This window comes from Arachis hypogaea, chromosome 18 (genome assembly GCF_003086295.3).
Source record: "Arachis hypogaea cultivar Tifrunner chromosome 18, arahy.Tifrunner.gnm2.J5K5, whole genome shotgun sequence".
Classification (NCBI taxonomy): domain Eukaryota; kingdom Viridiplantae; phylum Streptophyta; class Magnoliopsida; order Fabales; family Fabaceae; genus Arachis; species Arachis hypogaea.
Window position 1 is genome coordinate 473,876 of NC_092053.1, and position 103,559 is coordinate 577,434.

At 32.5% G+C, this 103,559-nt stretch overlaps 15 protein-coding genes across 25 annotated transcripts; 11 read left to right on the forward strand and 4 right to left on the reverse strand.

The window, feature by feature from the left end:
- Window positions 1–14,897: 14,897 nt before the first annotated feature.
- Window positions 14,898–15,829, forward strand: LOC112769250 (ethylene-responsive transcription factor WIN1). The gene is made up of 2 exons (XM_025813704.2): window positions 14,898–15,077; window positions 15,170–15,829. The coding sequence occupies exons 1-2, from the start codon at window positions 14,929–14,931 to the stop codon at window positions 15,660–15,662; spliced, it is 642 nt and encodes a 213-aa protein (XP_025669489.1). The 5' UTR covers window positions 14,898–14,928; the 3' UTR covers window positions 15,663–15,829.
- A 2,906-nt stretch (window positions 15,830–18,735) lies between these two features.
- LOC112769253 (uncharacterized) lies at window positions 18,736–21,811 on the forward strand. The gene is made up of 5 exons (XM_025813707.3): window positions 18,736–18,961; window positions 19,279–19,392; window positions 19,933–20,012; window positions 20,678–20,802; window positions 21,262–21,811. Exons 1-5 carry the CDS (start codon window positions 18,909–18,911, stop codon window positions 21,331–21,333), a joined length of 444 nt encoding a protein of 147 aa, XP_025669492.1. The 5' UTR covers window positions 18,736–18,908; the 3' UTR covers window positions 21,334–21,811.
- Window positions 21,812–22,670: 859 nt separating this feature from the next.
- Window positions 22,671–23,653, forward strand: LOC112769252 (embryo-specific protein ATS3B). Its single transcript, XM_025813706.3, has 3 exons — window positions 22,671–22,907; window positions 22,980–23,084; window positions 23,168–23,653. Exons 1-3 carry the CDS (start codon window positions 22,770–22,772, stop codon window positions 23,438–23,440), a joined length of 516 nt encoding a protein of 171 aa, XP_025669491.1. The 5' UTR covers window positions 22,671–22,769; the 3' UTR covers window positions 23,441–23,653.
- Window positions 23,654–29,074: 5,421 nt separating this feature from the next.
- Window positions 29,075–32,570, forward strand: LOC112772340 (probable polygalacturonase At3g15720). The gene is made up of 9 exons (XM_025817266.2): window positions 29,075–29,199; window positions 29,302–29,421; window positions 29,486–29,623; window positions 30,239–30,409; window positions 30,614–30,637; window positions 30,968–31,257; window positions 31,734–31,842; window positions 31,919–32,035; window positions 32,111–32,570. Exons 1-9 carry the CDS (start codon window positions 29,176–29,178, stop codon window positions 32,339–32,341), a joined length of 1,224 nt encoding a protein of 407 aa, XP_025673051.1. The 5' UTR covers window positions 29,075–29,175; the 3' UTR covers window positions 32,342–32,570.
- A 57-nt stretch (window positions 32,571–32,627) lies between these two features.
- LOC112772341 (RHOMBOID-like protein 5) lies at window positions 32,628–34,805 on the forward strand. The gene is made up of 4 exons (XM_025817267.2): window positions 32,628–33,134; window positions 33,214–33,377; window positions 33,697–34,132; window positions 34,223–34,805. Exons 1-4 carry the CDS (start codon window positions 32,881–32,883, stop codon window positions 34,296–34,298), a joined length of 930 nt encoding a protein of 309 aa, XP_025673052.1. The 5' UTR covers window positions 32,628–32,880; the 3' UTR covers window positions 34,299–34,805.
- Window positions 34,806–34,865: 60 nt separating this feature from the next.
- LOC112772342 (DCC family protein At1g52590, chloroplastic) lies at window positions 34,866–36,536 on the reverse strand. Its single transcript, XM_025817268.3, has 6 exons — window positions 36,302–36,536; window positions 35,879–36,105; window positions 35,731–35,788; window positions 35,515–35,622; window positions 35,259–35,351; window positions 34,866–35,173 (listed from the first exon to the last, which is right to left on the reverse strand). The coding sequence occupies exons 1-6, from the start codon at window positions 36,334–36,336 to the stop codon at window positions 35,092–35,094; spliced, it is 603 nt and encodes a 200-aa protein (XP_025673053.1). The 5' UTR covers window positions 36,337–36,536; the 3' UTR covers window positions 34,866–35,091.
- A 574-nt stretch (window positions 36,537–37,110) lies between these two features.
- On the forward strand, window positions 37,111–39,068 carry LOC112771558 (uncharacterized). 2 transcript variants are annotated; one of them, XM_025816333.3, is made up of 8 exons: window positions 37,111–37,377; window positions 37,446–37,558; window positions 37,622–37,693; window positions 37,770–37,805; window positions 37,885–37,930; window positions 38,021–38,108; window positions 38,605–38,662; window positions 38,742–39,068. In XM_025816333.3, exons 1-8 carry the CDS (start codon window positions 37,335–37,337, stop codon window positions 38,781–38,783), a joined length of 498 nt encoding a protein of 165 aa, XP_025672118.1. In that variant the 5' UTR covers window positions 37,111–37,334; the 3' UTR covers window positions 38,784–39,068. The 2 variants fall into 2 exon arrangements, with proteins under 2 accessions (XP_025672118.1, XP_025672119.1); XM_025816334.3 differs by lacking the exon at window positions 37,622–37,693 and having other exon boundaries at window positions 37,199–37,377.
- A 929-nt stretch (window positions 39,069–39,997) lies between these two features.
- Window positions 39,998–43,736, forward strand: LOC112770790 (pentatricopeptide repeat-containing protein At1g80150, mitochondrial). Of its 2 annotated transcripts, none has more exons than XM_025815196.3 (2): window positions 39,998–41,988; window positions 42,886–43,736. In XM_025815196.3, exon 1 carries the CDS (start codon window positions 40,552–40,554, stop codon window positions 41,752–41,754), a length of 1,203 nt encoding a protein of 400 aa, XP_025670981.1. In that variant the 5' UTR covers window positions 39,998–40,551; the 3' UTR covers window positions 41,755–41,988; window positions 42,886–43,736. The 2 variants fall into 2 exon arrangements, with proteins under 2 accessions (XP_025670981.1, XP_025670983.1); XM_025815198.3 differs by having other exon boundaries at window positions 43,173–43,736.
- A 1,025-nt stretch (window positions 43,737–44,761) lies between these two features.
- LOC112770746 (uncharacterized) lies at window positions 44,762–47,689 on the forward strand. Its single transcript, XM_025815139.3, has one exon. The coding sequence runs from the start codon at window positions 44,927–44,929 to the stop codon at window positions 47,405–47,407; it is 2,481 nt and encodes an 826-aa protein (XP_025670924.1). The 5' UTR covers window positions 44,762–44,926; the 3' UTR covers window positions 47,408–47,689.
- Window positions 47,690–48,175: 486 nt separating this feature from the next.
- On the reverse strand, window positions 48,176–51,041 carry LOC112770748 (uncharacterized protein At2g34160). Its single transcript, XM_025815142.2, has 5 exons — window positions 49,613–51,041; window positions 49,485–49,533; window positions 48,937–48,999; window positions 48,754–48,818; window positions 48,176–48,511 (listed from the first exon to the last, which is right to left on the reverse strand). The coding sequence occupies exons 1-5, from the start codon at window positions 49,727–49,729 to the stop codon at window positions 48,410–48,412; spliced, it is 396 nt and encodes a 131-aa protein (XP_025670927.1). The 5' UTR covers window positions 49,730–51,041; the 3' UTR covers window positions 48,176–48,409.
- A 1,059-nt stretch (window positions 51,042–52,100) lies between these two features.
- On the forward strand, window positions 52,101–63,150 carry LOC112770747 (glyoxylase I 4). Of its 4 annotated transcripts, none has more exons than XM_072225295.1 (6): window positions 52,101–52,278; window positions 52,548–52,907; window positions 54,480–54,680; window positions 54,761–55,196; window positions 55,311–55,463; window positions 62,074–63,150. In XM_072225295.1, the coding sequence occupies exons 1-3, from the start codon at window positions 52,124–52,126 to the stop codon at window positions 54,529–54,531; spliced, it is 567 nt and encodes a 188-aa protein (XP_072081396.1). In that variant the 5' UTR covers window positions 52,101–52,123; the 3' UTR covers window positions 54,532–54,680; window positions 54,761–55,196; window positions 55,311–55,463; window positions 62,074–63,150. The 4 variants fall into 4 exon arrangements, with proteins under 4 accessions (XP_072081396.1, XP_072081395.1, XP_025670925.2 ...); XM_072225294.1 differs by having other exon boundaries at window positions 54,793–55,196; XM_025815140.3 differs by lacking the exons at window positions 54,761–55,196; window positions 55,311–55,463.
- A 6,651-nt stretch (window positions 63,151–69,801) lies between these two features.
- Window positions 69,802–75,124, forward strand: LOC112770750 (peptide deformylase 1A, chloroplastic). Of its 5 annotated transcripts, XR_011876219.1 has the most exons (8): window positions 70,867–71,430; window positions 71,523–71,612; window positions 72,197–72,264; window positions 72,340–72,641; window positions 73,073–73,158; window positions 73,299–73,951; window positions 74,431–74,601; window positions 74,742–75,124. XR_011876219.1 is itself a non-coding variant. In XM_025815145.3 (5 exons), the coding sequence occupies exons 2-5, from the start codon at window positions 71,101–71,103 to the stop codon at window positions 72,578–72,580; spliced, it is 729 nt and encodes a 242-aa protein (XP_025670930.1). In that variant the 5' UTR covers window positions 69,802–70,088; window positions 70,955–71,100; the 3' UTR covers window positions 72,581–72,895. The 5 variants fall into 5 exon arrangements, 1 of the variants encoding a protein (XP_025670930.1); XR_011876217.1 differs by having other exon boundaries at window positions 73,073–73,951; XR_011876218.1 differs by lacking the exon at window positions 73,073–73,158.
- Window positions 73,154–75,970, reverse strand: LOC112770749 (probable polygalacturonase At1g80170). Of its 2 annotated transcripts, XM_025815143.3 has the most exons (9): window positions 75,329–75,970; window positions 75,128–75,259; window positions 74,848–75,018; window positions 74,731–74,751; window positions 74,441–74,648; window positions 74,105–74,186; window positions 73,910–74,018; window positions 73,694–73,810; window positions 73,154–73,519 (listed from the first exon to the last, which is right to left on the reverse strand). In XM_025815143.3, the coding sequence occupies exons 1-9, from the start codon at window positions 75,563–75,565 to the stop codon at window positions 73,223–73,225; spliced, it is 1,374 nt and encodes a 457-aa protein (XP_025670928.1). In that variant the 5' UTR covers window positions 75,566–75,970; the 3' UTR covers window positions 73,154–73,222. The 2 variants fall into 2 exon arrangements, with proteins under 2 accessions (XP_025670928.1, XP_025670929.1); XM_025815144.3 differs by lacking the exon at window positions 75,128–75,259 and having other exon boundaries at window positions 75,329–75,727.
- Window positions 75,971–80,334: 4,364 nt separating this feature from the next.
- Window positions 80,335–84,374, forward strand: LOC112770752 (uncharacterized). Its single transcript, XM_025815146.3, has 2 exons — window positions 80,335–83,223; window positions 83,574–84,374. The coding sequence occupies exon 1, from the start codon at window positions 80,454–80,456 to the stop codon at window positions 82,932–82,934; it is 2,481 nt and encodes an 826-aa protein (XP_025670931.1). The 5' UTR covers window positions 80,335–80,453; the 3' UTR covers window positions 82,935–83,223; window positions 83,574–84,374.
- A 14,362-nt stretch (window positions 84,375–98,736) lies between these two features.
- LOC112771993 (MAPK kinase substrate protein At1g80180) lies at window positions 98,737–100,038 on the reverse strand. Its single transcript, XM_025816866.3, has one exon. It carries the CDS (start codon window positions 99,551–99,553, stop codon window positions 99,143–99,145), a length of 411 nt encoding a protein of 136 aa, XP_025672651.1. The 5' UTR covers window positions 99,554–100,038; the 3' UTR covers window positions 98,737–99,142.
- Between the last annotated feature and the right edge of the window lie 3,521 nt (window positions 100,039–103,559).

A 103,559-nucleotide genomic window follows, 5' to 3' on the forward strand; every position in this document is an offset into this window, starting at 1 on the left:
AACACACTAAAAAATATAAAAAGATTTTTTTCATTGAAAAAAATAATTTTTTATCAAAATAATGGCGCCCAAACAAGCACTATATTTGGGTATAATAATATAAAAGTATTTTTTTTGTTTATTTATTATATGAAAAATATCTTTTTTTTTTTCATTTTTTCAGTGCTTTTACTTTTATTACTAAAAATTTGTCAAACGCTAAAAAATAATTTTTTTTATCAAAATAATGGCGCCCAAACAAGCACTAAGCGATGTAGAAGTGCTTTTTTTTGAATAAATTAAAAGGGTTTAAGAGAAAAAATAATTAAACTTATTTAGTAGAACTGTTTTTTGCACTATAAACTAATTTTATTTTATTTTATTTTCGAACTTTATCTGATTCAAATTATAACTAAAAATTTAAATATGTTTGTTTCGTTCTTTTTAAATTAAATTTTAAGATTTTGGTATTAAAAATAGGATATTTTAAAAGTGAATTTCTACGTATTCTTGCAATCAATTTGAGTCAGGTTATAAATATACGGTCTTTTAATTTATCTGATAATGCTACTTATTTTTTAAGAGTCATTTTTTAATTTTTTATTCAGCTTTTTAATTTAATAATATTATTTAATTAAATCACTTTTTTTATTTTTTAGGAATCAACTCATCTAAAAAAACCGCGCCATTGCTAACGCGGCCGTCCACTTAGAGTAGCAGAATGTAAACACTTAGGTGTGAATGTGATTTAATAATCGTGTTTTTTTTATTGAGTCAAATATAACAAAATTGTCCATTATTATAAGTTTATAACTAACACATTAGTTTTGATTTTGATACACATTTAAAATTCGTTTTAACACATATAAAATAATAAAATAATATATTTAAAATTATTTTTTTTAATATAAATAATTTTAACATATCTAAAATAATAAGATAACACATAAAACAGAAAAGCTCTGTATTCATGTATTTTTTACATGGTTAACAAGTAATTTCCTTCGCACGCGCGTCTCTTATCCCTCACCGTTTGTCATACACGCGCTACATATAACATGCTGTAACCTAAAGCTTTGCTTAACATAAATATTCTGCTGCAACGTAAACCTTATTCTTCTTCTCTGTTCGCGTTCTTTCTTATTGATCTGCATTGCCTTCGTCGTTCTCCTCTGATTGCGTTCATCTTCTCGTTTTCTTATTTCGATCTGGTTACTTGCATTTATCTTCTTCCTATTCTTCTTCGTTTTCTTCTTCGATATGCATTTCTGAATCGAAACAATGAATGACTCAACTTCAAATCAGTTGAATAGAGAGCGATTTGGATTACTCTTCTGAAACCAATCAAACTGACAAAGTTTGTGATGAGTTTGGAAAACTCTAAATTTGTGATGACTAAACATTATTAATTTTATTAATTGCAAAATTATTAAATTTGTTAAATTAATAATTTTGTGATGCAGGTTTTTAATATGAGTCAAAAATAAAAGAAAAATTGCAAGCCTAAGTGTTTTATAAATACATTTAGCATTGATGTAAAAATATTTTATTTGTTGTGGCTGAATTATTATTCTTGTTTATTGGGCCAGAATTTGTGATACAAGCCCAATTAAAATTCATACTCCAAGACCATTAAAGTTGGTCCGAAACCAATCTTGAGAAGAAAGCAAAAGTTTTGCTTCGTGCTTCCAACGGATTCTTTTAATCAAGTGATGGAATTCAAAATTTATCAAGAAGAGTTAATACTTGTATTGGAAACATGAGAGAGATTATACAATTGATTTGATGGCTCATTAATGCTACACGCCACCAAAAAAGAAAGGGGAGTAGGAATTAATTCAACTTGTTTTACTTTATTACATGCTTTTATTTCTACTTTATCTTTTCTCTCATCTCTTCTCTCATTTTCGGTCACTTCCATCACAGCAACCATGGAAGTTTTTGCAAGCTATCAAGATGAAGCTAGGAGCAAACTAAAGACCATCACAATGATGGCAAGAAAAAGAAAACATAAAGTATGCTGTGGCTAAAATTCTCATTACTTGTGGTAAGATTTTGTGATGAGATATTGGCTTCTTCATACCAAAAATGGTAGAAGAAGATTTCGGCCAGTTAGGTGAAGATCCTTGAAGGAATGTCTTGTCTCTTATTCTGCTCAACCACCACAGAAGGTAGCTAGGCTTGCTACGTGATGGAAGAGACAGAGATTGGAGCAAATGAAGCCATCATCATCATCATGAAGCATCAAGGGCCAGAAATTCATCTTGGAGAGCAAGTCAATGATGGAGCGCTCGGATTGATGAAGTCTGATGACCAAGGAAGAATTAGAGGTATTTGCATGTTAGGTTTTGCATGGGTTATATATTCTCTCTATCTGGCCGAACCGGTTTTGTTCTTGGAGAAGAAGAAGTTGGCTTGGTTTTTGTCTTCAAAGGTGGAGGCTTCCCTCTTCTATAAAAAGAGAGAACAACACGGTTTGGAGCAAGGAAGAAGAGTGAGAGTGCAAGGCACAGAATTTTCAGAGCTACATAAGCTAACAGATTTTCTTCGCCTTCAATGTATTCTATTTTGTAATTTTTCTGTTTAATTTTGTCATGTCTTAAGTCTCATAGAAAAAGACAAACAGTGAGGTTTGTGTGAAAAAGTCATAGAGCGAAAAAAGTCAGAGAGTGCAAAATTAAAAGAAAAAGTCATAGATGTCCTTAGAGTTCCTTTGTTCATCTATGTTGTGTTTCATGATTCTGTGAAAATCCCCTTGTAAGTTGGGGTTAGCACTTTACAGTCTATAATCAAGAAGATTATAGTGAAATTCCATCGTTGTTGTGATGGAGACTGGATGTAGGCTGCACTACACTTAGTTCTGAACCAAGATATATCTGGGTGTAATTCTCTCTCTCTTCTACTCTATTTCTGTTTCTACTGCACAGGAACTAAAATTAAAAAAATATCTCCTGCCAAGTGACGAGACAAAAATAAAAGTCTCGTGGCTAGGGACGAGACAAAAATAAAAAAGTCTCCTCAAAGACCAGCAAGTGTAATCAAGCAAAAAGGGGGCTAAGATTTAACCCACCTTTCTCTTGGCCACTAAAAACATCAGTTTGGATTATTCAATTTTGAATCGAATTGAATGGAATGCAATTGCTAATTTGAATTGAATTAAATGGATGGAGGTGTACTGAATTGAATTGAATTGATAATATGTAAATTGTAGGCAGAATTATTTGAATTTGATTTTATATAATGGATTATGTTTCGTTCACTCAATATTATATAATTGTTTTCCCATGAGTACTGTGTTCGGTTCACCATGAGTACTGTGTTCGGTTCATTCTGCAGAAAGCTGTTTGAATTTGATTTTATATAATGGATTATGTTTCGTTCACTCATTACTATACAATTGTTTCACCATGAGTATTGTGTTCGGTTCACCATGAGTATTGTGTTCGGTTTACCATGAGTATTGTGTTCGGTTCATTCTGCAGAAAGCTGTTTGAATTTGATTTTATATAATAATGGATTATATTTCGTTCACTCAGTACTATACAATTGTTTCACCATGAGTACTGTATTCGGTTCACCGTGAGTACTGTGTTCGGTTCATTCTGCACTATTCAAAACTCTTCTTCCTCACCTTCTACTGCTTCTTCACCAAAGAGAGAAGAAGGAAAAGACAAAAAAATACAGCAACAACAACAAAAGAATGACGATAAGGAGAAAAGAATGAATGCGAAAAAAAAGGAGGAGAAGGAGGAGGAGGAATGCAAAGAAGAATGCGAAGAAGAAGACACTCCGTGCGTAAACGAGCGTGAGAAGAAGAAGAAGAAGAGGAGGAGAAGAAGAAGAAGCGTGATGGACAAGAGAAGAAGAAGAGAAGAAGCATTGGGCAAGAGTGATTTCGTGTGTGTTGAGTGCGTGTATTTCACGTTTTATTTAATGGTATTGGATTTTTTTGATGTTAGGCCAACTTGATTACATGATTACATGGATGTGTAGCATTCTTGCCCATAAAATAGTTTTAGTATACATTCAAATTTCGTTTAAATTTATGTTTATAATTTTTTGACATAAATAATTTTTAAAAAATCTAAAATTACGAGATTGCTCACTAAATAATTTCTCAACGCATTCAAAACTCATGCAAAAGTAATTTTTCATTATATACCAGATTTATCAAAAAATTAATTTTAATAGTATTATTTTAATTTTAAATTGGTTAGAGTTTTATTTTAGTTATTATTTTTATTTTATTAAGTTTAAATTTAAATTTAAATATTTTAATTTAATAATATTTATAAATAATTAAATTGTAAATAATATTTGTAAATCTTTATGTTGATTTTGTTATATATAATAACTAACATAATAATTTTTTTAATATTTTATTTAATTTAAATTTATAAATTTTATACATTCCAAAAAGTTAATAATCTATAAAATTTTTATATTTATTTTAAATTTTTATATTCTTAGTTTTTAATTATTTAACAATTTATAAATAAAAAATAAAATTATAAAAATTAATCTCTTTAAAATAATAGAAAAGCGACTGAGTTGAATCGTTAGTAATATAATATAATATCTATTCTATTATACAAAAATCGGATGTCTGTACTTAATGATGAAGCTGATGTGGCATGCTTCGGAGAGTGTTTCCCGATTTAATTGTTTTAACTCATTCAATACAATTTATTGCACTGACTTAATTATATCAATTAATTGATTTAATTAGATATTTAAATATTTCTTTTCTTAATATAATTTATTATAATTTATATTACTTAATTAATTATACTACATTAATTATAATTCGTTATATTAGTGAATTAGTCTTTTTATTTATAAAGTCTAAAATAAAATAAATAAATTGTTATTTATTCTAATTAAATTTGTTTATATACTATATATGAATTAACATCTATCTATCTATTCTTCTATTCTATTATATAAAAATCGGATTTCTACACTTAACGATGGAGCTGACGTGACATGTTTCTGAGAGTTTTTATCAATTTATTTCTTTTAACTCATTAAATATAATTTATTATGAGATTAATTATATCAACTAATTGATTTGATTAGATATTTAAATATTACATAATTATTATAATTTATATCAATTTATTTTAATAGTATTTCTTAATTTATTTTTTTAATATTCTGATAGTATTTTTTAATTTATTAAATCAAATTTAGTATAAATTATGTATATTAATTAATTGATTTAATTAAATTATTAATAATTAAAATAATAAATCTATAAATAAAATAAGCAATTGAGATATTTTTAACTAATAATTAAATCAAATTAAATTATATGTATTGAGTCTAATTCAAATCATGTGAATTAAATACTAAACTAAAATATGATCATTTCTTGCTTATTCAAATTAAATGCAATAAATACAAATTAATTTTATTAGATAATCATGATTTTCTGGTCTTCTATATATAGACGGCCAAACAAAATGATAAGAATCATCTTTTTTTAACACTCTTGCTATTTCAACTCTTCTTTTCTTCTTTTTTTTTCTTTATATAAAATTTCTTTTATGGATAAATGAGAAGGTATGGATGAATAATGTTTTGTTGATTGTTTGTTTATAACTCGAAAATGTCTCAATTTAAGCATTATCGTTGCTTGCTAATGGAATTGAATGACAATGTGCTCGGCATACTTGCGACTTAAGAAATCAGGTCATGTGCTCGAGGTGCACCGATGCAAATTTTTGGAGCTGCCGACTGCCGCTGAATTCATTGTATAGCTGGAGCAAATTATGATATAGTGAAAAAACGTTTATGCATACATGCTATTCTCCTTTATATATGTATCCCTCTATTTTTACAATTCACATCTTTATATATTAGATTCTTTTTGACATTATTTAAATTTAATATTTTTTTCTATTTTTACGCTTCTAATCATTTTTTTTGTCTTAATATTTTGTTCTCTTCCATTTCTATATTTTGTTTTAGGTTAATTTTGTAGTTCAAATATAATCATTTATGTCATCATTAAATGTTATAAAATTGAACCGATATTAACAATAAATAATTTGAAAAAGGTATTTTTTGGAACAATTCACCTAAATTTAAATTGTTACATTAAATAAATGATGATAAATATTTTTATATTAAATCTCTTATAAAAGAAACTTATAGAAATATTATGTTATATGATATAATTTGATTATATATCTTTTTTATCTCCGATCTAAATTATTTGAATTGGCATACTATTTATTTTTAAATTTAATTAAATATCCAAATATCTTACAATTTAATATAATTTAATTTATATAAATACATGACTTTTAATATTTATGTAATAAATTTTAGAGATATTTTTGTAAATTATAATTTTTTATCTGTATATTTAACTTTTAATAATATTTTTTATTTATTAATATATCATTTCTATTATTTGAGTATCAATAATGATAAAATTTGAATTATAAAAATTTAAAATTGAGCGTATACTATGATTAAGCTCAAAATTTAATTTATTTCTTATATTATATAAATATTAAATTCTTTGATTAAACACTTATTTGTTTATGATAGGATATTATATATAACTTTTATGTTGACAATTAAATTTCAATTGCTACACAAAAATAATATATTTTAGGTAATTGTATATTTTTTGTTATTTTAAAAATCATTATATATTTTTAAAATTATTTAATTATGTTTATTCTTTTAAAAGGATTGCTATTATTAGAGAACAACTAATATTTATAATAGTCTAAAATTGAAAAAAATAAAAATACAAAATATTAATATTCTGAATTTTTGAAGTATAAATCTTAAAATAAATATATATGATTATGATTAATGGTTATAATTGGAGTTTTTATTTTATTCTAATTTTTTTCAGAACATATTTACCTTATTTAAGTTTTATTTTTTTATTGATTGCTTTTTTTTTTGGTATACTTAACTATCATTAGTTTATATCAATTAAAATTTATACCTTGAATAAAATAGATATGTGTCTAAAAAAATGAACAAAAAAATATTTTTATTTTTAGTAAAATTTTATGTCGCTTTAACTTTTTTTCTACATCACATCTTATATTTTTACTATATTTATAAGAGAGTTTTTATTCAAATTAAGAAAATTTTTTAGTTATTTTTCTTTCTTTTAGTTTTAAATATTATTTACTAATATAATAAAAAAATAAAAATAACAATGATTACTCACATAATTAAAATAGATATCCTAATATATACATGATCCTATGTATACCAAGAATTATTATATATAATAAATAATTATTTATTTTTTATAATTACTATTTATAAAATTTATTACATAATTTTTTTTCTTAATATCAATATTTAATGAATATAAGATACAAAATATTTTTTATATTATTTAACATACAAAACAAATATCTTAAGTCATCATGTAGAACAAGAAGTATAATAGTGCAAATACTTACTTACTTATTTATTCTATTTATCTATTCTATTATATAAAAATTGGATTTATGCACTTAATGATAGAGCTGACGTAGCATGCTCCACAGAGTGTTTCCGGATCTAATTATTTTAACTCATTCAATACAATTTATTACAATGACTTAATTATATCAACTAATTGATTTAATTGGATATTTAAATATTAATATAATTTATTATAATTTATATTACTTAATTAATTGGACTACGTTAATTGTAATTTATTGTATCAGTGAATTGGTTTTCTCATTTATGAAGTCTAAAATAAAATAAATAATTTATTGTTTATTCTAATTAAATTCATTAAATTGGATGACGCATAGCAACGCACACGGCAGCAGAGCGGACACGACAACGGTAGTGACTGGGCAGGTGGAATAACGACGACGAGATAGAAGTTGCATGTTCTTCTCTACTGCATTCGAAAGCAATTCAAGCAATATTCTATTTTTTTGGGTTTTTGGGAGTTAGGTCACAAGAATTGAGGGCAAGAAAAGTTAGGTGGCTATTTGGTTTTTCAAGGCTTTTTTTTCTAGATTTCTAAATAACTAAAAGAATACCGTGTTAAAGATTGTATATCCTTCATTTCTTTCTTTTTGTTTTTTAATGTAGATGAATATAAAATAGATTAAGAATTGTCTACGAAAAAGTTAAATTAAATTAGAAAAATATATTATTATTATTATTATTATTATTATTATTATTATTATTATTATTATTGTAATTGAATAAATTTAAAAAATTAATTAAAAAATATCGTTATCCTTGAATTTAACTCTATCTATTATGCAAAATTTTTATTTATATGATTTATTTCTTATTATATCTAGATTACATCTCATTAACAATTATAGATAAAATTTATTTATTAATTGCATTTTAAGTTTTCAATTATATGTCAGAATTAATTTTTTTTTTATCTAAAGTTCAGTAAAAAATAAAAAAAATTCACATCAAGTTATCTAAACTCTAGAGTCATTAATAAGTTTTTTGACCAATAAGATGTCATTAATAATCTTCTCTAAAAGTTTAAGTTGCATAAATATAATTAGATAATTTTAATAAGAATAATATTATGCATTTAAATTTATCTATTCTATTATATAAAAATCGAATTTTTATATTTAATGATGAAGCTGACATAGCATGCTTCTGAGAATGTTTTTCGATTTATTTCTTTTAACTCATTAACTATAAGTTATTACGATAAATTAACTATATTAAATAATAATAAAAAATAAGATTACTATTTTCACATATTACAAAGTTGATAAAAAAAATTTTGGAAAATAAATCAATCCTCAATAGATTATACATTAATTCTGTCAAAAAAATAAATAATCAATACATTAGATATTATTATTTACGTATATATATATTATCAATTATTAAGTTTATAATTAATTTTTAATCAATTTTTGGTAATTAAAATTTAAATGATGAATATTTTGCATCTAACCAATTTATTTTTTATTGAAATTAAAAAAATGATGAGTTGTTAATCAATTCTAAATTTAAATTTAAATTTGAGTAAGAAAATAAAAAAATATTTTAAATTTTATCTCACTAACCAAAATTAATTTTAAGATAAGAAATTACTTTTTATATCATATATATTGTAAGATAGTATGGTTATTTGCTATTTTTTAATGGTAAATATAGTCAAATAAAATAGTGTAAGAAATTAAAAGAAAATGTATTTACAAGTTTAAAAAATATTAATTTATTTTTCAATAGAATAAATTATATATTGAATAACAAAAATTGTTATCGGTTTCTTTTCAAACTAACTAATACTCAACGATGGTGTTTCGATACACCATATTACCAAAAAATATTAATCGATCTAATTACTTTTGTAATGACATAAGTTTATGAATTTGAGAATTTAAAAATTATTTCATAAAATGTGAAGTTTTAACAAGTAACAATGTTGATTATATTGTTTTGATTTCAAGAATGAATACTATAGTAATAAATAAAATTCTCCCAAGTAAATTTTAACAAAGACAAAAATTCATAATTATTTCTATTAATGAAAAATTATTCTATTTTAAAGACAAATACAATTTTTTTTCTATGGATTTTCTAACTTGGCAAGTCGAGAATTAATCCACCATATATTGATGTTCTATTTATTAAGGGTCTATCGCTAACTAATGGATTGTGATACACACAAGGCGAGATTCGAACTCCAAATACTTGCTTAAGCGAACAAATGAGATGACAATTCAATAAATTTAAATTGATTAAAATAAATATTAATTATTTTTAATATTTTAAAATTATAAAACGTTTATAATAATAATTATTATAGATATTTTTATTTAAATTTTAATAAAAAATTTTATATAATTTTATGTATTATGCCGTGTAGGACACGGAACATACACTAGTATAATAATAAAACATGAGTTTAGTGTCCAAATTTACTTTTTAATATTGTCCTTAATAAAAAATAATTATAATTATTATTTTTAAAATATTGTGCTTGGCTTTCTCTCTCCATACACATCCTACTGTTACTCCAAATAAAAAATTTTCACCAATTTTATTTTGCAATTGCCATAACAATTCATCTTTCCCTACCTTATTTTTATCTATATCTAATAATAATATATAAAACGGATACGGAAAATTTGATATTCAATTTTAATTTTTTTCATTTTAATCCTATCAATAATGAGTAGTTGATATAATTACCATTAAAAAAAGTCAAAAAAATAATTATCAGTTATTTTTTTTATTTATATTGCAATTATCTTTTCATTTTACGCATAATTTTCATCCACGTTATCTTTTTCTTTCTCTTTTTTTAAGTCTTTATCTACTTTTATTATTTTTTATATCTCTGTATTTTTTTTATTTATTGAATCAATTATGTATTAAAATATTTTTATTTTTAATATCTAGTTATATATAGTATACACATAGATATTAATATATCGGTTGCATTGCGAGGATAAGACATCAACACCATGGAGTGAAGTTGGGCCTGAAACTGAAAGTGATACTCCAAATACTAATTAAGTATTGACTACATACTAATCAAATTATTGTTTCATAAAAAAAAAAGAATATTGTTGTTATATGTCAATATCTATTTAGAGTGTAAAGCAACGACAGACCCACACGAATTCCTCAAGGTTGCATTATGCTTCGTCAACCCAGTTTTGGTGAGAAGAATATACAAAATATAGATTCCTTTGCTTGGACCGGTTCATTAGAACTATTGCTAATTAATTAATGGATCTTGCTAGAAAGACAATGGTTTATTTGTACAATATGTACAATAGATTATATAAGTTACAAAATGAATATCTCTTATACTATCTAGAATAATCATCTGAATACTAGGAATAATAAACATCTTTTCAAAAACTTAAACTGATTTTTGAGTTCACCAAAAATCGAACTCCTGACCTTTTAGATTTAGAATTCTAATACCATATCATAATATCACTAATCCCAAAAGCTTTAACTGAAGAGAAAAAATAACACTAATGATTATATCTCTAATACTTCCTAAACCTCCATTGTACACATTATACAAATATTCCACTGGCTCATACTTTTCCTTAATTAAATGGTAGTTTAGAGATTCGATCAGAAATGGAGTGGACATTCGACCTAATACTACTCCAAGTTTGGGACTCTATTATATTGCAACGTAATAAATTGATAATTACCAAAGATTGAAGCTAGGACTAGTAGTAGTAGAGAGGGGAGTGGGTAATAATTAATAAAAGAGAAGTGGTTATTCTTATTCAGTATTCTGATGCGAGATTGATGATGATAAAGATAAAAAACAAAAAATAAAAAAAATGTGGGAGATAGCTGTTAGAATCACATATCAAAATTTAGACAAGGCACAGTGTTAGGCAAAGATTGTCCAACATAGGGAATGACCCTGAGGATTGAATATAAACCCTTAGTTGCATCTCTGAGTTGTTCATGATATTAATAAAAATGACAACGTGGTGGTTGATGAGGGGAACGTGCGTGAAGCACTCTCCCCTTATAAAGGCTAGTTAAGAGGTACCACAAGAAATAATAATAACAATAACAATAATAATAATAATACCATATGGTAAATGTCTTTGTACTATATAACATACACTCTCACATTACACCAGCTGAGCTGTTGGACCGTTAATTTTTCTATTACGATGAAAACATTCACGCAATGCCTTCCTTTGATTTAGGTAGCTACTACTTTTGGCCCACTCAACTTATAAACAAAAAACGTGTCTATTTAAGTAACGTGCACAATTCTCAGTAACTTCTGTTACGACAACACATCTGAAAATATTCAAGACCATGCACCCAAGTAAAAATTTATTTACTTTCCTTTTGTTTTTTTTTCGTTATCGATCAGACTTTGCTACATTGACGTATGTATACTGTTGTTGATAAGAGTGAAAACGCACAGGAGACACACAACGTAACCCTATTCTATTAACGTTGATACTTAGAGTGAGTAATGGAGGGCAATTAATTTGATGACAACTTTATATGATTGAACATACAATTAATTTTATCCAACATTATTGTGATCTTAAATTTAAATATTTTTAGGCATTCATAAGGGTTCAGTTCATGTACTCTGATCTATATATAGGCATGCCTCTCTTGGAGGTATATACATGCAAAATAAAGCACCCTACTATATATATCGGCTATCCTATGCTTATACTAGAATCGGCTATTAAAATTAGTCATTAATATAAAATACATATTAGAATATTAATACATATTAAAAATAAATTAAACTACACATATATTTATACATAAATATATTAATAATTAATTTTAATGACTGATTTTAGTGTACGAATAATATTTTTGTATATATATATATATTAAATAATTTTTTTGTGTGCAAAGTTAAGAATGAGATTCAAACCTATAATCTCTAGGTGAGTATAGAGAGATTATGTCATTTGAATTATAATTTTATCTTTAAAAAAATAATCTTACAAACTACAACTAAAATAGCATAGTCTCTTCATACTCACTTAACATGTCAAACCTTTTCTTTTTATTGTGCTCCTTCTTTTGAAGGTTAATTACAAGCTTTAGGGATAAAATTGACGCCCGATTAATTATTACTTTGATTATCATTACATAAAGTCTTTTAAAAGAAGCTATTATAGTCTTTAATGAATAATAATCTCAACAACTTCTTTAATTTAATTATTGGCTATTCTACTAATGAGCTATATAATAACCATGCAACTCCTTTTAAATTAAAGAGAACGTCTCCTAATACATAGGAATCGAAGATTATCCATCTTTATTTATTTCTTTGCTTGTTTGGCGAAATTATTTTGATAAAAAATATTTTTTTTAATAGAAAAAGAAATTTTTTTATTTTTTAGTGTGTTTAGTAAATTTTTAATAATAAAAATAAAAGTAATAAAAAATAAAAAATATATTTTGTTTGAAAAATTATAATTTACATCTTATTTTAAAAGATCTATTTCCCTTAAAAAATGATGTTTTTCATTTAATAAATAAACAAAAAGTACTTTTATATTATTATATCTAAACATAATTAATAAATAAAAAGATCTTTTTGCATGAGATATCCAAATATAAAATTATTTTTATTTTTCCATAAAATTAAAGAAAAATAATTCAAAAAAAATTATTTTTTTAGAAATTCACCCGAACAAACCCATAGAAGATTAGAGGAAGAATAAACCTCCATGGGTAGAGAATTTAATTTAATTATTTGTTATTAACGGATTGATTTTTTTTTTTTTTTTACCGGATCGGAATCACATCAACTCTCTTCTTTTTTAACACATATAGTGGTTCTGCGCAGTTAGTTTCAACATTCTGTAAAATTAGCACCTTCAATTTTACCCAAGAAAAAGAAACATATCTTCTTACTTTTCGAGACTTCATTATTTTTCCTCCATAATAATGAAGAAACATTTGTACTTAAAAGGTGGAATTTTATTAATTTAGCTTAGGTAGCTAGAACTTGGACTAGTATGGAGGTTGGAATATATATAGACAGTATAACAGAAAATAGTACAAAATTCTAAAGCAAGGCGAAGGTTGAGTTATTTATAATAATTAAGTGAAGCATGCTATATATGTTCATACTTAGAAAAATCTCCGATCTACTATTTTTCTACCTGTACAAACACAGCTAGCATTTCAAATTAGTACACTGACACCATGTTCTGACAAATCTCATTTAATTTAAACTCAATCTGTTAATAGCACCAAGAATTGGGATATACATATTTACATACTTAGTTTAATTTTATGTTTTGGCTACTACATATGAGTATTAACATTGTGTTTTTTCCTCATTAAGAAATCAGAATTAAATAAATAAACATTTAGTGGTTGGATTAAGGTTTAGGTGAAAAATCAGGCGAAGTCGTTTTTACGTGAAGTTGATAACTGAGAGCCGTTAGATGATTTAACTGATTTGACTAATTTTTTATCTAACGGCTCTCAACTATCAACTTCACGTGAAGCCAACTTTACCTAAATTTTTACCTAAGTTTATTTGGGAGTGGCTATATTGTAATTCAATGTTTTTACCTCAAAGGGGAAGGTCATAAATTTACGAGAAATGGTTGCTTTGATATATATACATGCATGTAGAGGATGGGAGTACTAGTTTTGTGGTTGTACTTTTTCATTGAATAGAAAGAGAGGGACCAAGTAATGGGATATTGGTATTCCACCTATGTCAAGATAACATGCATGTATGTTCTCAAATTTGTAATGTGACAGTATATAACTCTTGACCTTTCGGATCTAGCGCTCTAATACCATATTATGATACCACTCGTTCCAAAAGCTTCAGCTGATGAGAAAATATAACATTAATGATTATATCTCTTATACTTCATAAACTTCTATTGTGCACATTGTACAAGTATTTCATTGGCTCCTTATACTTTTCCTAACTTAATTGGTACTATATTATACATACAAAATGATGATGACATGGATAATTATTGATTGCCAAACTCATGTATGGAGCAAAGCGTCTTTCTAAGTTAGAAGGTAACGGCTTCCTTCTTGGCGTAATTGACACTTTCATTTCCATGTAACATTATTATAACCATGCATAAAGACAACCCTCATGTGATTTTATCATAACATATAATGAAGCATCACAATCCATCTTAATTTATAATATCTATTCAGCAAATTAAGATTAATTAATTATGAGGGATAAGAAATTAAATAGCTAAGTTGTAACCAAACATTCTAGTGTAACCCTATATATATATATATATATATATATATGCATGGTTAGTTACTTACTACCCTATCAGCTATCAGCATCAAAGGCTAATATGATATTTAGTTAGCACTTATTGCAGACGCACCCTTATCAAGTATATATATATATATATATATATATATATATATATATATATATATATATATATATATCTATATCAGAAGTTGAGAAATAGCCTTAATTTGCTTCTTCCCCTAACTCATATGCCACTTCCACATTTGAACCTCATCACTACTTCTTCACTACTATCTCTCTCTCTCTCTCTCTCTGATATGGTGCAGTCAAAGAAATTCAGAGGTGTCAGGCAACGCCATTGGGGCTCTTGGGTTTCTGAGATTCGCCACCCATTATTGTATGTCTTGTATTCATCTATCATCAAACAAAACTAAACTAAAATAGTAGTATGTATATCTATCTAACTGAGTTTGGTGTATGTTGTTTCAGGAAAAGGAGGGTGTGGCTTGGAACATTTGAAACTGCTGAAGAAGCAGCAAGAGCATACGATGAAGCAGCTATTTTGATGAGTGGAAGGAACGCCAAGACTAACTTCCCAGTTTCAGAGAACAATAACAATAACAACAACAGTTCCAGTGGCACTGCTTCTTCTTCATCTTCATCTTCCACAACAACATTCTCTGCAGTTCTTAGTGCAAAGCTGAGGAAGTGTTGCAAGTCGCCATCACCTTCTCTCACCTGCCTCAGGCTCGACACAGAGAATTGCCACATTGGTGTGTGGCAGAAGCGGGCCGGGCCTCGCTCCGAATCCAACTGGATCATGATGGTCGAGTTGGAAAGGAACAACACCACCACCCCCCTCACCACCCAACCTGCTTCTTCTTCCTTGAAGCCAGAGGAAGCCACCAATAATAACGGTGGCTTGGATGAGGAACAGAGGATTGCCCTGCAGATGATAGAAGAGCTTCTCAATAGGAATTAACTCAATAATTATTATTATTATTATTAATAATACAAAATTGAATAAGCAATATTATTGATAATAATAATTAAGTCCCATGTAGTGGTTCTTTAATTATTTGTTTGTTTGTCCCAAGTAGGAGTGTGTATGTGCTATATATATATATATTTAATATTTTGCATGTGAAACGCTCTTTCCCTCATATGTGCAACTACCTATACTCTTCTCTATATTCCATTCTCTGTCTTCTTCTAAAACTATCCTCTTTTTAACTACCACTGCCTAACGATCCCTAATCCCTACAGTAACACTTCCAGGCACTATTATATTCATTCTAATTTCTAAGAACAAATAATACTCAAATGGATTCTAAGTTGTAGAAATTGGGAAAACGACAACATGGTTTGTGACATCATCCTATATGTCAGCGGATTATACAGATACTCGTATATCACTAGTTTCTCTAACACTACCAGAAACACGGTAGTTTACCTGGGGAAAATACTCAAGAACAAGAAGCAGTGGCAAATTTTTATGATCGTGGTAACCACTTGCAATGTTTTGTTTTTTCGTGGCTAAATTATGCAGAAGTTTCTTTCAATTACCACAAACTCAATGTTCACCATAGCGAAATCAAACGATGTCTACTTTTAAATTACGCGCTTCTATTGAGAGTGTTTCCTTCCAAATTCAAACCTTAATAATAAATTTCAATTTTTAAGGGTGCAGACTTATCCAATTTGTCTATAGCTAATTCATGACTACGAATAACAAAATCTGTTATTGATAATTAAGACTTAAACTAGTTACTATAAACTGAGGTATCTATATTGGCTGCTATGGGCTATATTATTATAGGTGAACCAAAAATACAAAATTTGCAAATCTTAATATGACATAGATGTATGTATATGTTGATCTACTTTATAAGAAGAAAAGGAACATATATAAGTACATCTGCATGCAACTAATTAATAAACAGTGTAGCCAACCACATGATAGAGCAGAAAGAAACTAAAGAATATCGTACTAAAACAAAGGTGTGGGGAAAATGGTGTCCTTGTTGATTTAATTATAAGAAGCAAAACATGTGCTAATAATTTTGTTGACTATGACATGATTTCAATTTAATTTGTTGTGTGTGTGTACTGTGTATGTAGACCACACCAAATCATTTGACAGATTAAGATTGTTTATTGAATTTGATACTGACCGCGTGATGATTCAGGATAATAAACTCTGAAAGCTTGATTTGAAGATTCCTGCCGACAAATGTGGTTTTAGGAGAAGGATTATTAGGGTACGCACATGCAAGAGTTTTGAAATGGAAATGATCTTCAGCGATATGGAATAAAATCTCAAGCACTATGCTAAACTAACAAGTATAAGCAAAATGAACAATTTAATGCACGGAATGTGTAACGTCGTGTTGTTCTAGTTACGTTAATATATACAAGGCAATACGGTTCCCGCATTTTTCATCTTAATTGAACTGGAGTCACACAAACGAATGAATCTAATTTATGGGATGACGTTGAAGCTTTGGAGAAATAGAAAAACGGAAAAGCAATTCATGTATATTCTATAAAGGGTGCGAATGCGATAATACTGAAATATTCCTTTCGGGATTGGAAATTAATGGAACTATTGGAGTAACAGAGAAACCCCATGTGATGGAGATTTATAGGTATCTTTAGGCCAGGGCATTTCTGTCTCTAAAAATTAAGAACATGGAAGATTAAATTGCCTTCAAAGTGGGGACTACTCAAGGCAGATGATGAAGCTCCTAATTGTTTTTTGTCACATTCATTGTATATCTATGAGCTGTTCCCCATATGATGATAATGATGATGATGTTTATATACATGTATGCATTGGTAGATACTAGATAACAATTCACTTTAACCATGCTTTAATTATTGTAGTTTGTGATGATCTCCAATTATTAGTAGTAGTATATATGTATCGGTGTTAAATGATGATGATGCATGCGTACGAAAATGGTATAAGCCTTTGGGTGCTTTAGCCTTATAAAAATAGGCTCTGGCTTCCTTGTGAAAGCTTATTGGGTTTAGTTTTTATCATTGAATAATGATTTCTATAGTTTCACATTGAAGATAGGTTTGTAGTAGGTGAATTTGTATCAAGGGGAGTTAACTAGGCTTGTGCATGTTGCATCACATTCCCATGTGAAGTGCAAACACGTGTGTGCTTTTACTAGGGAATATTTTCGTATACATATCATGGTTAGTTGCCCAAATTTGGGTTGACAAGTCTTGTGATTATAATAAGAGTTTATTATTTGAAATCATTCTGATAAAGATGTTAAAAATATATTTTTTAATAATTAAAATTTAATACATATAACTAATTAAATTATGTTATTTTTATTAAAATTAAACTCGATAAATTAATTTAGTCAAAAAATTAATAAATTAAATTTTAAATCGGTCTAAATTAATATTTTTTATAAAAAATAATTAAAATATTTTTATTATATAATTTTAAAAATTCTAAATTCTAACTCTATGACGACAGAAAAAAAACTAGAATTTAGTATTCTCAAAATTAATATATATAATAAGAGTATTTTAGTCATTTTATATAATAGGAATATTGTAGTTATTTTTTATAAAAAAATATATTAATTTAGACAAATTCAAAATTTGATTTATCATTTTTCAATCAAATAAATTTGTCTGGTCTAATTTTAATAAAAATAACATGATTTAATCGATTATATATGTTAAATTTTAATTGTTAAAAAACATCTTTAAAAAAATATTTTAAATATCTTTATCTATTTTATTCCAACATTATATTCTTGACAAAATTATATGTATAAATTATAGAGAAAGAGATTTATGTTTGATTTAGTAAATTTTTTATTTTTTACTTTTAAATAAATTATAAAAGTTTGTTTTTAAAAATTAAATTTTTTTAAATATTTGGACCTAACATGATTGTTTTCTTGAAAAGACAATACAGTTTTTAAACCAAGTCCAGTACACAAAAAATTACTTATTAACCAAAGAAAAATTATAAATGCAGAACTCTTAAATAAAGCTCAAATTCTTAACGGATTAATCCTTGCCTTCGCACTAAAAATTATAAGTCTAAAGGAATAAAAGTAAAAATAAGGGGGCATTTAAGTAATTGTAAGCAGCGCCAAGCGTAGGAGAACAAGAGAAGATCTCTGCGATCCCGTTTCATCGATCGGAGCTCGTAGGTTCGCAGGCGAAAGAGGAAGAAAGAGAAGCTGAGAGTATGATACTGGCGGTGCTGTTTGCGAACGTTGAGGGAAATATCCTCATCGAACGGTGTGTTTAGATCTCTCTCTTTTCCTGCTGTTATCTATATCATTTATCCCAATTTTGATTCGTTTCCTTTCTATGCTTCGTAATGTAATTCTCATATTGCTGTTAGATCCCTATGTAGTTAATGAAAGATAGAAGTAGCTGATTTGTTGTTGTTGATCTCTGAAGCAATTTGAAATCCCGATTTTCCTCCTCCTCATAGAGAGGAGCTTTCAGTTCGTAATCATAATTGCTCAGAAAATCAAAGGAACAGCAAAATGGTCATGGTTTCAGCTTTATGATTATGTAAGGATCTAAGTTCAGTGGCTTTATGGTTTCAGTTTTCATGGTGTTCCTGCAGAGGAGCGGCTACACTGGCGTTCCTTCTTGGTTAAATTAGGAGCTGACAATCTCAAGGGTGCCAAAAATGAAGAGCTCCTCGTTGCTTGCCACAAGTTAGTCTCTTCTTCTCTAATGCTTCTCATTCCTTGAAGATTCAATGTCATGTCATTTATGTATGTATGGATGTTTGTCTGTGCGTGCGCCAACATGAATTGGTTCGTCTATTTTACAGATTTATTTGATTCTGAACCCGTTAGGGAGGAGGATTCCATTGTGGTTACTTGAAATGAAGTAGTAGTAGGCAAGACAAATGAGCTCTTCAAACTTGTTTCCTGAATTATTATTATTGAAAAACAGAGAGAGAGAGAGAGAGAGAGAGAGAGAGAGAGAGAGTGAGTGAGTGAGTGAGTGAGTGAGAGTGATGGACTATACTCAGTTTTCCATTTGTTTAGTTTTTTGTGTTTGTTTGGTGGAAGAGAATAAACAAACTGAACAATATTGCTTACTATTAATATTTTCCCATCTAGTCTCTTTTGCTTCACTGCATAGTGCATACTATTGTTCATTCAAGTTCCTGTATTTTAGAAAAATCATGACTCATTATTATGTGACATTGATATGGTATTTTGGCTTACGTATTTTATTCTTTTCAGGTCAGTTTATATTGTGTACACAGTTCTAGGGGATGTCAGCATATATGTTGTGGGCAAGGACGAGTATGATGAACTTGCTTGTATGTATCCAGTTAACTGTATTTTATGCTTGATGATGGTAAAATAAAGTACACAAAACTATCATGTCAGTTGTTGATTCTAATATCAATATGAATGTTTCCCAATGTTTCATATTTGGTAATGGTAATAATTAAACCTTAGAAAGAAGTCATCTCATTTGTTGATGCTTGGAACCAGATATGCTCACATGTTTTGAAATTGAAGCACTGGCTTGGAGGTCCTAGATTCATAACCTTTTGTTCTTTTGAGATGATTAAGGAGATTTTTGGAGAAAGTGGTGGGAGAGACTTGCCCCTTTTCTGTCTTGTAATAGATACCGGCAACCAATACACAAAAATATTTTGGAACTAGGTCTTTTCTTACTAATATTTCTTTTCCTAGCATGACTTTTTGAAGAATAAAACAAGGAAAATTCGAAATCAATCGAACTGATGAGATATAGAACTCACAATCTCAACTTATTGGAAACTGTTGTCTACCTACCGAGAAAGGGAAAATATCTTATTAATATTTAAGAAAAGCAGGTTATTTTGTTTATAAATATTTCATGGCATCATCAATTTGAACAATGTCAAGCATATTGTTGTTATTTTTCTAGGGTCTGCAAAAGGTACATTATTAGCATTTTGTTTTTTGTTTTTTGTTTTTTTTTTTTAATTTTCAGTGTCAGAGGTAATCTTTGTCATAACCTCAGCTGTGAAGGATGTATGTGGGAAGCCCCCAACTGAGCGCCTTTTCCTTGATAAGTATGGAAGGATATGCTTGTGCTTGGATGAAATTGTATGGAAGGTGAGGACACATGCTGTACTACTTAATATAAGAGCTTGATTGTTTTGAATTTCTCAGGTTACTCACTCTGCTTGACGTGAGACATTTCAATTGATGACATCAACTCATCAAGCGTTATGCATCCTGATATATATCTAGCTAGTGCAAATGAATATCATTATTGAGGTCATCCGTTTTGGATGAGGCCCATCTAATCTGACATTATTTTCATTTATTCTCGTGAAATATTGTTCCATGTTATATGCATATAAGATTTCATATGAACTGTCGAAGGAAGAAACTTTGCAATACCACTCAAAAGTGATTCAGCTCTCCCCATATATTGTGATGCCTTTTGTTATCTGGGGTCACTCATTACTGATCCAAACAGTACCTTTATACAACGTCTGTGTTTCGTTGTTATAAGTAGCAATTCTTCTTGATGCTTTGCTTGACACTTGGCCTGTGTATGTTTTGAAGGGATATTTGGAAAATACAGAGAAAGATAGAATCAAAAGATTGATAAGGTTGAAGCCTCCGACAGAGTTCTGAATGAGAAGTTAATGGCCAATTATAACGCAATCATCAATCTGAGTTGTGTTTAGCATCTTCTTAGTTGGAATGGGAAGGCGCTGAAGTTTCTGTAGGATATATGAGTTCTGCAACAGCTATGCTATCATTGAGGCAATCCTCTCGGTATGAGCTTTCTTACTTTGAGTCTCTAGTACTGCTGCTAATGTCATTGAGGATTCTGCTGAGCCAATATTTGTATCGACATCTATATATGCTTGATTTTATTGTACCTTGCGCAATTTGCTTTCCTCCCCCCCCCCCCCTCTTTTCTTTTTTTTTTCTTTCTTTTTCTCCCAAACACAAAAAAAAAAAACACCCCTTTGGTTGTCTCTCGTTTGCTCATGCAAGTTCTCTTTGTTAGATGTCACATGTGTACGATTATTTTTATTCTTTGGACGACGGTTTTTATCCCCAGACTATAGCTTACTGCAAAAAGCGTTGTTCCGCAATTTGATCTCATCTTATTCTTTTGTACGACTTGTATTTATGCTTGAGAACTATGGAGTTGAGAGGCACGATTCGCCGGAAGAACATTGGAAAGTACTGTAGGATCCAAGTGAGAAATCTGAAATGGTTTAACTTTTGGAAAGGATGCAGCTTCAAATTTTGCATTTAAATAGGTTAAACTTTTTGACATTGACTGGCTCAAATTTGTCGTTTGCGAGGATTGGACTAAAAATCATAACACGAGTTTTGCGAGACAAAATAAAATAATGCTTTATACAGATAAAAGTTCACTTTCCCATCAAGCAATTTTATACTGTTTTTAATTTGTAAAATTTACTTAATTTAGGTTTATAATTTCGTTTCGAAAAATTTATCGGCTTAATGATTAATTTGCAAAAAACATGCGTTGAAAAATGAAAACGGTGAAATTTTCTCATGATCAAATAGGTAGAAAGCATCCAAGGGTTCATATGCTAGAAGATAAAAACGAAGACAAAAGGAAGTTAACCAACAGGGACAGGAGAATTATTCTATCAAACATCATGATGCTCACTATAATGAAAGATACAAATATAACAAGAGAAGAATATATATTTTTTTTCTGCCATTCAAATTTAATTTTATTATTTATGTCAGTATAGGATATATTATATAATACTATGATGAAAAATAAATATCAAACAAAAATACGTAAATAACTATAAACCGTCACTCCGTCACAGTTAGTAATCGATCTCTCTTTCTCAAATGTTAATTTTAAAATCTGAATCATTTTAGAAGGATTAGCATAAGGGATCTTTTGATGCTAAGGGAAATAAATAAATGTATTTAAGGAGATGAGTACACCTACCCCCTTGTCCTTTGTTGCGAGACGTGGGCATCCGAAAACCAAGGCTGTGTGCCTCTAGAGTCTAGTCCACTGGTTTTAGATCGTTTCATTACCAGTTAGCAGAATACAACACAAAACCATGAAGACGAAGACTGTGACTTCAATAATCCTCATATTCTGCGTGGTTGCTTCCTTCTCCACTGATGATCAGACTCACACTCAGCTGCCTCAAGCTAACGAATCTTTCAAGCCCAACCAAACCCTCCAGCAGCAACTTGTAAGAAATAAGAATATTCTCTTCCTATATGAATGATGATAAATATGTAGGGTTGTAACTTGTAAGTTGCAGGGTAGTAGCTGTACTTATACAGTAACCATTAAAACAAGCTGCAGCTCTCCCTCCTATACGAGAGATCAAATCAGTCTCGCATTTGGCGACACCTATGGTTATCAGGTACACTATATTATACTATTCCTTTTGCTTCCATTCATCGCTAGGTTTATATATATTTCCTATTTGGAATCGATTGCTATCAGGTTTATGTTCCAAGACTTGGGGATCCTTATGATTCTAGAACATTCGAGCGCTGCTCTACGGATACGTTTCAGATTTACGGACCCTGTACCTACCAAATCTGCTATCTGTATCTGTACAGAACCGGATACGATGGGTGGATGCCCGAGTACGTCACCGTATCTGGCTACTACTCCAGCCCCGTTACCTTCTACTACAACGCTTTCATTCCTTACGGCGTTTGGTATGGCTTTGACTACTGTTATCGTTATTCCGCCTCCACTGCTTCCGCCTAGTGGGCCTTCCTTCTAGCCCAACAACATCTAATAAATTAGGAATCTAGTGGGCCTACTGTTAACCCTTTTCTATGGGTTTCTTCTGTAATGGGCCTAATGTTGGATTTTCTGTATGAGACTAGTTTATTTTTATTTTATACATATTCCCGAACCCCTGTCAGAATTATTAACGTGTCTTTCACATTAAAATAAAAATAAATAAATATTGGTTTCGATTCTTGCCTTATAGCAAATACTGAAAGGTTAGTTCAACTTTTAGAATAGCATAGAGAATATTTTGATGAAAACATTTGCATATGTTAATTCATATATGATTTGTTTACTTGAGCGGTCGGCCTTTGATGAAAGGAAACGGGCACAGAAAATATATAATAAATTGTTGAGGTTTCTTAGTCCTTTATATAGAAGTAACTAAGAAAGTAGTTGTGAGTAAATTAAATGGTATAGTCCTTGAGTAATCAATAAAAGTTAAGTAGTTAGAAAAAGTGATGAACAAAAAGATGAAAGCATCAGTAAGCTCAATAGTAATCACATTTTGCATCATTGGTGCCTTGTCGGAAGCAAAGCCAGCAGGTAGAGTAAATGCATCACTCTTGAAGCACCACAGAAACAGAACCCGAACGCAGCCGCAGCCGCAGCCGCAGCCGCAGCCGGTAATTTTAATATATAGATGAATTGAACTGCTTTGTTGATTACTTTGTAATGTATATATATGAATGGTGCAGAATAGGCGTGGTGGTGGTGGGTGCATTTACTCACTGACCATCAGCACAAGCTGCGATTCGCCGACGTATACGAGGGATTCAATCAGCATTAGATTACGCGACGCTGATGGGAATGGAGTATACGTTGCAAGACTGGAGGATCCATCGTCAGGGAGGTTCAGTAGGTGTAGAAAGGACAGAGTAGACTTGTACGGGGGGCCATGTATCAAGCAGGTGTGCTACGTAGAACTGTACAGAGATGGAGTTGATGGCTGGATTCCAGAAACACTCACCGTATCCGGATACAGAGCGCTTCCCATGACCTTTCACTTTCACAACTTCATTCCACGCGGTGTTTGGGCTCAAATTAACAAGTGTAGTCCTTATAATAATAATTACTAACAGAATAACCTTCTCACTTTTTGACTTTTTGTCATTTATATGACGATAAATCCATTTTGCTCATGCACTGCATTTTCACCTTTGTTCCATAAATAAAAGATGGTGAAAATTCAATGAAGTCGAATTCACGCGAAATTGATATTTGAGAGTCGTTAGATAAAAATTTAGTCAAATTAGTCAAATCTTCTAACGACTCTCAAGTGTCAACTTTACGTGAAATCGATTACACCTGAGTTTTTAAAAGACAGGATACCAATACAATGACTAATAGAGTTAACCAACTTAGTGGGTAATGGGAGTGGATCCTCTCCCGTAAGAAAAAGAAAAAGCTGGATGGTATCCAGTAAAAGATCTCATCCTTTATTGCATTTTCTTTCTCATTTATTTTTGGTCCCACTTGTAGAATTAAGAGTGAGAGATTACACTTTATTCTCTCCAGTAACAAAAAAAATGGAGAGAATCTATTTCCGTGAGTAACTCTTGCATATCAATCCATGTGTCTACATTATTCAAGGTCTATGTTAACATACACATAGATTTCTATGAAAATAAACAAATAAGAATACAAGAATTATTCATCGAAACATATAGGTTTGGTAGATAAACTAATACAAAAGCTAAAATAATGGAAATATGTTGAATTTTATTAGACTAAAACCAAAAACAAAATTGTAAGAACTAACAAAATTTATTTAAGCCACGAAATTTTATAAACTTTTGAATTAATTTGATATGCCATTATAGTACTTTATTTTTGCGTATATATATACAAAAATAATCCACCAAATAAATTATTACGTATTTGCGTATTAAAATATAATTTATTTTTAATATATAATTTATATTTTAAATATATTTTATATAAATAATTGATTCTTATAAGTATATTTAATATGGTTATTTCACAAATATAACTCAATATAACTATTAGATTATATTCCAAACGCATGAAAAGATAAATCGAAGTTATCTGATTTGTTGTAGTAGTGCACTATTAATTTGAATTATATTGATTCGATTTAGTATTATAATGATTAATTTAAATTTAATGAATTCAATTTATATAGAATTATAAACAAAAACATATACATGAGGTTATTTAGTTTGAGACTTTTATATAATATTATTATTATGTGTTTAATTTATGTATGTGTTTTATCTTATATTATATATCTATGATGTTTGGACTTTCTGAAATTTAATAAAATTGACTAGTGATGGAGTTTGAAATAAAATTTTGGAGGAGTAAAAGATTTAACATTAAAATTTAATAATAATATTTATATTAAAATAAAATTTATAATATAATTATTTTTAAGTTTGTTACTAATAAGATAATAAATAAATAATTTTACAAATAAAAAATATAAAATAGTTTATAATAGTACTCTTCGAATCTTTAATAATTTGAAATCTTCAATAATTGAATTAGAACTAAATTTTTTAGCAATTTTTTTCAATTTTTTTTTATTATTTTCATTGATAAAAATGATGTAGTAGTTATAGACACTAAAAGAGTTAATATCAAACAAATTAATCTATCAATCAAGAGAGCTGTTTGTTGAATAGAGTTGAATAAAAAATTGCAAAATACAAATAAAGAAGCTGCTAGTGAATTTGAGTGCTTTAAGTTATAATAAAGTATTTAAGTCAACTGAACTTTTATTTTTTTTAAAAATATTACTAATTTTTTTATAAAAAATTTGAAAATGGTCATAATCCAATTGTCTCAACTAAACTTTGCCCTTAAAACTTTATAACATTAATTAACGGTTGGATTGATGAAATTTATCACGCATGATAATTTATTCACCAATATATAAATCTTTGGTGTAAACAGATTCCTTTTCTCTATATTTATAAATTAGTGTATCGATACGTGCAATGTGTAAAAAATATCTACTTTTTTATACTTATATTTAAAATATACTTTTAAAATAAACTATTTATGAATATATTTATCTTATATAAAACAAGTTTATATATTTCTATTATTTACACTAATACCAAATAATCTAAAAAATAAAGAAATTCATAACGTATTTATATTTAATTAAAAAACAGTTGTCGTATGTTAATACATTTATAAAATAAAAAAAGCATAAAGTACTTATATTTAATAAAAAATCTCACAAAATACTTATATTAATTACTAAATATTAATAAATCTAATGATTTAATACTAACATTTTCTAAAAATAATATCAACATATAGATTGGAATTAGAACGCACCACATTATCAGCATACTTAATTTTAAAATTACGTCATTAATATATTTAACTCTAAAATTTACGTTTATAAATAGTAAAACAAAATAATATATATAACAAAAATGTAAGAAAAAATTGTGATAATTTTTAAAAGGATATAACATAAAATATTAAATTATTAATTTACAAAAATATAAAAAATAATCATGATAATTACTAAAAGATATGATATTTAGAATTATTAACAAATCTCAACATATATAATTGATTATTAAATGTTAATTTGTATATGATTGATTACGTAATATTTTTTTAAAAATTAATTAAAAATAAAAAGAGGTATTTAAACTGACACCAGAATGTACTACCCTAATTATGCTTGAAATCAAAATATAATCTGTTGAAGAATTTGAATTATTGATTATTGGTGATTGAATCACTAGAATATATAAGAAAGAATCATAATAATTACTAAAAAGATATGAAATAGAATATTAGAATTATTAACAAATTTTAATATAAATAATTATTAAATATTAATTTGTGTATAATTGACTACAACATAATACTTTTTTAAAAAATAATTAAGAAAAAAAATATACTTAAACTATCATCAGAATGCGCCACATCAATATATTTTTTCCCAGAATGCAAATGATGATGATCGACAAATTTCACAATAATTAATCAATAAATGTTAATAAATCTAATTATTTAATGCATAATATTTTCTAAAAATATCATTAACATGTAGATTAACACTAGCACACGCTACGTCAACATACTTAATTACTTATTCTAAAACTTACATTTATTAGTAAAATAAATACTATATATAATATTTACAAAAATATAAAAAAATCATAATAATTTTTAAAAGGATATAAAATAAAATATTAAAATTATTAATTCATGAAAATATAAAAAAAATCATGATATTTTTTAAAAAAATATAAAATAAAATATTAAAATTATTGACAAATTTTAATATAATTAATTATTAAATATTAATTTATGTATGATAGATTATACAATATATTTTTTTAAAAAATGTAAAAAAAAAGTATAAAAATGTCGCTAAAATGCACTACATCAACATATTTGACGCTAAAATAAAACTTATCTTAAAATAATGTATACCGAAGGGCATAGCCATATGCTAAGATGATACAAGTATTAAATTCTTATTTTATTTTTATTTATTATCTTATCTTTTTTCTAGAAATAAAATTTATTATATTTATTTTTTTCTAATTTAGTTATATTTATCTTTCTCTAACAGAATCATTTAAAAGATTTTGGTTATTTTATCTAATCTTAAAATTTAAAATTAGTTTAATAATTAGTATAAATAGATAACATTATTCTCTTATAATACACAACAACACCATATAATAAAAATTCTTCATTTTTTTGTTTTATTAATAATTATTAAGGAGAATTAAAAAAAATAATACTCAAGAAAGCAATTAACCTTGCTACGCAAGAAATCAAGGACAATTATTGGAACCTACGTGGAGGCAAATTTTTTTTCCGGTAATAAATTTTACAAGTAGTTAATTTTATTTCCAATGGAAGATAACTAAACGTGCTTTGAAATCAAAGTAGACGATTTCTTTTGATCCTTAGATCAATATCAATCCTTTTTATGTTGTACTTACTGAAGTTTACTTACATGGGTATTGAGTGCAAATGAAGAAGCTAATTGTGTAGAAGTTCCGAAGAAGACGTAGGGATGTAATTTGCTTCATGTGCTTACTGTGGAAATAATGTCTTAATTTCCATAAAGCCATGTGTTTTTCCAACTAGCTTGTGTACAGTTTAATTTTCCACAACCCTACTTCATATATAATAATATATATACTTTCCCATGTCGAGTCCCGCTAGAATGTGTACTATTGAGTTATAAAATGAACATCTCCCATACTATTTAGAATAACCATTCGAGTACTAGGACTTCCCAAGCTTAAATTGATTTTGGGGTTCACTAAGGATCGAACTCTTGACTTTTCGAATCTAGAACTTTAATACCATGTTATGATACCACTTATCCCAAAAATTTCAACTGACGGAAAAAGATAACACTAATGGTTATATTTTTAATACTCCATAAACCTCTATTGTACACATTATACAAATATTCCATTGGTTCTTCATACTTTCCCATATCTCAATTATTAATACACCCAAAGAACATTAACAGAGTTAAACAAGAATCTTGTACGTACGTATATTGGCAATAATAATCTTGGAACGTAAGTAGTGTTTATTTTATCAATAAAGAGAAAGCTAAATTAAATTAACGTCTAAAATCAGCGTCCAAATACAATGCAGCTGCATGGTTCCCTTCCTTATATATAGGAGAGGATATTAGGGGGTTTATACATATAACACACAAGACTGTTGAAGGTGTCATCATGTGGCCCAAGACAATTACAATGGTGAGTATGAGATCGATCTTAATTAGTTATCAAGTTCTACATTTTCATGATATATATGTAGTCTTACTTAGCTTGATTCAACTAACATATTATTTGATCCAGGAGTTATTGTTGGATGTTATAGTAATTCTGAGTGTGGCTACAACAGGATTGAGCGTGACACCAAGTTTCAATGTGTTACAATATGGAGCAGTTGGAAATGGACAAACCAACGATTCACCGGTAACTAATAACTTTATTTGAATTACATTTCTTATCTCAAATATTAATAAAGATATATACATAGGCGTTTGAGAAGGCGTGGAAAGCAGTGTGCTCGAGCAAGGGAGATATATCTAAGCTTATAATACCAGCAGGGAAGACCTTCATGCTAAAGCCTCTTTCCTTCAACGGTCCATGCAAATCTAAGTATACCTATATTCAGGTCCATACTTCCTTTTAATACTCAAAATGGGCTAAACCCATCAGGTCAGCCCGTTTATTCTCGTTTATTCATTTAAATAGGCAGATTTTGTCTCTAAAATTAAATTCCTTTAAATTTCGGGTTAAACGGGTTGGGTTAAGCTCGGTTAACCCGAAAAAAATGACGGGTTAGACGGGTTAGCCCGCGAGCTAAACGGGTGACCCGTTTATTTTTTTGCATTTTTTTTCAATAAAAAGTATTTTTAACTGATATTTCTTTCGATCCGACTCGAAAATCTGACTTATTAATTAAAAAATATTATTTTTAAAGGATTTTGACATAAAAATAATATTTTTTGTCAAAATATTTTTTAAAAAATAAAATTAAATGATAAATAAATTGACTTATTTAACCCATCGGACTGACCACAAATAATCTGAACTGAAAAATTTTAGCCCACAAATAAAATAAATTTAAATGAACCAATTTATTTAACCCACAGACTTAACAAACCGGACCTAAATGGGCCTGAATAGTCCGTTTGAGAGCCTAACTTCTAATATTTAGTTCCATTTTGATTGGAATTCCCCTACTGTTGATCTGATGAGAACTTGTATTTATCATTATGGTGATCAGGTGTTAGGGAACATAGTTGCACCTAAAACAAAATCGGAATATGCTGGGTCCCACATAAACACGTGGCTTGGGTTTAATTCAGTGGATGGTCTAATTATCAGTGGAAAAGGGACAATTGATGGTCGAGGTTCTATCTGGTGGCAACAGCCTTGCTTGGGAAATCCAGCACCTGTAAGCAGTCTATAAATTTCTCTGTTTTTTTTTTTTTCATGGTAAAAACTCACTGTGCAATAATAATAAAAAATTATTATACCAAAATTTAGTTATACATGTCAAATTATATTACAATATTCAATTAATCACCTATTTTTTCTTTTTTTTATTTATACATTTTCAAATTTTCATGAGCTCTTTATTTATGACAACTTTTTGCAGGGGACAAAATGTCGTCCACCAACAGTAAGCATACTATCTATCTGTGGAATTATTTGTTATTACAAAATAAATAAAAAAATGGTAAAAACTCTGGTGCAGTTAACTTCACGTAAAGTTGATACCTGAGAATCGTTAGATGATTTGACTGATTTGACTAAATTTTTATCTAATGGCTCTTAGGTATCAACTTTACACGAAGTCGACTTCAGGTGAATTTTTACAAAAAAAAATTTACGTGGAGTTATCTTCATGTGAAGTTACTAGTTGAGAACTATCGCATATAGATCACTGCACGCGAGTTTCCACCAAAAGATAAATAGATTGAAACTTGTTTTTGGACCCTGTTCTCAACAGGCAATAACACTGAATAGATGCAACCGGTTTCAATGGAAAGGATTGACTAGTCTTAACCCGGCAAGAAGCCATATAACTCTAACAAGCTGCAACGGAGGCACTCTCTCTAACCTGCGACTCATTGCTCCGGGAACAAGCCCCAACACCGATGGCATTGATATTTCTGGTTCTACCAACATTAAAGTCCTTAATTCTTACATTGCAACTGGAGATGACTGTGTTGCTATTAGTGCTGGATCCTCACACATCAAAATATTTGCTATAACATGCGGTCCAGGCCATGGTATCAGGTTCCTACTCCGACCCGACCCGATCCTTTGCTTAATTTAATTAAAAAAAATATAGGGTACTAACATATTATCTACCAACTTATTATCAACAATAATTAATTATTATATTTTAAACATATAATATTAGGTAGACAAAAAAAATAGTCAGAATTTGTCTTATTTAACATTCATTAATTGTCACGATAATTAATAAATACTAAATAAGACAAGTTATAACTATTTTTGGCTGAGTTTTTTTGGTTACCAAACATTTTCATATAAAAAGATACATTCAGAAAATATATCTATAAAGATACTTCTATTAAACACAGTCATAAAAAAATATTTTTATTAGACACATTCACAAAGACACTTCCATTAAACGCCATTATAAATAAAAATTGATAGAAGTTGGAAGAATATTGTTAGTAACATAGCGGAATTGTTTAATTAATGGTCAATTATGAAAACATTGTATTTAATTTTGGGTGCTGCAGCATTGGATCACTGGGAACAAGAGGTGAAACCGACATTGTAGAGGACGTGCATGTGTATAATTGTACTTTGACTGAAACAATGACTGGAGTAAGGATCAAGACTTGGCAGGTATGTATATATATGTAATTAATCAGGCAAATTGGGTCATGCACATGTAGTAATAATACATTATTATATCTAATAGGGTGGAGCTGGATATGCCAGGAATATCACATTTGAGAAGATTAAGTTTGTTCGTGCCAATAGCCCCATTATTATTGACCAATTTTATTGCCCTAATAGGGTGGACTGCCAAAACAAGGTAATTAACATACACTATTAATACTAATGATTCTATTTCAATAAAAAGAAATAATTATTTTTTGTTGAATTATAGACTCAAGCGATTAGAGTGAGCGATGTAACATACAAAGGAATTATTGGAACATCATTGATGGATGAAGCGATCAATTTGAGTTGCGACCAAAACGTGGGATGCTACAATATTGTGCTTGATCGTGTGTATATACAGCATGCGGTTCCAGGGAGGAAAGTGTATTCCTTTTGCCACAACGCCCATGGAACTGCCTCCCACACCAAACCTTCCGTTAAATGCTTGCTCAAGTGACAAGTCACCTTCCTCCATTCAGAATAAAACAGATCTCATCAATTGTTAAATAATCTTAAATTGTTGCATAGAATATTGAGATAATTATATATAGTTTCTTAGATTTGTGTATGTTGTACCATTCTTATTTGTAAAAATAATTCATGTGTTTGGAGAAAATAAAATAAGAGCAATGCTAGGGGCCAGCAATATTTGTGATTGGTGGCCATCAACTAGCCATCGATGATAATTTGATGGTGTGAGATTGGTGTAAGATTTCATCCGATGGCTCACATTTTCCTGCTGATTACATGCTGGCCAAAATGCAATAAAATTGCTGGCCCCTAGACTTTTCCATAAAATAATATCCTAGCTTGACATTGTTGCAAGAAATAGAAACATAAGGATATATTTAGATGAATATAAAAGATAATGTAAGAAAATGAAGAAGGGAAGTTGAGTTACCTAAATTAACAGGTAGACAAAAGGCGCCATCCATTCCCTTAATAATTAATTAGTAATGAGGGATAGGTTGTTATTGTGAATTGTGAGGCATAATAATGGGGAAGAAGGCGCCGCACTCGCCGGACATAGAGGCGGCCCAACATTGGCATCCACCGCCGGGAGAGCAATGGATGTCATGGCTTGTCCCAGTAATATTCGTTAGCAACATAGGCATGTTCGTCTACACCATGTACCTCAATGATTGCCCTGATTACTTGAACAAAGACTCATGTCTCTTCTCAAAACATTTGGGCAGATTCTCCTTCCAACCTTTCCGGGAAAACCCTCTCCTCGGCCCTTCTACCCGCACGTACGCTTCTTTTCTTTTCTTTTCTTTTCTTCTTCATCCAAATCATTCGTTTATTGTTCTTTGACATGCATGCATGCAGCCTGCGGATATTAGGCGCTCTTGAAGAGGATGGAGTCTTGGAGAAACACCAAGCATGGCGTTTCTTCACCTGCATGTTTCTTCACGCCGGAGTTGTCCATGTTGTCGCCAATATGTTCAGCCTTCTCTTCATAGGCATTCGCCTCGAGGAGGAATTCGGATTCTGTAAGTGTTAGAATATAATTAGGATCAATTAGAATTATTTAGTATATGTGAATATTTATTATAGGAGATTATAGCCCTTCTAAATACCCTTCTATATTATATCATTCTAGACAATTTAAATAGACAACTTGAATACACATAAACAGTTTCTCTATTACTCTCTCTTATCCTTTCTAACTAACATGGTATCAGAGTCATGATATCTTTCTTAAAGATAATAAGTTGATTTTCTTTTATATTCTAACAGTAAGCATTTAATTTCTTCATTTTCTTTTTCATACAATCATGAAATCATTGTCATCATCACCATTTGTGGCAGTGAGAATCGGAGCCTTGTACCTGCTTTCTGGTTTTGGTGGAGGTTTGTTGTCTCTCATACATTTGAAAAACACGGCAACGTCCAAGACCATATCGGTTGGCGCCTCCGGTGCGCTTTTCGGTCTTCTGGGAGCCATGCTTTCCGAGCTTCTAACAAACTGGACAATCTATGCAAACAAGTGTGCAGCTCTTATAAGTTTATTGATCATCATTGGCCTAAATTTGGCCGTTGGATTTCTTCCCCACGTGGACAATTCAGCTCATATAGGAGGATTTCTGGCGGGCTTTTTCCTGGGTTTTGTTCTCTTGATGCGACCTCAATATGGATATGTTAGCCGCAAGTATGTGCCTGCAGGCTGTAATATCAAACACAAAGCTAAGTACAAATGCTATCAGTACTTTTTCATGGTGTCTTCTGTCATCATCCTACTCATCGGGTCAGTAAATGAAATCCCTTTCTTTTTTTCTTAATTAATTCATCTAAAACTCATGTAATTCAATTAATGGATGATATCTCATATTGCCAGATATGCTTATTGCCTAGCTAGATTGTACATAGGAAAGCCAGAGGATTTTTCTTTCCTAAAAAAGTCACCAAGATGAATGCCTCATTCCACACGCCAAAGCCACTTCTTCCACGTGTATCTCTCTCTCTTTCTCTCTCTCTCTCTCTATATATGTCCTAGTCTGCAACTCTTTCTTCATTGCAGGGCATGATTATATTATTCGTGCTCAATCCAGAAGAAATAGCAGCCAAACTGCAGCATGCATGAAATTATTTGACATGCTTGCTAGCTACACGTGTATCAAATCAGTGTATGCCTTTGGCTTCCCACATACAAGGCTTGAGAAACTTATTGAATATAATGTTGACCTCATTTATGGGATGTAAAATAATATTCAAGTGCATTAGTTATCATTTATTCACAATGTTCTTTGCTTCTACTTCATGGAGATTGACCAGTTTGTGATCTAGTAGGAACAATAGTTGAGGTTTCGGTTTAAGTTATTTGTTAAACCAGAACACAGAAACTTATTGGAATACATTTTTATGTCGTTACTTTACATATATTTACAGCACATAATATATTTGACACTTGTTAGTTTTTACTTTTACAATCCTTCCTTATTATTCAGAACAAGACTGAACTTGAAATTGCAACAATAGTATTGTTATGAATTGATTTTCTTCTTTCCATCTATATTATATAAATCAATAGGTAAAACTTCCTGCTATGCAGTATACAGAAAAATTAAACTGAAAGATTTGAGGAAACTTTGGTGCTTCAATTGAGAATATTCTACTACTATAGTACTATAATGATATTAACAACAAAGAACTCTATTTTTCTAAACATCGCATATTATTGCCAGTATATATTAATGCAAGACAGTGCTATATTTCGCATGATTCTGAACGACCAAAAACATTGTAACGATTGTCTGCAACATTGTCATAAACAAAATCCCTCACAAACCTGCAGAAGCCATCCATGGGATATGTCATGACCCTATTCCCATTCAGCTAAAAAAAAGCAAAGTGAAGGGGAAAATGGTACTCACAGAGGCACTAATTTAAGAAGTGCAGCAAGCTGAGGAAAGGGCAAGTCTATGTACTCCATTATCTTCAATACAGCTTCTGACTTGATGTATGATCTAGAATAATAATCAACCAAAAAGTCACAAGAGTTCAACTATTTATTTATCTTTTTAGCAATTTCCTCTTTCCTCACAAGGACTATATATAAGAACACATTCGGTTAGAAAGACAATGGAAATCCAACCAAATTACATAGACTGGTCTAAAATTGAATAGTACCTGTCTTTTTCAACAAGAACAACACTTGAGATGTCATCAGGAGCCCTTCCTGATCTCTTAAGTAACATTTTACCAGCTTCACTTTGAAGAGCTTCATATCTGATTGTTCTGTTCAAAAGTGAACAATATGTAAGACTACAAGAGACTAAATTGTTCTGTGAAATCATAAAAGAAAAGGCTATACATTTTACACGAAAAGAAAACAAGATGGCTTACTTATTTCGATCGTTATCACGAACGAACTTGACACCACCATTACACAAGTTGCAGACACCTGTGCGACAATTACAAGGAAAGACTTTTATCAAACACCTTGATTACTGAAACATGAAGGGATGTTAATTGAGGTTTGAGGGTAGATTACCGTCAAACAACATGATGGGTCGTTTGTCTTGGAGGAAGAAAGTGTTTGTAGCTTCAACCCAGTTCACTGAATCGCTTCGGGGTTGCGAAAGAGTAGCAAAGGTACTCACTTTTCGCTGTGGCAGTGAGCATACCCTTGACCTTGACTTCAAGAGCCCAGCAGAAACAGGAACATGAAGCTGAAGAGCCATTGATATTTGGAAGTTGAAACACTGAATTGCCTGCAAGCTGTGAAATAAAAACTGAAACTTCAATAACCCCCACAAGAAATTCAGCAGAATTCGTGAGGATAAGAGCTAATTCATCTAAGGCATAAGTGATAGTGTTACAAGTGTGAGGAGTATTGAAATTAGTCCCACATCAAATAAAAGAAAATAAGAAAGACTGAGGAGTTTATAAGATGAGAGACTCATCAACTTAACACCTTAACGCTTTGAGTTGGATGTGGTATCTTCTCATTTTATGTTCTCTAACTTGATTTCTCCCCAAAATCTTTTCGGTGATCGAACACCCCACAATTAGCCTAACAATAAGGTCATACTAATTAACACCATAAAGTTAATGTGATTTCAGTTTTTGTCAGTCATTATATAGATTTTGTATGAACTATTAAGAGATTATTATTATCATCATAAATTCTGCCCAAATCAATATTAAGATGCCAAATCATGGCTAGAATTATATGGAGTTTGTGGTTAAAAGAAAGTTTTGTATTGGGAGTGACGTGGCCTTATAGCATGGATCCACATGGATCAGTAAAATACCAGAACTGCTTGGGAGATAAAACAAAAGGGAACTCTTGTGGGATATTAAGGTTGGAATGTTGGATTAAAATCATCAATTTAGCATGTTTCTGTTTTAGCACCAAACTGCTCCTCAATTTTTTTTTTGGAAAAGTCTAAAAATCAGTAATTTTTATATTTTTTGGTCAGCACTTAATTATCAAAAAGAAAGTGATAAATTTTTCATTATTAGATATAACTTCACACTATTAAAAATATTATTAATGACCAATTAATAATTACAAAATAATAAAATTGCTAATCCGGAGCATTCTTTTTTTTTTACGGCTCCTTTTAATTTTACACTGTACCATAAACAATGAGCTCCTTCATTTGTTTCCACTAAAAAGAATGACGGAAAAGTTGTAGTCAATGTTTTCTAGATTTTGGAAGTAGTCCACTCACATATAATATAAATATATATACTATATTATCCAGAAATATTTGTTTTGAGCCAGCCAAGAATGTAACGTATGAGTTGGAAGAGGTGTGACTGAATTCGAATGTGTTGTCACATTGTAATTGGATAGGTGCAAATATACTGCGTCAACCTTGTGTTATGTTGTGCCAAAGAATGAATACTTCAAATAAAAAGAGGGTAAAGTTCTTTGAAGATCATAACACGGTTGAATTGAATTGAAGAGTGTGAGTCATCAGAAAGAAGAGAAAGAAGGAATGACGTGGATTCGCCAGCAGCTCATGAAAGCTATTACACTCGGTTTGTTCCTCTACTCTAAGTCTTGTTTTTTTAGAGTACATACAATACAATTACACACACTTTTTCAGGCATGATTGTTGGGTCTGCACTGATAATATGGAAAGCATTGGTGTGTATGAGTGGCACTGAATCTCCTGTGGTGGTGGTTCTCTCTGGAAGCATGGAACCAGCGTTTAAGCGGGTAAGTAATCTATCTCTTCCTTAAAAATTGATTCATTGACTTAGCTTATTATTACGTATGCAGGGGGACATCCTATTCTTGTATATGAGCAAAGATCCAATTCGCGCAGGCGACATTCTTGTCTTTAATGTTGATGTAACTTCACTCCATTCATCACTTTTCTATGCCTTTAATTTGCTTATTCGCTTATTATTTTCCTTTTGGTTATCAGGGGCGTGACATCCCCATTGTTCATCGCGTAATTCAGGTAACACAACACTCTGCTCTGCTTATAATTAGTTCATTAGTAACCCATCTCATTGGCCTGATCATTTTGAACTTTGAAGGTACATGAAAGACAAGATACTGGGGAGGTCGATATTCTCACCAAAGGTACTTGTTAAAACTTGGCATATTCTCACCAAGCAAATTAGTTTCCCTTTACATATTTCATGTGTTTGCGTGCTGTGTTGTGTTGGGCAGGAGATAGCAACAATGATGATGACAGGGTATTGTATGCTCAAGGTCAGCTTTGGCTACAAAGGCACCACATTATGGGAAGAGCTATTGGGTATGTATAGCTCATGTTATCATATTTGATTCATATCATCATTGCTTATGATCTATGATATACGGACACGGGACACGACACGACACGGGATACGCAGACACACGAATTTTAAAATCTTATAAGATACAGGGACATGGTATGTATTTAAAATACAAAATAATTTTTTAATTATTTTTAATATTTTTTTTAACTATATAAAAGTTTTTAAAATATTTTTTGTTTTAATAAATAATAATATATATTATTTCTAAACTCATTTTAAAAATACATGTTAAGAATAAAATTAGACACACTGACACGTAATAGTATTTAGGTGTATCCAAGTGTATCCGAAAAAAAATTTTTTATTTTCTATTAAGACACTGTTGGACACGACAGACACACGTATCGAACGAATGTCGATGAGTATTATGTTCAAAATGTGTCCGACAAGCGGACACGACAACTCAATGAAGTGTCTGTGCTTCATAACTTATGATATATTTTGTTAATGCAGGTCCTTACCTTATGCTGGTTGGGTCACAATTATCTTGACGGAAAAGCCTATCATTAAGGTGTGTCTATGCAACTTTTTGTTTTTGGTGAACCCCATAGTGATTTTCTGTGCTAAAGCTATTTCTTTCTTCATTGCAGTATGTCCTCATTGGTGCATTGGGGTTGCTCATCACCATTTGAAGACAGCAAATCAAAATCAAAATAAAAACCAAACCTCCTTATAGCTGTTCCTACTTGTCCACTTGTTCATTACACGTTGCTTCATCCCAATGCCCTGATGCTACAGGATACTAATTGTCCTTTAATTTATACACAAATATTAGCTAATATATTGATGCTTTGTAAATTTTAATAAAAAAGTGTAAGATTGAATTTTTTTTTTTCATATATTAAGAGCTTCGAAAGAACTATTACTTTTTCATTCTTTTTCATACAATAAAAAAAGGTTTATGCTTTTTATGTTAATTTCTGGTGTTATTAGGTGGTCTTTCTTAGCATATGGAAGTTGTTTGCGAGATAGCATTAAGTTTGCTATGAGGATTCTGTGTGATGCATATTAAAGCAGGTTATTAAAGCAGGTCCAAAGCTATGGGAAGTTGACTCTGTTCGTACATGTTTGAGCGTCATTATTTTGTTCAAAATTTTTTTTTAATGAAAAAAGATCTTTTATTATTTTTTAATGTGTTTAGCAAATTTCTAATAGTAAAAATAAAAGCACTAGTAAAATAAAAAAAATCTTTTTTGAGAAAGTGTAATTTACATCTTTTTTTAAAGATATTTTTTCTTAAAAAAAGATGTTTTTTATGTAATAAATAAACAAAAAAGAACTTTTATATTGTTATACCCAAACATAATTGATAAATAAAAAATCTTTTTTACATGAGATATCTAAATATAAAATTATTTTTATTTCTCTATAAGATCTTTTAAAAAAAAGATAATTTAAAAAAAGACTTTTTCTTAAAAACTCCTCCAAACAAACCCTTCGTATGGGTTCCAAGAGAGGGGAATTTGCTTGCACACCCTATAGCAAAGATGAAGAGCGCTGATGCTCTGCCAAGCAATTGGAGCAGCAACCCCCTTTCCCTTATAGCTAATATATTGATGCTTTGTAAATTAAAAAAAAAGTGTAAGATTGATTTTTTTTTTTTTTTTTACTTTTGCATATATTAAGAGCAAAGAACTATTTTTTTTTTCATTCTTTTAACCCATACCTAAGCTTCAACTAAATCCAATTTTGATATATAAACATTACTAAAGTTTTGTTATTATTGATGATTAATGCTTTGTTAGATGTAGAATGAGGTCCAAAATCAGGACACGTGTATAGTCTCTCTTTCCATAGATTCATTGCCCCTTAGTCCATAAATATATTGCCAAAGGGGATGCTAAATAGAGTTGTACTGATACCCTTTAAATTTGAGTTTTTTATTTGTTAACTTCTTTGCTTTTTTTTTTTTAAATATATATATAATTTAAAGTAACAGCTTATTTCCGAAAAAAACAAAAAAAAAAACAAAAAAAAATGTATACTCCTTTAACAAATTGTGCTAACAATAACAAGTAAGAAAGTTGAACCTAAAATGAGAGATTCAATATATAATTAGTAGGTTGTGATTCAAGTGAAGTTATTTTTAAGAGAAAAGAGATTTGATGGATTGTTGAGAGTTGAGAGTTGAGAGTGAAATAGAGAATAGTATAAACGAGAATTTATATTGAGAAAATAACGGCAGCGGAGAGTGAGAGAAGGGTGGGTAGTGGTGGCGGAAGCCCATGAGCTTGAGCATTTGGATTTGGCGGCGCCCTTTTGTTTGCAAGTTGTGAGTTCAAACCCTATTCTTCGATTTGTTACCTGAGTGTCTCTGAGATTACAAGAAGTACTAAAATGGAGGTTCTTGGTTAGTGCGATCTTTCTGCAAAACGGCAAGGGGCATGATCCTCCCTTATCATGCTCTCCCTGCGACCCACGCGCAGACTCTGCAATTTCTCCCCTGCCGCAGTCGCCACCGCAGCCGCAGCTGCTTCTGAATCAAACGCCAAAACCTCTCCATCAAAACCCTTGCTGGCCCCCGCCCTCGACCGCCTCAAATCGGAGCGTAATCCCGACAAGCTCTTCCACCTCTTCAACGCCAATGCTACCAACCCTATCCTCGTTGAGAATCGCTTCGCCTTCGACGACACCGTTTCGCGCTTAGCTGGCGCGCGCCGCTTCGACTACATCGAGCGCCTCCTTGACCACCAGCTCCACCTCCCCCAGGGCCGCCGCGAGGGTTTCGTCGTTCGCATCATCAAGCTCTACGGCAAGGCCGGTATGACCCAACACGCCGTTGACACTTTCTATCGTATGCACCTTTTTGGGTGCTGTAGAACCGTCAAGTCCTTTAACGCCACGCTTTTGGTATTGTCTAGCACCAAAAACTACGATAATTTTGTTGACTTCTTAGGAACTGCTCCTCAAAGTTTTGGCATTCAATTAGATATTTATTCTGTTAATATTGCGATTAAGGCATTTTGTGACATGGGCCAGTTGCAAAAAGCTTATTTGTTTATGCTAGAGGTGGAAAATCAGGGTGTTAACCCTGATGTGGTGACCTATACTACTCTTTTGTCCGCATTTTACAGGAATAAAAGGTGGGAGATTGGGACTGGTTTGTGGAACCGTATGTTGTTGAAAGGGTTGATGCCGAGTTTGGCCACCTTTAATGTCCGGATTCAGTTTTTGGTTTGTATGAGAAGGGCTTGGGATGCTAATGCTACCATGGGTTTGATGCGGCGAGTGGGGATTGCGCCTGATGAGGCCACCTATAATTTGGTGATTAAAGGGTTTTGCCGAGCTGGTTTTATTGACATGGCGAAGAAGGTTTTCGATGCCTTATTGGGGGAGGGGCATAAGCCTAACAGTAAGATCTACCAGACCATGATTCATTATTTGTGTAAGAGTGGGGACTTCAATCTAGCTTACACTATGTGCAGAGATAGTATGCAGAAGAATTGGTTTCCAAATGTGGATACAATATGTATGCTGCTCAAAAGCCTCAAAGGAATTGGGCAGATCAATAGAGCAAGGACTATCCTTATGTTGGTTAAGAGGAGGAAACCTCCTTTCTCTTCTGATCACTTGACTGCCATGTGGTCCATATTGAATAGTTGAATTAAGTGGAATAGCTGAACAGGAAATCGGTTAGAAACAAAAACCTGAAAGCATCTCATATTCTTTGTATTCCATTCATTTATACATGTTGAAAAATTAACAAGCCTGGAATTTGATGGTGTTGCATCTAACAAGAAGTCAAATATAGTTATTCCCACTCAGTTTTGTGTACCGTCCTTAATGAAGTTTCATCGGGATGAAATTTCAGGAGGCAAATACAATAAAAACTCTTGTGTAAGTTCTATAGCACCCTTTGCTCTCCCAATTTTTTTATGAGTTCTGCTGTGTTTCTACCAGTTTCCCCTGTATAATACAAGCATCATTGGCTCTATCTCTCACACACATACACCATATTTGTGATTACTTACGTTGCTGACAAGTCTTGGATGATCTTAGAGCTATTTATGAGTATTAACATTAACCAATTAAGTGAATTTCCACTTGCATTGCCTGAAATCTGGAGTGGATTTATGTCCCATGTTTATTCTGAAGAATAACTTATTTTGTATTTTGGGTATAACTTCTGCACAATTGTGCCTGCATGAATGTATGTTATTGCATGGATGTAAATTTAGTTATTAAAATACTAATGTAATGTTTTCAGAATTGTGGTGGATATCACAATATTCATTTTTTATATCAATGATCAGATGTAAAACGTGGTAATAATATTCTTGAAATCAACATGCCAGCTACTTTAACATTCTCTTGTATATTTGATTATTATGGTGACATGCAGTAGGTAGACTTTTTTTTTTGTCTTAACTGCTCCTTCCTTCTTAAAACATCACTGTCATCTGCATGAACAGCATTGAATTTTGTGAATGAGAACACCAAATGCTCCAGCCATTTATGCTTTCCAAGGAGATCATATCAAATAGAAAGTGGAATGGATATCTGAGATTAGTTATTGAAATTGCAATTTGCCTTAGCAGCCTAGTACAATTTACGTGGTTTCTAATAATGACATGAAGGTTTTATTGATATTTTGAATATTCAAAGGGGATATCCTCCAATTTTTATTCTACTTAGCCTAAGGTTTGATATGCCTCTTGATCTGACATGTTTCACTATCTGCACTTGTCATGTAATCCATGCTCAATTTCATGTGATTGTTTTTTAAAACTGCAGCCGACCATCTATAGGATGGGTCAAACTTAACGGAGGTTGACGATGTAACATATATTGCAAGGTCACAATATAGGAAATTCAGCAAAAAGCTATGGAACATTCATTGGATGGCTTCTGTTCACTCTGCATTACGCGGGGTTGATGCTTCTTGTGGAAGGACCAAGTAGTTTATAGAGAGGGTTTCGCTTTTGAAACTTGATCTTATCTTCGTTGGTCTGATGTGCTTTGGATTAATTCTTCACCTGTTTTAATAAGCGCTTAAAGCTTTTGTGCTGATATAATTGCAGAATGTTCACCTGGTTTGAAGCTTTGGCATTCTCATTTAGGACTCAAGTTTTGGTTGAAGTGAATTATAGTACAATTTGCATCAGCCAGTGGCTGCAACGATGGAGAATGGAGAGAGCATTACAGCAAGAAATTACAAAATCAATGGTATCAGTTTTGTGATTACCCATGGACATTAGACATCTAGTGTGTAACAACTTGACCATCAATAGGAATAATAAAACAGGGCGAGCGGAGAAACAACTGCAGTTATTGATTTGCTGACAGTGCTGTTGGACGGTTGGAAGTTCCTCGGCTTAGATCATGAACAGAGGACATTCATATATTGCATGCAAGTACGACAATTACAACAAAACCTTTCACCCTATGATAGAGACAGAGTTATTTACATAGGTCAATACCACCAAAGGATCCAATATTTCTATTGTAAATCATATAAACAAAGCATTGAAATCACAGAGCACCAGATGTATCTATAATTGAGACGAAATTCTAAAATTCTAGCAAATTTTGTATGTAGGAGTGGCTACTATACGCAATGGAACTTGAGGAGGGCTTTTTTGAAATCTTAAATGAGGCCATCAAATAGATGAGTTTCATTTGGTTGATTTGGGTAAATCACATATTCAAAACAATTGGGATTTAAATTTATGCAAATACAAGATTCGGAGAGATTGGATACATTTCTTCTATATAAATCGCAGATCATGAATGATTTATTCAACTAGAATAAGACTCAACTAGAATAAGACTCGTGTGATGTGCGAAGAGCTAAATTAATTATACTGTATAATATAAATTTTAAAGTATTATATTATTTAGGAATTAATTAGATAATATGTGAATTAATGTTAAATTTTTATACTCATTTGTAAAAATATTTATAATTTGTATATAATTTAATATAATTATTTTAAAAAGCCAAAAAAAATATATAAGAACAAAAATCTTGTAGAGTTGGCTACTTTCTTAAATATTGACTTATTTGTGTTTTCTAATATTTTTATATAACAGAAGAATTTCTCATAGACTATTATACTTTATCATAAAAATTTAAATATAATTAATACTAAGAACATAAGTTTTTTTTTATTTGTTTGTTGATCTTTTCGAGTTGATGGTATTGTATAGTGTAATTTTGAAGTTTTTTTTAGTATATTTGGAGATAATTTAAGAAAAATAATTGAGAATAAAAATACCAAAAATGTAGTATAACACTATAAATATACTTTATTAATAATGATATATTAGAATATATCCATAATAAACAAATATTGTTGTGTTATTATACACTTTAAATTTTTGTAATTGAAAATTGTTGTTATTATAGTTTTAATATAGATATTAATTATATTTAACCGTTACTTTTTAGTTTAATAATAAAGTAATAATAGGTATTAAATTTAATTATTTTCTGTATTATTATTATATAGAATTTTTTATTTTTATTTTGTAAAATTGTAAAATTACCATGTATATAAAACTGCTGATATGCCACAATCATAAAAATCAATATATCATAAACTTATTTTATAATAGATTTGTATTAATTTTTATATAATAAAAATAGATAGATTGATCTCGCAGTGTTTGAGCTAAGAAACCTTATAGATGAATCACACATTAACGTGGAAATGAGTCCAAAATAATTAGCTCATGTTGGTTGTAACAGAATCTGATTGAACAATAAATCAAGCAGCTCCAAGAAGAGAGCTTGTCTTTCACAAATGATTGGCACCAAAACACTCAAAATCCAATGTCAAAGGCCATCCTCGCTCGAATCAAACCCCGTAACCGCCCCAAAGCCACCACCTTTACGCCGACCCGCTTCAGTCCCTGCATCCACAACCTCGTTATTGACGCCGTTCGAATACTGGCAACCCACGCCCAATGGCAGGACTCCCTCGAGTCTCGCTTTGCAGAATCCGAGGTTCTAGTTTCGGACGTTGCCCATTTCGTTCTAGACCGAATACACGACCCCGAACTGGGTTTGAAGTTCTTCGACTGGGCTAACTCGAGACCCTTTTCTTGTTCCCTCGATGGCTTTGCTTATTCCTCTCTTCTTAAGCTCTTGGCAAGATTCAGAGGGTTCTCCGAGATCGAGCTGGTTCTGGACAGCATGAAAGTTGGGAACTTGAAGCCTACCCATGAAGCTTTGAACTCTCTGATTCGAGCCTATGGAGATTCTGGGATGGTTGATGCTGCCCTACGGTTATTCTATACAGTGCGGGAAATGCATGGTTGTTTTCCCAGTGTTGTCGCTTCTAATTCTTTGCTGAATTGTTTGGTCAAAAGGGGGAACGTTGAGGTTGCAAGGAAGCTGTATGATGAAATGCTTGTGACAGATGGTGGCACTGGTAAGGTTGTGGATAACTATAGCACCGGGATAGTGGTTAAGGGTCTATGCGACTTTGGGAAGGTTGAGGAAGGTAGAAGGTTGATTGTAGATAGATGGGGGAAGGGTTGTGTGCCCCATGTTGTGTTCTACAATATGATTATTGATGGGTATTGCAAGAAGGGTGATCTCCAAGGTGCAACTAGAGTTTTCAAGGAACTGAAATTGAAGGGATTTTTGCCAACGTTAGAAACTTATGGTGCTATGATTAACAGTTTATGCAAGGAAGGGGATTTCGTGACAATTGATCAACTTATGAAAGAAATGGTTGAGAGGGGATTGAGTGTGAATATTCAAGTGTATAATAATATTATTGATGCTCAATACAAGCACGGTCTGGTGGCAAAAGTAGCTGAGACAATGAGAAGGATGGCTGAGATGGGCTGTAAGCCAGATATTACAACTTACAATATTATGCTTAACTTTTCGTGTAGGGTTGGAAGGATCAAAGAAGCTGATGAACTTTTAGAGAGGGCAATAGAAAGGGGATTAATGCCTAACAAGTTTAGTTATACGCCTCTTATGCATGCTTATTGCAGAAAAGGGGATTATGTTAAGGCATCAAATATGCTTTTTAAGATTGCCGAAACAGGAGAAAAACCAGATGTGGTTTCGTATGGAGCTTTGATCCATGGAGCCGTTGCTGCTGGGGAAATTGATGTTGCGCTTATGGTACGGGTTAAGATGATGGAAAGGGGAATAATTGCTGATGCCCAAATTTACAATGTCCTGATGAGTGGCCTCTGCAAGAAAGGGAATTTTCCTGCTGCCAAATTGCTACTTTCAGAAATGCTTGACCAAAATGTTCAACCAGATGCATATGTTTATGCCACCTTGGTAGATGGATTAATTAGGAATGGTGAACTTGATGAGGCAAGAAAGCTTTTTGAAGTCATAATTACAAAGGGTATAGACCCCGGTATTGTTGGGTACAATGCCATGATTAAAGGTTTTTGTAAATTCGGAAAGATGGTAGATGCTCTGTCATGCTTGAATAGGATGAAAAATGCACGTCATGCTCCAGATGAATACACTTATTCCACATTTATAGATGGGTATGTGAAGCAGCATGACTTGCAAAGTGCACTCAAGATGTTTGGGCAGATGGTGAAACAGATGCTCAAGCCAAATGTGGTCACCTACACGTCCTTGATCAACGGATTCTGCAATATAGCAGATTTGGGTAGAGCTGAAAAAGTTTTCGCAGCAATGCAATCTTTCAATTTGCAGCCTAATGTTGTCACATACACTATACTTATAGGGGGATTCTGCAAGACCGCTAAACTTGAAAAGGCAGCAACATTTTTTGAACTTATGCTGACAAATAGTTATCTCCCAAATGACACTACGTTCCATTATCTGATAAATGGTTTGACAAATAATACAAACGCACTGGTTCTTGTTGAGAAAAATGAGTCTGACAAAGATTGCAGAACCTTGCTATTGGATTTCTTTGCAGTGATGATATCGGATGGATGGAGCCCTGTGATTGCTGCTTATGATTCCATTATTATTTGTCTTTGTAAGCATGGAATGTTTGACACTGCTCAGTTGTTGCAAACAAAGATGCAGAGTAAGGGGTTTCCTATGGATCCTGTATGTTTCAGCGCTCTGCTACATGGGTTATGCCAGAAAGGTAAATCAAAAGAGTGGAGAAATACTATAACTTGCGACATAAGTAAGATTGACCTACAAACTGCTGTTATGTATTCCCTGATATTAGACAAATACTTGGGTCAAGGTATGCATTCAGAGGCTTTGGTTATTTTGCAGACCTTGATTGATGACTCCAGGGCTTCTGAGCATCCTGCAGAACATGATCTAAAGGTTATAGTAAGATAGGGAACGAGGAAATGTAATATATATAAATGAAATATACGGGGAGTTAGAATTTCAAAAAAGATGACCCTTCCATATTTTTTATCTGGATTCTGCCATGCTTGAGGACAGCATCCATGAAAGAAACAATGCAGGTTTTTCATTCTATAATTATTTTTATGAAGACGGTGTTTAGTTCACTCCGTGCTATGAATTGAAGCATGGGAAGTGGCTACCTGTAAAAGCAGAGTCTGGAATGATATAAATTATACAGCTGCAATATATACTTGGCTCTTTTCCATCTTAGATTGGCAGCTACTTGGTTAATAGTCAGTTGGTCACTCATGGATGGTGAATATCTCAAACACTTTGGAAAATAAATTTGAAATTTCTGATTTTTCGTAGAAATGGTAATTTGGCAAGTACATTTGCCAATGGCCACTGAAACGTGCTGTGATGTCATGTGCATTATCAAGTTTATTACATTGAATTCAACTAGTTTAGGGCATTCGATATTTCAGTAATTTATTCAAGAATCTCTAAACTATATCGCATTAATATTAAAAATAAGAGCAATGCTAGGGGAACAGCAATTTTTGTGATTGTTAGCCATCAACTAGCCATCAATGATGATTTGATGGTGTGAGATTTGTGTGAGATTTCATCCAATGGCTCACCTTTTTCTGCTGGTTACATGCTGACCATAATTCAATAGAATTGCTGCCCCCTAGACTTTCCCTAAAAATAATGATAGTGGTTTTAATTAAGACACTTGTTATTAAAAGACACCAATTGCGACGAAGTAAGACCAAAACTTGATCAAGATATATAGTTATGAAATGAATCTCTCTACATAAACGACAAACCGAACCCAGGAAGAAGAGAAACTAGTAAGTGCCTTCATAGTTCAACAACACTGAAGGGCTTGTCTACTAATGAATCCTATCCATATCCTCTATCTTGCAACAACAAAAAAATGCAAATCACTAGGAAATACACATCATCATCCCTCATGGGCGTAGATCTTCATGCACCCTGCTCATCAATATCTCCATTTTCACCATCTTCAGCAGCTGCGGCAGCCATCAACTCATCGAAATTTGCTGTCTTTCCAAGTACTATTTCAATCTGAAAACATGATTCATCAAATTAAGAACTCAGTCAAATCATAAAGCAGGATGGAAAGCTTGAGGAGGGGACAAGCCTGTTTGGCCGTACTATAAAATCAACAGGAACTGTGTATTATTGTTATTATTCTTATATGCACTTTTTAACTCCTCAATGAACAAACCCACAAGCCAATGGCCAAAGCCAAGCAGGCTCTAAGGCAAACATTCTAGAGTAAAACAAAACAGCATTTGTACCATTACCTTGGCCTTTTGGACAGGTCTACCTCTAGAATCATCCTTTATGTCTACGGTTGATGTCATGATTTCTGCATCAATATTTAAGACGCCATCACGAATCAAATTAGATTATTCAACCAACTAGGAGTTAGAAAGGGAAATGGTTAGGGAAGTTCCCCAGGAGGATGAAACAAGATTGTATCTCACTCTTTTCAACAGCAAGCCCGTTATTTTTCAATATCTCAGCAACAGTAACCACCGTGGCAATAGCTGTGGCAATAAGATAGAAACACATTACAATGGTAGTGAAACCAAAGTTCAAGGAAAGTTGTGACCGGTATAAAAGAGATGGAACTGAAAACTAGAGAGTAAAGATCAACTATTCAAGGAAACAATATGACTTTTCATATAATAGCATCCAATAAGTTATTCCCTAATGATTCAGCTAAATCTTCATGTCATAATTGCAAATGCACATTCCTTAGCAGGGTTGTTATGGCAAATTTTGTGCAGACACTTCCATATTTGATAAATAAATGATTATACTTAAATCCCGAAGTGGAACAGGGCAGTTTCAGGGTAGAGAGCAACCCAATTAGAGTTGGGAAGATCTTCGAAGCTAATATTGATAAGAATAACTAAAAGATTCGGACAATGCCAACAACCCTATGTGACTACGAGCAGCAACATATTTTGTTTAAATAAAATTAAATAAATAAGAAACGGAGGAAAATATTCGTGAAAGAATATGATACCCATCCCGAGTGCTGAGAGCTCGACCTCATTATGCTGTTGCATGTACCTCTGCAGATAATCGATAATAATGAGTCAGAAAAGAGAGAGAGAGAGAGAGAGAGAGAGAGAGGGGGAATAAAACGTGTACCTTGGCGAGATTCACGTAGAAGAAGAGAGGCTTTTTTGTGTTCGAAACCTGAATGCGATTCTTCTTGTACGAATCAGAGATGTTGATGTTGTTAACTCCCTCCGTTATCCCTTCCATTTTACCTTCTCTCTCTCTCTCTCTCTCTCTCTCTCTCAGACGAAGATGAAGACGATGAATCAAAAAACCCTAACCGGTTGTTTACAGCAGCTCGTGATGTAGACTACAAAGTACAACCACCTCGATGCACCTCAACGTAGAACTACAACTCTCTCTCTCTCTCTCAACCCACCTTGGGCCAAGATCATTGGGCCTCAAACATCTCTTATTGTTTTTATTATTGGGCTGCTCCTTTTTTTACAACAACAACATCTTACACCTTTTTTAAAACAAAAAATTCCATGACCAAAAAGGAAAAAGGGGAGGGGAGGGGGGTGGGTTTGGGAATTACACTAGACTCTAGAGTCCTTGTCCAAAAAAAAAAATGATGATGTCTAACGTTATATTTGTTGCCAATAAGTTATATCTCAAATGACATAGTCTCTTCATACTCAATTAAGAGGTTACGGGTTCGAGTCTTCTCTCTTTAGTAAAAAAAAAAAATAACATTATATTTGTTAGTTTAATTAAGTTTATCATCGTGTTATATTATACGTCTCATCTCTTACTACTTGTGTTTATGCTTACCTCACCATGTAAAATTTAAAATGAAAAAAGTAATTTGTCGTGTTATTGTATAAATCCACCCGTTTGCCCATAGAATTCCATCTATATATATGTTTTTTCATGTGTTGTCTAACGAAACGCATTTGGCTCATTGTTCGTATAGGACCTTAATTAATTTTTTTCTGGACTTTATTGCTTAAATTATTTTTTGCTGATGGATCAAGCATGAAGCATGTGCATTTAACAAAGCTAGGAAATTAAATTAAAGGTGTGCAAGTTTCACTTTCACGACAAGGCATATTAAGCAAATTAGAGGGTGAAAATTCAGGTGTAGTCGACTTCACGTGAAGTTGATAGCTGAGAGCTGTTAGATGAAAATTTAGTCAAATCAATCAAATTTGTTCTCAATTATCAATTTCACGTGAAGTCTACTACACTTAAGTTTCCACCAAATTAAAATCCTTATTTGATTTTCTGTCACTTTCAAAATTCGATACCACTGCAGCCGATTAGCTACTACTAAGCGTCATTAATTAGTGGTAGATAGCTTTCTTAGAATCTATATCGGATCCCTTCATGTTCGTCCAAAAGAGAAGCTAGCCAATATGCTATATGCCTTTTGTTTGTTACAATCTTAAAATATATATTTTCAAAATAACACGATTACAACTAAAGTATAATTGCCACGTACAATCTTTTCCAACTTTATTATTATATAGTCTATATATATGTATGATATGATGATAAAAAAAAAAAAAAAAAAAAAGCGAATGTGAATGTAATGTAAATATGTAATGATGGTCCTTTCTCATCATCCATCACATTAGTATTTTTTATAGCATCCCTATAATAATACACAATCGTAAAGCAAGTGGGGTTCTGTATGTATTTTAATTTAATTTGTGGATTTATTTGCAACATCTAGCGGTGTAAATAAAATGCATTAAAATGAATCTGAATTCTCACATTGATGCAGATAAGATCCAACAAATCATTCGTTGTCCCAACTCCTTTGCTATTATTATTAACTTGCCAGTTGATCCGATCCACTTGAAATTACATGACAATTGACAGGTACTGTTTGATAATAATACTTCCACAAAAACATTTGAAAAAATGAAGAAAAAATTTAAGTGGCACTGCATGAATAATGGAATATATATAGTTTTTAGAGTATAGCATATTTTTTTCATCAACCACGCACTACTGAAGATATATATCACATTTATGACTCGTATATTATTCAAGCTGGTGGTGATGTGAAAATGTTATAATCCATGTTACAATAAAACGAAGAATTCGATCTAGTGGATACTCAATAATTGGACAGTTGGTCATCATATCCGGAGCAAGAAATTAATTATTGAATATGAATATCTTCGAGTTTCTGGTTCGAATTGAATATCTAGATACAGCCTAAGAGTTTATTGAAATTATTGAAATCATTTTAGTTTTACAAATTTTCCAAAAAGAAGTACAAATTATTTCAAGAGGGCCACATAAAATATCATAGTATAGATTTGAATACACATAAAGGATAATTTTTAAAAGATTTTTTGACGAAGACAAGATGATATAGTGTGTAAGAAACTGTTAGTGACGTTAAATTTTAATGTAAAGGTACATTAAATGGAAAACTAGAAGAAAAAGCAAAACTACTAGTGACGTTATTGTCTTTGGAGGGATACGAATCCGCAACGTGGAAATGAGGTGTCATCGAAAAAGAAAAAGAAAAATCCACAGTGGATGCAACCAATGGGATGGAGACACGTGGCACACATGTAGTGCTGCTCTATATATAGGGTCCAGTCCACTAAGACAAATGTGTGTGTTGAAAGAAGAAAAATAATGAAGGAAAGTGTAGAAAACCCTCTGCAATTAAAATCAGTGAACCACATATCCTTGATATGCAGTTCGTTGGAAAAATCTATGAATTTCTACCAGAACGTTCTTGGATTTTTCCCAATCAGGAGGCCAGGATCATTCGAATTTGATGGCGCATGGTATGTATTTATTTATTTATTTAAATTATTATTTACATAAGAAAAATAAAAGAGATTATTAAAATTTATTATTTTTTATTATTATTTATTCATCAATTTAATTTTTTTAGTTTAATTTTTTTAATTTAATCATCGAATAATATATTTTATTTTACGCTTTTAAATATTGATAATTAACTAACGATCAAATACAATAAATTTTAATAGCTCTCTATCGTTCCTCTTTATATAATGCATGTAATAGAATTGAAGTGGATTCATGATGACAGGCTATTTGGATATGGGATTGGAATTCACTTGTTGCAAGCAGAGAATCCAGAGAAGGTTGTGAAGAAGAGTGAAATTAATCCGAAAGACAATCATATATCATTTCAGTGCGAGAGCATGGGGGCAGTAGAGAAGAAGCTGAAGGAGATGGAGATAGATTACGTGAGGGCAAAGGTTGAAGAAGGTGGCATCCAAGTGGATCAGCTGTTTTTCCATGACCCTGATGCTTTCATGATCGAGATCTGCAACTGTGATAGCCTCCCGGTCATCCCTTTGACCGCCGTTGCCGCCGTCACTTCTTCATCCTGCTCCCTTGTCAACCTTACTAATACCATCATTCCCAACACACACCAACTTGCTCAGTGATTACTATTCTATATGTCTTTACATTACTTTATTTCTCCTCCATGCTTAATTAATTTTAGATCATTACTTTTATCGGAGTATTCTTATTAGTAACAAAGCATAAGCAGGGTTAGGTGAAGCTAATTTCCTTCATGGCAAACTAATCATTAATTAATGCGCCTAACTCAGTCAGATGATTGATAAAAAATTCTTAATTCAAAAGAATAGGGATACATATCATACAATGTTACATTACTATTAGGTATAATAATCAAGCTGACTCGTACAATATATCTATGGCAGTTTTGTCTCAAATAATTTGTTAACAGATTTATGAAACTCTCCTCCTTGGTTTCAAATGTATGGATATGTATAGATAGTGATGACTGCTATATATATATATATATATATATATATATATATATATATATATATATATATATATATATATATATATAAGTTTGACTAAAAGCATGTTTTATTTTTATTTTTTTTATTTTTAAATTATGAAAAGACACCATACGCGTTTAAAATCTTTTAATAAAAATTTTTAACTTTTCGAAAAGTTAATTTACTTCGAAAAAGGTAGAAATATATGATTTTTCTTTTTGATAAGTTATTCTATCACTTCCGTAAAAAAAAATTGACTTCAAAAAAAATTTACTTTCATTCTAACTAAAAATAGTTAGTTATCCCAATAAAAGAAAATGGAGTTTTTAATAGGAGTAAAAGAAATAAAAAATAGCAATAAAATATATATGGACACACATTTTACATTTGTTTTTTATTTTTACCTACCATATTATACACAATAAAATAACAAACACTAATTACACAATAATTTTTTTGACATTGTCACCAAGATTATTGTAAATTAAAATTTTATTACTATTCACCACATACAAGAATACCATTATAAGTAAAGATAGATGAAGTAGAAGAACCAATTTCTAATGATATTACATAAAAAGAACTAATTACCTACAAAATAGAACTAATAAGAGAGCAAATAAAAAACCAGTTGTCTAAACAATCTTAGTAAGTAAATTATGTAAAATTAACCTTCAATATTAAAAAGTATTTATTATCATCATTATTTTAATATCTATTTTATTGTGTAAAAAATTAGTATTTTTTAAATTATTTATCAAAATACTACAACTTTAAAATAAATATTTTTATAACTAAAAATTCAAATACAAAATAACTTATTTATAAATTATTTTTAATAAAAATTCTTATTCTTTAAATTCTTTTTTTAAGAAAACTTATTTAAATTGTTTATCCAAACTAACATAACACTTTCAATAAACAAACATTTCTTGCGCACCTCAAAGTTAAAGTAATACCCCCATGAATTTAGTAATTAAGGGGGATTGCACGATACTTAATTTACTATAGGTTGATTGGAAAAATTTTGCATGAACAGAATATATACGTATGATTTGATTGTTTCTGTATTCAATATACAATACTATATAACGGCCAATATGATAAACAAAAATAACTTGGATTAATAAAGTTTGAAATCATTGATATTAGTTTCAGCTGACAAATAAGCTGATTGGTTGATTTTTTTCTTTTGGTAGGCAAAGGGGGCTAAAAGCCCCAAAAAGAAAACAAACGGTTACAAATCAATAACACAACGGGGTAAGGAGGCCCCTTTCATGTCAGCATCTAAGATGGATCTCAAATCCACAAAAGGGGAGTCAATGAAGCAATACCCTGTACTTCTCTCCTTCACACTTTTTTTTGCCAGCCAGTCTGCAGCCTGGTTACCCTCCCTATAGGTATGTCTGATTTCAACACTCCATTGTTTTTTCAACCAAATATTGATACTTCTGATTAAGTTGTTTGGGTGTTGATTCAGTCTCCTTCCTTTCGTAATTGCTTCATATACAGCCCTTAAGTCTACTTCAAGTTCCACTCTTTTGAACCCCAAATCCCAGGCAGTCTTCAATGCATAGCATACTCCCCACAATTCAGCTTGAAAGGCAGAACAAGTCCCTAAATTAGCCATGAAGCCAGCAACCCATCTCCCCCAATGGTCCCTTGCCAGTCCACCACATCCTGAACCTTTTTCGTTGGACGCCCCATCAGAATTGAATTTTATCCAACCTTTAACAGGGGGTTTCCACGCTACTTCAATCTCCACTCTTCTTTTCTTTTCACAGAATAGCTCCTCTTTTTTGAAAGCTTCATTTATGGAATTTGTTGTCTGAAAAATAGTTGCTATAGCATCTATCAGCCGTCTGAAGGGAGGAGAGAAGATTTCACCGTTACGCCACCTCCATAGCCACCAGCAGGTAACTGAGAATTTTGTTATCCATGGAATTTGGTTATTCTTTCCTAGCTCTGTTGTTAAATTCCACCGGAGCCAAGCATCGAAGGGAGCTCTAAAGAAGCTTTGAATTTTACAGGGATTAATTAATTGAGTCCATATACTTGAAGCAGCAGGACAATCTCGCAGGACATGGCTTTGATCTTCCGTCAGACTGTTGCAACGATGACATTCATCTCCTGTACCAAATAGTTTTCTTCTTCTCGCACCTGTCATCAATTTCCTATGCAAGGTTAGCCACATAAAGATTTTTATTTTCTGGGGCCCTTTCCATCCCCATAAAACTTCCCATATGCGGTCCTGTGTATCTGTCTGCTGGCTGATTTTTCTATATGTACTTGCTATGCTGAATTCTCCTGTTGGTGTCAAACTCCATAGAATTTTGTCTTCTTCAAGGTTATCCCAAGGGGGATGTATGGCCTGAATTTTATAGATGATGTTATCTGGAAGATATCTTCTGAGTAAGTTAAAATCCCATCCTCCATTTAGGTCAGTAGCTTCTGTGAGAGTGATTTCCATGTTTTCCTCTTCTATTGGTATGATAGCTTTTTGGATTAAACTACCTTCGTTCTTAAGCCAGAGGTCAATCCACAGCCGAATTCTCCTACCATTTCCAATGGAAAACTCAATGTTATCTTTAAAAGAACCCCAAACTTTTGCTAAACTTCTCCACAGATCAGAGTCTGATTGCTTGCTGAGGATATTTTGTCTCAGGTATTGTCCTCTCCCATATTTACTGAGCATTACTTGCGCCCATAAGCTTTCTTTTTCCATAACTAATCTCCAAATGATCTTTTGTAAAAAAGCCTCATTCATTTTACTTAGCTTCCGAAAACCGAGACCACCCTCTTTAATTGGCTTGCATATCGTCTCCCAGCTTATAGCGTGAACCTTCCTGCTCTCTCTACCATCCCCCCAGATAAAATTCCGTTGTATCCTTTCAACCTCTTTGCAAATACCTTTCGGGACTTGGGTATGCATCATATCATAATTGAGAATGGGACTGATGACTGCCTTGGCCAGAGTTATCCTCCCTGCCATCGATAAACAATTCATTTTCCATCCTCCTAGCTTGTTCTTTACTCTATCAAGAGTAGTTTTAAAGTTGTCCTTCTTCTTCCTGTTATCACTAATCATAGCTCCTAAGTATTTGCCAAGATTGGACTGTTCTTGGAATCCACTGATATTGCTGATCTGGTTCCTAAGCCTCTCTTCAACATTCTTAGAAAAAACAATAGCGGTTTTTTCTGCATTAATTTTTAAGCCAGAAACTTGTCCAAATCTGTTAAGAGCCCTCAAGATGCCTTCAATTTGGTCAATAGAAGCTTGTGAAAAAAGTATTAAATCATCCGCAAATAGAAGGTGGGAGATAAATGGTCCTTCTCTCCCTGCCCTCATAGGTTTCCAATCGCCTTTATCTACCAGGTCCTCTATAAAGAGTGATAGTTTATCCATAGCTATTACAAACAAGTATGGCGAGAGGGGGTCGCCTTGCCTGAGTCCCCGAGTAGGAGTAATTATATCAGTTTTTCCTCCATTCCACAGAATTTTATAAGTCACCGAATTGATACACTCTTTTATGAGTCGTCTGGCCACACCTCCAATTCCAAATTCAGCTATGCATTCATCCACAAAGCTCCATCTCAAGCAATCATAAGCTTTAGCAAAATCGATTTTTATCGCCATGAACTTTTTCTTACCCTTCATACGCTTCATATCATGAATCATTTCCTTTGCAATAATGACATTATCATGAATGACTCTTCCTGGGACAAAACTGGATTGATTAGGGAAAATACGGTCATGTAAGGTAGGCTTAATTCTCTCCACCAACAATTTAGAGATGCATTTATATACCACATTACAAAGAGCAATGGGTCGAAATTGTGATATAAATTCATGTTGGTCAATTTTGGGTATGAGGGTAATGAGGGTTTGGTTTATTTCTCTTATCTCTTCTGGATTTTCCCAAATTCTTTTAATAAAACTACAGACAGAGTCTTTCACCATACTCCAATTCTCCTTATAGAAGTAGGCTGGGAATCCATCCTCTCCCGGAGCTTTTAGGGACCCAATGTGAAAAATAGCCTTCTGGATTTCTTCATTATTTGGCTGCTTCAGTAAGGCCGCTTTATGTTCATCTTTCATGACTGGGTAAGAGATAGGCAGATCAAGACTTAGGTAGTCTGTGGACTCTTCCTTATAAAGACTAGAGTAAAAGCTCACTGCCATGTCTTTGAGTTCTTGTTGTTCTTCACACCAAGATCCATCCCCTCTTCTAAGTTTTAAGATCCTGTTCTTCCGTCTCCTTATAGCTGTTTTTGTGTGATAAAACTTCGTATTACGGTCTCCATCAACAATCCATTGCTGCCGAGATTTCTGCAACCAAAGTAATTCCTCCTGGTTTAAAATTTGATCGAGTTCTCTTGACAAATCTCTTTCCAGCTTTTCTAAGTGAGGATTTCTTCCATAGGCGGGGGCTTTTTGAATACCCGCCAATCTGTTTAAAATGGTTCTTTTCTTCCTGAAAACATTCCCAAACACTTCTAAATTCCAACTCTTTAAAGCTTCAGTGAGGGATTCCAGGGCTCTCGGAAGGGGGGTGTCATTTGTCCAAGTCTTCTCAATGAACTCGTTAAAAGATGGGTGTGTTTTCCACATGACCTCAAAACGAAAAGGTCTTTCTCCCAACAGTCTCATACCCGGGGTAAGATTAACAAGGAGAGGGTGATGATCTGAATTGACTCTCGGAAGGATGTCCACCCTAGCATTCATGTATCTTCTTCGCCATTCAGCATTAGCTAGACCCCTGTCCAAGCGCTTGAAGACTCTCTCCATGCCGTCTCTTTGACCACCTTTCCAAGTATACTTTGATCCGACAAATCCCAGGTCTAAGAGGTTACAACTTTGTATCCAATTTTTAAATCTTCGGCACGCATGTTGGTCGGCTCTCGCCCCACCTTTCTTCTCTCCTTCCTCTGCAATCTCATTAAAGTCTCCTATGACCATCCAAGCATCCGTAGTAGCATCAGCCAATCTTTTTAAGTTTTCCCAAAAGTTTTTTCTAATTCCTTCTTGGGGACTTGCATAGACTGCTGTAAGCTTCCAAGGAGAGTGGCTAGGGTCCTTTACCTCCATGGCAACATATTGGTGGTGTGTCTCTAATATATTAATGGTCAGCGCTGGATTGTCCCATAACACCCAGATTCCACCTACATAACCATCCGCTTCTTCCAAAAGGGAAAAGTTAAAACCGAGAGCTTTTATCACTTCTGTAGCTTTATTTCCACTACATTTTGGCTCATAGATTAGAGTAATATCAGGTCTGTGCTGAGACTTTATTTCTTTAAGTGTGCGAATTGTAGCCTTATTCGCAACACCTCTAATGTTCCAAGCAACAATAATCATGGTAAAAGTAAGTTAAAAGGAGGAACTCCTACTAAGGACAGTTGGAAAAACTTTAACCACAAAGGGGAAACAAAAGTGGTCCTGGACCATTAATTGCACTGCATATCTTCCACCTGAAGTGGATTAACTCCTTGCTGAATTGCCTTATTAGCTTCTTCATTCTCATATACTAACATAGCTTCCACCAATTCACTAGTTTGTAGTGAGTTAAAAGGTGGATCAGGTGGTTTACTCTGGGCTGGATCCTCCAAAGCTGTCTGAGGGATAGCTAAGGAGAGTACTTGGCTTGGTTGAATGGATACAATCCAATTTTCTTGAAAATGGGGAGGATGATCAGGGTTGTTCAAAATAAAGTCATTGGGCTGGACAGAGGAAGAGTTTGGTGTGTTGCAGGTTTGGGTCATGGCATGTGGATTTTTGTCTAATTGGTGTTCTGGTTGGAAACAGGGTTATTACTATTAATCTGTTGGTGTTGGACAGTATTTTTTCCTGGAGTATTAGCTATTTGGGCTTGTTTGTGGGCATGTGTGTTTGGGCTTTTTGGTCTGGTTGTGGACATATGGGTAGGGTTAACTGGCTTAGGAAGGTCTAGATTATTCTTCTTATGAGAGGGAGTTGAGGACATACCTTTGTCTTTTTCTGATTGTGGTTTATTACTGATTCCTGCCGTCGCTTTAGGATTGCTTTCTTCATTCCTTTCAGGTTCTTCCTCTGCTAGTACAGCAAAACGTGACTGTCGCCCCTCACTCTCTATCTTTCTTTCCTTCTCCTTTTCTTTTCCACCTCCTCCACTACTTGTACCTTCTCCTGGTTTTGTGGTCTTTTTGCCACGCGTAGACCTCTGTACTATCATCCAGGGGCCAAAGGCATCAGCAGGTTCCTCTATCACTTTTTTGCCCTTGTCAATATTCTTATTTCCATTTCTATCCTCTTCTTCAACCTCTGTATTTGTCGCTTGACCTTCCTTCTGGATTTGTTGCTCTGGTGAGGGATCTCGTTTTCCTTCCTTGCAGTTGGCTTTGTCATGTCCTACTCTTCCACACCTAAAGCATACCAAATGAATGCCCTCATATTCCACTACATGAGTTTGTCCGTTAATCTGGTATTGAGAGACTAGAGGTTGTTGTAGGTCAACCTCCACACATAACCGTGCAAATTTTCCCCTTGTGATTTCTCCTGTATTTGTGTCCACTTTGATGGTTCTTCCCACAATATTTCCTATTTTTTCCAAAATAGGTCTACAGTAGTACTTTATGGCCAAACCTGGAAGTCTAATCCAAGCTGCTATATTATCTATGGAAGTATTCATTGGATTAAAATTTGGTTTCCACATCCTTACTGAGAGGTAGTGATCTAGAATTTTCCATGGCCCCTCCATTAAAGCAAAATCCAGATCTTCAGAATTATAGAACTTGACAAGGAAAAACTCATTTCCGAGGTCAATGACGTCAATGCTTCCCCTCTTCCCCCACATCACCTCTAATCTCCTCTTCATAGCCAACAATGAAATTTTTCTCCCCAACAATTTAACAATGAGTGTGTCCCACCATTCCTTCCTGAGTTCTCTTTTCACTTCTTCCCCTATCACTAGATTGTAGAGGCCGTTTGGCATTTTTTTGACAATAATATCTGATTCATCCTCATCACTATCCTCTGGTTCTTCAACAGCTTCATCAGTAGCCATTTTCTCTATATTTTGATCACCCACCTCATTGGCAGCGTTCTTCCCCATTCTAACAATTTCTGCAAAAGAGTGGGGGACTCCTCCGACCCTGCTTTCTTGTTCCTTGTTGCTATTTTCTTCTACTTGGGCCTCTTGTCTTCCATATTTCTGATGCTCGACCTCTGTTTCCATCATCCATTCTTCCACTCTAGGTGTCAGAGCCATCTCTCCAGAGTATTCCTCCGCTTCTCTCGTCTTCCTCACTTTTTTTAAGTTTCTCAATGATGATTCTCCTTCCCTTCTCCTTTCTCTAGGATCATGGGATCTGGACGTCCCCCCTCTCACATAAGCTCCTCTCATGGAGGACAAAAATCACTCGCACCAGTTGAAGGAAAATCCAGCCAAATCGTAGCTGATTGGTTGATTTGAATGTTTTTTTTTGTTTTTTAATCTCAGAGGTACGAAAATAAAAAATTGCTTCCAATGTGGTGGCATCGTCATTTAATAGGCTTTACACGAAAATGATGTATGAGAACTTGACAGTGCACAACTCCAATAAATGATCAGCCTAAATCCATCATCACTTGTTTCAACTTTCTTTCATGACCAAAAACTTATAAAAAAAAACTGATTCTCTTTGACCAAAAACAGCCGTCCTTTGATTAGGATTTAGTTTTCATTTTTTTAAAATGATAGAAAGAAATCATCTGTATAATCCTATATTTGTAAAATTACTTTGTTATAGAATTTGTGTTTAAACATTCTAATTCAAAGTGATTTTAAGACATCTATTTTATTTAAATTGTATGTAAATGTTATTTTTTTATATAAAATTATGAAATAATGTATATATATTATATAATGGTGTTGTAGTATGGGTTTATTATTATTATGCCAATACATTTGGTGGCAGAACTTGAAATAAAATTTTAAGAGACTAAAAATTTAACATAAAAATTTAATAATAATATCTATATTAAAATAAAATTTATAAATATAATTATTCTTTAAGTTTGTTACTAATAAGATAATAAATAAATAATTTTACAGATAAAAATATAAAATGGAAAAGTCTAGGAGCCAGCAATTTTGGTGTTTTCTGGCCAGCACTTAACCATCAAAAGAAAAGTGAATGATTTCTCTCACACCATTAAAAACACTATTGATGGCCAATTAATGGTTACAAAATACCAAAGTTGCTGGCCCCTAGCATTTCTCATATAATATAAGGAGGTCACTCACATAAAGACGTTTAAAATATCTTTTTTTAAAGATGTTTCTATGTTGTGTTTTAATTGGTTTCTGTATAATTTATTCGATGTTCCTCATCACATATTATTAAATTTCTCAAAAGATTTTTTTTCCAAAAACAATAAAAAATATTTAATTTGGACTATAACAAAAAAAAAGATAATAGCTTAACATCAATAAATATATATATATAAAACAAGTTCAAACCTCTTAAAATTTAGTCACACAAAAAACTTCTTAAAATTTTTATGAATAAAAAATAATTAATTTATATTCGTACAATATATAAAATAATTACTATATTATTATTATATTATAGATTAAGATTCACTAATTTAAATTTTTTTTATTTTTAATATAAGCATTAGAAATAAATAAAATTTTTATAACAATATTATTATTATATCTTATCTTATCTTATCTTTTATATACCTAAGATAAGATAACTATCATAAGCTATATAAAAGAGAGTCAAAGGCCCTTAGGTACAAACTCATTCTTCATACTTTATACTTTTCAGACTGCGGAGTATCTTTGCAGATTTTACCACTCCGGCCACTCCAAGAAGACGATCCGACAACCGTTGCAAGTCCCTAATCCTACAACCACTAACAACAATGGTTCTCGAGATCAGCATTGAACCCAGCATGATCACCGAAGTCGAAACTTACGACCTCACTTCCCACCATTATCCTTACACCGTTTATGCCGACGACCAACGCATTCTCTGCATCAACACCCCCTCTTCCCAAACGCTCTCCAAGTGGCTCACCAACCTCCTCAAGTCCACTCCCAAAAACACCCCGGTCATCGTGGGCGTAACCGCCGAACACCAATTTACCAAGTACACCAAGCGCGGCGTCAAGGACCACGGCTACGACTTCATCTCCCTCTGCATTGGCTCTCACTGCCTCCTCTACCCTCTTCTCCAACAAGCCGACTCTTACAAAGCGAAGCAAAACCCTAGGCCCCTCTGCGACTTCTTCGCCAACCCTAGGGTTATCGCGGTGGGAATGGAGATCGAAAAGGTGAAGGCAAAGCTGGAGAAGCACCACGGGATCGAGCTGAAGAAGGCGTTGGACCTTAGGGCGATGACAGTGGAAGGGATGAAGGAGGTAGGGGAGAAGGTGGATTTGTGGCGGTACAATCTTGACAAGTTGGCGAAGACAGTGCTGGGGAAGCACTTTGACGTGGTGAGGCCGGAAGAAAAGCTGGACTGGTACGATAAAGAAAGCTCGTGCTGTTATTACAATGTGTATACGGATGAGAAGACAATGTTCATCACCATTGATATTTATCTTTGCTGCCTCATTGGTTTCGAGCTGCATGGTATGATTCATGGACATGAAGTGGGTAAGAGCCAAGATTCTAGTAAGTCCAAGAAGAAGGTTAACAAGAAGAAGAACTCATAAGGTGCCTTTGATTTCTAAGATTAGTAATGAGGTAATGCATGCATAGTTTGATTAGACTTTAGAGTAGTATATGACCGTGATTTTATGCTTGTTAATGATAATAACTTCTACCCTTTTAATTCTTATCTTGATATAGATTTTTGTGATGGAGGCCACTTAAATAAAGACGCTTAAAATGTCTTTTTTTAAGATGTTTTTATATTGTGTTTTAATTTGTTTCTGTATAATTTATTTGATATTATTCATCACATATTATTAAATTCTTTAAAAAATTTTCTTTCCAAAAAAAATAAAAAATATTTAATTTGGATTAAAATAAAAAAGATAATAGATTAACATCAATATATATATATATATATATATATATATATATATATATATATATATATATATATATATATATAAAAGCTCAAACCTCTTAAAATTTAGTCACAAAAAAAAACCTCTTAAAATTTATATAAATAAAAAAATAATTAATTTATATTCATACAATATATAAAATAATTACTATATTATTATTATATTATAGATTAAGATTCACTAATTTAAATTTTCTTTTTACTTTTAATATAAACATTAGAAATAAATAAAATTTTTATAACTAAATATAGTGTAACAAAATATATATAATATTAATTAGTTCTTAAAAAATTCTAAAAAAATAGTTTCTTTCATTTTAGTAAAATAACTATTTATTAAAGTAGACAAATTAATTATTTTCTTCTCATATACAATTTTTTTAAGACATAAAAATAATTAATTAGGACATTGGTTAAAATAATTAAAGTCACTATTTAATTAAATTTTTAATTTAAAAGAAAATCCTAGTTAATTTTCGTATAGAAATTTCGAATTTGAAAATATTGATAAAAATTATGTTGAATTTTGATTTTTTTGATTCTCATTTAAATTAATCACTACATAAGTTAAAGTTATATTTTGAAGTTATATTCGAGATTTAATCTGATTTTTAAAGTTTCAATTTACTTAGTTTGGTTTTTTAACTTAGGTATTTGTGACTCATATTAGGGTTTTAAGTGTTTAGTTAAAAAAATAAGGTAAAAAAATTTCAATTGTCACATCAAATAGTCGCTAGAATGTATAATGTAGCAGTCGTTAGTCCATCTCAGCATGTCGTTAACGATTTTGTGAGACAGTGACAAAAATAAGATTAGGAACTAATGTGAGTCATAACTATTAAGTTGGGAGACTAAATTGAGTAAATCGAAATTTTTGAAATTAGATTGAAACATAGTTGTTAGAACCGAAGTAGTGATCGAACCGGTCAAGTTACTGGTTCACTGGTTTATTAGTTCAACCGATAAATCACTGGTTAGACCGATAAAACTGGTCTCACGTAAATATAAAATATAAAATAGTTAAAAACTTAAAATTAAAATTTGAAATAGATATCTTCACTAACATTTTATGAAGAATCAAGTCTCAACTTCTAAAAATAACTAATATAAGAAAACCATAAAATTTTAATACTATAATAGTATCTTATTTTGACACAATAAAAAATAATAATTCACAAAACCTATCATCTAACTATAATATCAGTAGATTTTAATACTAATATCAAAACAAATAACCTTAATCACAATACTAGCAATAAAATAGATCAAGTAAATTAATAAATTTTTAGTGAAATTTATATTTATATTAATAATGGTATATAATTAAAGTATAATTAATTTTAAAAATAGAAAAAAACAAAAATTAAATTAAATTAGATATTTATGTATACTATATAATTAGTATTTGTTAAATATAATACTTAGAAGTGCAATGGCTAAGTGACAAGTAGAGGTTGCTTTTGCTCCAAGGTTTTTGGTTCGAGATTTTGTGGATACATTTTAAAATTTTTTTCAAGTAGACCAGTTCGGTTAGACCAGTTTGCACCAGTTCTTACCGGTTCACACCGGTTTTATTCTTTAAACGGTCTAAAAAATAAATCGAACCGGACCAGGATCCGGTTCTAGTCTGGTTCACTAGTTTTTCGGTCGAACCAGCTGATCCAGTTTGATTTTTACAACTATGGATTGAAATATGAACATAATTTCAGAGACCAACAAGTATTATCTCTTTGTGACAATTAAGTTGTTTTAATGGTAATTAAGATCTAATAATGGTTTATAATAAAAGAAGCATTCTTTTGCAATACTGAACCTATAGTAGTAGTTAGGGGTGTTCATAGATTAGATCATATCCATATAAATTCACAGTATTTATATGATCTGTAATTGGATTGGATCGAATCGGATCCACACTCTAATTAGATAGAAGTAAATATGTTTAAAAAAGTAAACAAAAAAATTATTGACTTTTTTTATAAAAATAAAAATTTTTAATATTTTTTATTTTATGGATATATTTGATATCTGATCCAAACATAAAAAGTGCGAATATCGAATTTGATCTAATGAGTTTAGTGCGGATTGGATCGAAAGTTTAGCCATATCCCATCTGTAAACACCTCTAGCAATAATAACTAAAAAATTATAATGATTATATTTTTAACTAAGAGGAAGTGCAAAAAAAAATACTAAATACAAGAACATTTAATCAAATATTAAAAGACAATTTTACTTTAAAACAATTGGACCTTTTTTGCTCATATATATATATATATATATATATGATAATTGTTTTATATATCACACAAATATAAACGTTTTTTTCTATGATCTTAAGAAATGTTTTGTAAGTCCCTAACCTTGTTATCTATTTTTGTAGTGTTAGCCCTCATATTATCAATTTGATTTATATATAATTTGGTTGATAAATTATTTGGTGACGTGCTTCCTTTTTTACTGTGATATACTTGTTTTTTTTTTTTTTTTTTATTATTATTATTATTATTATTATTATTATTATTATTATTAAAAAATAACAGGCCAAATTATTGCCATAACATAATAGAAGTATGGAAGTTTATCATTCTTCTCTAATGGAGGAAACAAAATTCTTTTCAATAGTTTATTTAACGTTTAGTAGAATAAAAATAAATTTTATTAGAATAAATTTTAGTACGAGTTTAATATTTTTATTCATCGTAAAATATTTATAGAATTACTTGTAGATAAATTTTGGAAAAAATAAAAAAACGATGATTTTTAATTTTATTTTTAATAATATTAATTTTTTACCGTATATAATTATTCAATTATTTTTTAATTATATATAAATAAATTACTCTTAATAAGACTTTTTTATGTTATTTACTTATTTAATTATCTTTTTAAAAAATAATTAATTATTAAAATAATTAAATTTTTCACAATAAAAATAATAAAAAAATTATGAACGAAAACCATCCTGATAATTTTTTATATTTTTATTCATATTTTAATATAAACATAAATATAATTTAATTATATTATTTATGAAATATGATTATAGATGTAGATAAAATTTAGTTATATTAATTATATATAGTTTTATTGTATTGTATTGCTTATAAAGTTAGATTATAATTATGACAATAGAATTGTTATTGTATTTTTATATGTGTGACTAATTGGTGGTGTTAAAACATTACTCTTAATTATAAATAAGGTTTATAATTTAAAAAATCAAAGACTCAATTAAAAAGATACGAAAAAATGATGTTAAAATATTCTAACTCTTTAAAATAAAAATATTTGAAATTCAATTAAAAATTATTTAAAATTTAAACTCAATAAAAATTTATATTCAATGTGTTTTGTATTAAATATATTTAATAACCTATTATATCATATTGGTTGAAATTAGTTTTTATAATGTTAATTTTTTAATAACACTTTATTAGAAAAACCATCTTTTCAGAATTTTTTAAAAACTAATTAATATTATATATATTTTGTTATATTACATCTTGTTATAAAAAAATTATTTATTTCTAATGCTTATATTAAAAATAAAAATAAAATTTAAATTAGTAAATTTTAATCTATAATATAATAATAATATAGTAATTATTTTATATATTATACGAATAAAAATTAATTATTTTTTTATTTATAAAAATTTTAAGAGCTTGTTTTACATATATATATATATATATATATATATATATATATATATATATATATATATATATATATATTGATGAATGTGATATGCTTTTTATTGTTTTTGGAAAGAAAATCTTTTGAGGAATTTAATAATATGTGATGAGGAACACCGAATAAATTATACAGAAATCAATTAAAACACAACATAGAAACATCTTTAAAAAAAGACGTTTTAAGCGTCTTTATCTGAGTGGCCTCCATAATATAATGGTACTCTTCGAGTCTTTAATGACTTAAATCTTCTATAATTGAATGAGAACTAAATTTTTTAGTAATTTATAATATTTATTGAATTTTTTTATCCCTTTATATAAATACAATAATATCAATACTTATTGAATATTCTAATATTTTTTATTATATAAAAAATTAAATTAAATAAACAGTAAAATATAAAATAATATTAAATTAAATAAATAAATAATATCTATTTTTTTATATTTGAACTCAAAGGTAGAGAGAATATTACTTGTTGAATAGAGAATTGCGAAATCCGAATAACCAATTAAACTATTTGTTATTTTTTGAAAAAGTACTACTAATTTTTTTATAAAAAAATTGGGAAGCCATGATCCTCCATTGTCTCAACTAAATTTCGCTCTTGAATATTTTAAATTTAAAGTATTCTTCATATATCGTAAAGTTTTTTTTTTTTTTTGAATATGGATCTTTTATTCTACCAATGAACATCAAAGGCAAAATGTTATCTAAGAAAAGAACCTAACACAAGCAATTAACTAAGATTTATATGTTGCGTTCTAGAAACAAAATGACTATCCATTCTACCAAGATTTATGTATCTCTGTGCCATAATGAAAAGTCTAATGCTTTAGAAAACCATTATGAAGGACTTTGTTTGATGATTGAATCCTTGTATCGCAGAAAAAACAAGGTATATTTATATATATAAACTACTCTTCATTAATGATAAGCCAAATAAATGAATGATACACATCAGTCAAGGCTTCAATTCATTCATCATCATCATGATGCTCCATTTTGGCAGCAGGGGAATAAACCCTGCTTGCTTGTGCACTAATTAAAGAACAAATAAAGAAACAACAAATGTACAAATATATATTCATGATACATCCATACATATGCATGCATACACAACCTTATATATGTAATTAATGATGATATATAATTATATTGCATTAATCAAAGTCCCCTTGCAAGCATTTGTTCATAGTTCTCAATGGATTGGAGCCTCTGAATAAGGAGCTGCTGCCTGAAGTTCTTGATGAAGGCATCAGCGCTGGCATTTATATCTTCAGTGTTCTTCCTCTCTAGCTTCTTTTCCCCGCTCTCTTTCTTCTCCGATGATGCTGTCTTTGTCCCTTCCTTTCTTTTCTCATCTGAAAAAGCTTGCTGCTTGTCCCTTGATGAAGTTGAAGTTGAAGGTTCAACATAGTTAGTCCTTCTCATTCTTGCTTCTCTAATTGAAAAATCTCAAAGCCCTCTGTGTAGTGTTTATGTGATGCTTCACCACATTTTCCTTCCTTATATAGGTAAAGCTATATGTAGCATTATATATTATAGTTTATAAAATTGAGAAAGTTAAAAGATGGTAACAAGCAAAAAAGTGCTTAGAATATCTACCCGGTCGGTTATGCTAAGCTTAGTAAATAAAACAATGGAAAAGTATGAGAAACTAATAGAATATTTGTATAATGTGTACAATGAAAGTTTAGGAAATATTAAAGATATACGAAATTTTTGGGATGAATGATATCATGACATAGTATTAAAATGCTAAATTTAAAACGTTAAAAATTCGATCCTTGGTGACCCAAAACCAATTTATCTATTGTGTAAAGAAAGCTTTATTAAATACATATCATTAAATTCAACCTTATTAAATAACATATATATAGTCACTTATCATGACTTTTTTATTTTCCAATGAGAAAATTAAAAGTCAAAGCGGTAAGGGTGTGCCGCCTTTATTGAAGTTCGAAGTATATAGTCCCACACGGTTGTGCCAAATGTGAAGCAGACCATTTAATTTGATCTTACGGCTTAAGACACGGATTAGTGCCTGTTAATTCGGAAGCGCCATGGTTGGCGAGACAAGTAACAATAATAATGCTACGTTAATTCAACTCTTAGTGCTAATTGGGAAAGCTCATTACCTGGCACACCCACCTTACCCGCCTGCCTAAAGCATAAATTATTGGACTCTCTAGATAGGTTCATTGCATGCACCAAGCTTACCAATTATTAAGCATATTATAATAATGTAATGATGCCCATGCGTGGCTTTAATTTAGAGGCATGGGCACCTCATAATCCTACATCCACATGGGCTTCTTAATTTATGGAGATTTATGAAATATTAGGGATATAATCATTAGTATTACTTTTTTTTATTAGTTGAAAGTTTTTGAGATGAGTGATATTATGATATGATATTAGAGCGCTATATTCGAAAAGTCAAGAGTTCGATTTTTGATGAATTCCAAAATCAGTTTAAACTTTTGGAAAGATATTTATTATCCCTAGTACTCGAATAGTTATTCTAGATAGTATATGAGATGTTTATTTTGTAACTTAATAGTCTATTGTACATATTATTCCTAATACTCGAATGGCTATTCTAAATAGCATAAGAAACGTTTATTTTATAATTCAATAGTTTATTGTACATATTGTATAAATAATCCATTATTTCTGTAGCAGAATCCTTAATTTATATATACCCATATAAAAATAAAAATTACGGCTTCAGAATCGATGGTATATAATTGAATGGCTCTTGGGAATGGGCTCAGTCTCGTGAAAGTGACTTGGATTCTATCCAAGGAAACGCAAGATAGAGATCCGATTCCTTATCCATATCCACATATTCATTTCGTTATGTTATGGAATCCCTCCTGAGTTAACAAGGACATGCTTCTTCAGGATTTCAATCTCAAAACAAGCATATATTTTTCCTTTTCCGGAAGCAAACTTCACTCAACTCAAATGTAGACAAAGCCATCATACCATATCATCATCTACTCATAACCCTGTCCACCCCAAAAAAACATAATTCTGGCACCTCATAATCAAAGGAATCAGTAAATTTAGTTGCTTTGTTCATATCATTATTGAAGGAAGATATATTTGATCTACTAGTTATTGTTTTTTTTTTTAAGTAGACAATTGCATCAATTTACTTTCTAAAAAATCATTCTTTTTCTAAATTGGTTACCAAATTTTTTTAATAAAATATTAAAATTCGTCTTTCAAAATTTTTAAGAGTTTATTTAGGTGTAATTAATATGTTAGAAAAAGATTTTTTTTATTATTTGGTGTATTTGCTATGAAACACGGACACTTTGTTGAATTGTCATATCCGAACACTCATCAACACTCATCCAACATGCGTGTCTAGTCTTATTCTTAAAATAAATTTAGATATAATATATTATTATTTATTAAAATAAAATATTTTAAATGCTTGATATAATTAAAATAAGACATTAAAAATAATTAAAAATTTTAATTTATATTTTGATATTAATAAAATATCAAATATCATTACGATTTATTTAAAAAATACTTTATATTTTATATGTATGCATGTCTCCGTGTTATGTAAGATTTTAAAATTCATGTGTCGACGTGTCACATATCGTATCATGTCCCATGTCCGTACATCATAGTATATTTGAAAAAATTTAAATAATAAAAATAAAAATACTAAAAAAAATTAACTTCAAATTTGAAGAAAAAAATTTTAAAATAATTTTTTTGAGACCCATTTAAAAAACATGTGATATTTCAAGAAATAGTTTGACCATTTATTCATTTACTCATCTATTTATAGTTTTGTAAAGAGCCATTTTCATATTTAATTGAAAAAAGAAAAAAGAAAAATCATATGCTGCCTTCCACTGTTCGCCATAGTTCCTCACTTCCTTGGGGTTTGCATATCCTGCAGGGCCCGCCCATCTAAAAGGTGACACGTTCTGGAGCCCAAAAAGAAGCCCCTTAACCTAACACCCGTTTTTGTTAAGTAAGTGGGCTTTCAGCCCAAAATTACAGATAAAAAAAAGAACGCCACCACAGTACGGTCCCTACAAGGTGATGGGGGCGGTGGTGCAGCGGTTGTGGTTGCTCCGTTCGCACAGAGCTCCCATATCACTACTACGGAGCTCAGATACGACGTCGTTGGCGAGATGTTTGAGCTCCAAAGCAGGGTCAGGGTGGTTTCGCGGGCTCGAAAGGAACAAGAAGTCGAAACTGCCCTCCATTATGAAAGCTGGAGAACCGGTTCTGCACGAGCGTGCAATGGAAGTGAATGTGAAGGAGATAAAGTCAGAAAAAGTGCAGAGTATTATCGATGACATGATCAAGGTCATGAGGAAAGCCCCTGGTGTTGGCCTGGCTGCTCCTCAGATTGGAATCCCCTTTAGGGTACCCCTAACTTTCTCTTTCTTCCATTTTCTATGAACAATCTCAATGCCAGACTTAGTAATTTCGTTTTAATTTTCGTTGATTCTGTGAAGATAATTGTTTTGGAAGATAAAGAGGAATATATTGGTCTTGACACTAAGGAAGAGGCTGAAGCTCAAGATAGAAGACCTTTTGATCTCTTGGTGTGAGCAAATTCACATTTTTTTCATTAAGCTCTCTTACTTCAATCATGCATTATTATTATTATTATTAAAGTGATCATTAGATTCTCAAAGATGTTGACATTGGATTAATTAGTTCTTGAAAAAAAAAAAAATTAGATCCTTTACAATAGTACAAAACAAAATAAAATTCTATGTATTTTGTTATTTATAGTAGTGCATGCTTGTTACTGTAACATGAGCATGAAAATGATTTAGTTTTGGACAGAGAAGCATTTATTATCTTTTGAGTTTTTATATATTCTTTATCAACTGCCCTCTATTTATCACAAATCCTATGAAAACAAGTGAAGTTTTACTCCAAAAGTTGTTATTCACGTGATTATCTTTCATAGATAGGCACATCAAAGTAATTAACAGTATATATAAGCATCACCATGAAATTTTAGTTGATGAATTGATAGAAGGACATTATGTGTCCACCATTTGCTATCCTGGAGGGCCAAAATTGTATTTTTTTTCTTTAGAGACTAATTAGTCTAAAGTCGAAATCTTCAGGACCTAATTGTCACTTTACTCTTATTATTATTATTTGTCCGTGACAGGTTATCTTGAATCCTAAGCTAAAGAACAAGACCAACAGGACAGCCCTTTTCTTTGAAGGCTGCTTGAGGTGTCTCCCAATAACTTCTTGTTATCCATTTTTAGCATTGGACTATTAACATAGTTTTCATCTTTATTTTTGCAGTGTTAATGGATTTCTAGGTGTTGTGGAGCGTTACCTCAATGTTGAGGTATCGGGTTATGATCGTCATGGTGAGCCTATCAAAATAAATGCTACAGGTTGGCAGGCTCGGATTTTACAGCACGAGTGCGATCATCTGGATGGAACTCTCTATGTTGATAAGATGCTACCTAAAACTTTCAGAACTGCCGAAAACCTGGACTTGCCTCTTGCCTGTGCCTGCCCAAAACTTGGTTCCCGCTAACCTCGTAGGGGGCTCAAGTTGAATGGAGCTGCTGCCTCTGATGATCAGGCTGTCAACACAGGTTGGATTTTATTGTAAGATTCATTGGCTTAGAAATATTGTATCAGTTTCAGAATAAGTTTTGTTTACATGTTGCAGTAATTTCTCTTACAATATGTTCATTGTTTTTATTTGATTCACTAGATATAAGTTTGTTATAGCTTACATTAGAAAAGTTTTGGGAAAACTCTGATGGTGTCTATCTTCTCTATAAGTTGTATTCTTACAATGTACTTGGATTATGTACTATCACACTATGGAAGTTTTTTGACTTTTTTTCTTGGTGTTCTCCTTGTGATCCTACGAGGATGAAGTACTGTTTAGCACTCCAATGCATGAAATTGGTATAATTTTTTTAAAATTGTTTATTGTTAGTTAATGGAAAAAAAGAAGGGAAGGTTATTGCATATAAGGTTGAGTCCAAATCTGTGATCTAATAGTCACGATTTCTAGGGAATTCATGGACATAACGAACAGATTCTTGGAATTTACCAAAAAGAAAAGAACAGACACTAAGGAGAATAGTCATCGATGGAAATGTAACTTCTGTGGATTCTCTATAATATTCATCATTGTCTGCGAAATCGTGTACTCAAATAAAGTTCAGATTGATTCAGGAGCAGGTTTTGATCCTAATGACACTCTCTGTTTAATGAAATTGTCATTGCTTAACAAACAGGAAGGAGGGTACACAAAACCCTGAGTAGAGCCATAAGCTTGCCAGCAGTAAGAAGATGTGTTTCCTATGAAGGAGCATGATGCTGATACAATAGAAATATTTTCCAGATATAATCCTTCACATGGAGATGTATCACTGCAAGCAAACTTAATTGCTTCTTTTGTGGCTGAAGTTCCCTGAACATTAATGAAGGATATGCTCTCTACTTTGACGGCTGAAGTCTGCAGTCAGTACAAGAATTAAGCTATCAGTTCCAGTGATCATGATAAGATGATTATGCAGTTACTCTGCTCCCCAAATCATACCATATTTCAAAACCACATAAGGTTTTTACCAGAAAACAATCCACAATGGTGGCAAATGAATGAGAGTTAGAACCTTCAAGAATTACATACCTGATTCTTACATGGTTTTTGGGAATCACAGTAGTATTGGTCTATTATTATTGGGTTTGACACATTTTCCATAAGAATATTCTGAAACGTGATCTTCGATGCAAAACCTACCCCACCCTAATAAAAATTGCAGGCAAGAGATTTGTGTGAGTATGAAATGGGGGAAGTTATATATAACTTGGTGAAAAATGTGAGATGTGAGATGAAGAAAGTTACCTGCCATGTTTTGATTCTCACCCCATTGTCAGTGTTGGAAAGGTAAGCTCCATTAACGTATATATCTTGCGCCTTCTCCCATACATTTGATTTTCCCAAGCTTCCAATACTGAAAATAAAATCCAGTGTCAATTAACATTTGTTCTCTTCTTATTCTTAATGTGTTTGTGAACTGGAAATGAAAACTACTTTCACCTGATGCCATGGCCTGGACCACATGTAATGTTTCTGATCCACACCCGTGAAGAATTTCGGACTATTGAGATGCAGTCATCTCCTGAAACCAAACATTATGCAGCAAATTATTTTCTTTTGACAAATTACTAGAGTGCATACTTTGTACTTTGTACCATTTTTCCTCAAAGTAACATGCATGACATTCCGCATGTCCCAAATTCCAATCATTGGTATGTGTATATTAATCTAAAACATGAACCACTATCTAATAATTGCACGATTACAATCAAAAGTTACATGTTAATATTACCCTAGAAAGAAATCATAATAGCTTTTTCTTTCAGGCCAACACACCTGTTCTAATTACAGTATCTCTGACCTCAACACCCTTACATACGCTAATGTGGACTCCATCAGTATTAGGGCTTGAAGGAGGTGCTAACACTCTAAGATGGGATGCAACAACCCGCATGCAACTAGTGAATGCCAAGTGCATTTGCTGGCTATTTAACAGGGTAAGGTTCTTCACTTTCAGGTTCTTGCATTTATGAAAAGTAAGGGCCTGCAGTGTAAATGTGGTTTCATTTCATACCAGGCACCAAATAAATATGTTACTACCTCCATGTTAAATAACTGTCACTAACCGTTGGAGCAGGATGGCATGGCTGCAAAAAGGACACATTTTGAAGACACTTTCAGTTACCCAGATGATTAGACTTGAAGTAAACATGAATTTAAGGTTGTAAGGAGCTAGGCAATACAATTGTGGAGTTGGTCTTGCATGATCTGGCCCACCATTCATGTCCCATTCCATTGATGCTTCCACCACCTTCTACAGTAAGGTGATTCACCCCATGGAAGTAAAGCCACCTGCGCTGATTTAAGCCATTCCATACTGCAGGGTCTTTTGGAGCTACTATTGTACCTAAAATCTTTAAGAACATCAAGTAGATAAAACGTCTTACATATGTGTGTGTAGTCTATGCAGATGCTAAGATTTACATGTGTATATGAGAGATTTGATTCTTTATTTGTGCATACCCTTAATGTGATCTTTGATTTACAATGCCCAGCAATGTCAACTGGATAGATAAGAAAAGTTTTCCCGTATGGAACATCAACATTCGCAAACCCAGGGAAAGAACAAGCAGTTTTCCAAGCTTCTAGGAATGACTAAAAACAAGGTAAAGAGATGGTTACCAAATATGGAATGGGGTTGAAAGAAAACAACTTTGAGATTACCTGGGTGTCATTATGAAGGCCATCCCCTTTAGCAGCAAAATCAACGACAGAAATGACCCGTCGAGATCTGGGTCGAGTTCGGGTTCTGGTTCTGGTAAAGGTGGAACGTGGCAGCTGGATAAGAGGGTCAAAGGCTTCTGTTCGTTGGGTGAGATATTGAGTGACAAGTATTGTTACCACATGAATGAAGATAACGATTGTTGTTTTTGAGGATGAACAATATCCCAGGTTCTTCATTCTCTGTCAGATTCAGGCCATTCTTGGTTTCCAATCATTCACTCAGAAATCAGAATCTAAGACTACCGACATTTTGTTAATTGTTACACGAGTTTAGGTGAGGCCCAAACCTGCTTTTAAGATGACACTACATAAAGTTAAGTATCACTTATTCACTTGGGCAATGATTATGTTCACTAATTAATACTAATATAGTTGGACATAGTTCCTTTAGAAGACAAATCGAAATATAGGTCTTATATTTTGGCTTGTGCCCAATAATCGTGAAAGACGAAAGTTCCTTACTATGTACTCTCACAATCTCCACTTATTATTTTTAGTCCATACATGATACAAATAATACAAGTCCTGGTACTCTTTTTTTGGTTCTCTTGAAATTTCTTTCTTGTTTTACTTGTGCTTCTCTCTCTGCTGCCTTGGATCAGATGCATGAAATATTGCCTACAAATCCCTCACTTTTTTCTTTTTTGATGAGTGGTTATGGATCTCTGAAGATGAGAGAAAAACCAAATAAATCGGCAAACCAACGGTTTTGTGTAAACCGGCCGGTTTGAAGCTCCTTTTTTTGTTTTCCTTTTTCAAAACGACGTCGTTTTGGGTCTTTAAAAAAAAAAATCCCTAACCCATTGACCCATTCCCCCTAACCCTCAACCCCTCAACAGCACCCATTCCCCAGTAAGGCAGCAAGCTAGCAACCCCTCCAGGCTCCAATCCCGCCGGCCGTCTCGTCGTCTTCGTGCGGCTTCGACGACATCCCCTGCTCGCAGGTCGTCTTCTCCGTCGCAGTTCTTTGCTTCCCGGCACCTTGCTCCGCGTTGTCGGCGCCGTCGTCGCCTCCTCTCCGTCCACTGCCTCCTCTCTCGGACAGGTTGGTGGTCTCCTCATTCCTCACTTCTCTAAGATCTGCATTATGCCATTGTCTCTGTTTTTGTAGTTATTCTGTTCTGTTTATGTTAAATGATTAATTATAACTGGTTGAATTTGTTGATTCTTGATTATGAATTTACTGAATTTGTTGAATTTTTTTATTGAGCATCTGTTTAGTGTAGTGATAGTTCTTTTCTGTTGAACTGTTATGATGTTGCTTTTAAATGTATGTTGAATTGAATGGTTATTTTCAAGTTGACAACAACAACAACAACAAAGCCTTGTCCCACTAAGTGGGGTCGGCTACATGAATCAAACGACGCCATTGTGCTCTGTCATGTATCATGTCTACAGAGAGACCGTTTACATGTAGATCTCGTTTGACCACCTCATGGATGGTCTTCTTAGGTCTTCCTCTGCCTTTCGCCATTTGTCCATCTTCCATCTCATCTACCCTCCTGACTGGATGTTCTATCGGTCTTCTTCTCACATGTCCAAACCACCTGAGACGCGATTCAACCATCTTTTCCACAATGGGTGCTACTCCAACTCTCTCCCTTATATCTTCATTCCTTATTTTATTCAATCGCGTATGACCACTCATCCATCTCAACACTTCATCTCTGCCACACTCAGCTTATGTTCGTGCTCCCCTTTAGCCGCCCAACACTCCGTACCGTACAGCATAGCCGGTCTTATAGCGGTGCGATAGAATTTACCTTTAAGTTTTAAAGGCACTTTTTTGTCGCATATAAAACCAGTTGCACTCCGCCATTTTGACCAACCTGCTTGGATCCTATGATTTACATCATGTTCAATCTCTCCATTATCCTGTATGATGCACCCAAGATACTTAAAACTTTTAACTTTTCGTAGGGTGTTCTCTCCAATTTTCACCTCTATATTGGAGTTTTCCCTTCTCAGACTGAACTTACATTCCATATATTCCGTCTTACTACGGCTTATGCGCAGACCATACACTTCTAGAGCTTTTCTCCATAACTCCAACTTCTTATTTAGGTCTTCCCTTGACTCTCCCATAAGGACGATATCATCGGCAAAAAGCATGCACCATGGCACAGGCTCTTGGATGTGCTCTGTGAGTACTTCCAAGACTAATGTGAAAAGGTATGGACTTAAGGATGATCCCTGGTGTAATCCTATACCAATAGGGAATTCCTCTGTCACACTACCTTGAGTCTTCACACTAGTTGTGGCCCCATCATACATGTCTTTAATTGCCCGAATATATGCGATCCTTACTCTCCTCTTTTCTAAAACCTTCCATAAGACCTCCCTTGGTACCCTATCATACGCTTTTTCCAAATCAATAAACACCATGTGTAGATCCCTTTTATTACTACGATACCTCTCCATCATCCTTCTTAATAGGAATATCGCTTCAGTGGTAGATCTGCCTGGCATAAATCCAAATTGGTTCTCTGTTACTTGTGTCTCTTTTCTCAACCTCCGTTCTATCACCCTTTCCCATAACTTCATAGTATGACTCATAAGCTTAATCCCTCTATAATTTCCGCAACTTTGTATATCCCCCTTATTCTTGTAGATAGGTACCAAGGTGCTCTTTCTCCACTCATCAGGCATCTTCTTTGACCTTAAAATCTCATTAAAAAGCTTGGTTAACCAGTTGATGCCTTTTCCTCCAAGACCCTTCCAAACCTCAATCGGGATATTATCAGGTCCTACTGCCCTGCCATTTTTCATCTGCTTTAGAGCCTCTTTTACCTCGAAGTCTCGAATCCTTCGATAGTAGTCAAAGTTTTGATCTTCTTCCCTTGTGCATAATCGACCAAGGCTTGGAAGAGTCTTCTGTCCCTCATTAAATAACTCGTAGAAGTAGCTCTTCCACCTTTCATTAATCTTCTCCTCTTGAGCCAACACCTCTCCATCCTTATCCTTTATGCACTTAACCTGATCCAAATCTCTCGTTCTTCTTTCCCGGCTCTTTGCAATTCTATATATACCTTTTTCTCCTTCTTTCGTGCCCAAAGACTGGTAGAGACCCTCATATGCTCTTGTTCTTGCTTCACTTACAGCCACTTTTGTCTCTTTCTTAGCCGCCTTATATTTTTCCCAGTTATCTGCATTGCGGCATAGAGACCACTCTTTAAAGCATTCTCTTTTTATCTTTATCTTTTCTTGTATACTCGCATTCCACCACCAGGACTCCTTGTCTCTTGGTCCTATTCCTTTAGATTCACCAAAACTTTCTTTTGTTGTTCTTCTAATAACTTCTGCCATTTCCCTCCACATCTCTTCCGCGCTTCCATTCCCATCCCACTTTGCCTCTTCTCCTACCTGTCTTAGGAAGCTTCTTTGTTCCTCACCTTTCATCTGCCACCACCTCGTCCTTGGGTTCTTCGTATGATGTCTTTTCCTCAACGTTTGCTCAACTCGAAAATCCATGACGAGCACCCTATGTTGTGTTGTCAAACTCTCTCCCGGGATAATTTTACAGTTAATGCAAAATTTCCGGTCGACTCTCCTCAACAAGAAGAAGTCGATTTGAGAGCTTGTCATGCCACTCTTATAGGTTATAAGATGTTCGTCTCTCTTTTTAAAACATGTATTTGCGATGAGAAGATCAAAAGTTGAGGAAAAGTCCAAAATAGTTTTACCCTTGGCATTGATCACCCCGAAACCATGGCCTCCGTGAATACTCCCATATCCGGTCACTTCTCTCCCAACATGGCCATTTAAATCTCCTCCTAAGAAAATCTTATCTCCCAAAGGTATGCCTTGAACCAAACTCTCTAGATCCTCCCAAAACCTTATCTTGTGTTGTTCGTCCGAACCCACTTGCGGTGCATAGGCGCTAATCACATGGAAAGCACCTCCCTCCACCACAAGTTTGATAGAGATGATCCGATCTCCCACCCTCTTGACATCAACTACGTCCTTCTTCCACTGCTTATCCACAATTATTCCAACTCCATTCCTATTCTTCACCTTTCCTGTATACCAAAGTTTGAAACCAGAAGAATCCAACTCCCTAACCTTTGCACCAACCCATTTCGTTTCTTGTAGGCACATAATGTTAATCTTCCTCCTTGTCATGGTGTCCACCACCTCCATGGACTTTCCTGTTAGAGTGCCTATATTCCATGTCCCAAATCTCAACCTTTTATCGCTTCGACCTTTACCTTTTCCTTCGTGAACTAGCTTATTTACCCTCGTCCGTTCACGAAAACGCGAGAACCCTTGTTCATTTAACACTACATCCGGGCACCGATGCAGCGGCTCTTGCTTTGACACCGTACTCGAGCCATACGGCGCGTTACTTCCGGGTAACGACCTAGCTTTAGCGCAATAATGTCTTTGATTCATGTCATGGGGGGTTCGGCTATATTTTTACGTTGGTTGCCGAAGACCTAACACAACCCTCCTCCTTTATCCGGGCTTGGGACCGGCTATGTACCGCAAGTGTAACATAGGCGGAGTTATTTTCAAGTTGAATACAACCATTTTACTTGTAGTTAGTGCTTGTTATCCATTTATCAATTTCTCATGGTTGTTTGTCTTAGTTAGGCACCAATCTTACTCATAATTTATATTATTCAGCAAATTTAGGTTTGAAAACATGTTGGCAAAACTGGTTTTATGTCCAAAACAGGTTTTAGTGAATGCATATATGGTTGTTTTTGTCTTGCCTAACAGGAACCCTTTGAAGTTTGAATTGAACAGTTGAAAATAGGTTATGCTTCCCAACATTGAACAATTTGTTTTATATTTTTTATTTACGTGAAATCGGTTTTATCGATTTAAACAGTAATTTATCGGTTGAACTAATAAATCAGTGAATCAGTACTTTGACCGATTTGATCACTGATTCGGTTCTTACAACTATGCTTATAGATGAATCACACAGTAAGGTGGAAATTAATCCAAAATAATTAGCTTGTGTTGGTTGTAACAGAATCTGGTTGAACAATAAATCAACCAGTTCCAAGAAGGGAGCTTGTCTTTCACAAATGATTGGCACCATAACACTCAAAATCCAATGTCAAAGGCCATCCTCGCTCGAATCAAACCCCGTAACCTCCCCAAAGCCACCACCTTCACGCCGACCCGCTTCAGTCCCTGCATCCACAACCTCGTTATTGATGCCGTTCGAATACTGGCAACCCACGCCCAATGGCAGGACTCCCTTGAGTCTCGCTTTGCAGAATCCGAGGTTCTAGTTTCGGACGTTGCCCATTTCATTCTAGACCAAATACATGACCCGGAATTGGGTTTGAAGTTCTTCGACTGGGCTAACTCGAGACCCTTTTCTTGTTCCCTCGATGGCTTTGCTTATTCCTCTCTTCTTAAGCTCCTGGCAAGATTCAGAGTGCTCTCCGAGATCGAGCTGGTTCTGGATAGCATGAAAGTTGGGAACTTGAAGCCTACCCATGAAGCTTTGAACTCTCTGATTCGAGCCTACGGAGATTCTGGGATGGTTGATGCTGCCTTACGGTTATTCTATACAGTGCGGGAAATGCATGGTTGTTTTCCTAGTGTTGTCGCTTCTAATTCGTTGCTGAATTGTTTGGTCAAAAGGGGGAACATTGAGGTTGCAAGGAAGCTGTATGATGAAATGCTTGTGACAGATGGTGGCACTGGTAAGGTTGTGGATAACTATAGCACCGGGATAGTGGTTAAGGGTCTATGCGGCTTTGGGAAGGTTGAGGAAGGTAGAAGGTTGATTGTAGATAGATGGGGGAAGGGTTGTGTGCCCCATGTTGTGTTCTACAATATGATTATTGATGGGTATTGCAAGAAGGGTGATCTCCAAGGTGCAACCAGAGTTTTCAAGGAACTGAAATTGAAGGGATTTTTGCCAACGTTAGAAACTTATGGTGCTATGATTAACAGTTTATGCAAGGAAGGGGATTTCGTGACAATTGATCAACTTATGAAAGAAATGGTTGAGAGGGGATTGAGTGTGAATATTCAAGTGTATAATAATATTATTGATGCTCAATACAAGCACGGTCTGGTGGCAAAAGTAGCTGAGACAATGAGAAGGATGGCTGAGATGGGCTGTAAGCCGGATATTACTACTTACAATATTATGCTTAACTTTTCGTGTAGGGCTGGAAGGATCAAAGAAGCTGATGAACTTTTAGAGAGGGCAATAGAAAGGGGATTAATGCCTAACAAGTTTAGTTATACGCCTCTTATGCATGCTTATTGCAGAAAAGGGGATTATGTTAAGGCATCAAATATGCTTTTTAAGATTGCCGAAACAGGAGAAAAACCAGACGTGGTTTCGTATGGAGCTTTTATCCATGGAGCCATTGCTGCCGGGGAAATTGATGTTGCACTTATGGTACGGGTTAAAATGATGGAAAGGGGAGTAATTGCTGATGCCCAAATTTACAATGTCCTGATGAGTAGCCTATGCAAGAATGGGAATTTTCCTGCTGCCAAATTGCTACTTTCAGAAATGCTTGACCGAAATGTTCAACCAGATGCATATGTTTATGCCACCTTGGTAGATGGATTAATTAGGAATGGTGAACTTGATGAGGCAAGAAAGCTTTTTGAAGTCATAATTGCAAAGGGTATAGACCCCGGTATTGTTGGGTACAATGCCATGATTAAAGGTTTTTGTAAATTCGGAAAAATGACAGATGCTCTGTCATGCTTGAATAGGATTAAAAATGCACGTCATGCTCCAGATGAATACACTTATTCCACATTTATAGATGGGTATGTGAAGCAGCATGACTTGCAAAGTGCACTCAAGATGTTTGGGCAGATGGTGAAACAGAAGCTCGAGCCAAATGTGGTCACCTACACGTCCTTGATCAATGGATTCTGCAATATAGCAGATTTGGGCAGAGCTGAAAAAGTTTTCGCAGGGATGCAATCTTTCAATTTGCAGCCTAATGTTGTTACATACACTATACTTATAGGGGGATTCTGCAAGACCGCTAAACTTGAAAAGGCAGCAACATTTTTTGAACTTATGCTGACAAATAGTTGTCTCCCAAATGACACTACGTTCCATTATCTGATAAATGGTTTGACAAATAATACAAACGCACAGGTTCTTGTTGAGAAAAATGAGTCTGACAAAGATTGCAGAACCTTGCTATTGGATTTCTTTGCAGTGATGATATCGGATGGATGGAGCCCTGTGATTGCCGCTTATGATTCCATTATTATTTGTCTTTGTAAGCATGGAATGTTTGACACTGCTCAGTTGTTGCAAACAAAGATGCAGAGTAAGGGGTTTCCTATGGATCCTGTATGTTTCAGCGCTCTGCTACATGGGTTTTGCCAGAAAGGTAAATCAAAAGAGTGGAGAAATACTATAACTTGCGACATAAGTAAGATTGACCTACAAACTGCTGTTAAGTATTCCCTGATATTAGACAAATACTTGGGTCAAGGTACGCATTCAGAGGCTTCAGTTATTTTGCAGACCTTGATTGATGACTCCAGGGCTTCGGAGCATCCTGTAGAACATGATCTAAAGGTTATAGTAAGATAGGGAACGAGGAAATGTAATATATAAATGTAATATACGGGGAGTTAGAATTTCAAAGAAGATGACCCTTCCATATTTTTTATCTGGATTCTGCCATGCTTGAGGACAGCATCCATGAAAGAAACGATGCAGGTTTTTCATTCTATAATTATTTTTATGAAGAGGGTGTTTAGTTCACTCCGTGCTATGAATTGAAGCATGGGATGTGGCTACCTGTAAAAGTGGAGTCTGCAATATATACTGGCACTTTATGATTGATCATAAGGCGTTGTTCTCTGAGTTAAAGCTTCAGGTACATTTGGCAGTTCACTAGTTAAATTTGAACGTTTCCTACAAATTGCACTTGGCTCTTTTCCAATCTTAGATTGGCAGCTACTTGGTTAATAGTCAGTTGGTCACTCATGGATGGTGAATATCTCAAATACTTTAGAAAATAAATTTGAAATTTCTGATTTTTTGTAGAAATGGTAATTTGGCAAGTACATTTGCCAATGGCCACTGAAACGTGCTGTGATGTCATGTGCACTGTCTAGTTTATGTTTATTACATTGAATTCAACTGGATACCCTTAATGTGTATATGAGATACTTGATTCTTTATTTGTGCATACCGTTAATGTGATCTTTGATTTACAATGCCCAGCAATGTCAACTGGATAGATAAGAAAAGTTTTCCCGTATGGAACATCAACATTGGCAAACCCAGGGAAAGAACAAGCAGTTTTCCAAGCTTCTATGAATGACTGAAAACAAGGTAAAGAGATGGTTACCAAATATGGAATGGGGTTGAAAGAAAACAACTTTGAGATTACCTGGGTGTCATTATGAAGGCCATCCCCTTTAGCAGCAAAATCAACGACAGAAATGACCCGTCGAGATCTGGGTCGAGTTCGGGTTCTGGTTCTGGTAAAGGTGGAACGTGGCAGCTGGATAAGAGGGTCAAAGGCTTCTGTGCGTTCGGTGAGATATTGAGTGACAAGGATTGTTACCACATGAATGAAGATAACGATTGTTGTTTTTGAGGATGAACAATATCCCTGGTTCTTCATTCTCTGTCAGATTCAGGCCATTCTTGGTTTCCAATCATTCACTCAGAAATCAGAATATAACACTACCGACATTTTGTTAATTGTTACACAAGAGTTTAGATGAGGCCTAAACCTGCTTTTAATATCACACTACATAATTCAGTTGGGAAATGATTGTAGTTGTTATTAAAAGGAAATCATTGATTAGTGTTGGTTAAATAAAACTAATTAATACTAATATAGTTCCTTTAGAAGACAAATCGAAATATAGGTGTTATATTAAATTTCTGCCTTTTGGCTTGTGCCCAATACTCGTGAAAGACGAAAGTTCCTTACTATGTACTCTCACAATCACTTATTATTTTTAGTCCATACATGATACAAGTCCTGCTACTCTTTTTTTGGTTCTCTTTAAATTTCCTTCTTGTTTTGCTTGTGCTTCTCTCTCTCCTGCCTTGTATAAGATGCATGAAATATTGCATACAAATCCCTCACTTTATCTTTTTTGATGAGTGGTTATGGATCTCTGAAGAGGAGAGAAAGACCAAATAAATTTGGGTTGCATTTATTGGGCCTATTTGGGTTGAAGATCCGTTGTAATTCAGGTCTCCAAAAGAGGATGACATTGTTAGTTTGTTACTAAAAAAGGATTACATTTACTCTCTTTTTGGTGTAGTTGCGTTTCCACAAGGGAAATAGCCATGTGATTGAAACTAAAAAGCCAACATAAAAAAGCGTGGGTTATGTAACCCCCCACCATTGTGTATGTTTGCTTATTGCTGAAAAATGATATAATAGAAAAAATTGGTGGAAATATGAATGTCTTCAAACTTCCATCAACATTTTTTGTTTCTTTATACAATCTCTTTTTTGTTTCTTTCTTGATCCCATGAACATAATAATCTAATAAATAAATCTATCATTAGTTTTGTTATATATATATATAGAGAGAGAGAGAGTCACTCAATAATAATAATAATAATAATAATAATAATAATAATAATAATAATAATAATAAATTTATTAGAGATTATTCTATAAGAAATTTAAGGTTAAAACTATTTGATATTTTGTATTTAATATAATCAAAAGATGTCTTATTTTAAAAAATTTGTTTGTATTAAAAGAAAATATTTTAATTTGGTTTTCAAAACAACATTATTAATAATAAAGATTGACACTAATTTGTTTGTCGAAATAAAACCTTTAAAATTAATCTGTGTATTAATTTTTTCAAAGATTAAAATATCCGTTTTTAAAATTCTTGGCACTGATTTAGATAATTATTTTTTTTTTATCTTTCTCGAGTTCTTTTATAATTGAACGAATCATAACAATATAAAAAAAAAGCTAGTAACGTTACGAATTTGACTTTATATCTAATTATATTCAAGTTATATCCTATAAATCTGACTTTATTGCTAAGTATATCCAACTTATAAGTTATTACATACAGATCATTTTTTTTCGATATTTGGCCCCAAAAATATTTTTATATTAAATTATAAACATTATACTATAAATCCTAAATTAATACATTATAATAGGAATAAATTGCATAAATAAATAAATGATAAACAAATTTTACCCAATTACAAATTTTTTAAAATATTACATTTTAATCTTATACTTATTCTATATAAATCATTACAAATATAAAAATTTCAAAATTTATACATAAATCACTATAAAAATAAAAGTTTATGTGAAATCTAATTACTATCGTAAATTGATAGAAATTAGAGATTTATATAAAAACTAACTACCATCATAAAATGATAGATATATTAAATGATAGTACAAGATAGTTAAAAGAGAAGAAAAAAAAAAACATGTAAATTATTACACTGTTTAAGGATTTATAATAGTAGTTAATTTTCACATAAATCTTTAGGGGAGGTCTAAAATAAGTTCAATAATTATGTATTTATTGGATGTGTCACATTTATATAAACTATTAGATTTTATTAGATAAAAATTAAAAGTTAATATAAAAGAAAAGTATTAATGGACTCTAATAAATATAGAATATCCTAATATATAAATAAATGCTTTAAATGACAATACTTTAAATGGCAACAGAATTTTTTATTCTTAAATAATTAAATATAAAACATATAAATATAAAAAATATAAATATTTTTTATTCATTAAAATTAATTATTATACAAAAAAATTTATAATTTTAAACTAATATTTTAAATTATAACATAAAAATATAAAATAATTAAAATTTTATTTTATATTACTTAACAAATAATTAAATTATTATAATCAAAATTTATTATCTAACTATTTTTGTTAAAAATATTATTATATAATATAATTTTTTATCAAAATATTTGTAAAATAAAATTTATTTAAAAAATATATATAATACATGAAAATATTAACTTTTTTATTTTTTTAATTTTAATAAAATAAATTTGTTTTTATAAAATAAACTTTAATTATTTTATATTTTAATAATCAGTAGTGTTCACCATCAAAGAGATATATCTAATAAAGTTAAGCTTTTGCTTAATAAAAAAATTAGTAGCTAACTTTAATTAATGGCGTAAAGGATTGCTGTTGTGATGAAGAGGGTCAGGTCCCGTTGAGACTTTTCTTATTAAATCTTCTGCTACTCTTCCAACATTAGGATCAGCTCCATTCCCAAATCTTTCAACCTAAATAATAATAATAACATATATTTTTATTTTTTACCTCTATGCTTGTTGATATGGTCTTGCCTCCTGCCAATGCAAGTTTACTGAATATATCAAACAATACTTATTTTATCTCCTTTTTTATTAAAATATTTGTAAAAATAAAATTTATTTAAAAAATTATAAATAATATTAATTTTTTTTGCTTTTTCTAATTTTTTTAAACAAATCCATATATATAGGTGTAATTACAGTTATTATATGTATTTTAGTTCAGATAGTATATAGTATATATATTATTTTAGGAAATATATAAAAAGAAACAATGTATTTATGTGATTATATTTCTGCAATAGCCTGATTTTGTATACAATTTTAATATTTTTAATTGCCTAAGTTCAATTAGTTTTTTTTGGTGATTAAATAGAAAAGAAAGAAAAAAAATAGAGACAAAACCAAATTAATTGACTAGATTCATATCTAAATCTATTAGATGTTGAAGCTCATTCCATGGTTGGCTCCAATTTGAGTGAATGTCCGCGGCAGAAGCAGCTGCTTTAGCCATACAATCTGCAACACTATTTGCATTCCTCTGAATTAAAAGAATAGAGACTCTCCAATTCCATTTCATAACCTCCTGTATATGCTTTGCCAAATCCCATTCTGGAATATCCTTACCAAGCAGTCTTTGGTTTACCAAGAAAAGAGCTTCTAAACAATCTATTTCACAAATAACCTCACGAAATCCACTCTTCCAAGTAAGAAGTAAACCTCTCCAAATTGCATACAATTCAGCAAAAAGAACACTACACACTTTGACTTTTCCAGTACAACCTTTCAACCAATATCTATCAGGATTGCGAATGATACAACCAAAACCAACATAGCCAAAAGGATCAAAATAACTAGCATCACAATTCAATTTAACAGAATGAACTAGAGGTGGAACCCAATGCAAACAAAGCGAAGGAGGAGACAAAGATTGATGCATAGCAAAAATAGTGTGAAACTCCCTTACTGAACTACGAATCAAACTCACAACTTTACTAGCACTCCAAGAATCATCTATATTAAATAAGACATGATTCCTGCTTCTCCAAATCCACCAGATGGTCAAAAAGAAAAGAAAAATATCTCCACTCTTTGCACCTCTGTAGAGCCAATCACGTAAATCCGAGTTATCTGAATACAGGCCTAAAAGGTTCCAGACCTCCTTGGCACTAGGACACTCCCGAAGACAATGAAGAATGGTTAGAACCATTCTGACACCGATGACAGGTGCTAGATAAAGTTAAGCCACGACCCAAACAAAACTCTGCCGTAGGAATATCATTATGAAGACTGAGCCAAATCAAGAACTTGTACTTCTCAGGAATATGTAATCGTCATACCCACAACCAATTATCATGCTCATTCCAGTCAAACTTTCTTTTAGTTAGCTAACTGTACCCACTCCTAGCTGAGTAGAGTCCAGAAGATGCCACACCCCACGACCAACCTGAACTCTCTCCAACATTCAAATTCGGATTATAAGCATTCAAACGCTGTAAGACATCTTCTGGAATGATAGAGAAAATATCATGGAGATTTCATTGACCATCTTTCTAAACGTCTCTAATAGTTAAATCAGAGTCAGATATATGTACAAAAGGGACATCTTGAGCAATTGGGCCCTCAATACTCCAATTGTCAAACCAAAAAGATTGATCAAGTGACCCAACGCACCAAAAGAAGGCATCCTTAAGAGCACCAAAAGTCTTTGAAATACTCTTCCAAACATGAGAAGCATTGCAAGGGACAGGGCTATCTAAAACTCCCTTATTCTTCAGATACTTTGCCCTCAATAGAGCAACCCAAGGCTTGTCCTGATAATGAAAAAGTTGCCAAACTAATTTACCAAATAAAGATATATTAACACACGTAGGATCTCTAACACCCAGGCCACCAAATTTTTTTGGAGTGATCACGGTCCTCCAATTAACAAGAGAAAGACCTCTACCATCAACTTGACCCTTCCAAAGAATCTGTCTCATCATAGAAGACAATTTATCGCAAACCCAAATTGGAAAAAAAAGATACCTGCATATGATAGACAGGAATGGATGCTGCAACAGAATTGATCAAGCAAAGTCTCCCTGCTTTATTTAGAAGCCTTCCTTTCCAGTTAGCTAATCTTCCCCTCACCTTTTCAATCACCGAATAAAAAGAAGCCCTACTGGTACGGGAATGATTAAAGTTAACTCCAAAATATCTTCCTAAGTCCAAAGTAAAACGTATTGAAGAAACACTAGTAAAAATATCTCTTCTCCGAACAGTCACATTTTTAGAACAAAAAACTTTAGACTTTTCAAGATTCACTTTCATGCCAGATGCCTTGAAAAAAATATTAAGAGAATGCATGACCATTTGGACCTGACTCTTTGTAGCTTGACAGAAAAGTAAGAGATCATCTGCAAACATCAAATGAGAAAATTTTGGGCCACCTATAGTGAGAGAAACTGGTTTCCACACACCCTCGACCACCTTATGAGATATATAGCAAGCAAGTCTTTCCATACAAAGAACAAATAAGTAAGGAGACATTGGATCGCCCTGTCTAAGTCCCATTTTAGGAGCAAAACTATCCAATCTATTCCCATTCCACATAATAGAAAGAGCTGATGCACGAACACGATTCATAATCAAATTAACAGTGATGATAGGAAAACCAAAAGCAGTGAGAGTACTCTCCAAAAACCTCCAATCTACCCTATCATAAGCTTTTTCAAGATCAATTTTGAAAGCAAGAGTACCTTTCTTGGATTTTGTGTACTTCATGAAATTCAGAATTTCTTGGGCCACAATAATATTATCAGGAGCACCACGACCCGGAATAAAACCTCCTTGTAAAGGACTAACAATATCTGGAAGAAAAGGCCGAAGTCGATTAGTCAATACTTTGGTGATAATTTTATAAACAACATTACACAAGCTAATAGGCCTGAAATCCTTCATAAAGGTAGGTTTATCAATTTTAGGAATAAGCATAATTAGAGTTTCCATGATGCTAGGATTTAAGTACTCTCCAAAAAAAGTGCTCCGGACAATATTCTTTAAAAAAATAAGCTTGAAAGCCATCTGGACTAGGAGCCTTAAAAGGGCTTATACTGAATACTGCTGACTTGACTTCCGCAAAAGAGACAGGGTCAATTAACCTAGCAGAAGCCTTGGACCAGGAGCCTTAAAAGGGCTTATACTGAATACTGCTGACTTGACTTCTGCAAAAGAGACAGGGTTAATTAACCTAGCACAAGCCTCGGTGCTTAGAGTGGGTATCGGAACATCCCCTAAATAATCAACCTCAACATCTTCCATTGTACCAAAGAGATTCTTGTAAAAAGAGAGGGCTTCTTCTTGGAGAATAAACGCCATTGAATCCAGCTTACTTTTTTGCACAAAAATATTTCCAAAAATCTTTTAGTTAAAGTCCAAAGAAGCCTGTTGAACCATCTTAAGCCTTTCAGTAACGCCTCCAAACTCTTGATTCCAAACCTTACTAATAACATGTTTATAAGAAGGATGTGTTGCCCACGCAGCTTGGAACCTAAAAGGATGAGAACCTTTCATTCTGGGGCCACCATGACAACGAACTAAAATAGGACAATGATCAGAATGAAGCCTGCTAAAAATTTCAGAATAACCCTCAGGAAATATTGTCATCCACGCCTCATTAACTAGAGCTCTATCCAACTTTTTAGCCAAGTCCCTGCCAGCCTGAACTGCTCTATACCAAGTATATCTCCTACCAGTCACTTTAAGATCAAAGAGCTCACAGTCATCTAGAATAGTAGCTAATAGACTAGCTATGTGAGAAGAAAAATAAGCACCTGTACTCTCGTCTGGCGCCACAATCTTATTAAAATCACCAACGGCCATTCACGGTCCATTATGGCCTGAATTAATAGAACGTAAATGATCCCAAAGCATACTTCTTTTTTCGAATTGAGGACTCCCATACACTGCACTACAAAGCCAAACTAAGTTACCAACACTCACTTTCACTGTGATACATTGGTCAATTTGGTCAATAACCACACAAGAAGCATTAGCAATAGAAGATAGAAACCAAATGCCACCCTTGTATCCTACTGCTTCCTCAATACCAACACAATGAAAACCCAACTTATCCCAAAAATTCTTCAAATTATTAAACACGGTATGAGTCTCAAAGAGAAAGAAGAAAGATGGTTTATATATTCTCACCAAATTTTTGCAATGCACGCGGGGCATCTTGTTAGACGCACCCCTCACATTCCAGACTATGATATTGAAACTATCCAGAAAAAACAGCAAAAAGGGAGCTCCAATAACAAACCCGAGACTCAACATGATGTCCCTGTCTTCGATGATCCCGCCTTTAATAGACTCTCAAGTTGCAGCACAATTTTCTCTGTCGAAACTTGCACCACACCCGCCGTCGATGCTCCATCCTTATCTACTGGTGAATTTTGCAAAGAGTTTGGGCGAGGACGCTTTTGCACAGTGCCATTTGTTGTCTCACCTTGCTGCTGATGATGAACATTGTGCCGGGTTCCCGAAGAAGCCACATTAACTGGTTTTCCAATATTGATGCCCCTGCTTAAGTAGTATGTGTTGTACATTAGTGATTAGGCCTTGTCCAAGTATTGGTAGCCTTGTTAGAAGTCTTCTTTACTTTTGGTTGGACCTGATGGGTGCTAGGAGAAGGCTTTTGACCCATTTTATACTTTCATTTCCTAATCACCTGAGTCCAGCCTTCCAAATCCTCATGTTGTGCATGGTCTACATGAACAGCAAGCAAATCACTATCCACCAAATTCGGGACATCAATATTTTCAGTCTCATCTCCAAGATTCTTGCCAAAATTAAAACTTGCCTTTTCCACATGCACTGGATTTTTTAAATTTGAACTTTTTGGCTGCTTTGCTACATCGCCGACCACCTTGGCATTAGTTCCTCCTCCCGCATTACTGTCGGTCTTGCACACCTTCATATCGGTCTTGCACACCTTCATATCATGACCAAACTTGAGACAGGAGCCACAAATAAGGTGAAGACTTTCATATTCAACCTCATATTCAACACCTATATCTATTTGAACACAGGCTCGAGCATATCGTTCTCTTTCAGCTAATTTTGTTGCCAAATCAACCTTGACGGGAATACCAACTACAGTCGCAACACGGAGCATTGCATCTTCTTAGTAGCACCAAATTTGTAATCCGAAAATTCTAATCCACACTAAAGTTACTCCAAAACAGTTTTCACTTGATCTAAAATCTTGATCCCAAGACTTCACTGCCACATAATTTTTCTCAATCATCCATGGACCTCCTAAGAGAACCTTTTCTCGCAAAGTAGTCAAACCCCACGTCCAATAAATTAAAACCTCCCTTAATCCGCCATACCGTTCGGAGTTTATGAGACAATGCAGTGTAGCTATAATGCTTACCTAGTACCTTAATCACTATAGCATCCTTATAAGGTTCTGCCAAATAATTCTTAGCTTCTTGGGTAAACGTTACACTCGGTGGCAAGAGATCTCCTTGCTTACCAAAAACTATAGCAATGTTATCTCCGGACAAAGTTTTAATGAGTGAAAAAGTTTTAGCAATGTTAGAACCCACAACTTTGTCCCTTAAAGAAACCTTCAAAGGCTTAGAAACCCCTCTCATCCTCCTTTTCCCCTGATACAATCCCATTTATCTCTTCCGCCGACATTATTGGCTGCCTCGTTCGCCATGTTTCACCCTCAAAATCTACTTCCCGCTCACTCCACCGCTCATCTTCGATTTTTAAAATTGTACAGAGTACGGAGTACGTACTCCCACTAAGTTTAATTAGTTTAGGTCTTACTAAGTAAATATATAATATGATAGGTATGTATTTAAAATTATATTATTTATTCTGTTTTTAAAAAAAATAAAAAAACAAAAAGTTAATATTTTTATGTATTATATATAATTTTTTAAATAAATTTTATTTTTATAAATATTTTGATAAAAATTATATTATATAATAATATTTTTAACAAAAGTAGTTAATTAATAAATTTTAATTATAATAATTTAATTATTTGTCAAGTAATATAAAATAAAATTTTAATTATTTTATATTTTTATGTTATAATTTAAAATATTAATTTAAAGTAGTGCAGCAAAATATGAGTTTGGAAATGAGTATGAACATAGGGATATTTCTATGAGTTTGTCGTGCTCTCCGACATTAACGACAGAGGATCTGCGATCATAGTTGGCTATTTTAGTGGCTAATAACCGCAATACTTCAATATTTAATTATCCGTTGGAGGTAAGGAGGTAAACGCTGACGACTGTAATTAAGGTTATATATTAAATAGTATTTTATCTTGTTAATTAGGTACTCTTTTGATACTTTTGAAGTACTCTTGTATATATAGATAGTTAGATATAGAGTATGTTTATTAGGGTTAGGATGTCTAATGTTCTTGTACAGGGTTAACCACAAAAAACGTTCTTGAATTATTCAAACGCGAATAGAAATGCACCCAAAATTTTTCTATCGACAAAAATATCTTTAAATAATTTACAAACATAACAACAATATCCAACAGTAAATATATATTTTCAAAAAATACCTTAGAAATTGAATTTTGATGTGATTTTTTACAAGAATAATTAAAAAAATGAGACATTATTATTCTTAAAATTTGATATTTTTTTCTAAGTATATATTTTTTTGTGTTTTTTTAAAAGTATTATTAGTTATTAACAAAAAAATTACAAAAAATATATATACTCAATGAAAAATTATCAAATTTTAAGGATACTAATATCTCGATTTTTAAACATGCTGGCAAAAAATTGTATCAAAATTCAATTTCTAATATATTTTTTGAGAAATACATATTTAATGTTAGATAATCTTGCAAAAAAAATGAACATTAAATATGTATTTCTCAAAAAATACATTAGAGATTGAATTTCGATGCAATTTTTTGCAAACATAATTAGAAAAATGAGATATTATTATTCTTAAAATTTGGTGATTTTTTATTAAGTATATATTATTTTGTGATTTTTTAAATGTATTATTGGTTGTTAATAAAAATAATTATAAAAAAATTATATACTTAACAAAAAATTACCAATTTTTATGTATAATAGTATATTATTTTTATAATCATGCTTGCAAAAATTGCATCAAAATTCAATCTCTAAGGTATTTTTTGAAATTATATATTTACTGTTGAATATTATTATTGTGTTTTTAAATTGTTTGAAGGCATTTTTATCGACAGTAAAATTCGAATATATTTTTGTCAGCGTTTCAATAATTCGAGAACATTTTTTGTGGTTAACCCTCTTGTATATATATATATAGATAATAGTAATGACAAAAGAAATAAAACTTATCATCCTCAAAAGCCTTTTTCTCTCCTTTTAGAACCTCTCTCTCCTTTTAGAAATAAAACTTATCATTCAACTCTGCAGTTTTAACAGAATTTTGTCACCAACCTCGGAGGAGAAATAACTCCTGTGGTGGTGGAAGACACCCATGAAGAAAGTTACATTATTCTCTGTATTTTGGTTTCTTTTCATTTTCTTTTAATTTGTCATAGTATCTTCAAGAAAGTTACATCCATTGTGTCCACATTTCTTCCACTTCTTCGCGGCGATAATCAAGAATCAGAGGAAATATCATCTTCGACGTCGAAGCACCAGAGGAGGACGTGCATGCATGTGTTCTCCTACGACTTACCCTGGCTCCTTCCGCTGCTCCTACCACAAACGCCTCGCCGAACAGCAGCAGCAACGGTGTTGCTTCATTGTGCTTTCTCTCCGAGTGGTAACACCCTAAATCTTCGAAGATTGGCGATGCCGAACTCGCTGGAGAAGAGAGCCTCCTCCCACAACCATCCCCGCCGAGCCGCCTCTCTTTTGTGTCCGAGGCAGGGAAGATTACCTACATTCTCTTTTTTGTTTCTTTCTTGATCCCATGAACATTTCTTTGGTTTTGAATAGGAATGGTATAGTTTTTTAGTTTGAATCTGTTCATATTGTTACTCTCTGGGAATACTGGAACCTTTATTTTTTGGTACGCCAGTGAAAAATTAGGACAGAATTACTTGTAAAGTTAAGTTGAGTAGTCTCTGAATGTTTTTTTTGTCTTGCATTGTGATTGTGATGTTGAATTTGTTAATAGTATTTTCCTTTGAAAAGAAATAAGAAGGAAGACGCTCATGTTTAGTTTTTCTCTCTTAATTTCATTGAATAGATTATTAGTTTTATTTGTAGAAGGTAAGGCTGAACGTGCAACGAAAAGAGTGGATTACTGTGAATCTAGCATTTTAGTAGGTCAATTTGATTAGATAGATTAGATATATCATGATTATGATTATGATTTTTATGACGAGGGTGTTTAGTTCATTCCGTGCTATGAATTGAAGCATGGAATGTGGCTACCTGTAAAAGTAGAGTCTGCAATATATACTGGCACTTTATGATTGATCATAAGGCATTGTTATCTGAGTTAAAGCTTCAGGTACATTGCAGTTCACTAGTTGAATTTGAACGTTTCCTACAAGTTGCACTTGGCTCTTTTTCATCTTAGATTGGCAGCTACTTGGTTAATGGTCAGTTGGTCACTCATGGATGGTGAATATCTCAAATACTTTAGAAAATAAATTTGAAATTTCTGATTTTTCGTAGAAATGGTAATTTAGCAACACTGAAACGTGCTGTGATCTCATGTGCACTATCAAGTTTATCACATTGAATTCAACTAGTTTAGGCTTTAACTCAGTTAGTAGCTTATTCACCAATTTTGATGTCACCCATTTTCTTCTAGCTAGATTACTGCCAAAATCTTTAGCACAGTTGTGCTCATTAACCAGTGTCTTCACCTGATAACACCCCCAGCACTAGTCCAAGAGGTCAGAATCAACCAAGAACAGTTCTCTCCTGCACATGCAATCCTCACCCTCTTCTTTTCCTTCTTTAGATACATCACATCCTTTCCTTCATACACAAAGTAGCTCTTTAGTGTATTCTTAAAACTTTCCATTGTGATGAATGTTTGTCCCACCTTAAATTTAACTTCCCCATATTCTGTCTCCTCATTGAAAGCATCAAATGCAGTCCTGTTTTCATCATCATCAGACACCGGACTATTAAATGCTTTACTCTAATATTCATAAGGCTTGTCATAATTTGAGTCTAGCTCTTTCCCAACAATATCAAAACTTAATGCCATTGTATTCCCAGTCAGTCCATGTCTAGCCTCCACACCACCACCTGCATCAGACCCATCAACTACTGCACCTTTTGCTCCAGTTTTTTCATCCCTCAAAATATGTTTTCTCCTCCTATATGAATACCTCTTGGAAGCCCGTTTCTTGGCTGTCTTTGGAGAATAACATGGACCACCTTTACTTGGTCTAGGCTTGTCCCTATATTTTGGGCCATCCTTGCTTAAATCCCTATTTGGGCCAGACTTCACCTCACTATTTGGTCCATCCTTCACCTCACCAGCTAGACCACTCTTCACCTCCCCAACCGGACCCTGACTAACTCTCTTTCTTGGGGACACCATTTTCTTCTTCTTTTTCTTCAATCTCTCCTTCCTTTTCTGTACCTCACTATCGTCACTGCTATGAGTCTCTTCATATTCCAGAGGAGGTGGCTTATATGGCTCATCCTCAGTTGTTTCATACCCATCACCTGAGAAAGATGAGTCACTCATAATAACCTCCTCAGCTTGCATATCCTCATCCACAATTTCTGACACACTAACCGGGTGATCAAAGTAGATATAAATCTCGTTTGTCCCCTTGTTTTTAATCTTGTTATTCCTCATGTCTTTTATCTCAGTATCACCCCTCATTACATGTAAGCCAGATTCCAAGTCAGGTGTCATGCTATCAAATCAAAACATCGTCTTGTACTCCCTATAACCCAACTCCTTCAGTAACGTTTCAAAATCAAAGAAGTTTACCAAATCAATGTCTAAAGGTGGCCACTTCTTGACTTTTTCATCAACATATTCTAATTTGCCTTATGTATTCCTCTTAAAAATTTCTCCATAATGAAAAACAGGAACTACTTCAAACTCATCCATCTGAAAATTATTTTTACTAATCAAAATTCAATTCATGACAATTTAACATTATTGTGCCAATCATCTAAACTACTGACAATTAACATTAATTATATAACAAATTAACAAAAAAACTTCAAAATTCATTCAGTATCACAACATTTATAAAAATAAACAACCAGGCAACCCATTTCAACCTACTGAATACTAAGGCATCAACATGCAATTTAGGAACAGAGATTGGATTAGAATAATGTTTTAGATGCCCAAATTTATTACTAACCTAAATGCCGACACAAGCTGCCTTCACTGTACAACGTCAGTGACTCCGTCAAGTGCGGCGTTAGAGGAGTCCTCCAAGTCCTTCCTGGCGGCCTTGTCAACACCCTTGTCAGCACTAACACTTGCTACTTCCACCACTCTCTGTCCTATCGCGCGAAGAAGGTTGAGGGATTTTGATTATTCTGTAAATTTGAGTTAGGACTTGAGGAGGACTTGGGGGTTATCAGGATGAGAATGACGTTTGCTTCTTCTTAACTTAGCAACGGCGTTGTTTTTTAATGTGACAGGGGGACAAATCGACCCCTGTCCTTCCCCCTTATTCACGTTGGCATTTTACTCTGGACTAACTGATAGATCAGTGTCGGTAAGTGACACATCAGACTTTTTTGTCAGCTATGGTCTATGGATAAGAAATACACGGGAGGAGATGCGATGAGTTATTTTCTGCATAAATAAGGGACCGATGTAAGTTACTTTTTTAATGAGGGATCGCATTATCCTAATTAAAAATGAACAAAGACCGAGTTGAGTGTTTTTTCTTTTTGAGGATGAACAATATCCAAGTTCTTCATTCTCGGTCAGATTCAGGCCATTCTTGGTTTCCAATCAGAATCTAACACTACCGACATTTTGTTAATTGTTACACGAGTTTAGATGAGGCCCAAACCTGCTTTTAAGATCACACTACATAAAGTTAAGCATCACTTATTCACTTGGTCAATGATGGGAGTTGTTATTAAAAGGAAATCATTGATTAGTGTTGGTTAAATAAAACAAATTAATCCATACTAATATAGTTGGACATAGTTTCTTTAAAAGATAAATGGTTTAATTATTCTATTGGTCTTATAATTTCGTAAAATTTTCAATTAGGTTTTTATATTTTTTTTTCTTTTAATTGGGTCTTTACACCAATTTTTTTTTAATTAGGTCTTTCTTAATAGTAATTGGCTTAATTGTATAGAGACCTAATTAAAAAAAAATTGTGCAGAAACTCAAATAAAAAGGAAAAAAAAGTATAGAAACTCAATTGAAAAAAAAAATAGTGCAAGAACCTAATCAAAAGAAAAAAAAGTATAGGGACCTAATTAAAAATTTTACAAAACTATAAAGCCAAAAGAGTAATTAAACAAGACAAATCGAAATATAGGTGTTATATTTGGCTTTTGTCCAATACTCGTGAAAGACGAAAGTTCCTTACTATGTACTCTCACAATCTTCACTTATTATTTTTAGTCCATACATGATACAAGTCCTGCTACTCTTTTTTTGGTTCTCTTGAAATTTCCTTCTTCTTTTACTTGTGCTTCTCTCTCTCCTGCCTTTGTATAAGATGCATGAAATATTGCCTACAAATCCCTCACTTTTTCTTTTTTGATGAGTGGTTATGGATCTCTGAAGAGGAGAGAAAGACCAAATAAATTTGGGTTGCATTTATTGGGCCTATTTGGGTTCAAGATCCATTGTAATTCAGGTCTCCAAAAATATAATAGCATAAAAAGATTACATTGTTACTAAAAAAGGATTACATTTTCTCTCTTTTTGGTGTAGTTGCGTTTCCACAAGGGAAATAGCCATAGGTGAGGGTTTGGGATCATCATGTGATTGAAACTAAAAGGCCAACATAGAAGCGTGGGTTATGTACCCCCACCATTGTGTATGTTTGCTTATTGCCGATAAATGATAATTATAATAGAAAAAAATTGGTGTAAATAACTAAATATAATTTCTCATAAACATTCAAAACCCAATATATAGTAATCATCTCTATATATAGATTTTCATTATACAAACATCCAAATGATATTATTCCTGAAGAACCCAACAAGTGTATACACATAGATACATTCATACATATATAAACTTATCTATCCAATAATAAGCCGACCAAAATAATTAAAAATAAAGCATGTCTGCAAGAAGCATAATGAAATCAAAGTACTATTAATATTTTGAATAGAAAAATAAAACTTATTGAAAACTGTAAAGGCAAAAGAGCAACGCAAAACTCATCATTACTCTACCCTACAAACCTAAACACATCTAAATTAAAGAGAATTCACTAATAAACCCCTTAATTTGCGTTCACCGGAATATGCTCTCTTCGGCCACCGGAAAAGGCACCTAGCACAACAGCAACATCGATAAAAACAAAGAAACTACCTCGATCGATGATGCTTGGTTTTGGCGGGTACTTGGCTTCTCCGATGAGACTTGTCTGCTTTTCCAAAAGCAGCACAGAAGCCACACGCGGAGAGCTTAGGGGACGGTGGCTCGATTGCCGGAGAGACTTTTCCGGTGCGGTATCCGCGAGCTCCTCCGCCGTTAGAACGGCTTCTCTGGACGGTGTTGATTTGTGGTAGTGGCGGTGCAGCAGCTGAAGAAGCATCCTGATGAAGAAGGTCTTTATTATCTTGCTGGTTGTTATTGGCACCGCCACCAGCGGCGGCAGCAGCAGCAGCTTCAGCTTTGTTGATTTCTTCAGACAAGAACTTGTCGTCCCAAACAAAACCAGATGAGCCTTGTCTTCTGAAGGACACTGCAGATCTTTGCAGACCAAGACCAGCCATGGTTAATTTCTATTAATTGGGAAAAGAAAAAGAGCAGAGGGCAGTCTCTGTTGAAGAAACTAGAGAGAAGTGGTTAAAGCTTTTATGGAAGAAAAAGTCATACCATTAAAGCTACGTATATTACTACTCTATCTCTACCTAGTCAATATATTGTGGAATCTTGTAACGCTTTCATTTGCTTCTTTCTTTAAATTAATTAGAAGTGTTAGATCCAGTCATTTTTGTGATTTGTAGTCATTAATAGTCATCCAATGGAATATTTATACAATATGTACAATGAAAGTTTATGAAGTATTAGAGATATAACTATTCTGAAACTTTTAGGATGAGTGGTATCATAACATGGTATTAGAGCACTAGATCTAAAAAGGTCAAGAATTCAATCATTGATGAACCCCAAAATCAATTTAATATTTTGGGAAGATGTTTATTATCTCTAGTACTCGAATGATTATTCTAAATAGTACAAGGGATGTTCATTTTGTAATTCAATAGCCCATTGTACAAATAATCTATTGTCTCCCTACCTAGATCCTAATATTTTTAATGGTGTAAAATTTTATCCAGTATTAAATCACTCATTTTTCTTTTGTAAATTATATGTCGATCAAAATTTAATAAAATTATTAGTCGTAGACTTTTTCTAAATTAAATATTTATTTAAAAAACATCTATATTGTATTGTATTTTTTAATTATAATTATTTAAATAATATATCTTGTACTTAGAAGAGGATTACGGAGCAAGAGAAATGTCCATGGGACTTAAAATATATAAATATATAAAAGATAAGATGTTAATGTATGGTTAGCATTCAAATTGAGCTTTTGGCTTCGAGGACCACCGAACCCGCGTTTGTTTCATTCACACACATTTGGCAGCCATCCTCAATAACTCAAAAAATGAAATTATATTTAAATATCGTAATATCTAATAGTCTCTATTTTTTTAATTTGTTTATTAGAGATAGCACATCACCTTGCCAAACAGCGAAATTGCGTGCATAATCTTAATTACTTGGGAATTTAACTAACATATCTCATCTGATCCAACGTGATGTGAATAATTAACAAATTGGAGAGATACACACTTAAACTTTAGTAAATATTTACGGATGCACAAATTATTTTAACTGTTGATTTTAATTAACATATATTATATATATTTTTTATAATTCAGATTAACGTTAAAATAATTGGAACACCAATACTTCCGATACACTTGAAATGTTTCCTAAACTTTAATTTACTGATGTCCTGGGATGATGAATCAAATAAAGGGTACTAGCTTAGTAGTAAACAATGATTTACCCAAAATGGGCACGAGGATCTGATCTGATCTGAAGATTCATGAGTGGAGGGTACTTAGAATAAGATTCATGGATATGAATGTCTGCAAATGATGGATACACCTCGATTTGCAAGTCAGTGCACTTAAAAATGCTACTAGGTAGCTTGGACCCCGTGTCAGAGTGTTAAAACAAGACAAAAAGTAAAGGTGGTGGTGGTGAATATATGAGATCCCAATTGATTATATATGCTGACTTTTTGTGGCTACTGGCCAGCTGATGAGTGTGACCTACGAAGGTTAGGTCCACCAAGTGAATATGTACTCTATCACACCAAATCAATCCATCAATTAAACATCCAAAATGTATTTGTTTTCTTGTCTTCTCACTTCTCACCAAGTTTTCAACAGCTTTACCATTTTTTTTTTTATTTTGTTGGTTCATTCCTTCAAGATGAGTTACCATTCATTCAGGAAAATCCCACCATTTACATATATTATAATTCCTCTCGTGTATTTAAGATTAATATAGTAATAATGTATAACAGCTTTCTCTAATTTATTTGTATTGTTGTTTATTTTTGTAAAATTATTGTTGAATTAGTTCTAACTTTTTCAAAAAATTAACCGTCAAAAATATATTTTGATGAAAATATAAAATTTTTAAAATAAAATAAAATTTAAAAATATTTTTAAAATTTTTAACAAATTTTAAAGACAAAATATATCTTACCCAAAAAATTAAAACAAACTAATTGTCAAAAGAGAAAATATTAGGATCAACATTTTTATTAAAATTTAGAAATATTTAACTATCAATAAAAGAGTATGTAATTCTATACCATTAGATATAATATTACATTATTAAAAATATTAATAATAATTAATTAATAATCACAAATCACAAAATATACTAACCTCTAGTACTACTGTTCTCAAAATTCACATAGAATAAAAACCGAGACAATATAATGCAAAAGCACAAATTTAATCACATAGAGCACAAATTTTAATCACATGGAAATAAAACTTATTGTCACTACTCACTAGTGTCTTCTTGCACCGCAGCGTCTATAATATTGTATGAATCTTAAAATTGTTGTGATACTTTGTTATTATTTATTTTACGGTATAAAGTAAGACTTAAAATAAGATTTAGAATAAAAGAGTGTTACAACGCCACTGCCAAGTGAGCACCATCAATTCTCCATCATGTCATCGGGTTATTGTCTCTATCTTCGTGGTCATGCTCTGGTTCAAGTGTGCTTTGCTTAAGGTTTTGCGTAAGGGAAAATATGAGGAGTCAATAAAATATTTGTACAATGTGTATAATAAAGGTTTATGAAATATTAGAAATATAACTATTAGTGTTATATTTTTTCATTAGTTGAAGTTTTTGGGATGAGTAGTATCATGACATAGTATTAAAGAACTAGATTCGAAAGGTCAAGAGTTCGATTTTTGGTGAATCCTAAAATTAGTTTAACCTTTTGGAAAGATGTTTATTATCCATTATCTGCTTTTGGTAATATGTTTATTATCTATAGTACTCGAATGGTTATTCTAGATAGTATAAAGAATGTTCATTTTATAACTCAATAATCTATTATACACATTATACAAATAGTCTATTATCTCTCTAGCGAAATCTCTCTCTTAATTGTGAGCGAGAAAAGAGGAGGAATGTGAGAAAGTTTTGTGAGCGAAAGGGAGGTTAACATTCATGAGTTAAAATGCACCATTTTATCTTTGTCTTAAAATGTGCGTGTTTTGATGAGTGTACAGGAGATAATATGTCCTATCAAATGGTATATTAACACTTTGGTAATAACGATACACGTAAGATTTTTTCCGTTAAGAATTTATAGAAAAACTAAATAGAGGAAGAAAATTGTCTATTTGATCAATTGATTAGAAACTGTAAAGATGTTTTACTTTTGTGAAGGAGCGAATTGTCATATATGTTTTACTTTTATCGAGTTTTTCTCTATATAATTTGAATTCTAAAGTCAAAACTACGGTTACTTCACTAAGACTCGAGTGTATTAGTCAAATGATGAGCCGAAATATTAGAATTGAATCATACATGCTCTGTTAAATAATTAAAGAGAAGAGAGAAAGTAAAAAAAATAATAAAAATAGACAACAGATTCTTCAGCTGTTTTAGAATTCATATCTGCCTCATAGACAATAATAGTCCAATGCTGAGTTTAGATAAAATTAAAGCCTTAAAAAAAGTTCCCATAAGATAATTAAGAAATTTTATATTTTATATATGTATTTTGGTTTGATACTTTATTTTAGAAGGATTATTATTAAAGAATATTTTAAGAGAACACAATGCACAAGGATTGAATGAATACTTGGTCAGGCTGTTGAAGAAAGCATAAAACAGTAGTAATAATTATAATAAATTAATAATACATGAGTTTGGTTTGGTCAACAAACATGTTGAAGAGAAGACTATAATAATTGTGTTATTGAAAGTAGGTAAGCTAGCATCTATGGGCAAAGCAGTGGGAGAACATGGATCCCCAAGGTAATACATTGGAAATCGATATTTCCTAAGACTTTAATTAAATTATCATAGCCATTAACATTATCATCACATATTGCCGTGACCATAAAAAAGGATTTCCATAACAAAATCAACTTTTAAATTGGTTGCACTAATTAAATCTCGCGTTGACCGCAACTTGAGAATAAATTCATTTCACAT

Bases quoted from the DNA above. Each gene is read 5' to 3' on its own strand.
- LOC112769250 (XM_025813704.2), top strand. From the start codon at position 14,929: ATGCCACTTCCACATTTGAACCTCATCACTACTTCTTCACTACTATCT. The intron at 15,078-15,169 runs GTATGTCTTGTA...ATGTTGTTTCAG, and splicing joins GAGATTCGCCACCCATTATT to GAAAAGGAGGGTGTGGCTTG.
- LOC112769253 (XM_025813707.3), top strand. From the start codon at position 18,909: ATGATACTGGCGGTGCTGTTTGCGAACGTTGAGGGAAATATCCTCATC. The intron at 18,962-19,278 runs GTGTGTTTAGAT...TTATGGTTTCAG, and splicing joins GGAAATATCCTCATCGAACG to TTTTCATGGTGTTCCTGCAG. The intron at 20,803-21,261 runs GTGAGGACACAT...TATGTTTTGAAG, and splicing joins TGGATGAAATTGTATGGAAG to GGATATTTGGAAAATACAGA.
- LOC112769252 (XM_025813706.3), top strand. From the start codon at position 22,770: ATGAAGACGAAGACTGTGACTTCAATAATCCTCATATTCTGCGTGGTT. The intron at 22,908-22,979 runs GTAAGAAATAAG...TGTAAGTTGCAG, and splicing joins AAACCCTCCAGCAGCAACTT to GGTAGTAGCTGTACTTATAC. The intron at 23,085-23,167 runs GTACACTATATT...GATTGCTATCAG, and splicing joins GCGACACCTATGGTTATCAG to GTTTATGTTCCAAGACTTGG.
- LOC112772340 (XM_025817266.2), top strand. From the start codon at position 29,176: ATGTGGCCCAAGACAATTACAATG. The intron at 29,624-30,238 runs GTCCATACTTCC...TATGGTGATCAG, and splicing joins CTAAGTATACCTATATTCAG to GTGTTAGGGAACATAGTTGC. The intron at 32,036-32,110 runs GTAATTAACATA...GTTGAATTATAG, and splicing joins GGGTGGACTGCCAAAACAAG to ACTCAAGCGATTAGAGTGAG.
- LOC112772341 (XM_025817267.2), top strand. From the start codon at position 32,881: ATGGGGAAGAAGGCGCCGCACTCGCCGGACATAGAGGCGGCCCAACAT. The intron at 33,135-33,213 runs GTACGCTTCTTT...GCATGCATGCAG, and splicing joins CTCGGCCCTTCTACCCGCAC to CCTGCGGATATTAGGCGCTC. The intron at 34,133-34,222 runs GTCAGTAAATGA...TCATATTGCCAG, and splicing joins GTCATCATCCTACTCATCGG to ATATGCTTATTGCCTAGCTA.
- LOC112772342 (XM_025817268.3), bottom strand. From the start codon at position 36,336: ATGAGAAGATACCACATCCAACTCAAAGCGTTAAG. The intron at 35,789-35,878 runs GTAATCTACCCT...ATTGTCGCACAG, and splicing joins ACCCATCATGTTGTTTGACG to GTGTCTGCAACTTGTGTAAT. The intron at 35,174-35,258 runs GTGAGTACCATT...TGGCTTCTGCAG, and splicing joins CTTCTTAAATTAGTGCCTCT to GTTTGTGAGGGATTTTGTTT.
- LOC112771558 (XM_025816333.3), top strand. From the start codon at position 37,335: ATGACGTGGATTCGCCAGCAGCTCATGAAAGCTATTACACTCG. The intron at 37,559-37,621 runs GTAAGTAATCTA...TTACGTATGCAG, and splicing joins TGGAACCAGCGTTTAAGCGG to GGGGACATCCTATTCTTGTA. The intron at 38,109-38,604 runs GTATGTATAGCT...TTGTTAATGCAG, and splicing joins ATTATGGGAAGAGCTATTGG to GTCCTTACCTTATGCTGGTT.
- LOC112770790 (XM_025815196.3), top strand. From the start codon at position 40,552: ATGCTCTCCCTGCGACCCACGCGCAGACTCTGCAATTTCTCCCCTGCC.
- LOC112770746 (XM_025815139.3), top strand. From the start codon at position 44,927: ATGTCAAAGGCCATCCTCGCTCGAATCAAACCCCGTAACCGCCCCAAA.
- LOC112770748 (XM_025815142.2), bottom strand. From the start codon at position 49,729: ATGGAAGGGATAACGGAGGGAGTTAACAACATCAACATCTCTGATTCG. The intron at 48,819-48,936 runs GTGAGATACAAT...ATATTGATGCAG, and splicing joins CGGGCTTGCTGTTGAAAAGA to AAATCATGACATCAACCGTA. The intron at 48,512-48,753 runs GTAATGGTACAA...TCATGTTTTCAG, and splicing joins GACCTGTCCAAAAGGCCAAG to ATTGAAATAGTACTTGGAAA.
- LOC112770747 (XM_025817503.2), top strand. From the start codon at position 62,171: ATGGTTCTCGAGATCAGCATTGAACCCAGCATGATCACCGAAGTCGAA.
- LOC112770750 (XM_025815145.3), top strand. From the start codon at position 71,101: ATGGGGGCGGTGGTGCAGCGGTTGTGGTTGCTCCGTTCGCACAGAGCT. The intron at 71,431-71,522 runs GTACCCCTAACT...GATTCTGTGAAG, and splicing joins AGATTGGAATCCCCTTTAGG to ATAATTGTTTTGGAAGATAA. The intron at 71,613-72,196 runs GTGTGAGCAAAT...TGTCCGTGACAG, and splicing joins GAAGACCTTTTGATCTCTTG to GTTATCTTGAATCCTAAGCT.
- LOC112770749 (XM_025815143.3), bottom strand. From the start codon at position 75,565: ATGAAGAACCTGGGATATTGTTCATCCTCAAAAACAACAATCGTTATC. The intron at 74,752-74,847 runs GTATTGCCTAGC...TCCTTTTTGCAG, and splicing joins GCAAGACCAACTCCACAATT to CCATGCCATCCTGCTCCAAC. The intron at 74,019-74,104 runs GTGAAAGTAGTT...TTTTATTTTCAG, and splicing joins GGTCCAGGCCATGGCATCAG to TATTGGAAGCTTGGGAAAAT.
- LOC112770752 (XM_025815146.3), top strand. From the start codon at position 80,454: ATGTCAAAGGCCATCCTCGCTCGAATCAAACCCCGTAACCTCCCCAAA.
- LOC112771993 (XM_025816866.3), bottom strand. From the start codon at position 99,553: ATGGCTGGTCTTGGTCTGCAAAGATCTGCAGTGTCCTTCAGAAGACAA.